Source organism: Aotus nancymaae, unplaced genomic scaffold (genome assembly GCF_030222135.1).
Source record: "Aotus nancymaae isolate 86718 unplaced genomic scaffold, 86718_ANA_hifiasm-v0.15.2.pri h1tg000019l, whole genome shotgun sequence".
Taxonomy (NCBI): Eukaryota; Metazoa; Chordata; class Mammalia; order Primates; family Aotidae; genus Aotus; species Aotus nancymaae.
In genome coordinates this window covers 29,017,577-29,149,891 of record NW_026988431.1, presented here as the reverse complement: position 1 = coordinate 29,149,891, position 132,315 = coordinate 29,017,577, and the positions used below count along the sequence as shown (strand labels likewise).

The 132,315-nt window shown below is 45.6% G+C and overlaps 2 protein-coding genes across 2 annotated transcripts; one reads left to right on the top strand and one right to left on the bottom strand.

Annotated features, from left to right (window-relative positions):
- Positions 1 to 29,023: 29,023 nt before the first annotated feature.
- Positions 29,024 to 100,750, top strand: RAB6B (RAB6B, member RAS oncogene family). The gene is made up of 8 exons (XM_012451195.2): positions 29,024 to 29,508; positions 62,382 to 62,440; positions 85,849 to 85,902; positions 86,122 to 86,227; positions 87,897 to 88,008; positions 89,255 to 89,348; positions 92,867 to 92,933; positions 98,599 to 100,750. The coding sequence occupies exons 1-8, from the start codon at positions 29,439 to 29,441 to the stop codon at positions 98,661 to 98,663; spliced, it is 627 nt and encodes a 208-aa protein (XP_012306618.1). The 5' UTR covers positions 29,024 to 29,438; the 3' UTR covers positions 98,664 to 100,750.
- A 6,496-nt stretch (positions 100,751 to 107,246) lies between these two features.
- On the bottom strand, positions 107,247 to 121,716 carry SRPRB (SRP receptor subunit beta). The gene is made up of 7 exons (XM_012451196.3): positions 121,524 to 121,716; positions 120,827 to 120,921; positions 119,751 to 119,828; positions 116,069 to 116,151; positions 112,143 to 112,279; positions 110,941 to 110,995; positions 107,247 to 108,366 (listed from the first exon to the last, which is right to left on the bottom strand). Exons 1-7 carry the CDS (start codon positions 121,675 to 121,677, stop codon positions 108,153 to 108,155), a joined length of 816 nt encoding a protein of 271 aa, XP_012306619.2. The 5' UTR covers positions 121,678 to 121,716; the 3' UTR covers positions 107,247 to 108,152.
- Positions 121,717 to 132,315: the final 10,599 nt, after the last annotated feature.

The window sequence follows — 132,315 nt, the reverse complement described above, 5'->3', positions numbered from 1 at the left end:
CTCCTAGAATCTTCACGACAACCCTGTGAGATGCAATTATCATGCCGTTCCACAGACGAGGAAAGCGGCCCAGGGGACTGCGGGCTCCCCTCCTTTCCTCTGGCTTCCTCTGGGAAGGCGTGGAGGCCCCCGCCGGGTGGGCTAGGTGGGGTGGGCGGACCCCCGCGCCCTGGAGTGGCAGTCGGCCACCAGGGGGCGCCGCCCTCTGCCGCGGCTCAGGGAAGCCACCCGCGGCAGCGCCACGCCCGCCCGCCCACGGGACGCCTCTGCGGCCCCACAGAGAGCCGGGCGGGACGCCCACCACCTCGGACAGCCTGCTTCCTCGCCGGGGCGCCCTCGCGCCTGGGGGACTCCCCGCGCCCACCGCACGCACGCCTCCCCCTCCTCTGGCCACCCCCGAGGGCCTGGGGCTGAGCCCACTGGCGGCTGCTCATAGGACACGGCCTCGAGGAGACTTCCTCTCTGCCTCCCCGCGACAAAGCACCGTTTCGTCTGTTTATATTTTCAGCACGAAAGTGTAACACATTAGAGAACAAGGGGAGTAGAGAGTAAGGTGCCACGAGGCACCCACCGAGAGGGCCCGCGGGCACACACGGCTTCCCCAGGCTCTCTGACCGGCCGTGGGCAGGGTGGTCCCCGGACGCACTATGGGGTCATTCGCACCCAGAAGCTCCCTACGGCGTCACCGGCACCATCTGGGAACCACTATTCAGCCACTGCAGCGGGCTCAGGAGCCTCCGTTTGCTCCTTCTTCCATTTCCCAAAACCTTCACCAGGGCACCTCCTGGGGCCTGGTCCTGAGATAGGCGAGCATGTCAGGAAGAAACTGATGTCAGCATTCCGGGCACTGTACACCCCGGGAAGAGGCAGGTACCCATCCCGTCACAGACTCACGCACCCAGGCAAGCTGAGCACCAGGCCTGTAAGGGCAAGCAAGACAAACAGAAAGCAGACAAGCAAGAAACCACCCAAACCGCGGCTGCAATCGGCTGATCCATTATAGGTGCAATAGTGCCATGCAGGAGAAGTGCAAACAGACAGGTAGATGTCTGCATGGAAATGCAGGGGGAAGCGGGTGTATGTGGTGGATTAACAAAGGTGAAGGAGGCCTGTTTTCTGGGGGATTGGAGATCTGGAGCAGATGTGACCTGCTAGAGAATCAAGTCCAGCACTGAGCTCCTCGTCCTCCGTGAACGTCCTTTCCGTGACTTTTTCCTGTCTCAGTGAATGGCATTCCAGCCTTAGTTGATTAGACCAAAAACTTGGAGACAATAGAAAACAACCTTTAAAAAGATATTTTTTAAAATCTACTTTACTGATACATAATTTATGAACAATGAAAAGCATGAATTTTAGGCCTACTTACCATTCAATGAGTTTTGATAAATGTATATAACCATATGACCACCATTTTAATCAAGGTATAAAACATTCCCATGATCACCAGAAAATTTCCTGATACCTCTTTCCAGACAGTACTATCCCCACCTCTTCACTCCATCCTCCTTCCTTGTGCAAGCGACCAATGATAAGCCTTATTTCACTATAGATTAACTTAACCTGTTCTAGAATTTCATATAATCGTGTTCACAGAATACATTATTTTATGTATCTGGTTTCTCTTGCTTAGCATAATATTTCTGAGATTCATTCGTGTGGCTATGCATATGAGTAGTTCAATCCTTTTCATTGCTGGGCGGTATTTCATTGAATGAATCGATCATAATTTGTTTATCTGTTCACCTTGGCATCTAGGTTGTTTATAACATTTCTGTTTTATGAACAAAACTGCTTAAAAACTAAGCAGTGTACATTTGTGCACAAGTCTTTCTGTGGACCTACGCTTTCATTTTTCTTGGGGAAACAGGAGCAAAACTTGCTGGATCACAGGGTATGTGTACATTTAACTTTATAAGAAACCGCCTGTTTCCAAAGTCATGCCACTTAATGCTTCCCACTGCGGAGAAGTCAGTTGCTCCATATCATTTTGAAAATTTGGCATCATTAGTGACTTTTTAAATAAACTGTTTTGAGGTTTAATTGACATGCAATATATCCATATATTTTTATTTTTATTTATTTATTTGTTGTTGTTGAGACGGAGTCTTGCTCTTGTTGCCCAGGCTGGAGTGCAGTGGTGCAATCTCAGCTCACTGAAACCTCTGCCTCTTAGGTTCAAGCAATCCTCATGCCTCAGTCTCCCAAGTGGCTGGGATTACAGATGCACACCACCACACCCAGCTCATTTTTTGTCTTTATTAGAGATGGAGTTTTGTCATGTTGGCTAGGCTGGTCTCGAGCTCCTGACCTCAAGTGATCCACCCACCTTGGCTTCCCAAAGTGCTGGGATTACAGGCATGAGCCCATCACGTCCAGCCAATATATTTTTAGAATAAGGTCAATTTATTCTGATAAATGTGTACATCCATGTGACTTCCATATCCAAATTAAGATATAGAACATATCCAACTCCCAAGTAAGTTTTCTCCTGCTCCTTTATGGTCTCTTCATTACCATACCTCTTCTCCCCAGGGAACCACTGATCTGCTGTCTATCACAATAGATTAGCTTTGCCTGTTCTAGAACTTAATGTAAGTGGAATCTTAAGTATGTCCTCTCACCATCATGCTTTTGGGTGCGATTCATCCATGTTGATGTATGAATCAGTAGTTTATTCCTTCCCCCACATGCGAAATGGATTTTAACTTTATAAAACGTTTTTAGATCTTTACATTATGAACATCTTTAACAGTCATGAAATCATTATTTCAAATGCCTAAGCCCATCAGTTTGTGTTTCAAACGATCTTACTACATCTTAAATATCTAATAAAACACATAGTTTTAAAAGTCACATATTTGTAGAATGAAACTAGTAAAGGCTTATCATAAAGACTGCCTGTTGAATATTGCTGTTTTCCATTATATCCATAGGTAGTCTCTGAAGTAGGATCAGATTATGACAATCGGATCATCTAAGTTTCTATGAAGGCATAAATTTGGTGTCTGATTTTTCAGTTTTCACATTAAATTGCTAATAAGACTATCTGAAAAAGTGAAAATACTATCTTGACTATCCTATGCTTGGTTAATTTTCTACAGGATATTTTTAATTGAATTTTTTTTAGATATTTGTAGTTTTGCATGCAGTTGTAAGAAATAATACAGACAGTAAAGTGACTGGGCGCAGTGGCTCACCCCTGTAATCTCAGCACTTTAGGAGACCGAGGTGGGCAGATCACCTGAGGTCAGGAGTTCAAGGCCAGCCTGGTCAACATGGTGAAACTCTGTCTCAACTAAAATACAAAAATTAGCTGGGTGTGGTGGCGGGTGCCTGTAATCCCAGCTACTTGGGAGGCTGAGGCAGGAAAATCACTTGAACACGGGGAGGCAGAGGTTGCAGTGAGCCGAGATTGCACCACTGCACACCAGCCTGGGTGACAAGAGCAAGACTCTGTCTCAAAACAAAAACAAAGACAAAAAACAAAAAAGAACTAATACAGAGAGATCCCTTGTACACTTTGCTTAGTTACCCCCAATTGTAACATTTTACAACACTATATTATAACATTGCAGCCAGAATACCAACATTGATAAAATACTTTTTTTTCCAGGCCGGAGTGCAAGTGGTGCGATCTTGGCTCACTGCAGCCTCCGCCTCCTGGGTTCAAGTGATGCTCCTGCCTCAGCCTCCTGAGTAGTTGGGATTACAGGCGCATGCCACCATACCCAGCTAATTATTGTTATTATTTTTTTTTTGTATTTTTAGTAGAGACGGGGTTTCACCATGTTAGCCAGGATGGTCTCAATCTCCTGACCTCATGATGCACCCACCTCAGCCTCCCAAAGTGCTGGGATTATAGGCATGAGCCACCATGCCCAGCCACAATCCATTTATTTTATTCAGATTTCTTCAGCTTTACTTGTACTCATTGGTGTGTGCATATATGTGTGTGTGCCTATAGCTCTATACAATTCTATCACCTGTGTAGCTGCATGTATCCACCACCACAGTGGAGATACTGAACAGTTCCATCACCCTAAGAATCTCTCCTGTTGCCCTTTTAGAAACACACTCGCCTCCCTTCCACCTGCCCCCTCCCATCCCATCTCTAACCCCTGGCAATCACACTAATCTATCCGTCATTTCTAAAATGTAACTAATCTATTCTTCATTTCTAAAATCTATCCTGTTTCTAAAATTTGTTTCTAGACGGTACATTCTAGAATACATACACACACACACACACACACACACACACACACACACCATGGATGACTCTCACCCAGAAGCCTTAACGTGAGAGGACACACAATTCCACTTACATTAAGTTCTAGAATAGCAAAACTAATCTACAGTGATAGACATCAGATCAGTAGTTCCCTGGGGAGAAGAGGTATGGTAATAAGGAGACCATATAGCCTATATAATGGTATATATAATATATGGCATATGTAATCATATGGTATGTATTTTTTTCACTCAATATCGATATAATTCACTCAACAGTCATTCAAGTTGTTGCATGTATCCGTAGTTTGTTCTTTATTACTGAGTAGTATTCCATGGTATGGATGTACCACAGTTGGGTTAACCATTCACTTCTTGAAGGACATCTGGGTTGATTCCAGTTTGGAGCTAATGTGAATAAATATACTACGAATATTTGTATATAGGTATTTGTGGGAAGAAAATTTTTTTTTTTTTAGGGTTAAATATCCAAGAATGTAATTGCTGACTCATATGATAATTGCATGTTTAATATTTTAAGGAACTGCTAGTGTTTTCCAGAGTGGCAATAGCATTTTACATTCTCACCAGTAATGCATGAGTGATCCAGTTTCTCTGTATTCTTGCCAGCATTTGATATTGTCCCCCTTTTAGTTTAGCGGTTCTGATAGGTATGGAGCAACATCTTATTGTGGTTTTAATTTGCACTGCCCTAGTGGTTAATGATGTTGAGCATCTTTCATGTGCTTATTTATTATCTGTATATCCTCATTAGTAAAATGTCTGTTTACATCTTTTGCCCACTTTCTAATTACATTGTTTGTTTTTTAACTGTTGTGTTTTGAGAGTTCTTCATGCTCTCTAAATAATAGTCCTTTGTTAGATATGAGATTGGCAAATTCTCCAGTCTATAGTTCATTTTTTCATCCTCTTCACATGGACTTTCACAAAGCAAAAAGTTTCATTTTGATGAGGTCTGATTTATTAATTTTTCCTTCTGTGAATTGTGCTTTTGGTGCCGAGTTCATTCTTTTTTATTACTCAGTAGTTTTCCATTATATATATACCATATATCTACATGGTTCAACCTTTGACTTGTTGATGGCCATTTGGTTTGCTTCCCGTTTGGGCGCCATTATGAACATTTGTGTTAGTGTCCTTTTATAGACATATGTTCTCCCTTCTCTTGGGTAAATACCTTAGATGTGGAATTGCTGGATCATATAGCAAGTATATATTTGACTTTATAAGAAATATTAAATGATTTACCAAAGTTTTTAAAGTTAGAGTGGGATTACTACTTACTATTTTTGGCCTTCTTCATTACTTTCCATAGATCAAAGTTTCCACCTGGAATCATTTATCTTTAGTCTGAAGAACATCCTTTAGTATTTCTTGTGTCACAGTTCTCATGGTGACAAACTGTCTTAGCTTTTGTTATCCTGAAAATGACTTTATTTAACTTATTTTTGACACATGTTATTTACTGCATATAAAGATCTGGGTTGGCAGTTTTTTCTTTTGCACTTTAAAAATGTCATGTCATTGTCTTCTAGATTCCATTATTTATGCTGAGAAGTTAGCAGTCCATTTGTGTCATTGATCTCTGCATGCAATGTGTCTTGTCATCTTTTTTTTCAATGTTTTCTCTTTATATTTGGTTTTCAGCAGTTTGGCATGATGTTCCCAGGTGTGCTTTTATTTATATTTATATTTACTTATATTTATCTCTTATTTATATTTATCTCTATATGTTTATTTATATTTATAGTTCACTGGGCTATTTTATCTTGCTTGGGATTCACTGAGTTATTTTTCAGTTGAGAAAATTTCAGCCTTATATCTCAAAATATTTTGTCTAGCCCACATTCAGCCTCATCTCCTTCTAGAACTGTGATTAACCATATTGAGATATTTGATACATTCCACAGGTCTTGTTCATTTTCCTTCATTTTTTTTCTTTCTGGTCCTCAGATTGGATAATTTTCATTGCTCTGTCTTAAGTTTATTGAGCTTTCTTCTGCCATCTTCTGTTAACCCACTCTTATGACCATCCAGTGATTTTTTAAATTTCGGTTTTTATATTTTTCACTTGCAGAAATACGATTTGATCCTTTTTTAATAACTTCCATTTTACTGCTGAGAGTCCTGAACTATTCACTTATTAAAATCATATTCTCATTTAATTATTTGAAAATATTTGCCTTTAATTCCTTATTTATAATTTTTAATTCCTTATTTATAATAGCTACTTAAAATTTTCTGTCTGCTAAATCTGGGCCATCTCGTAGTCAATTTCCCTTGCTTACTTTTATTTCTGGACTTTGGGTCACATTTTCCTTTTCCTTTGCTGTTGTAGTTATTTTTTAGTATCTATTGGACATCATGAATGATACCCTATAGAGACTCCAGATTCTGCTATCATCATCTAAAGAATGGTGATTTTTGGCCGGGCGCGGTGGCTCAAGCCTGTAATCCCAGCACTCTGGGAGGCCGAGGCGGGTGGATCACGAGGTCAAGAGATCGAGACCATCCTGGTCAACATGGTGAAACCCCGTCTCTACTAATACAAAAAAATTAGCTGGGCACGGTGGCGCGTGCCTGTAATCCCAGCTACTCAGGAGGCTGAGGCAGGAGAATTGCCTGAACCCAGGAGGCGGAGATTGCGGTGAGCCGAGATCGCGCCATTGCGCTCCAGCCTGGGTATCAAGAGCGAAACTCCGTCTCAAAAAAAAAAAAAAAAAAAAAAAAAGAATGGTGATTTTTGTTCACTTATTGGCTGACCACCTTGAACCTATGTAGGCTTGATTTTATACACTCTGTCAGGGAAAATCTATAAAAATCCCAGATATTTGCCAAGCCCTTCTAATTTAGTGGGTCTCAACCTCCAAATACTGTCTCCTCTAAAGATCTCATTAGGGCTCAATTTTAGGCATTTGCAAGGCAGGTCTAGAGTATGCTTTGTTCTAGGACATGTTCCTATTCCTCCTCTAACAGCACAGGGGTGTGAAGCCTTGCTGCCCCACCCATCCCAACGTTTTCAGGCTTTTGGTTTATATAAGGTAAGAGATCAGGGAGATAGGTGGCGTTTCAGCCACAGCCAATCACCTTCTGCATGTCTGCACCACCCAAGGGAGCCTTCTCTAGTCTCTTGTTCTGCTGCATCTTTCTAATGAGAACCCAGGGAAGAACCATGGAGAATATCTTGTGAGTGTGTGCAAATTTGTATCTGGAGCTCTCAGTTATTCCAGATCGATATGCTAGACCAAATTCTGCTTTTAGGAACTTATGAAAATATTAGCTGATTTCTTCTTACCCAATTAGATGGTGGCCTCCTCTTCTTCCTGTGTTTCACTCACCGTTTGTGTGTTTCTGGGTTGCCATGCAACCTCAACTCTCTGGTGGATTTATGAAAAGTTATGGCTTTGCAGGCTTCCTGAGCTTCTTGTTGTTGTTTTTAGAATGGGAACAACATTCATGGGCATTCTGTCTCTCTGCCTCCCAGACAGAAGTGGAAGACCTCAGTTATGTCCTCTTATAGAGAGACATTGCATAGTACAAGTAGCACTAACCATAAAAAAGATTGATAAATTGAACTACATTAAAATTAAGTACTTATTTTCATTGAAAATACCATTAAAAGAGTGAAACAACAAGCCATGGAGAAGAAAAGAAATTACCAACTTATACAGCAGACAAAAGACTTATACCAGAATCTGTACACAAAACTTCCACATGTCAACAATAAATAGATACACCCACTACAGAAATAGGCAACAGACTTAAACAGACACTTCAGCTTTTACTGTTTGAAATTCATCTGGAACGGAAAATGTTATAATTAATAGCTTTTTACCCCCAAATATCTGCAAATGTTTGTCTTGTCTTATCAGAGCACAATATTTGCTTGTTAAACAAAGCTAATTATAACCCACAGTTTAATTTTATACTCACAAGGTACCTATTTCCAAGAACAAAGTTTTTGTTTTTTTGATAAAGTCCAGTCCTCTATCCATGATTTTCTTCAAGAAACTCATTAAATATGTTCACATACATTTCAGAGTTTAAAAACCAGAGTTTCACTCAGCATTCTATGAGATTACAAAGATCAGCCCATTAGAGCTGTGGGAACACATGGAGAGCATGGGAAAGAACAAAATGTTCACCAGCTCTGGCTGTTAAGGCAATGTGTCAGGAATCTACAAATCACTAACTGTTTATCTGAACACCCCTGTGATATCATTCCACGTCTTTGTATTGACAACCTTGTATGGCCATGATTCACGTGTGCTGAGCAGGAGGGAATTCCTAGAGACACACCCTCCCTTCTCCTCCCACCTCACTGCACTTGGGTGTCCTAGGGGAACACCATTCACCCTTCAACAATGGAACAGAAGGACTCAACCCCAGTGCAGCTGGAGAGGCCAGGAGGCTCTTTCTAACTCATCCAGTGCTGCCAGGACTGGCCAAGTATGGGGGTTTTCTGGGATGCTAAGCAGAACGCACACATCGAAACAGAGGGCTCCACATGCTTGACTCACACACAGCAAGCACCCACTTTTTGTCTGGGTGCTATTTAAATAGGAATGACATTCCACATGTAAGGAAAAGAAAAGGTACTTTCATAAGAACTGACTCCTAGTGAAGCAGGTAGAAGCCAGAAGCATGAAAGCCTCACACGGCTTGGGTAGATCAATACACCCACTTCTGACTGCCGGGTCCCTCCCAAGGACCAAGAGAGTGAACACACTCAGACCAGCCAGCCTGGGTGGATTATCCAACTGAAGCTTTACCCTCTGGCCACAGAGAGACCTTCAGGAGAGAGGCCAGGGCGCCTGGAGAGCCCCGGAGAGAGCCAGAGCCTCTGCCTTGGTCTGCAGCAGTGATGGAAACCTCTTTCTCAGGTGGGGGCTGCACAATCCAGGGCAGAGCAAACGCACACATCCTCATCTTTCAGACTGAAACCTGAATTTCTATGGTGTGAAACAGCTGCCTCCGGAGGAGAGAGAAATGTGCCTAGTTCTTTCTTAATCTTACCATCTTACTACTGCTGTGGTAGGCTAAATCACAGCCCCTGAGGATATAACCACCTTCTAATCCCAGAACCTGTGAATGTTACTTTATATGGCAAAGACTTTGCAGATGTAATTAAGTTTAGGATCTCAAAATAAGGAGATTATCCTGGATTACCTGGATGGGCCCTAAATACAATCACAAGTGTCCTCCCAAGAGGGAAGTGGAGGGAGATGAGACAGGAATACTTGGAGAAGGGGAAAAGACGGCAGAGGCAGAGATGGAAGTGATGCAGGCACAAACTAGGAAGGCCAGCAGGATCTGGAGTGGGCAAGGAGCAATTCCCCACGAGGGCCTCCAGAGGGCACAGGGCTCTGCTCACACCTTTATCTCAGCCAGTGATACTAATTTCGGATTTCTGGCTTCCAGAACTGTGGGAGAATACATTCTGTTGAGTTAAGCCACAGAATTTGTTGCAATAGTCATAGGAAATTAATACACCACCTCTCAGCTAGAACACCTCCTTACTGACGGGGTTTCTAACGTCAGGTTTCAACCTAACCAGCCAGCAGGTGGGCATTTCCTTTCCATATTTCATTTAGGGATTACAAAACAAAATCAGCTTCCTACTCGCTTTGAGCTGGCAGGGCAGTTGGCTGGGATCCTGGCACACCTGCAGATAAAGCCCCAAGCCTGGCAGGCTGGGCACCCCGTCTCCCCAACCCCTAGTCTCATCTGACTCACAACCCCTTAACTGTTATAAAAGATCCTGTGTTTTATTTAGGAATTAATCTGCCATAAATTCTTTGAAAAATCCTTTTTAAGGAAGAAAGCTTACATTAATTTTCTTATTCACAAAGACTCTACTTAGTTTATAAATTTTCAGATTAATTATAGCAAGACTAGAGGGGACATAGCCAGGGATTACTTGTCAAGTGAAGGGTGAATAAATTCAATTTCCTACCACAGATAGAGTTTGCAACTCTAAATAAACAGCCGCAATTTTTTTATAACAAGCATCCCAATAACTTCACTTTTCTTCAACAAATATAAAAACTAAAACAAGCATTGTAGTCTCCACAGCCTTGAGATTAAGGGTTACATTCCACAAGGAATTAACAATGAAGCCTAGAGTTAAACTGTACAAGGTTACCAGAGCATTCCTGCAAATCAACTACTTAAGGTTATGATGACAAGACTAGAATAAGCAGAGTATTAATTTTTTTAAGTTTTCCCTTTTATGTAAAGAAACATCATGATGGGATTTGTAAAAAGAATGCATGCTTATTATAAATTATTTAAGCACTGCATAGAGGTTAAAAAATTCAAATGCCACTGCTCATAAATAATTAGCATTTACGTTAGCAGAGTATCATTCTAGACATCTTTTTAGTTCATATGTTCCAGCAACTCTACATAGATATATTAAAATATTTTTATAAACATGTGATTGTTTTATATACGTTATCATAAGTTATCAGATTTAATTTTATTTGTATTTAAAACTTTAAAAATAAACCAAAAGGAATTTGAAAAAATTGTAAAATTTCAAATAAATGTTTATTCACCTTGAGAGTTTTTTTACAAAAGAGTCTTCTATATTTACAAAAAGAGATTTGGGAGAGAAAAACCATTGAGAGTGATCATCTTTACATTCCACACTTCAATTTAGGAATTATCCTTTGATTCCTAGCTATGATAAACAGGGACGTTAGCTACAAAGCATCCTTCCTTCTCTTTCCCCATCTTCACATATTGTCTTATTAACATTTTACATAAGTAGTATTTATATTTTATTTTGTAACTATAACTTATAAAATGTTTTGTATTAATATTATTTTTATTTATTTATTTATATGATAGGAAGTCCTGCTCTGTTGCCCAGGCTGGAGTGCAATGGCATGATCTTGGCTCACTATAACCTCTGTCTCCTGGGTTCAAGCGATTCTCCTGCCTCAGCTTCCTGAGTAGCTGGGAGTACAGGCAACCGCCACCATGCCCAGCTAATTTTTGTATTTTAGTAGAAATTGGGTTTCACCATGCTGTCCAGGTTGGTCTCAAACTTCTGACCTCTCTACCGCCTTGGCCTCCCAGAGTGCTGGGATTACAGGTGTGAGCCACTGTGCCTGGACTGTATTATTTCATAGATGTTTCCAAGCCTTACCACTAGACATTAGAACAGAGCTCTCCACTTTAAAAATTTTTATTTTTATTTACAAAAATTTAATTTCAAATAAGCCCTGTACCTCTCTCTCAGCTAATGATATTTATTCTTAGATGTTTTTATTTTCACAAATACTTATTTTAAACAATATCTTCCCTTTAGAGTTTTCACTGTGAGTTGTGGCTGTTTTCTTGAATATTTAAATTTTTTCCAAGGCTTAGAGAAAGTGAAAGATTTTACCCAATGTCGCACAGCTGATATCTAAAGTCAGAATGCAAATACAGGTCTAATTTCAGAGCTCATTCTGTTATCATCTATCCCATTATTTGCTGCCACCACTCAGTTATGCAATTGCTCATTATCCATCATCCCCACCTGTCTAGCTCTGTAGCTATCCATTTGTTACATCCATCCATCCATCAAACATCCAGTGACCTACTTTTTCATTACTCTATCACACATATGATGCAAACTTACATACACTTACATGTAGCCATTCATCTATCCAGACATTTCAATATGCCATCTGTCAATCCATCTATCTTCCTTCTATCTACCTATCTATTCATTTATCTATATTCATTTACTCCAACATACATCCACCATCTACCCATTTATATATGCATACATAGATACATCCACTGATCCAGGCATTCATCTATTCATCTACCCACCCATCAATTCACGCATTCACAGATCACTCAATTCCATCTCCAATCCATCATCTATCCTTTCTATTAATTCACCTACTCATCCAACCAGTTCATCAAATTATCTGATAACTCTGAAACCCAGATCTTCCATAGAAGAGGGAATGGTTTTTGTCTACGTCCCTTCTGATCTCATTCCATTTTCCAGCTATCAAGGGAAGACCACAGCACCTCATTAGCATGATGAGCAGGTCTGTGAACTCACATCCTAATTGTCTCTTACCTAAATAAAACTTCTTGCAACAGAGTGTGGATCTTATGGTATCCCATTAAACATCGGGTCCTCTGTTAACATTCTCCCCAGTAACTGGATTTTCTAACCTTACAGTAACCAATTCCCTCTTCATTGAAGAGTAATCAGCAGAGATTACCACCTAACACAATGAAGCAGAAATGTTGCCCATATATGGACTCATGTAGACCTCCTCCCACATTGGTCTCATGATTTTATTGGGGGCACAACCTTCCATCAATTCACCCAGTATGAAGCTTTCTGGTCAGCCAGCCAGCACCAAATATGACTTGACAAATTGCATACAGTTTTTTTGTTTGCTTGTTTGAGACAGGGTCTCACTTGCTGCCCAGCTGGAGTGCAGTGGCCCAATCACCACTCACAGCAGCCTTGACCTCCCGGGCTCAAGCGATCCTCCCGATTCAGCCTCCCAAGTAGCTGGGACTACAGGTACGCACCACCATGCCTGGGTAATTTTTGTATATTTTGTAGATGCAGTTTTGCCAGGTTGCCCAGGCTGGTCTCCAATTCCTGGGCTTAAGAGATCCACCCACCTTGGCCTCCTAGAGTGCCAGGATTACAGGCATGAGCCACCGTGCCTAGTCTGAATATAGTTTTAAATCTTATCTTCCCACTCTCTCTGTAGGTTAAGCAGCCTGGAAGCACCACTTAAGTGGACCTTGGTAACAACTGGAGGTGAGAAAAGCTCAGTTTCTCACTCAGATGAGTGAATCACAGCCACAGTGACTGAATCAAGGCTATTTATGAAAAATACAAGTCAAAGCAAATCAAAGGGAAAGTATATAGAAATAAACAGAAGTTTTAAAAATTCTCTGGCAGAGTAATTTGCAAAGTAGGGATAGGGAAACTGTAATCAAACCTAGAGTTGAAAAAAAGAAAGGAGAAAGAGGAAGAAGAGGAAACTAGGACTAAGAAGAATGAGGAGTTGAAGGGGCAAAAGAAAGTAGGAGAAAGAGGGATACCAGTGCCTCAGAAGATAGTGAACTAACCTAGTCTTCTGGTTGTCTCTCAAAAATTCAACGATAGAGAAATTATGGAAGTAGAGGAACTAATATTAAGTGACTGGCCCTTGCGGAGACTAAAGCTGGGGTGAACTAATGTGAAAAATTAACAGTCTGAGAGGTAGGAAGAAAGGATGGTGTAGAGATTTTAAGTTTTGCTCTTTCCTCTCTCCCATATTTTCCAGGGAAAGTCACAAGTGGCCTCCTATACTGTAAGAAAGAAATCAGCAGCAAGAACTCATGCAGCTCAGGAATTCCAGGGTAATATGGGAGCCATGCTGGATTGAGATTCTGAGAAAAGCAAATGCAACGTGACCAAGTGTCCCAGGACATTGACTCTTCTGTCCTATTCTCCTCTAAACCTCCAAGGATGTTGGATGAGCATCTCAAGGACAGTGGATGACCTTCTCACGTGTATTAGTCCATTTTCATGCTGCCGATAAAGACATACTTGCAACTGGGCAATTTACAAAAGAAAGATGTCTATTAGACTTACAGTTCCACATGGCTGGGGAGGCAAAGGGGAGCAAGTCACATCCTATGTGGATGGCAGCAGGCAAAGAGAGAGCTTATGCAGGGGAACTCCCGTTTTCAAAACCATCAGATCTTGTGAGACCCATTTACTATCACGAAAACAGCACGGGAAAGACCTGTCCACAGGATTCAATCATCTCCCACCAGGTGCCCCCTAAGACACATGGGAATTATGGGAGCTACGTGAGATTTGGGTGGTGACACAGAGCCAAAGCATGGCATCAAGTATGCTGTGTGACCATTCCAGAGGCTTCTGTCTCCTCTTGGTGCTGCATTTGTCAAAAAAGTTAAGGAGGAATCCCTGACTAGAGAAATTTCCCTGTGAAATGAAAGCAAAAGGATTGTGGAGCAGCAGCTCTGTAATACCTGAGGCTCTCCATCCTGGGGCTCATCCCCACTCCTCTCTTCATATTCACCAGGAGGGATAAAAACAGCGGCCAGACTTTAGTCATATCCCTTATCCATGATCAGACTGAGAATCTCATAATCACCAGGGAAACACAATTTCACAAGCCAAAATCAGTAGACACCTGAGGAGCTGTAAAAGCTACACAACAAATTGAATAAAATGTTTATCACAGACAGGCCCACAGCAGAAAATAAGCACAATAAATATTAGAAATACATTCAAAGATGTAAAAGAGAATATTAGTAAAATGAAGAAGGAACAAGAAGGCATAAAAAAGAACCCTGTGCCTCTTTTGATAGAAGAATAGGTCACTCATTCAGGATATCAAGAAAAACTAGGATCAGTTTTTAAAAATATATTCTTGAAGATACTAGAGAGATAACAAGGTAGTAAAGAACTAGTGGGCCTGTAGCTTCAAAAAAATAAAAAAGGAATCCAAAAAGGTGAGCTCAACATTTGGACTCCTTCTACCTTGAAAGCATTTATTAATTCTGGAGGAGTTGGTGGAGAGGCTGATCAGTGTTTTAGATAGTCTCAAGGGAGTGGGGTAAAAAGTCAGAGTCTAGGACTCATCAAGGGAAATAGCCTAGCGTTGGGATGAGAACCCAAATAATTGCAGCACAGTAATAAGACTGGACTGCAACAGACTAATTCTCACAGAGATTTCAGCCTCAAATCAGCTCAGTCTCTGGAATTGGATTAAAGCAACACCAGTTTACTAGAATTCCCTGGTGCCTGGCATAAACAAATGTAAATCCTCCCTAGAGAAGGAAAACATCTTCCTAAGCCTCAAGTTATTTCTATACAAACAATTTTTCAAATACAATGTTCCTCAGATAATAAAAATAATCAGACACTTGAGGAAACAGGACAACATAAATGAAAAGGAGGATAAAACACCCCCAGAACAAAAACCCCAAGCCAAACCACAAAGGAAACAGACCAATAAAGACTCCAGATAGTCAAGGTACTGGATACACACTTTAAAATAATGCTTGCTAAATTTAATGAGATTAAAAAACATTAGTCAGAAAATTTTTGAGATAAGAGAAAACCATTAAAAAGGATATATTTTTAAGAGACTATGGTAGAGTTAAAAAACAAATATACAGACATTCTAGACCTCAAAATACAATAATTAGGAGCCATCTGATGAGTTTTTAAATGACTAAACATAGCTAAAGAAAAAAATTAGTAAATTGGAAGGTTAATCAGAAGAAAATAATGCTTTATAATGGAGTATAAAATCACAAAAGAATGAAAAATAAGAGATATATGTAATACAGTAAGGTCTAACATATCTGTCATTGTAGTCCCAGAAAGAAGGAAGAGAATGGTGAGGAAGAAATAGTTTAAAAGATAATGTCTGATGGCTGGGCATGGTGGCTCACATCTGTAATTCCAGAACTTTGGGAAGCCAAGGCGAGTGGACCACCTGAGGTTAAGAGTTGAAGACTAGCCTGGCCAACATGGTGAAACCCCATCTCTACTAAAAATACAACAATTAGCCAGGCGTGGTGGAAGGCGCCTGTAATCCCAACTACTGGGGAGGCTGAGGCAGGAGAATCGCTTGAACCTTGGAGGTAGAGGTTACAGTGAGTCATGATCACACCACTGCACTCCAGCCTGAGTGACAGAGTGAGACTGTCTAAAAAAAAAAAAGATAACATCTCAGAATTTTCCAACACTGATGAAAAATATCGCCATATATTCAAGAAGCTCTCAGAACTCTGACCAGGGAAATTGAAAGAAAAACATATCTAAGCACACCAAATTTCCAAAACCAAGGTAAACAGAAATTCTTATAGCAGCCAGAGAATACAAGACAGATTCCCTCTGAAAGGAGCAACAGGGAGCAACAGTTAGATTAAAGGCTGACTTCTCAACAAAAACAATGAAAGTCAGAAAACAATGAAATATTTACAAAGTGTGGAACGGATATAACTGCAACCTTGAATTTTATGCCCAGCAATATCTTTCAAAACTAAAGGCAAAATACAGATTTTTTTTTTAAGTGAGAAAATTCGTTACTGCCAACTCCACAGTAACACTTAAAGACTTTTTAGGCAAAAAGAAATTGGTCCCATAAGGAAGATGGAGATGCAGGAAAGAATGTAGAACAACAAATTGGTAACTATATAAGTAAACCTTAATGACATAATGTGAACCGGGTGTTCAATTTTACACTTTTTAGTAGTCACATTAGAAAGAGTAAAAGAAGCAGGTTAAATTAATTTTAGTGATATATTTTGTTAAACCCAATATAACCAAATTATTATTTTTTCAATGTATAACATATAAGAAATTATTAAAGAGCTATTTTACAGGTTTTTTTCACATGAAGTCTTGGAAATCCAGTGTGTAGTTTTATATTGATAGCACATTTCAATTGGGATGCAATATTTTCATAAATTTATAGGTAAGAGTAGGCTCACATATTTAAATTGCTTCAAATTAAAGTGTTTTAATAACTGAATTCAGTATTAAATTTTTTCTTTCAATATTATACTTTTTCTTTAATACTTGTATTCATACTGACAAAACTAGTTCATCTTTTTCAGAAGCATTAATTTGACTTTAAAGCAAAAGCATACTGGTTTCAAAATTAGAGTTAAAATTAAGTTAAAGTGAAGAATAAAATTAAGTTAAAATTAAGTTAAGAAAATTTAAAAACCTATGACAACTCAGTATTATTAATATCACATCAAAGAGGTATTATATAAATTAAAAGGTAATTCCAAATTTATCAACATTAAAGAGTATCCTTCAAAATGTTCTTACAGTCTTTGCAGCCAGTTTATATAATCATAGCAATTACAATTAAAATCTTCTGTATATTGATTCATTTTAGAAAAATGTGTCAAACTGTTATTATTTTGTACATATTATGAAAAGTCACACTTTCAAAATAAGTTCTTGAAAATTAGTCAGGTGCGGTGGTGGGCACCTGTAATCCCAACTACTTTGGAGGCTGAGACAGGAGAATCACTTGAACCTGTGAGGCGGAAGTTGTAGTGAGCTGATACGGTGCCACTGCACTCCAGCCTGGGCAATAGAGTGAGACTCTGCCTCAAAAAAAAAAAAAAAAGAAAGAAAAGAAAAGAAAAGAAAAAAAATAAATTCTTGAACCTATCCAGCTATGTCATAAGTAAGCTTTATTCTTTTCCTGCCATTTCAAATTAAGATGATTCACAGGCAGTGTAATACCAGTAAGAAAACTTACATCCCACTGATATTTTAATCTCTGATTATTGAATATCTGATGAACATTTGTTTCAAAAAATCTTGAAATATCAGTCTATAGTTTTAAACTTTCAGTAAGTGTAGATTATTTACTTAACATTGCATCTTTCACTATTAGATAGAAACTAATTTTATGCATATCTAGCTGAAATTTTTTTTATAAATGTAAAATATTGAAAATATTCTGAACACAAATTCAATTTAATCTTTTAGGCCACAAACTGACAATATTATTAGGATATTTATTTGATTATATGATTAGCATCATATGGTGTTTTAGGCGAATACAACACTTGAGATCACTGCACTGACAACAGAGGTAGCTATTAAATTATTACAGTAGTATAGTATGCACAGTTATTTTTATGCTGTTATGACTTAATATTATACCTTTACATTTGTTTACATTTCTCTCATGGGCCAAATGTATACTGTTGTAAGAATCTTGTACTATAGGTAAAGTGGTATGATGGTATATGAAGGTAGGCTATGCTAAATCAAACAAGCATACTATAAACCCTAATATAACCCCAAAAATAACACCACAAAGAATTATAGGTAATAAGTCAACAAAGGAGATAAAATGGAATTATAAAAAATGCTAAATCCGATAGAAGGTAAAAAATTGAGGAAGAAAGGAACAAATAATAGATGAAACAAATGAAAAAAAGTCAAATTTGATAAATTTAATTAAAGCTAATACTATCAATAATCAGAGTAAAATGTAAATTTTCTAACCACTCTAATTGAAGGCAGATATTGTCAGTTTAGACAAAAAAAGCAAGACCCAAATATTAATATATACTGCCCGAAAGAAACACGCTTGCAGGAAAAAGATACAAATAGTTTAAAAAGGGAAAAGTTGGAAAATATACCATACTAAAACTATAAAAGGTAAACCGTAGTGACTATATTTATATCAAAATGAAATTTTAAGGAAATAACATTACCAGAGATAAGAAGGGTCATCTTATAAGGTTATAGGGGCCAATTTGAGGTAGGAGGTGGGACTCAACTTCAGAGGGCTCGACACCAAACCAGATTGAGGACTAGCTAAAACACAACCCAGGTGAAAGCAGTTTTCAATCAGACCTACCCACCAATGTGTCAATTTACTGTTGCCATGGCAACGCCCAGGAGTTACCACACCTGTCCATGGCACCCAATGATCCAAAAGTTACTACCCCTTCCCTGCATAAACCACCCCTTAATCTACATACAATTCAGAGTGTGTATAAATATGACTGCAAAACTGCCCTGAGCTGCTACTCTGCCTTTGGGATAGCCCTGTTCTGCAGGAGCAGTCATGGAGCTGTGATACCACTGGAGCTGTATCACTGCCCGTTCAGTAAAGCTGTTTTCTTCTTCCTCTGGCTTACCCTTGAATTCTTTCCTGGGCAAAGCCAAGAACCCTCATGGGCTAAGCTCCCCTTTAGGGCTCTCCTGCCCTTCATCAAATTTATCAAGAGCATAAATTTGTATACCTTTATGCAACTAATACTAAAGTTTCAAAGCACATGAAGCAAAAATTGATAGAACAGCAAGGATAAATAGACAAGTCCACAGTGATAACTGGTGATTTCCAAATCCCTCTCTCAGTAAATAACAGAAGTAGAGTATCAGTAAGAATGTACAAGACTTGAACAATACAATAAACCAACTTGATCTAATTTATATTTGTATAACATTTCACCTAATAACAACAGAATATACAGTTTATCCAAATGCACACAGAATATTTACCAAAATGGACTATATTCAGGGACATAAAACAAGCCTGAATAAATTTAAAGGATATAAATCACAAACTTTGGTGTCTGATCACAATGAAATCAAATAAAAAGTAAAAACGAACTATTTCTTACACATCCTCAAATACTTGTAACATAAATAACACAGTTCTAAAAAATAACACCATCGATAGAAGAGTAAATCAAAATGAAAATTAGAAAAGGTTTATATTAAATTAAAATGAAAACACAACATGTTAAAACTGGTAGAATGCAGCTAAGGCTTAGAGTGAAATTTAGAGCAATAAATGTGTATGTTAAAAAAGAAGAAACTTTTAAGTCAATAAGCCAGCCTCCACTCTAAGAAAATAGAAAAAGAAGAACAAATTAGACCCAGAGTAAAAAGAATAAAGGAAACAATAAAAACTAGAACAGAAATCAATAAAAGGGAAAATAATAGAGAAAATCAATAAAACCAAAAGCGTATTCTTTGAGATAATCAGTAAAATCAATAAACTTCTAGACAGAATGCTGAGGGAAAAAAAGAATAAATACACAAATTACCAACATCTGGAACAAGAGAAGTGATATCACTACAGGTTCTACACACATTGAAAGGATAATAAGGTAATATTTGAACAGCTATACATCAATAAATTATACATCTTAAATAGACAAATCCCTTGACAGACACAAACTGCCAAGGTTACCTTAAGAACCTAAACAGCCTAATATCTATTGAAGAAATTTAACTTATATTTTAAAAACCTTCCCACAAAGAAAAGCAAGAACCAAATGGCTTCCTTGGTTAATCCTACCAAACTTTTAAAAACAGTAATGCCAATTCTATACAAACCCTCTTCCAGAAAACTGATGAAACATAACACTTACCCCAAAGGATCTGCGAGCAGAATATATTAAGAATTCTCAGCTGGGCACAGTGAGTGGCTCACGCCTATAATCCCAGTCCCTTGGGAGGCTGAGGTGGGTGGACGGCTTGAGTCCAGGAGTTCGAGACCAGCCTGGGCAACATGGCAAGATGTCATCTCTACAAAAAAATATAAAAATTACCTGGGCATGGTGTCATGCACCTGCAGTACCAGTTAGTTGGGAGGCTGAGGTGGATGAGCCTGGGAGGCAAAGGCTGCAATGAGCTGAGATTGTGCCACTGCACCCCAGCCTGGGTGACAAAGCAAGACCCTGTCTCAAAAAAAAAAAAAAAATCTCAAAACCAAACAATAAGAAAACAGATAACTAAAAAAGAGTTGGCGAAGTTATTAAACTGTAACTATAATCAAATAAGATATATAGATGGCTAACAAATACAGACAAGATGCTTAATACCATGACTCACTGGGAAAATGTAACTTAAAACCGCAATGAGATACCACTATACATCTATTAGAATGGCTAAAATTTTAAAAACTGATCATATGACATGATTGTATAGGTGGAAAATCCAAAAGGAACCTATAGATAACCTATTACAATAAATAAGTGAATTTAACATGACACTGGATAAGATCAATAAGATCAATGCATGATAGGGCCTCTACATAAAATTATAAAACATCACTCAGGCAAATTAAAGAACCAAATAAGTAGAAGCAAATACTGTGTTCCTGGGTTGAAACACTCAATATTGTAAAGATATCAACTCTCCCCAAACTGATCTATAGATTCCATGAAATTTCAATCAAAACCCTCTCAGAAGATTTTGTAGTATGTGTGTTTGTGTGTGTCTTTGGAAATTGAGACTCTTGTTTCATAAATGTATTTGGGAAATATAAAAAGAAATGACAATTTTTGAAGATGAATTTACATTACTTATAATATAGCTTTGGTAATTTAGAGAGTGTGGTGTTGGCCCAGTGAAAGTCAAACGGACTAAGGGAAAAGAATAGCAAGTCCGGAAACAGGGCACTCATAGTCACTTGGTTTATGAAAAAGTCCAGTTGCAGCGCCATGTGAAAAGGATGATAAAAAGTTGATAAATGGGTTGCTACATCAAGTAGATATCCTTATGGTAAAAAAAAAAAGTGGATCTATTTCAGGTCTTCTGTAACCTGAATATGAAAGGCAATACAACATAACTTCTACTAAATGAAGTATAATATTTGCATGATCTTAGAGTGGGCAAAAGTTTTTTAAACACCAGGACACAAGTCCTAACAATAAAGGAAACAATACATTTGACTACATTTTAAAAAGGATCTGTAAAGGATTAGACATCAAAAAATATCAGTAAGAAAGTGAAAAGGCGCCGGGTGCGGTGGCTCACACCTGTAATCCCAGCACTTTGGGAGGTCGAGGCAGGCAGATCATGAGCTCAGGAGTTTGAGACCACTCTGGCCACCACAGTGAAACCTCATCTCTACTGAAAATACAAAAAATTAGCCAGGTGTGGTGGCATGTGCCTGTAATCCCAGCTACTCAGGAGGCTGAGGCAGGAGAATCCCACGAACTTGGGAGGCCAAGGTTGCAGTGAGCTGAGATCATACCATTGCACTCCAGCCAACGTGACAGTGCAAGACTCCATCTCAAAAAAAAAGAAAGAGAAAGACAATCCAGACTAAAAAAAGATTCTTGTCATACATATTATTAAAAATACCAGAAAAGATAATGTACTTTGCATGCCAATAAGAAAATACCGGAAAACCCAATAGAAAAATGGGAAAATACTTGAACACTTCCTTATGAGAATATATAAATGGATAATAAACAAATGATAAGGTGCTCAACGCCACTAGTTGTCAGGGATATGCAGATTAAGACTACTGTGAGATATCGCTACAAGTCTACCAAAATATCAAAAATTAAAAGACTCATAATAGCAAGTGTTGGCAAGGATGTGGAACACTTGAACTCTTATATACAACTAAGGCTTTATACGACCACTTTGGAAAGCTGGAAATAGCTACTAAATCTGAAAAAAATACATGCTTCAGCAACCCCTCACTTAGGTGTACCCAGAAGAAACAAATACATATGTTCACCAAAACATGTACAAGGCATGGACAAGATTTTCATAACAGCAATATTTGTAATAACCAAATACTGGAAACAACATAACTATTTTTTCACAGTAGAATGGACAAAGAAACTGATGTATTCATGCAATAAAACACTATGCAGCAGTGAAAATGAATCTACTTTGGCGACATGCAACACTATGGTTGAATCTTACAAACCCAATACTGAATGAAAGAGATTCCAAAGAGTACATGTTGTTTGACTCAACTCATATCTAATTATAATATGGGCAAAACCAATCTATGCTGACGTACCTAAAAAGTTGCTTCCTTTGTGGAAAACGCTGTGTAGTGACCAGGAGGGGTACAATGGAGACTTCTGGTGTATTGGTAATGTTCTTTTTCTTAACCTGAGTGGTGGTTACAAGGATATGTTTGCTCACTCTATTGAAATTCATTAAGCTGTATACTTCTGATTTGTTAAGTTTTATGTCTGTATGTTATATTTAAATATAAATTCATATTAAAATGTGTGTGTGGAAAGATGATGTAGGCATACTCTTCCCTATTCCTCCTGTTAAATCTAACTCTGGATATTATGAATAAAGCAAACATAAGAAAACATAATATTTAGTACTCTGGATATTATGAATAAAGAAAACATAAGCAAACATAATATCCAATACTCTGGATATTATGAATAAAGTAAACATAAGAAAACTCTGAAAGGTGGAGAAAAGAAGGCAGAACCAGTTAGAGACCCTGGAACCCAAGGAATGAAACTGTGATGAGCTTTTTGGGCTTTCTTTTTACTTCATATATATATCTGGGTCTTGGAGCTGAAGAAGGTGGCAACCCAGAAATGTCAACAAGCAGAGACCTAAATCAAGCCCCAATTAAAGCTTGATCTCTCCAGTTGAAGGACCAGGAAGGGTCTGTTCTACTCCAGCCAAACACCACAGGAAAAGCTGTGCTGTCCCCACCCTGCACCTACCTCGCCAGCAAAGTTAAGTGATGAGTACAGACTTCCAGCATTGCCAGGCTATATCAAGGTGCCCCAACCCTTTGGCTGGGATGGGGATATCACAGAAGGTCAAGATGGGAGCCAGGACTTTTGCCTCTAGTGGGCAGTTCCAAGGCCTCCCACCTGCAGTGTCAGCGCAAACCATGTGGGGAGGCTGGACTTCCACTACCAACTCCACAGTAACGAGGACCAAATGATTTTTGACAAAGGTGTAAGAGCAATTCAATAGAGAAAATAGAACTTTTTTAACAAATGGCGCTGTAGCAACTGGACATCTATGGGTAAAAAACCGAAAACAACAACAACAAAAAAACCCCTCTGGCCTAAGTCTTACACCTCATACACCTTTAACTCAAAATGGACCATGAGCATAAATGTAAGACATAAAACTATTTTTAAATTTTTTTCTAAAAACATAGGAAAATATCTTTGGGACTTAGGGCTTAGTAAAGAGTTCTTAGACATGACACCAAAAGGCACAATACATAAAAGAAAAATTCAGTAAATTGGACTTCATCAAACTCAAAAACTTTTGCTTTGAAAAAGACCTTGTTAAATGGCTTGGTGTGGTGGCTCATTCCTATAATCCCAGCACTTTAGGAGGCTGAGGTGGTAGGGTTGCTTGAAGCTAGGAGTTCAAGACCAGCCTGAGTGACACAGCAAGACACTGTCTTTATTAAAAAACAAAAAAAAAATTAAATCAGCTGGGTGTGGTGGTACACCCCTGTGGTCATAGCTACTTAAGAGGCTGAGGTAGGAGGATCACTTGAGCCCAGGAGTCTGAGGTTATAGTGAGCTATGATCATGCCACTGCACTCCAGCAGAGTGGGAAAAAAAATTGTAAATCATATATCTGACAAAGAACTAGTATCTAGAATTCATAAAGAACTCTCAAAACTTAACAGTACAGAAAACAATCTAATTTAAAAATGGACAAAAGACATGAACAAACATTTTCTTAAGAGGATATACAGATGGCAGTTAAGCACTTGAAAAGAAGTTCAACATCATTAGTCATCAGAAATGCAGATTAAAACCCACAATGAGGCCGAGCACGGTGGCTCACTCCTGTAATCCTAGCACTTTGGGAGGCTGAGGCAGGCGGATCACGAGGTCAGGAGATTGAGACCATCCTGGCTAACACAGTGAAACCCTGTCTCTACTAAAAATACAAAAACTTAGCCAGGTGTGGTGGCACACACCTGTAGTCCCAGATACTCATGAGGCTGAGGCAGGAGAATCACTTGAATCTGGGAGGCAGAGGTTGCAGTGAGCTGAGATCACGCCACTGCACACCAGCTTGGGCAACAGAGTGAGACTCTTTCTCAAACACTCAAACACACACACACACACACACACACACACACACACACACAATGAGGTATTACTACATTCCTCTCAGAACAGCTTAAAATATTGACAACAGCAAATGCTCGTGAGGGTGTGAAGAGGCTGGATCACTCATCCATTGCTGGCAGGGAGTGGCGAGTGGTAGACCCAGTCCTGGAAAGTCTAGCAGTTCCTTTAAAAAGCAAACATGCATACGACCTAGCAATTGCACTCCTGAGCATTTATCCTGGAGAAATAAAAACTTCCTGTCACACAAAAATCTCTACATGATAGTTCATAACAGCTTTATTTATAATTGCCCCAAACTGGAAATAACTCAGATGCCTTTCCACAGGTGAGTGGTTAAACACACTGTACATCCATTCTATGGAATGCTATTCCGCAGTAAAAGGAAGTAACTATTGCTACAAACAATAACCTGGGTGAATCTCCATAGAATTATGTGGGAAAAAAAAAGGACATACAGTGGAATAGTAACCAGCAGGGAACATGAAAGAACTGCTGCTATATGAATCAACAGATGGATCTCAGGAACATAATGTTAAGAAAAATGCAAGTCATAGGACAGAATATACAGTTTGAGATTTTATATAAAATTCAAAAGATGCAAAACAAAAAAGTATTGTTGGAGACACATTGAAATGTGATAAAAACTCGAAGAAAAGCCAGGGTTCTGGATTTCCAAGCTGGGGAGGGAGGGAGGGGCAGAAACACCCGGGGGCATCAAAAGTACCATAATGTTTGAGTGCTCCAGCCCAGCCAGGTGGAGTGAAGAAAACCTATACCAAAAGGTGACATGCTGTGTAATAATGCCACTTATATAAGATTCTTGAAATAACACATTTATTGAAATGAAGAACAGATTAGTGGTTGCCAGAGGTTAGGAAGGGGTTGAGGGTGGGAGGAAAGTGGGTGTGGCTATATAAGGGGAACATGAGGGCTCTTTGTGGTAACAGAAATATTCTGTACCTTGACTGTCTTAATGCCAGTATCCAGATTGTGATATTGTAGTATATAGTTCTGCAAGATCTTACTCTTGGGGAAAAGTAGATAAAGGATACACAGATCTGTCTTTTTTTCTTCTGACTTTTTGTGAATCTACAATAATCTCAAAAAGTTTAATTAAAAAAATATATAAAATAGCAAAGGGCTGAGGATAACTAAGATCTTGAAGAAAATGAAAAATATAGATGATGTTGTAGTGCTATAGGATCTGGCTAATATGTTTGAAAAATAGTTTGGCACAAAATTAAACATATATTTGTTTTTATATCATGATTTATCTACTGATACATATCTTAGAAAAACTTCACAGGGGCATCAAGAGACATGTAAAGAATGTTGATAGCATCATTGTTTGTTAATAGCAGAAACAAAACTGGGGGCATTTTCCAATGCACTGGTTTCCTAATCAGTATGGTTATGTAAGATGTTACCATTGTGGTAGCTGGGTGCAGGATACACAGAAACTCCCTGTACTGTTTTTTGTAACCTTTATGTGAGTATACAATTATTTAAAATAAAAAAAAATTAAATGACACACTTTACTGAAAATCATTTAAAAATTGGGGCATGAGTAGAATACTAACCAGCAGTGAAAATGAAAGAACTGCTGCTACATGAATTAACAAATGGATCTCAGGAACATGATGTTAAGAAAAATGCAAGTCAGGACAGAATATACAGTTTGATACCTTATATGAAAATCAAAAGATGCAAAACAAAACCAAGTATTGTGAAGGACACATCCAAATGAGATAAAATTCAAAGAAAAGCCAAGATTCTGGATTTCCAAGTTGGGGAGGGAGGAAGTAGAAGAAAACTCCTGGGGTACTGAAAAGTACTGTAATATTTGAGCTCTCCAACTGCGTAGAGGGTAAATGGGCACTCATAGTGACAGGTTTTCTTTGTAACTTACATATACACAGCACATACCAAATAGGAACCTTTAAAGAATTTTAAAAAATGGAACACATGGTGAAACCCGTCTCTACTAAAATACAAAAAATTAGCTGGGCATGGTGGCGCGTGCCTGTAATCCCAGCTACTCTGGAGGCTGAGGCAGGAGAATTGCATGAACCCAGGAGGCGGAGGTTGCGGTGAGCCGAGATCGCACCATTGCACTCTAGCCTGGGTAACAAGAGCGAAACTCCGTCTCAAAAAAAAAAAAAAAAAAAAAGGAACACACAGATGCTATGTTGAAGAAACTCTTTTTAGTGGTTTCCAACCTGAGGCTCAGTGGCCAGATTTTCTACCTGGAGGAAGCCTGTCTGCTCTAGGGCAGGTTAAGGACAAGACCCAAAATTAGGGGAGACAAGCAATGATAGTTGGAGGAGAAAGACTTGGAGCAGAGCAGACTCGGGTCTCTAAGGCTGTCATTTCCACAGCATGATGACTGCATTCTGAGAGCAACATCAGTATCTGCTCCAGCTACATGAGCCAGCCCAGTAGTAGGGTTGACTTTTTGTCATTTGAACTGGAAGAATTATGATAGAGCCCCCCAAGGTAAGGTGGGCTATAGTCAGCCCAGCTGGACCTTATAAGCTTATGGGATGACTTGGAGGCTTAGAGGTGCCCAGAGGGCCTCTGCCCCAGCACTCCCTCCCCAACTGCCATACCACCTTACATGTGCAGAACCAGATGATCAGAGGAGGTACAGGACTTGCCTAGGCTTACCCCAAAGATGGTGCCTTTTCTGGTACACCTCAGCTGCTTTGTCTTGCCACCAGTGATTTCCTCAGGTCGGGATGAGAAGGTACAGGGAGACAGAACCAGATGTCAGGAGAAGGTGCAGGTTGGAGGAGTGTTGCATGGCTGGGTACCTTGACCCGTAGCTCCCTGGCCCTTCTTTGGAGGGATCACTCACAGAGACAGGAAGGGCTATGATTTGGGAGTCTCCTCACCTTCTAGAGCTTTCTTCAGCCCCAAGCTGGATATGGTCTTCTAGGAGAGTAGGAGCCCCAGAGAAGTAGGTGGGAGTCTGGAGGGTTACCCTAAGGCTGGTGCCTGCCACAGCCAGGCAGATATTCTAGGGTGATGACTTACAACCACTGGGGTTTCAAACTAAAGAGGATTATGAGACTAGGACAGTTATTTTGATTTGAGTTCTATATGTTCATTCAAACATTCAACAACTATTTCTTAAACTCTGAGCTATGTCCTTGGGATGCTCCAGTGGTGGAGCTTCAACTACTGCTTTTATGGAACTTGCGGTCAGGTTTTTAACAAGAAATAGGAGAGTCATTTGAGGTGAGCACTCCAGGGAGACAGGCTTGCCCAAGCAAGCCCATAAGTCAAAAGGATGTAAGAAGTGTCCACCAGAAATCTGGAGGTGAAGGCTGTGTGTCACTCCTCTCTCTTTGTATAACACATGCGTGCACACACCATCGTGTTCACCAAAATACAGATTATAATCTCAAATAAATGCTCACTGAACAGCCATAAATGAACGAGACCATGTGGTGGCAGGACAGTAAGGGACAGCTTTGTAAAACCTCAATTAACCAGCATACCTTAGGCTTGGGCTGACCTCGGAGTGTTTCTAGCGCTTGGCGTCTGCTCTTTGCTCTCACGCATTCACAACTTGGTCCGTGTGCCTCGATGGGCCAGGCCAGTAGAGGCCAAGGAGAGGTCGCCCACCTGTCCTCAGATAGCTCATTGTCCAGATACACCTAATTGCCAGGGTGGGGAGTGGCGTTGTCAGCCTGGTGACCCCAGGATCAAGAAACGTAGGGCACCGTCCTGGAGATAGAGGCACTGGCATTGAGAGTGTCACCGTTCCTTCTCTCCCATGGAGTAGGTTAGGATTTAGCATAAAATGATCCAAACGAGCCGCTGGTTTGAGGTAGGCGCGCCCTATATTGGCAGCTCCTCTCTCGCTGGCCAGATCTGCAGAGGCACCCAGAGACCCCAGAAGAGGCCGCCCAAATAAAGGGTCTAGGCCTCGAGAGGGGAGGGCGAGCTAGAAGCCACAGGGGGCAAGAGTCGAGCCCCATCTGCGCCAAGTACGCCAGGTTTCCTTAGGTCTGCCCGCCCTGAGGCGCCTCGCCACACCCTGGCTCTCCCCCACCTTCGTTCCTTTCCGCCCCGTGGGACGGCTGCGCCGTGCATCGGTGTCTCGCGAGGTGGAGGAAGGGACTGGTATCTAGGTTTAAAAGACCAGAAACAAATGTCCCCTGACAATTTCGTGTCATTTTCTGGGTTCAAAAGACGGGTAGAGTGGGGAAGACAGACGTAGCGGGGCAGCGAGAGACGGTCCGATCCGGGGTCGCCTCAGAAGCACGGCGAGGCGGTTCTCTCCCGCCCCGGTGCGGGCTGGGATGGGCGGGCGCACGCCCCCCAGCCCCGCAGCGCCGCGGGCCCCGCATGACATCAGAGGCTGGGGAGCGCGCAGAGCGCAGGCGCCGGCGGAGGAGGGAGGCGGGCGGGGGCCGACTGGCGTGGCTCTGGAGAGCGCTCCTCCGCCCCGCGCGCTGTCCCTGCGCCCCGCTCCGCCCGCGCCTCTCTTGCAGCGCCGCGCCTCGGGCGTAAAGAGCGCGCCCCTCGCACCGCAGTCAGCACCGCCCGCAGCAGCCCAGCCCCAGCTTTCCTGCGCCTCCTCCTCCCTCTCCTCCTCCTCCTCCGCCGCCGGACACGCAGCCGCAGGCCGGGGCCGGGACGCAGCTGGGGAGTCAGGGACACGCGCAGCCAGCCCTTCCCCCTCCGGCTCCCGCACCGCCGGCCGCCTACCCTCGCCCTCCTCCTCTCCCCTCCCTGCTCCTTCGCTTCTTCCTCCTCCTCCTCTCCCGGCCCCGGCTGCCAGCATCATGTCCGCAGGGGGAGATTTTGGGAATCCACTGAGAAAATTCAAGTTGGTGTTCCTGGGGGAGCAGAGCGGTAAGTACCCGGCTTAATCTATTGGCTTGTCGCCGAGTCGACCCCCGCCTCCCAATCGCCCACCCCATTGGGACCCCCGGCCCCGGCTCGCAAAGGCCCCTCCTTGCCAAGGTGGAGGAGAGGGACGGGGATGGGGAGGTCAGGGCCGGCTCGGGCGGGGTCGGACTAGGGAGGGGCCAAGGAAAGAGACGGAAAGAGGCGTTGGCACCAGGGGTGGAGGTGAGGGTGGATTCTAGGTGGGGGGCCCGGGGTGCGGGTGCAGGTGCGGCGCGGCAGGGGGCCCGGAGGGCGGCGGCTTGCTCCACGGCGCGGGCCGGGGCGTGAAGGACCCGGGCTCGCTGGCTAGCTCACACTGCGGCACCGGCTGCGGGCGACCGCGCAGGTGGCTGGGTGCTGGCGGGGGTGGGGAGAGCGACGGGCGCCCCCCTTGGAGACCGAAGCGAAGCTGGGGTCTGGCCGAGTCCCACTCCGATGCACTGGGGGTTCCCTGCGGACCCTGCCGGGCACCATGCGAAGGAGCACGTCCAGGCCCTGGGACAAACAGCCACGGGGGGAGAAAAGACCGACACCTGTCTCTGCTCGAAAGAGCGAATGCGGGCCATGGGGAACCGGGCGCCTACCTCCCCTGGCTCACGTCCGACTCGGCACAGAAGGTTCTAGACCCGCTGCCCTTCGCCGGTGCTTATTAGCCTCCTTGATGCTCAGAGATCTGGGCAATGACAGTGAGGGCTCCCCCAACTCGAGGCGATTTGAGGAATGATACAGGGGCACCTCACACCTGGCTCTGGGCAGAGAAAGGCCCAGGCGACACGCCCTGCCTTGCTTCCCAGCACTCCTCCTGAGAGCAACCGTGGATTCTTCCCACCCCCACCTCCCAGCTCACCGCCCTTCTTGGGGGAGGGGAGGTCACCGTGGCAGCCGGCCAGAGCTGGGGGAGGGGGAGACTGCTTCTCCGCTGCCCGGCTTCCTCCCCAAAAAGCATCTCTGAAAACCAGGTTGGTTCTGAGGCGGGAAGCCCAGATTGAAGATCCGGGACCCCTCTGCCACCTGTAGGAAGGAGTGGCTTTCCGAGCATCCCTCCAGAGGCCTCGAGTGGGGCTGCGGGAGACAAGCTGAATCCTGGTTAGCGCTGCTGTGGGAGGACGCTGTCCTTGGGGGGTCAGGACCCCAGCTCTGGCTCTGCAGACCAGTCCTGTTCACCTGGGTTGGTACCTCTCTGACAAGAGAGGCCAAAAGAAAGGCAACGGTGGGAGGACTGGGTGGGCCAGGAACAGTGCTACTGTGCTGTGTGTACAGGAGGTTATGGAGGTCACGTGGCTGGCTCCTGTCTGCTGATGCTCATTGCCTGAGATGGATGGTTCAGAGAAGGGCGTTAGAAGGTAGTGTCCAGGCCCAATATGGAGATGGGTTTGGGGGCCAGGCTGGGCATTTCAGACAAGATCCACTCAGCCAGCTAGCCTTTGCCCTGGATTCTGATTTTCTGGTTCTAATAGATCTCAGTTTCATAGCGCTGACCGTTCCCTGTGTGTGTAAGGGATTTTGGTAGTATTCACATCCCAGCGCTAGTCCCACTGGGCCTGCAGCCCTGGGAGATAACCTGCAGGGATCAGGCAGCCTGGGAGTTGAATTGTTAGCTGTGTTATCTTTAGAAAAATTTGAGGCCTCTCTTTGACTCACTTTCTGTCTCTGAAAAATGGTCGCTTGAAGACAATTCTTCATGTTTCCTTAGTGCCTCTCAAAGGGCCTGGACCCTGTAGGTTCTTAACAAACATTTGTTTATTCTAAGTCTGCACAAGCTTCAAAAGGGACTAGGAGTTTGGGGAAGAAAGTGTCTCTGGTGAGTCTGAGGGAACATCTGGGTTCCCTCAGAATCCCTGATGAACTGAGGCCCCTGGTGAGTCCTACCCTGGTGAAGGACTTTGCTCCCAAAATGACAGAAATGAGAGCTGAAGCCTAAGAAATGAATCCACCACCTCTTCCACAAGTTCACATGGGAAGTCTGAGCCCCAGGGAACAGGGAGGCCTTGCCCAGAGTTCCAGAATCCCATTGTGAGTTGTTCCTACTTCTGCGCTGGAGCCCACCTCTTGTTCCCAGTCCGGTATTTTTCACTAGCGTGTCATCGTGGAGTAAAGTAAGATGACCTTGAATTGGGGAAGCCAACAACTGGGGAGCCTCCCTGAGAGGAAGTGAGGGTTGCTGCTGTCTGGCCAGGCTTAGAGCTGGGGCTTGTGACTGGTAGAAATGCAGGGTTGTGGTCCCTTGGAACGTGGTCATTAGAGAATCACTGCCATCCATTAGATGGGCTGCTGGCCACCCTGGTGCCTTCTGAAGCAGGCCCTGAAAAGCCTGATTCCACTTTGTTGTGTCATTAGTGGGTTGTTTTACAGAGCTTTTGAGTTAGGTGGGGCACATGTGCATCTCTGTGTAGGTAGAGATAGGGAGTCACCTCCACAGCCGCTTCTTCTACCTTGCCTGCACAGTTTGGCAGCTGTTGGCCATTTGTGCCAGCATCCTCTGCAGTGGAGAGAGCCTCCTAAGGGCTGGCCCTCACCCTGACCCTGACTCTCCCTTTTTATATGACCTCGGAGGTCCTTTACCTTCTGTATATGGGGGACATGGGCCAGCTGAGCTCAGCAGAGTCTTCTAGAGCACCATGGGCTTGCTGATAGGAGCCGAGTCCCCTGGAGAGGGGCCAGGGGAAGGAGCTGGAGGAATGTGGCTTTATCTTATTTCCTGTATCTAGCATAATGGTGGCATCTCTCTAGGCTGGTGGGCAAGGGCAATGGATTCCCAAGAGGAATGGCGTGCATGGACCAGGATATGGAGCACACCCTGGGCTGGATAATCCCAAGTGGACATCAGGTCTTTGAAGATACCAGGGAACTGGTTTGAATGGGAGGCCCTTGAGAAGGCACTCTGGAGGAAATACCTCAAGCCAGTGAAAGAGCCCCCTCCTGGCAGCAGAGGTACTGCTGTCTCCCTGGCCCATGAAATATAGGCTGGTCGACAGTGTCAGCCTGGCACAGGCTGGGATTGTGGGGATGGTGCTGTGGACCAGGGTGAGAGATTTCCTTGTGGCAGGGAGACTATGCAGTCCCATTGGTGCCAGATGGCTCTCTGAGCCTAGTGGATATGCTCTTGTGCTGATGGCAGTGGTAGGCGACAGGGGGTGTGACATATATCAGTCCTGACTGGGGCATTTGATGGTGTCCAGAGAAGACAAACAGGAGCAAGTGTCTGAGGAAGGAGAGTGGGCCTGTGGGATCCATGTCTTCCTCCTAAGCTCTAATGGCATTCTGTTGGCTTTCAGGCTTCACCCGGCACATCTCAGTGTGTGTGGTGGGAAGGGATGGTTAGGGATGTGTCCGCTGTGCACTCTCTTTTTCTGACCTCCCCTTCCCCAAGACTCTTCCAGCGAAAGCAGGACGATTGGATGGAGACACAAAAGCTCTGTCTGCTTTGCTTTCCTAGCTGAGGCCAGCAGACCAATTTATCCCTCCGACCAGCCACCTACCTGCCTGCCCTGCCCCTGGCATTGTGCTGCTGGAGGTGCTGTCCATTTAGAGCATAATGTGAATAGCATTCCTTGGAGCTGTGCAATGAGGCGACCCTGCAGGCAGAACCTTTTGGATGTTCAGTTGTTTAGTCATTTGTTCATTTATCCTTCCCTCCCCACTCCTTCTCCCTTCCTCCCTCCATTATCTGTTTATTTGTTTATTCTTTGAGAGTATCCCTGCCCTCCTGAAACTTACAGTTCACTGGGAGCACAGACATTTGTGGATATAATTACAGTAAAGGTCTATGAGAGCCATGATGAGAGAACAGCTGCTATTGGGACCTAGAGCAGGGCGCCTGCCCCGCCTTGGGGGGCTGGTGTCAGAGGCAGCTTCCGTAGGCTTCAGAGCAGGGGATGCTTCTATAGGCAGTAGGCTACTACTACTTTGTCCTTGGGCTGTGTGTAGAAAGTAGGTCTTGGAAAGAGCCTACCCTACGCAGAGGGCCTTGCCCGTTCTGCCCTGTTCTATAGAAAGTGTATGGGGTGCTTTGGGAGGCCCAGGTGGGCAGATCACTTGAGGTTGGGAGTTTGAGACCATCCTGACCAACACAGAGAAATCCCGTCTCTACTAAAAATGCAAAATTAGCCAGGCATGTGGCACACACCTGTAATCCCAGCTACTCGGGAGGCTGAGGCAGGAGAATCGCTTGAACCTGGCAGAGGTTGTGGTGAGCCAAGATCGTGCCATTTTACTCCAGTCTGGGCAATAGGAGCAAAACTCCATCTCAAAAAAGAAATAAAGAAAGTGTATGTGTATAGTATGGAGGTTCAGGAGGACAAGGGTGACTCTCAGATGTCTGGCTTGCTGGTACTGAGGAGGGGCAGTCCCTGCACTTTCAGCCCATTCCTCTCTAGCTAAGGGTTAATTATCATTCAGTGGCCCTCACTGCCTGGAAGGCTCACTCCTCTGTCCACAGCCTGGCCCATCCAGACCCCTACCCTCCTACCAGCCACACCATGGAACACCTGCCCTCCTGCACAGAGCCCTTCATTGGCCTGGTAGATGTGCCAGCAGCCCCTCCTAGGAAGCTTCTTCCTCCTCCCCACCAACTTCCAGACTCACTTGCTCTGAGAAGCTCAGCTCCACCCTTGCTGCCCTGGCCTACCAGCCCACCTGGCCGCACACCGTGGCACAGCTTTGTTTTTCTCTGAACATTTCTTAAATACGGTCATATGCTTCCCTGTGACCTGTCTTCTGTTGTCTCTGTTAGCTAAGGATTTTTAAATGTTAACTTTTTCAGGTACAAAAACCCTAATTGAATTTTAAGCATCTTCTGAGGACTATGTCTTAGTCAGCATTTCACCTTTCCCCACCTGCAGGTGGTTTGTGCTTATTAAATATCTTGATTTGAAAATGATGAGATTATCCTCACTGTGTGAGATTTGCTGATGGCCCATCAGTAGATTAAAAGTGAAGGAAGCTGAGGTGGCTTTGAAATAGGATTCTTATTTCAAATTCCTGACACCTGCTGCTTTTTCAAGGCAGTTTTTTTTTTTAACCAGCAACTTCTATTTTCTGAAGGATTGGATCATTTAATCTTTTTTTTTCTTTTTTTTCTTTTTTTTTTGAGATGGAGTCTTGCTCTGTTACCCAGGCTGGAGTGCAATGATACAATCTCAGCTCACTGCAACTTCCACCTCCTGGGTTCAAGCAATTCTTGTGCCTCAGCCTCCTTAGTAACTGGGACTATGGGCCCATGTCAACACACCTGGCTAATTTGTGTACTTTTAGTAGAGATGGTGTTTCACCATGTTGGCCAGGCTGGTCTCGAACTTCTGACCTCAAGTGATCTGCCCACTTCAGCCTCCCAGAATGCTGGGATTACAGGTGTGAGCCACCACACCCAGCTGGATCATTTAACCTTGGGCATGCCCAACTCACAGTTCATCTCAAAAAACCTGAAGTTCTTGGGGGCACTTCCTCATTCCTAGTCTCTGAAGAGATACATGAGAACAGCCAGGCCACCAGAGGTGAGAAGGGACACACCAGACCTCAGCCTGTCAGAGCTCGCTTTGAGATCTGGAGGAAATCACCTTGTTGTTTTAAGCCTTAGCTAAGGCTCTTGCTTTAGCTAAGCAAGATTCTTCCTACAATCCCAGCTGCTCTTGCTTTCTCTCTTCTCAGTTTTTCTCCTTTCCTCAGTGGCTGGCATAAGAAAGGGCCCGTTCGTGGATGTTGGGGTAAAACCTAAAAAGCAAGGGTAAAAACCTTTGCTTTTTTATTTGTTTAAAGAAATGTGTGTGAGTGAGAGAGTCAGACAGACATTAGGAGGAGAATTAACCTGTAGTTGGTATAAGAGGAAGGTGGCACCTTTAATTCTGATGATACATAGCAAGAGAACTTATCAGCAGAGAAAAAAAGAAACTTAGGATATGTTCTGGCTGTGTAGATGTGATAGTAATTACCGTCTTTTGCATGATCTGATTATCATTATCATTTTCAGCCCCCAGATTATAATGAATCACATTAAATTATAACAAAATAAGGGTGGGTGCAGTGGCTCACGCCTGTAATTCCAGCACTTTGGGAGACTGAGGCGGGTGGATCACTTGAGGTCAGGAATTCGAGACCAGCCTGGCCAACATGGTGAAATCCTGTCTCTACTAAAAAATACAAAAGTTAGCCAAGCATGGTAGCGCCTTCCTACAATCCCAGCTGCATGGGAAGCTGAGGCAGGAGGATCGCTTGAACCCAGGAGGTGAAGGTTTCAGTGAGCCGAGATGGCACCACTGCACTCTACCCTGGGCAACAGAGTGAAACTCTGTCACTAAAGGAATAAATAAATAAAACCTTCTTGTTCTTTTGTTCCTTATCCTATCCCTAAAATCAGTCTATGAATGTTTATCCTTATAGGTGTTGCCCCAACATTGCAGACTCTCTTGGGACAGGCCCGAGGGTGGTACCATTTGTGTCCCATTCAGACTGCAGATTTTCCCTGTCCTCCCCACCCATGTCTTCCATTGTTGCTGAATGAATCAACCATTGAATGTGTAGGGGCTGTCTGATTTCAGTGTGAATGGTTTTGGTAAAATATTGGGCAGGACCATTGGGGAAGGTGAGAGAGGTTAGGCAGAACAGCATAATTCGTAAGCATTGGGGGTGGACTACCAGGAAAGCTGCTGGGCATTTTCTCTGCGTCTGCCATCCTTTTCTGTTTCTCACCACAGGGAAGAGAAGCCGGGGGAGCTCTGGTGGAGGTTGCTAGGGAGAAGTACCAGACACGCCCTGAGATGGACAGCTTTTGTTAGGGCGGAAAGACAGGCTGCCAGGAAATGGGGCTCCAAGCAGGGCCTGGGGACTCGAAGCCCCTGGGAACTTGGAATGGCAGGCCAGTCTTTGTTTCCTAGAAGAAAGGAAGAAAAAGATGAAGACTCACAACTCCTAAGAAATCCTAGGAGGTTCCTTACCATATCTTGGGGCTTGAGATTTCAAAATTGTTTTCATTATTTTCATAACTTTTGCCCTAAACAAAGTAAGGTCTTTTAAAAAAATAAATATTGACTGATATGCATAATTTAGCATTTTAATAAAGTAATGTATTTTTAGTAGAAAAACTTATTTATTCTGATCTCTTGGTAGCAAGGACAGAGGGATCCCAGGTGACCAGACCACATGCTCTGGGCCAGTCATCACCTGTCCCAAAGGGCTGATATACCTAAGGGACAGGCCTGAGTCCTGAGGAGGCAGATGATACCTCATCCCTGAGGGCAGAATAGAGCTTTCAAGGCAAAGGTTACTTCCAGGAAATGCATGAAAAGAATGGCAGCCTGTGTCCTTCGTCACATGAGTTCACTCACATGGCATTTATTGAACAGCCACTGTGCCGGAGGCTTCACACGAGGCACTTTGTATCTTCCCAGCCACCCTGTGATGGATGTGGGATCATCTCTGTTTTGTGGGTCAGGAGGCAGAGGCTCAGAGAGAGCTGGCCCTGCCCATGGACTCACTATGAGTGTGGCAGAACTAGAATTCAGACCCAGGTCACTGTGAGAAACACGGTGGACTGTTGGACCTCTTGCCTCAAAGGCAGACTCTGGCCCAGGACTGGAGGGGAGGGGACAGAAGAGCCCTGAGGTCTTTGGACAGGAGGTCTGCTGTGCATGACTCAGGGGAAATGTTTGTGCCAAGCTCTTTGCTGAAGAGGAACCTCCGGGGCCCTGAGCAGGGAGGAGGGAAGTGGGGTCTCCGCGTGGGAGCTGGCCTTGCACGGCAGGCACTCTGTTCTTTCATGGAATGAACTGCTTATTTAGGGTGGTTTGAAGGGAGTTAGTTGATAGAGCCTATGGGGGGCAGCTAAATCCCTCCCAAGTCAGCCCTCAGCCCACTGCCATGGTTCTAGCTGAGAACTAATTACTAACAAGGGAAGAACCAGTTAAACTAAATGGCTGGTTCCCACCTACTCTGGGGTAACCCTTTCCTGGCCACATCCTCCCTCCAGGCCCAGAGATACCAGGGCCCTGGAGACCCTGATTCTATCCCCAGTCTGCCACTGGCTGGCTGTGTGTTAGATAAGCCCCAGCTTTGGCTTTCTCAGTATATCTTCTCAAGACTGCTGGGCTGTGTGACCCCTTGGGCCAGTGGAGCTCTAACTGGTTCTGCAATTCCATGCCCTCTCTGAGTATGAGGCCAAGCCAGTGACACTCCCAGGCTGGAGACAAGCCTGCTGCTGGTGAGAGGGGCTGCAGGGGTGAGAGGTGTGGGATCAGGGGTGCTACCGACCATTGCCCCCAGAACTGCCCTGGGTCCCACATGCAGGATCCTCTCCAGCCTACCACTCCTACCACCTCCTCTCCTGGGAGGCATTCCTGGCCCACCTACACCTGGGTGCAGCCAGACCTGGGGGCACAATGTGGGGGAGGGGCATGCTGGCTCCCCTCTCCTGATGATGTGCTTGGCTCGGGTTGCCAAGCAACAGAGATAGGGCTGCCCTGCACTTCGCTTCCAGTAGGTATTTTTTCCACACAGAGAGGAACCATGATGAGGATGACAGGGCAAGTGATAGCTCCCAGGTGCTCCTAGCCCAGGGGTACTCTTTTCCACAGCCTGGTGGTGGGCTGGGAGGGCAGGGAAAGGCCAGAGCCAAAGGGGTATATGGTGTCCCTCGCAGACTAAGCAGGGCTTAGAGACCCAGTCCCAGCTCCCACCCCCACACCATCACCATGTTGGTCCTCCTGCATCCTGGGCTTCCATCTTAGCCCACCCCCTGCTAAATGGACAGTGTTGGTAGGCACTGGCACCAACAGTGCTCATTTTCCTCACCCGTGCAGTAGGGTGATCATTACCAGGAAGATCAAGTGCATCAATACATGGCACGTGATTAAAACTCACATGATAAAAGCTCAAGTGATAGGTAATTTTGTTAATAGTAACAGCAGTCTCCATCCCCTCCCTCCTTGCAGATGTTGAGGGAAATAGAAGTGGGGTGCAAGGTTTTGAGAATCATTGATCATTTCTGTATTGTGAGCTGCAGGGTCTACATCCTCATGATCTGACAGGAAGGGCTGCTCATCCTGTTTTATAAAGAAAGCGAATGTTTGCGAGGCGAAGGCTTTTACACAGATGGCAGGACCCTTTGACTCCCTGGCCAGTGTTTTCCCCCGCTCCCCATCCGTGCTCAGAGACAAGTTGGCCAAAAGTGGGACAGACTCCCCCTGCCCACTCCTCTGGGGCCACCAAAGCTGCTCCAGGGAATAGCACCTCATCCTCACAGCTCTGTTACTTCCCCTAAGGAGTTCAGCCAGGGTGGACTGTAAGGGCAGAGGCTTTGTGGCATTGGGGTTATATGCCTTCAGGTGTGAAAGGTGGGCAGAGCAGTATTTGACCCACAATAAGCAGGCAACAAATCTCAGCCAGTATTAAGATGACTATTACATACACAAGTAAGACTATGAGCGTGATATGCCTGGAGGAGTCAAGGAAGGCTTCCTGGAGGAGGTTTTGCACAGTGAGCAGGAACTCACCAGCAGACAAGGGGAGGCATTAAGGGCAGAGGGCCTGACTGTGCCAAGGCAGTGAAAGGCCTGGGGCTTCTGGGGAATCGGGTGTGGTTCAGGGTGGTGGGATTCTGGTGCAGGTGGGGAAATAGTGGTGGGAGAAGGGGTTGAGCCTGGAGGAGTCAGTAGGATCAGGCCCCGGAGGGCCTCGCTGTAGGCAGTGGGGATCCACTGGGGGGTTTTGACCCAGAAGGAGATGCTAATGGATTAGAAGGTGAAGGCAGAATGTGGTCTGACTGGAGGCAGGAGATCCAGGTGGCTGAACTAGGTCAGAACAGAAACATTCTGAGGATGGAATTTATAGAGAGGGCTTATAAGCTTAAGCTTCCATCCAGTTCTGAAGCTCAGCTCCACTGGAGATGTTTATTTTCTTGATTCTTTCTCTTAGTGTGAGACCTCAGGAACAATGAAGGATTGTAGGGGAGGGACTATTGTCTCTCTCTGCAGGGCCACACTGTACCCAGATGGACCAAAGCTGGCCCCTTTAAGCTCCCCTGTCCATCCTGTCACCACAGTGCTCTGGGTTCCCTGACTGCTTTGGCCTTCCATGGGTGTTCTGCAGGACTGCTGGCAGCCCTTCCGGACTCCTCCCCCTCTGCTCCCTGCTCAGGTTGGATACAGCATGTGACCAGAAACTGGCCACTGGGTGTGTGAGTCCCCGTCCTCTGGTCATTGGGTGTGTGAGTCCCCGTCCTCTGATCATTGGGTGTGTGAGTCCCCGTCCTCTGATCATTGGGTGTGTGAGTCCCCATCCTTTGATCATTGGATCTGTGAGTCCCCCGTCCTCTGGTCATCGGGTGTGTGAGTCCCCCATCCTCTGGTCATTGGTGTGTGAGTGCCCCATCCTCTGGTCATTGGGTGTGTGAGTCCCCCATCCTCTGGTCATTGGTGTGTGAGTGCCCGTCCTCTGGTCGTTGGGTGTGTGAGTCCCCGTCCTCTGGTCATTGGGTGTGTGAGTCCCCATCCTCTGGTCATTGGTGTGTGAGTGCCCATCCTCTGTTCATTGGTGTGTGAGTGCCCGTCCTCTGGTCATTGGGTGTGTGAGTCCCCGTCCTCTGGTCATTGGGTGTGTGAGTCCCCGTCCTCTGGTCATTGGGTGTGTGAGTCCCCGTCCTCTGATCATTGGGTGTGTGAGTCCCCGTCCTCTGGTCATTGGTGTGTGACTGCCCGTCCTCTGGTCGTTGGGTGTGTGAGTCCCCGTCCTCTGGTCATTGGTGTGTGAGTGCCCATCCTCTGTTCATTGGTGTGTGAGTGCCCGTCCTCTGGTCATTGGGTGTGTGAGTCCCCGTCCTCTGATCATTGGGTGTGTGAGTCCCCGTCCTCTGGTCATTGGGTGTGTGAGTCCCCGTCCTCTGATCATTGGGTGTGTGAGTCCCCGTCCTCTGGTCATTGGTGTGTGACTGCCCGTCCTCTGGTCATTGGGTGTGTGAGTCCCCGTCCTCTGGTCATTGGTGTGTGAGTGCCCATCCTCTGTTCATTGGTGTGTGAGTGCCCGTCCTCTGGTCATTGGGTGTGTGAGTCCCCGTCCTCTGATCATTGGGTGTGTGAGTCCCCGTCCTCTGGTCATTGGGTGTGTGAGTCCCCGTCCTCTGATCATTGGGTGTGTGAGTCCCCGTCCTCTGATCATTGGGTGTGTGAGTCCCCATCCTTTGATCATTGGATCTGTGAGTCCCCCGTCCTCTGGTCATCGGGTGTGTGAGTCCCCCATCCTCTGGTCATTGGGTGTGTGAGTCCCCATCCTCTGATCATTGGGTGTGTGAGTCCCCATCCTCTGGTCATTGGTGTGTGAGTGCCCATCCTCTGTTCATTGGGTGTGTGAGTCCCCGTCCTCTGGTCATTGGGTGTGTGAGTGCCCATCCTCTCGCCATTGGTGTGTGAGTGCCCGTCCTCTGGTCATTGGGTGTGTGAGTCCCCGTCCTCTGGTCGTTGGGTGTGTGAGTCCCTGTCCTCTGGTCGTTGGGTGTGTGAGTCTCCCATCCTCTGATCATTGGTGTGTGAGCTCCCTGTCCTCTGGTCATTAGGATATGTCAGCCCCCCATCCTTTGGGCACTGGGTGTGTGAGTCCCCCTGTCATCTGATCATTAGGTATATGAGCCCCTCCTGCCCCTGTTATGGTCCCTCCCTGTCTCACTGGACTTCTGTTCCAGTGGACGCTTGATCACTTCCTTTGCTTTCTTGGATGTTTTCCCCTACGCCTGTCTGCTGGGTTCCATCACCCCACAAGCTCTGGGGTCTCCAAGGACTTGAGAGAGAGCAACATTGTATAAGGGAGTGCCCCTTTCCATGCCTTGGAGAACAGAAACCCATCTTAAGCTGGCTGCACAAAAAGCTAAGGCTGAAAGCCAGGGAGCCAGAGTGGAGGCAGGGACTGCCATTTTGAACCCACCCCCAACCCAGAGAAGACAGCCTGTTCAGGTCAATTGGTGCAGCCCCCTGCTCATGGGTCACCTCATGATCTACTCTAAGGCCTGAAACCCCACCCTCCAAAGGCCTGATGACCTTTGTTCCCTGCCCTTCCTGTTCTGCACAGGCAGTGCCCGTCGGAGGTTACTGAGCACCACCTGGGTATTCCTTTGCCAGGGTAGCTGGTATGTGGAGTAATCCTGATTTTGTGGCATCAATCATTACAGCATTTCTTAGTCACTGCCCTTGGCCTCTTTGAGCAGTGCTAGGCTGTCTGTGAGTTCAGGGTGAGTAAGGAGAGCTGTCACCTCATCTTGGTGCTCTGCAGAGGTGGCTCTTCTGCCTGGAACAGCTGGCCCAGAGAAAAACTGGTCTGGAAACTGGGTTGTCCAAACAACCCAGCCCAGCTTTGACCTGTTCCAGCCTCCTTTGGTCCCTTCGTTTCCCCCAACCCTGGGGCAGGCAGGAGGAGGACCATCTGCCAGGACTGGAGAGCTGCAACTGTGGCCTGTGCACCAGAGACAAGTCCCTAGAGACAAGGAAAACCTTTCTCTCTGGGAGTGGCTGTGCTAATTCTGAGAAAGGAAGAGAAAATGTTCTCTTCTGACCCTGTCTGTGAGTGGGGGGAATAAACACTGCACAGACTAAATAGTAAGTGAGGCACTTAGAACACGTTTCTTGTTTCTTTCCCTTGTCCAGTAAAGGGGGAGGGCTAGAAAGCAAACAGGGGAAGCAAGGGCCATTGGGGAAAAGAGATGCACAGAAGTGCTGAGACCGAAGGGACAGGCTCACAGACACTGCTTCCTACCAGACACAGACTGGGGCTTGTTAGCCATGCACAGGGCCCTTGGGAGCCAGGGTGGGTCAAGCTCCAGGTGGGGTGCTTTCCATCCCAGGGTTCTGACCAAATTGAATTAAAGGCTGGAGGTTCCCATGGAGCCACTAATGAGTATGAGGGCACAGGATGATGTGACCAGTTCTGTGTTTGTGTGGAGGACAAGATGAGGAGCTCTAGCCCAGTAAAGCAGGAGGAATGAGAAGAGAGAAGGGCTCTTACCTTGCCTTGGAGGTTGAGGGAAGGTGTTTCCAGCACACTGCCTCTGTGCTGCCAGCACTGGCTTTGAGGAGCAGGCTGAGCTTTGTCTCTTCCTCCCCAAGGCTGTCTGGCTCTTCCCCAGTGTGACCCTGCAGTTCCCAGACTGTCTCTGGGCTGCTGTGCTCAGGTCTTGGCACTAGGTGATCTTTGTTTGGTTCTGCACTTCTCTGAACAGAGAAAACCTCCAAAGGGTTTCTTTTTGGGGAGAAACCACTCCCAAATTATTTAAAGGATATTAACAAATCCTACTTGTAGCACCAGGATTTGGAAATTCTCCCCTGATTCTGATTCCTTAAGTTTCCCCTTCCTCCCCTACGTTCAGCCCAAACACTGCAGGCTGCTGCCCAGATTAGAAGTGAACTGGAGACCTGAAAAGGTACCTAGCTAGCCAGCTGACCCTGGCTGTCACCCATCTTTGTCAGAAGAGGACAGCACTCAAGATGTTGAGCCAGAAGAACTCGGTTCCTCTCCTGCCTCCATCGTGTAGCAAGAAGACCACTCTCAGCTGGAGCTGTGGTCTGGGCAACTGTGTCTGTTGGTCTTTCCACCTCTGCCTGGGGGAGGGCTGGGTGTGATGTGGGAGAACTGGATAGAGCAGCATGGAAATGCCCAGTGAAGTGCACAGGCAGGAGTCAGCCTCTGCCAGGGTCAGCTAGGAGAGCTTTAGTCTTAGATGGAGACCGGTGAGGTTTTGTTCCAGATGATCAGCCCAGTTCACCACAGTAGGAGAGAGGTGGAGTAGTGTAAAGGTTGCATCTCTTGGAAACCTGACTGCGAGATGGAATGGTAGATACAACCTAAGGTGACCGCAGGTGCGTCACCCCCTTGCATAGGCTCCTCCGCTGAGTGCAGATGGAACTTGTGACTTGCTGGTAGCCTATAGAGTGTGGCAAAGGTGATGGGTGGGATTCCTTCAATCAGGTTATGTTATGTGGCAAAAGTTCAAAGGTGACAGGATAGTCCCTCCAATGATTATATTTCTTTGTGAGACTCCTCTTGCTGGCCTTGAAGTAAGCTGCTTTGCTGGGAGAGGGCCTGTGAGGGGATCATGCGACAAGGGATGTGGTGGCCTTCAGGAACTAAGAGCCCCCGAGGGGGGAATCCTACAGCCACAAGGAACCAAATTCTGTCAATAAGCACTCAAGCTTGGAAAATGACTCCCCGCTCCAGAAAGAAATGTAGCCCAGCTGACAACTTGATTACATCCTTGTGACATGCTGAGCAGAGGATCCAGTTAAGTCATGTCCAGACTCCTGACCCATGGAAACTGTGATATAATAAATGTGTTAATATATTGTTTTAAGCCACTAAATTGCTGGTATTGGCTAAAAGCAACAAATAACTAATACAGATGAGATGAAGATTTTAGAGGAAGGTGACACTTGAGATGGCCTCATTTTACAGATAAGGAATAGGAGTTTCCAGGAAGAGCTGAGACCTGTCCCAGGTTAAGCGGCCAGCCTGGTCCAGCCCGTGAAGCACTCACTGGGGCCAGGCCCTCGTTCTTGATCTGCTATTGTTCTTTCTTCCCGTTCTGTTGTTGTGTTCTGAGTAAACCCTCCTGCTTTCTAGGCCTCAGATTTCTCCTTTATGACATGCAGGGCTAGACCAGACATTCTCTAAGCCCTTCTTGCCATGATGCAGTTTTCTGAGGCCATTCTGCTCTGTGATCCTTCTAGAAGCTGGGCCTCCAGGCTTTAGTGTGGTTTACTCTCTGCTGCTCCTTGGCACTTCCCATGTTGTGTGTTTCCATTTGGGCTTCATGACACTGGAACACGTCGGTAAGCCTTCTGGGCTCAGATTAGTGACAAGAGCAGGAATAAAAAGGGCAATTTCTGAGGTCAAGCCTTTGGCTGTGCACTGAAAGAGCTGGCATCTGGCCATGACCCTAGTGCTGTGTGATCCTGGGCAAGTGGCCCCTCTTCTGTGGCTTCGCATTTCCTCTGACAAGATCAGCTCCAGTCTCCTCTAGGGCTCATCTGTGGTGCTGCTTTTGAGAAGGGCTCCTTAGGGACCAAGTGCTTGTAGCATGGCTACCATCTCCTTGCCCCGGAGCCCAGGCATCCAAGTCAGGGGGTCCTATGTGGACATTGACACACTTCCACTTGATCTATCTCCCAGCCTGGCCCTCTGGTGACCCTGATCCCTGACCAGCAGTCTCAGACCATAAGGGCTAGAGACAAAGTGGGCCTCCTGGCCTGCTGGGTGGTCCTGTGCCTACTCCCAAGCCCAGGGTCCTTGGAATCTGAAGTGTATTTTCCACCCTAGAGTTAATGGTCTTCATCTCTAAACTTCACTGGAAAGGCCATCCCTACTCTTGAATCAATTCTGAGCAGGTGACGTTGAGTCCTTCTGGGGGCAAGAGGAGGGTTCTTCCTGTTGACCGAATGAGGTCTAGAAGTTCACTCTGCCCCTTGTGCTCCCCTCACTACCTGGCTCTGCAGGGGCAGGGGCTGGGACTGGGCCTGTGTCCCCCCCTCCTCCTTGGCAAAGCAGAAAGGTTGAGCAGCAGTGGGCAGGATGTATGAGGGTGTATGCAAGGACAGGAAGAAAAGCTGGGACTGCAGAAGTGCAGGGACAGCTCCCTATGTTCATGGAGACCACAGAACCCTCTGGATTAGCAGGTCAGCACTGTGGCTGCCAGGCCCAAGGTTTCCTCTAAGAAGAGGGTGGGCATCTGGGATGATGTCTTGCCTACATCAGCCTCCAGTCTGGAGGCTGCCTGAGCGAGCTTGGTCTCATGGCCAGACCACAGCTGTGTCATCATGGGTAGGGGTTATGGGCCCATTAGCCTTGTAACAGGCCCTCTGACTGGATCTCAGCTGACAACCTGGGAAACACAAGCTTCGCTCTCAATACTCTGTCTACTCATTCTCACTGCCTCAGCCTTCTTTTCCTATTCCTGAGGCTTTTAACATCAGCACTACCAGCAGTTAAACCTTGGGTATTAAAGGATGAGCATGTACATTACTTTGCCAAAGTCCATGCTGGTTGGATGGGTCAAAACTTCCTATCAGTTAAATAAGATACCAAATTACATAAATACCAGCCTTGTCAAAAGATCAGATGGTGGTGGGAATTTAACTTCTTCCTTCTCTAGAACATACACATATTCACTATGAATTAATTCGTCACAGCTCCCATGCAACTGCTCAAATGCACAGGCAGGATTGGCCTGTGTAGGGTCTGGCCAAAGTTGGGTTGAGCCTCAAACCAATTGAGATAGACTCTGTTCTACCCGCTCCAGTCTAGCTCTCCAGGGAAGCTATGGCAGAGAGTAACTGTGTGTACTAAGGATGTAGACTCCTGTTCTCTGAGCTGTAAGAGGAGGGTGGCTAGTGCTCAAAGCTAGCTGGTACTGGTGGTGCTCTTAGGTCCTAGAGGAGAGATCCTGCTCCTTTTTGAAGCTGCCAAGTATATGTGAGAAGGCTCAGTGAAGCAGAGAGGATTAAGAACATGAGTGGGCTGACTGTGGCTGGGAGGAGGTGTGCAGACTACGTAAGCTGTTTGGTCATATCTCAGGTGTTTTTCAAGTAACCCTTAAGGTATTTGCCCTTGACTCTCAGTCTTCATAGTTAAGACACCAGGGGAACTAAAGAGTTCCTACCTACACCAGGGCCTCTAGTACCTGCTGAGTTGTGCATGTGTATATATTGTGTACTTGGATGCATCTCTGTGCATGTGCACACATGGTGGTTACACATGGGCCCTGGCCGCTGAATTGATTGATCCAGGCTTTCTTTATCTCCTGGCCTGTGATTAGAAGGGCGTATAGCAGTTTTCCAGTGCCCAGCTAAGTCCTGGTCCTTTGTGAAGCCCGAGTTCATGCCAGGTACAGTTATATTTCCAGTTCCTTAGGAAAATTTCATGCTGATCAAAATGTTTAATTAGTCAGAAGCCGTTTTCTGAATGTGCCAGGAATCTAAGAGACATGGATGTGTGCATGTAATTAAAATAATTATCATTTTTTTCTTTAACTTTGTATTTTGACACACTTTAAGTCTTATAGAAAAGTTGCAAGCATTATACAAAGACTTTAACATAGGCATTTCACCCGGAATCCCTGAATTTTAACTCATTACTCCTTTCATAGAATTCATAATAATTCTATGATGAGATAGGCATTTTTGTCCTTATTGGATGTATGAAGAAAGATGAGCCTCAGAGAGACTAGGAACTAACCCAAGATCACACAAGAAATGAGCATCAGAGCCAGGATTAAAACCTAGGTCTGTTGGACTTTAAAGTGCACATGCTGACCACATGTGATGTGAGTGTGAATGTGCGGGTACCCTGCTCCTTCTGCCCAAAGGGCTTTCTTTCTTGTATTATTGATCTGCTAGCAGTGAATTATCTCAACATATGTCTTTATTTCACCTTCTTTTTGAAAGATTTTTGCTAGATACAGAATTCTATGTTGACACTATTTTCTTTTAGTATTTCAAAGGTGGCACTTCATTTTCTCCTGGTTTGTATAACTTCTGACAGGGTAACAGATATTTCTTTTCTTTTTTTTTTGAGACGAAGCCTCACACTGTCGCCAGGCTGGAGTGCAGTGGCATGATCTTGGCTCACTGCAACCTCCGCCTCCCAGGTTCAAGCAATTCTCCTGCCTCAGCCTCCCGAGGAGCTGGGACTATAAGCATGTACCACCATGCCCAGCTAATTTTTGTATTTTTAGTAGAGACAGGGTTTCACCATGTTGGCCAGGATGGTCTCAACTGCTTGACCTCATGATCCACCTGCTTCAGTCTCCCAGAGTGCTGGGGTTACAGGCATGAGCCACCGCGCCCAACTGTAACAGATATTTCTCTGTGTTTTCTTACATCTGTGATCTAATATATTGTTGCCAATTTTGTTTAAATAGTCAATTATCTTTTAAAGAGACTCAAATAATAAGAGAAAGATCTTCCATAACCCTGTAGTGACCATTTCCTGTGTTCATCATTCCATTGTGTACATCTACTTTTCCATCTAGTATCATTTCACTTCTTCCTGAAGGACTTTCTTTAACATTTCCTGTTGTGAGGGTCTGCTGGTGATGAATTCAGTCAGCTTTTGTATGTTTGAAAAAGTCTGCCTCACCTCTATTTCTGAAAGATGTCATCCCTGGACATAGAAGTCTAGGTTAATAGTTTTTTTCTTTCATTACTTTATAGATATTGTACCATTGTCTTCTTGCTTGCGTTGTTTCTGAGGAGAAATCTACTGTCCTTTTTATGTTTTTCTGTACATAATGTGTCTTTTTTTCTCTGACTGCTTTTATGATTTTCTCTTTATCATTGACTATGTACTTTGACTATGACCTGCTTTGCTGTAGTTTCCTTTATGTTTCCTTTGCTTGGGGGTTCACCGAACTTTTTGAATCTGTGGATGTATCGTTTTCTTCAGTTTTGGAGGATTTTTAGCCATATCTTCAAATATTTTTTCTGTCACTACTTCTCCCTTTATCCTTTGAAAACTCCAATTACATGGATGTTAGACCACTTGACATTGTCATAGTGCTTACTGGTGTTCTAATCATTTATTTTCATTATTTTTTCACCCTGTTTCACTTTAATTTTTATCACTGTCTTCAGGTTCATTATCTTTTCTTCTGAAACATCGAATCTGTCGAATCATGTCAGCCAGTGTAGTTGTCACCTCTGGAAGTTTGATTGGTGTCTTTGAAAATCTATTTCTTACCCCATGTAACTCTTTTTTTTTTTTTGAGACGGAGTTTCACTCGTTACCCAGGCTGGAGTGCAATGGCGCGATCTCGGCTCACCGCAACCTCCGCCTCCTGGGTTCAGGCAATTCTCCTGCCTCAGCCTCCTGAGTAGCTGGGATTACAGGCACGCGCCACCATGCCCAGCTAATTTTTTGTATTAGTAGAGACGGGGTTTCACCATGTTGACCAGGATGGTCTCGATCTCTTGACCTCGTGATCCACCCGCCTCGGCCTTCCAAAGTGCTAGGATTACAGGCTTGAGCCACCGCACCCGGCCGTAACTCTTAAACATATAATATTATATATGTTATAATATTATAATAACTTTTTAACCATTGTAATAACTATTTCCTAATATCTTTTATCTGCTAATTCTAACATCTGTGTCAGTTTGGGGTTGGTTTCAGTTGATTGTTTTTTCTCCTCTTTGTGAGCCTGTTTTCTTGCTTTTTTACATGCCTGATAATTTCTTATTGGATATCAGACATTGTGATTTTTGCCATGTTATGTTTGGATAGTATTTCTGTTCCCATAAATATTCTTAAGATTTGCTAGCTGTGGCCAGAGCAGGACTCTGTGTATGGCTAATTATTTACCCACTATGAGGCGCAGCCCTGCTGAGGACTCTCCCCAGCATCCTGTGAATGATGAGGCGTTCCACTCTGGCTGCTGGGAATGAACACTGTCTCCAGCCTGGTGTGGATGCCAAGCACTGTTTCCCCTAGTCCATTTGGGCAGTCTTTCCCCTGTCTCAGGTAGTTTCCTCATAAACATTTGCTGATCAAAGCTCAGCTGAAGGCTTGAGGGAAACCCTTTGCAGGTCTCTGCAATTCCCTGTCTGCATTTCCCTCCTCTCTGGTATTCCATCTTCTGAACTCTAGCTGCTGTGTTTTCTCCTAGCCTCAGCCCTATCCTCTCAACCTAGGGCGTCCACTGGGTTCCACCTAGGCCACCACTCCCTGTGTTGTGTTCTGAAATTTTCTGAGGGCAGTAATCTGTAGGGCTCCCTTCCTTTATTTCATGTATCTCAGGGATCATCATTGCATAATATCCAGTGGCTTCAAAACTGTTGTTTCATATATCTTGTTTGTCTTTTGGTTGTTTCAGGTTAGAGGCTAAATCGGGTCCCTGTTACTCCATCTTGACTAGAGCTACAGTCTTGGGACCTTTGTGTTTTTGTGTCTTCATTTGTTAGGGAACATCAGTCTGGGCAGGCAGTGTTGTATGGTCTGGTTATCAACCTTGATTTTCATCTGGATGTTCATCCAGTTGATTATATAAATGTGTAGACTTGCCCTTTAAGTGGCAACAAAATTTCTACACTCCAGACTCTTTTTGAGAACTTTCTGCTGCCCAGCTCTTATAAAAAGCTCAATATTGACAGTTGGTGTAGTTTTATTTCCTGAACACTGAATCTTGCCATTGGTCGTGCTTCCTGTTTCCCCTTTTGGCTGCCAGGGAGCTTAGACAGTTTCTTAGTCCAACTTCAATAATTAGGGAAGATTTTTCAGGATTTTTTTTTGGTAAGCAAATTTTTGGTCCAGTTTTCTCTTTTTAGCTTATATTACTTTTGCCTTACATTTTCTCTCTCTCAGAATTTGTAGTTGTGAATAAGAGAGAGAAACTCTCTCCATGTAGGTGCTTTGAGCAAACAGTGAGTGTATTAGAGGAATGATTGGGAAGTTCATAGAGTCCTTGGGAGGGTCAGAGGTCTGGGCTTGGAGCAGCAGCCTGAGTTGTACAGAACAGGTCCATGGGGAGACCACAGCTCCTGTGCTGTCTTCTGGCAGGTGCCAGTGCTGAAATGCACATCGTGGCTGCCCCTGAATTTACAATCCAGAGGGAATTATCTGTCTCACCAGATTCATGTCAGTTGAATCTGGTAGAGCCTTATGTGAACATCTGTTGGGAGAAGTCTCGGTTATGTGCCTACAAAATAGCTTAAAAGGTGGCTCCTACACTGGGAGAATGGTTTTGGACCTCCCCAAACACAGTAGGGATATTCAGAGGGATTGGAAGCCTATTCATTGTTACTGATTTATAGCTACTTTATTCTGATACTATTTTAAATAATGATAGTTTCAAATCTTGTTTTCATGAGTCATAAATAAGTACAAGTACTCCTTGTGCACAATAGTCGTGTGCCAGATGGTACTGCCTCTCCCTCCACACCAGTGCTCTTCTGCCTGATTTTGAAGTTGGGGGTCCAACATTTCTTAGGGTAAGGTAATGGGATGCATTCTGTAGGCAATGTACCCCAAGTCATTAGTTCTCACAGCAGACTTGGCTGTAGCAGGCAGGGAAATGGATTATCCCTAGTGCCCTGAGGGTCTGCTTCTGACTGGGGGACAAGAGGAAATCTCAAGTCAGGTATGGACTCTCAGTTTAGAAGCCCCAGGGCAGGAATGGTTTGCAGTGTCCTGAGAGCTCATGAGGCTCTGCAGGAGGGAAGGGCTGAGGCCAAGACTGGTGTGCAGGCTAGGCCTGGGGGCTTTGGAAAGTGAGGAAGAAAAGCTGGAAATTTCAAGTATATATTATTATTGACTAGAGTCACCATGCTGTAAAGTGGGTCTACAGAACTTACTCCTCTTATAACTGCAAGTTTGTACCCTTTAATCAGCATTTCCCCCGTTTCCCCACCTCTGACCCCATAACCACCCTTCTACACTCTGTTTGTATGAGTTCGACCTTTTTAGTTTCCACATATAAGTGTGATCAGGCAGTATTTGTCTTTCTGTGCCTCGTCAAATAGATCTTAAGTATTTTTACTACACACACGAAGCTATGTGAGATAATGAATATGTTCATTAGCTTGATTGTGGTAATCATTTCACAATGTATATATAGTCATGTGCTGCATAGCAGTGTTTTCGTTAACAACAGACCACATGTATGAAAATTGTTCCGTAAGATTATAATGGAGCTCAAAAATTCCTGTTGCCTAGTATTGCCTATGCTATACTTTATGTTGTTATTTTAGAGAGTACACCGTCTACTTCTTTTTTTAAAAAAAGTAACTGTAAAACAGCCTCAGGCAGGTCCTTTAGGAGGAATTCCAGAAAGCAGTATTGTTATCACAGGAAATGACAGCGCCATGCGTGCTGTTGCCCTGAAGACCTTCCAGGAGAGATGTGGAGGTGGAAGACAGCGATATTGGTGATCCTGACGCCGTATAGGCCTAGGCTAATGTGTATGTTTGTGTCTTAGTTTTTAACAAAAAAGTGTAAAATGTAAAAAAAAATTAATAGACAAAAACACAGAGAATAAGGATATAAAGAAAGAATTTTTATATAGCTATACAATGTATTTTAGGCTAAGTGTTACTACAAAAGTCAAAAAGTTAAAACAAAAAGTTTTAAAGTAAAAAAAGTTGTAGTAAGCTAAGTTTAACTTATTAAAGAAAGAAAAATCTTTCTAAATAAATTTAGCATAGCCTAAATGTACAGTATTTTTAAAGTCTATCGTAGTGTAATGTCATAGACCTTCACATTTACTCACCACTCGCTGACTGACACCCAGAACAGCTTCCAGGCCCGCGAGCTCTATTGATGTTTTATACCACACTTTTGCTGTACCTTTGCTGTTTAGATATGTTTGGATACACAAATACCACTGAGTTACTATTGCCTACAGTATTCACTACAATGTGTTGTGCAGGTTTGTAGCCTAGAAGCAATAGGGTACCATTATAGCCTACGTGCAGAGTAGGCTATAGCACCTAGGTTTGGGAAGCATACTTTATGATGTTCATACTGTGGCAGAACACCTAATGATGCCTTTCTCAGAACTTATCCCTGTCATTAAGCAATGCGTAGGTAGATGGATAGGTAGGTAGGTAGGTAGACAGATAACCCTTGAACAACATGGGTTTGAACTATGCACATTCACTTAAAGGTAGATATTTTTCTGTAAAATTCACCAGTGTGCCTGCCTGTCCTGCCTCCCTGGCCACCTCTTTCACCTCTTCTGCCTCTGCCATTCTTGAGACAGCAAGACCAACCCTTTCCCTTCCTCCTTCTCTTCAGCCTATTCAGAGTGAAGACAATGAAGATCATGATCCACTTCCCTTTAAAGAACAGTAAATCTACTTTCTCTTCCCTATGATTTTAATAACATTTTCTTTTCTCTAGCTTATTTATTCTAAGTATAGAGTATAGAATACATATAACACACAAAATACCTGTTAATCAACTGTTTATGTTATCAGGAAGGCTTTGGTCAACAGTAGGCTATTACAATAGTTCAGTTTTGGGGGACTCAAAAGTCAGATGAGGATTTTTGACTATGCAGGGTGTCAGTGCCCCAACTTCTGCCTTCTTCAAGGGTCAATTCTCTGTATATTAAAATGTCACATTTTACACCTTGAATATATACGTTTTTGTTTGTTGATTATACCTCAGTCAGCCTTAGGGAGGAGGTAGAAAGAGAGGAAGCTAGAGAGGAAAAGAAGAAAGCCAAGGATGACAGCACCTTGTGCAGGGCAGGAGAGGGGGGTGAGCCCTCCTGTGTGGTGGCCGGGGCTCTAGTTGGGTACCTGAGGTTGGGGCCAGCCCAGCTGCGCTGGCAGCATGTTTCTCTGGAATTTGCCTCTTTGTGTTGAAGGTAGAGCCTCTGGGGAAAAAAGGCAGGAGGAGGGCCAGGGTATAGGAAGGAAAATGGAGACTACATCTTCCAGTCCCCAGCCTTGTGGAATCCCAGCAGACCGTCATGTCCCTAGCAACCACAGAGCTGCTGAAGGTGTTCAGGAGGAGTTGGAGGACCAGCCATCCTGGGAACACTCCTGTCTAGAATCTCAGGGTTCCTGATCACAAGGGACCTTTCTTTTGCCTTTCCTTTTTCTGCCCTTGTCCATGCACTGTTATGTGGCTGGGATCCTTTAGGATGCACTTGCCTTGTTCCTTCTTGTTGTGATGGGCATCCTACTGAGCCCCCTGAGCTTGGATAGAGGAGATGGGGTGGGTTCAGGATAGTGAGACGGGGCATTCAATGGAGAAGGGAGAGGGTCAGGCATGGGTCTGCTGCCTAGCTGGTGCAGGAGAAGGGCCTGGGCCAGACCAGCCTGCGCCACTGTCTGGCTGACTCCTCCCTCCCTCACCTTCTTTCCATTCCTCCCTTCCCTCTGCCCGCCCCTTTCCATCTTCTCTGGATCCCTGGGTGAGGCTCAGGCAGCTGAGCGTCCTCTAGCAGAGGGAATTAACACACTTAATTAAAGTGTCCAATGAAGAGCTTTGCATATTTCTTAATTACCGACTGAGTCTTTTGGGGGATGATTTGAAATGGTGTTTTTCATGTGTTTCCTCATTTAGCCTACGGTGAGCCAGCCAGCCCCTCAGGGCTCTAGTGGGAGCTGCCAAAGATGTGATCCCAGTTTGGGGCTGCCTTTTGGAGCCCAAGGTGGCAGGGTGGGGTATGGAGGGGGAAGTCCAGCTCCCAAGCTTACCCGCCTTTGAAGAAAGAGGGGACTGGATTTTCTGTTTGGTGAAAACAGAGCCAAAGGAAACAAGGTTCAGATGTATATAGATGGTGTCTCTAACTGTTTCACTTGTCACCACAGGGCCTGGGGGCCATGCACCTCACAGTCAGGCCAGTAACGGTAGACTATGAACAGAGGTTACAGGGATGGTAGGGGCCTCCCCCGAGGGCCCTGTGTGGCAGGGATGCTGGACTGGGGTGGCCTGGCCTTCTTCCCAGCTGCAGGGCAAGAGCCAAGTCCCTCTGCAGGTCCTTCCCAGCATTTATCCCAGCAATTCCCATTTCTCATCTAGAAACTGAGCTGATGGGATAGCTGAGTCAGCCGGGTCTCTGCTAGTACTGGGTTGCTAGCCTGCACAATGAGGAAGCAGATTTGACTTTTCAGCCCTGAGACCACCTTCTGACAGCTGCAGGCATTCTCTAAAGTGGGCCTGGCTGATGAGGGATGTGGGTTGGGGATGCAGAGGTTCTTTCCCTGGCATAGGAACTCTTCTCCTAAAAACACAGGCATCTGAGAGGTGGGCACCCCACCAAGGTGGCCTAGAAATGGCACTGAGTTATACCACATCTGTCCTGCTTGCCGTCTCCTCCCAGAACTCCTGGGGCCCTTGGCTCTGAGCCCAGCTCTGTGGACCTCAGGAAGATCAGGCAGGACCCAACTGTTTGGCCAGGAGCTCTGAGGAGCTAGTGTGGGTGGTAAGTGTGGATGGTACGTGTGGATGCATAGCCGCAAGCAGATTGTGGGCCAAGGTTCTGGCTTGGCTCTGTGAGGGGCTGGCTAGTGGGTGGTGCACCTTCTGCCAGGTCCTGGCAAACCCTCCGTGCAGTCTCCAGCTATCATCTGTGCTCTGCCTCACGCTCTTCCCAGTTTCTGGCCCTTACAGCAGCCCCTCCACCCACACCCACACCCGCTGGGGAGGCGACAGGGAGGAGAGCTATCCTTTGTGGAGGAGTCAGTGTCAGTGGAGGAGTCCGGGGACCACCATCCACTTCAGCCTGTGATGTGAGCACAAGACAAGACCAGACATCCTCGTAGCCACTGACCCCAAAGCCCAGGATAAATTTGGCGTTATGTGGCAACTGTGGAGAAATGTGGGCAAATGATTTTAAGCAGTGGAATCTCAACCTCACATGACTGTGGTTTCATCCAGTCCCTCTCCTGGAAATATCATTCATTCTGACCCCCGCATCTCCATCTATCAAGGCTCAGCCCAAATGGTGCCTCTTTCAAGAGGTTACTGTGATTTCCCCAGCAGAGTGGCCTTTCTTTGCATGGGCCTCTCAGGAGACCCTTCCCGCAGTACCTGGCATTTTAATATTTGGATCTGGGTCTCTCTCCACTACTGGATATGGACTGCTTGAGAACAGAGGTGCATCTGCTTTACCACTACAAATTCTGTGTCCTGCACTGGACTGGCACAGAATGAGCCCCAGTGGGTGTTTGCTGACTGGCTACAGAAGCCTCACTGGCTTCCACAGCTACCTAGAAACCACCAGAATGTACAAAACTCTGTTTACCTGGGACCTGCCAGTGAGATGGGGACCTGGGGCCCACGGGCACTGGTGGAGTGAATGGCCCCCATAGATGAGGTCTAGGTGGGCATTGGAGGCTGATTGTGAAGGGCCAGCATCCAGTGCACTTGGCATTGGTGGGATTTCCAGGGTGCTTGGGACCCAGCTCCTCTGGACGTCCCATGGATGTGCAAGACCCCTGGGCCAGTAGTTCCCACTAGAGTAAGAAAATAACTGTTTCATGCTGATGCCAATAGTGAAAAATAAGCTTACATCTTTAGCTCAGGAGATTGAATGATTATTATTAATTAATTTTTTCTGAATGCAGTGCTGGCGTTTGTGCTTTTATGAGTGACCTGAATCCAAGGTGATTGCTTGGTGACAGGGAGTTCTGGGCTCCTCTCTGAATCTGACCGGTCACTGGTCCTGTCTGCCCTGCTCCCCATTCTCTCCAGCCTCACTGCCTCTGCATTTTTCACTGAGATCCTCCATCTCTGGCAAGACTTCTGCCCCCAGTCTGGCTTCTGTAGGCCATTCTGTAGCAGAGTGAAACGGTTTGGCTGTGTCCCTACCCAAATCATACCTCTAGTTGTAATCCCCATAATCCCATGTGTCAAGGGCGGGACCAGGTGGAGGAGATTGGATCATGGGGGCGGTTTCCCCGATGCTGTTCTCATGATAGTGAGTGGGGTCTCTCAACATCTGATGGTTTTATACCCATCTGACATTTCCTGTTTGCACTCACTCCGTCTTGCCGCCATGTGAAGAAAGTGCCTGCTTCTTCTTTGCCTTCTGCCATGACTGTAAGTTTCCTGAGGCTTCCCCAGCAATGGGGGACTGTGAGTCAATTAAACCTCTTTCCTTTATAAATGACCCAGTCTCGGGTATTTCTTCATAGCAATGTGAGAATGAACTAACAAGTTTTCTTTCTAAAGCACAGGTCTGTTGCTCTGATTACCTAATGCTGTGTAACAAACCACCCCGAAGTTTAGCGACTGAAGACAATATTTACATTGCTCTTGAATTTTTAGTTTGAGTAGGACCTGGTAGGGAAGGTGTGGCTTTGTTCCACACAGCACTGAAGGTGGCTTGAAATCTGCTGGCTGGAGTCACCTGAAGGCTCGCTCACTCCCAGGTCTGCTGGTTGCTGTTGGCTGGGGGCCTCGGTTTGTTGCTGCGTGGGTGTCTCCATATGGTCTCCCTCCTGTAGGCTTCCTTGGGCTTCCTCACAGCATGGTAGCTGGGTTGCAGGGCTAGCTTCCAGAGTGTGAGTGTGAGCACGCTCCAGGCAGAAGCTGTACTGTTCTTTCTAAACTAGCCTTGGGAATCCCACAGGGCCATTTCTGCCCTAGTCACAGGCCTGCCCAGATTCACCCTGTGATGGAATGTCAGGGTTGGATTGTAAGAACAGCACATGGGATGGGGAATGTTTTATGAGTCCGCTATAGAAATTATGACCTGCCACACCTGTTCACACCACCCCTCTGCTGAAGATCCTTTCTGAAGCTCCCCCTACCCTTGGATGAGAATCTGTGCTCCTCCATGTGGCTGACGTGGCCTGTGCTGTCTGGCCCCTGCCTCTGCCTCCATGCTTCTCCCTGCCTGCCCCTCCCTCCCTCCACAACTGGCTCCAGAGACAGGTTTGGCTTAAATCAACCTGACAGCCACATGGAGCTTCCACGAACAGTGCTTGCCACTTGCTCCTCCCCACACACTGTGTCTGGCTCAACCTTCCCTGAGAGGAAGCTCAGGCTGAGGGGCCTCCAAGTGTGTCCCCCATAGCAACCTGGCCTGTTGCCTTCTGTTTCTTCTCACGAGTGTTTTCTCTCCCTGCCCCTGTGCCTTTGCGCACATTGTTCCCTCCGTCTGGAATGCCCCTTCTCCCCCACCCACAGCCTTCCCTGGCCTGCGGCTGCCCCGCCTCCTCCTTGCAGACATCCTGACTGCCCAGCCACCTGCACCCCTGCCTTTGGGATCTGCTGCTTTGCTGCTGTCAGACCTTTATGTGAACCAGCACAGCGGAGTGGATGAGGCATTGACTCTGGCTCAAATCTGTGCTCCTACCCCAGCTCCACCACTTCCCAGCTCTGTGACCTTGGAATAATAACTAACTCATTGGATCATGATGAGGATTAAATGAGAGAACCTAAAGTGCCAAATTCTCATCTGCTGCCGAATAGAGGCCCAGTAAGAGCTTGAGTTTCCTTTCCTTCTTTCTAGCATCTCCTGGTAAATGCTCAGTAATGAATTTTCTCACCCTCATTTGGTTGAAAAAGGAGAAATGCATCTCCCTGCTTAATCATGTGGGACTAAACTACCAGACGATTACAAGAATATTGCTGAGCCATGAGCAGAGAGAAAATTAAAAAAGCTCAATAATGATTTTGCCTGCTTATTTTTAATAAAGCCTGCCAGTGGAGCTGAATCTTTGTCCTTAGGAAAAAGCTCCACTTTGCTGCAGTGGTGTCCGAGAGCTGCCGGAGAAGCACAGCGGTGTGACCTTGAGAACTGAGCTGGTGGGAGGACAGCTCCCGCAGAGGCCCCGGCAGCTGTTGCAAGGCAGGGGGAAACAGGAGGAGCTCCCGGCTCTTCCACCTGCCCACCTGCAGGGCTGCTGGGATGCCCCATGCCACCACTCCTCTCAGGCTGAGTGGGAGTGCCTGGTTGGGTGGCTGGGGATGGGTTCTGCCTATCTTTTATGGTTGGGAATTGAGAAAGCCAGGTGGGTGTAGTGTGCAAGCTCTCCATTTGCAGGTTCCAGCACCTTCTACCCTGGGCAGTTGTTGAGGGCAGCTGTGGGCTAAGGAAGAGGCCTTTGCTCTTTAGAGGGGAGAGGAACTTAGCACAGGGCAGCCCTTACCCACTCAGCTCCTTTATGTGATGCCATTGGCAGAGGCTGGGCAGAAACTGACTAGAGGAACTCCTTTTAATAAGCTCTGCCTTGGGTCTGCTGACACTTCCCCAGAGACCAAGCATGCAGGACAAGGGTCTCGGATACCACTGCAGGGGTGTAACATACATTACCCTGGCAGGCGTCATGAGAACAGGGGTAGGCTTAGGGGGCTCTGAGGTGGGGAAAAAGGCTTTAGCTCTGAGAAATGAGAAAAACAACCCTAGAGAAATAGTATAAAGTCATTGCCTCTTGCAGCAAAGCAAGAGTGAGTCCTTCATCCAGTTCAGCCCTCCGTTGGGGTGCTGGGCCTCAGATGTTTAACCCTCACTTTCTGAGCCCTCCTTGTGCCCCACGAAGCACCTCCAGGCACCTCAGTGACCAGTTTCTGACCTTCCAGACCGGATCAAGCCCCTCCCGAGTGGGAAAAGGCCCCCAGTTCCAGATTTGGCCTGGCAGGGGCTATTCCCTAGAGTGCCACAGCAGTGTCAATAATGACCTGGCAGAATCCTAAACCCAGCATGACCTATCAAGGAGGACCTAGATAAGAACTGAGCACATCCCAGCCCCACTCAGCTCTGACCCTGGGCCAGGAACTGCCACCTTATTGCCCGTTGTGTGAAATGGGAATGACGTGAATGCTGCCCAGAGTTGAGGTCTGGGAGGTATAGTGCCCAGTGTTGCTGCAAGCTTCAGGGGGCAGGTGCCATGTCTCCTCTGTTTACTGTTCTCATGTCAATTATGTGCCTAACTCAGCCCCTACTATGTGCCTGGAACATGCTCTGTAAATGCTAGGGTCACGTGTTGCCTGTTATGGTGACTGTGGGAATGCATAGAAAATATTGGCACTGGCCAGGACCCCACACCTAAAAGCTCCTTCTGCACAGTCCCAGTAGAAAATGTTTTTGGGGATGTTTTCCTGCCACCTAGACCTGTGAGCCAGTACTAATCCACTGCCAGCAGCTGGTGTCTCAAGGAGGGGCACCTTAGCATTAGAGGGCGTTGCAGGGATTTCTAAGTTCTCAGCTACTCCATGAATTTCCTGTGCCTTTAGTGGCTTTTTGGGATTCCGCTTTCTCTCCTCTCTGTGCTTGGAGACCCCAGGGAAGAACCTACTGGGAGAAGAGACTCAGTGTCTTCCCGTCTGTCTCTCCCCCCCCACCCCCTGCTCCCTGATGTGCACCCCTTTCCCTAAGGTGCAAGATGCAAAGCGTTGCTGCTTAGGGAAGTGACCAGCAGGCCCTGGGATGCCTTTTTCCCGGGAGGCAGTAACTTTCCACTGCCTCGCAAAACAGAGGATGCCATGTTCTCCCCAATTGCATCTACCTCTTCCTAGTTCAGGGTTGCCCCACTTTTCCCTCTGTGGTTCTCAGCCAGGTACCTGTGGCCTCATGGCCTCAGAGCTGATCCTCCAGGCGTGGGAGGCCCCCCACTTCTCACCTTCATGTGAAATTTAAGGGGAGATTTAAAGCAGTCAGAATGCTCTTTATAGCCTAATTTCTATCAGAAGCTGAAAAGACTGCTTCCAGGTAAAATTAGAAGAGATCTTGGGCACGTATCTGCACACCCCAGAGATGTTCTTTTAAAAATGGGGCTATTCTGACACCAGCTGGTACCCTACAAATCACTTCTGGCACTGACCATCCCAAGTAGGCATGGTGGTCAGTGTTCTCCAACAAGGGCATGGTCCCCACAGACTGCCCCCACTTCAATTACCAGTGCAAGTAGGGTCCCAAGGACACCTGCACTTCTGACCAACTGGTGACAAATCCCAGATTGTGTGACATCCCTTCTCAGGTTCACTAATTCACTGGCATATCTCACAGAACTCCAGAAAGCATTATGCTTATGATTACAGTTTTATCATAAAGGTGACAAATAGGGCCAGCCAGATGAAGAGACATACAGAGCGAGCTTTGGGAGGGTCTAAATTCATGCCCTCTCCCTGTGGAATCAGGGCATGTCACCCCGCCCAGCACATCAGTGTGTTCACTAGCCAGGACACCCCACCAAGCTTTGGGTGTCGAGTTTTTTGTTTGTTTTTGAGACTGAGTTTTGTTCCTGTTGCCCTGGCTAGAGTGCAATGGCACAATCTCGGCTCACCGCAACCTCTGCCTCCCGGGTTCAAGCAACTCTCCTGTCTCAGCCTCCACATAGCTGGGATTACAGGCATGCAGCACCACACCCAGCTAATTTTGTATCTTTAGTAGAGACGGGATTTGTCCATATTGGTCAGGCTGGTCTCAAACTCCTGACCTTAGGTGATCCGCCTGCCTCAGCCTCCCAAAGTGCTGAGATTACAGGCATGAGCCACTGCGCCTGGCCAGATGTACAGTTTTTATTGGGGTTTCGTTATGTAGGCATGATTGATTGACTCACCAGCCACATGATTGAACGTAGTCTCCAGCCTCTCTCCCCTCTCTGGAAATTGGATTGGCTCAAAGCCCCAATCTTCCTATCCCATTTTTGGCCTTTTTGGCATGGCCAGCCCCTATGTGGACGCTATCTAGGGGCCTCCCATGAGTTGCTGCATTAGCATAAACTCAGGAGTGATGGAAGGGGGCTCAGGAATAGCAAAGAAACTCTAATTAGCAGATTCCAAAGATTTAGAGTCTTCCCAGGAACCATGAATAAAGATGAGTCAAACTCTGTATTATACAACAGTGGTGGTGATACATATGTTTTTTCCATCTGATATTCTGGAAACTGCCTTACCTAGCTCAGTTACCTGCTGCCTCCGTCCAGTTTTAAGCATTTCCCATGTGCTTTGTACTTTCATTACCTGATTTAATTCTTACTACAGCCCCTGAAGTCTTTGATATTAATATACCGATTTTCAAATGAGGAACTGAGGTCCTGGGATGATGATCACCTCAAGGTGACACAGATGAAAAGTACCCCCAGTAGGGTTTCAATCCAGCTAACCAAATCTGGGTTAAAGATGGGGCCTTCTGAAGTTAGCCCAAACAGTCTGTCAGATGCTCCTTCTGGGTAGATGATCGTCTTTCCCCTAGCAAGTGCTGGCTGCCGGGAGCTGACTGCGCTGGTCTGTTATGTGGTGCACTGTTGAGGTTTCAAAGCTGGTAATGGCCTTTGCCAAGGGGCCCTATTGGCTTGTCCTGCTCCCTCCAGGGAGTAACCAGCCACTCCACCAGGCACAGCTTGTGGCTCTCCCGCCAGCCTAGGAAATGAGAATAGGCAGAGCCCTCAGGCGGGGACACTTTTGCTTTGCCTACCAGCCTTACCTGTCCACCCACAGCCCAGTGCAGAGAGGGCTCTGAGCCAGCACAGCTGGGCAGATCCCCCACTGAGCCTCCCAGGGCCATGGCAGAGACATGATGGGACAGTCCAGAGAAGCATCCATGCAGGGCCCATCCTAATGAATGTCCCTTGACTGCCCTCTTCCCCCACCCCAGATGGTTAGAAACATAGCAGCTGGCATTTCTGTCACTGCCAGTCCCCAGGGGAGCTGCACAGGGTAAGGTCAGAAGCCAAATTCTACAGTTTGGGAAATTAGCAGCAATTTGTGGGTTTCCCGGGAGACGTCCTGGTTCTCAGTTGGGGTGTCACTGCCCCTACAGGGCATTTACAGATGTGTGAGTCCACAGTTGTCACAATGACTGGGGATCCTCCTGGCATTTATCCAGCGGGGTCCAGGGTTGCTAAACATCCTGCAATGAGCTGGACAATCGACATACGCAAAAAATAGTCCTGTTCATGAGAGATGCTGGGAAATGACATTTGCCTCCCTGCCCCTGGTTCCTTAGAAAGCCACTGTCCACACCAGTCTTCAGGCTAAATTAACGGGAAATAAAGGGCAGGCTTCCATCCCAGCGTATGACCAACAACGAGGCGTACATGGGCAGGCACGAGAGGAGCCTCCTCTTTTGCACACACCTAACCTTGATTCTTCATAGATGGTTCTTGCATCAGCTGGGTCCTCCTGGGTCAAGGAAGACCTGGATGTGGGTGGTGGAAATTCACGGGGCAGTGGGACACCTCCTCCTTGGCAGCACCCTGGTGCCTGGCAGGAACAGCCCTCAGCCCACCTGGTATAGAGACTCGGTGGCCTCACCACGGGGTCCCAGGCGGGTGCCTAGCTCCCACTTCCGTATTTCTGCAACTTGGCCATTCCTCTATACTTTTTGGTTTTTTATCTGTTTTCTTCAAATGCAGTGTGTTTAGAAGAACCTAGCTCAGATGCCGTGACTGAACACCTCTCTCCTTGTTGTTTTGCAGTCGGGAAGACGTCTCTGATTACAAGGTTCATGTACGACAGCTTCGACAACACATACCAGGTGAGGTCCCCAGTGCTCCCCTCCATATCACCTGGCAGCGGCCGGCCTCTGAAATTTGCTGAGCTGGGATGGGAGTAGAATGGCCATGGGTCCCCAGGATGTCATTTCGCCATGGAGGAGCTTCCCACCTCTGTACTGGCCCCATCCCTGTAAAGAGCTTGAGCCCTTCTGAAAATTCACACCTCAGTAAAGGAAACATTTTCCAGAGGAAAATTCTAAAAATAGAGAGTCTGTGTTCTCTTGCTCCCCGCAGGCAGATCCAACCCATGATAGTGTTTGGCTATTCAGGGGAGTCATCATGTGGAAGAGGAACAAGATGAAAAATGAGAGAGATGAAAATGAGAGTGTTAGGCGAACTTGCGCTTCAAGCATGGTTGTGATGGTGGTGTTTGCTAGGACCAATCTCTCTCTCTCTCTCTCTGTCTCTCTCTCTCTCTCTCTCACTCTCACTCTCTCTCTCTCACACACACACACACACACACGCACACACACATGGTTGCTGAGGAGAGGGTTCCTGGAGAGCTGGTGTGATGAGCTTATCCAGCCCTACATGGGCAGAAAGCTGGATACAGTGACCTCTGCAGCTCCTGGCTCTAAAGGGGTGGTCTAGGGTCAACCAGAGACCCAGAGGTAGCTCTAGGTGGCCTGAAGGCCAAGCTCTTGGGGGTTAATAACATGTTATTTTCCTGGTACCACTGGTGAGTAGGGAGGTTTGTGCAAGTAAAGTGAATTTTCCATGCAACTATAGCTTTTTGCAGAAGGCACCAAACTTAATCATTATAACTCTTTTAAAGAAAAAAGATGCCATTTTCTTCCTTAGATAGAGACAAATGATAATGCATTTTTCTATGCCAGTGGATTGTGTGAGATACTAGTTCCAAGAGGCGTTAGTAGGTGTTACTTGGGGGAAAAAAAGGGGTGGTGGGTTCAGAGCTTGTACAGATTTAGGGAACACTGGGTGAACAAAAGTAAATCTACTGCTATACTGCAGGGTTTCTCAGAGCCTGACCATATCAGCGTATGGTTTTGATTTGCTAAAAGAAGGATGTAGTGTGTAGGATCTCCCAGATGTATTTGATTATGGAATCCCTTGGTCATCGAGTTCTCAAAGGACGAATATTTATAGAACACACCAGGGACTGCTGTTCTAAGATGTCCCTCTCCCTTTCTGGATTTCCAGAGTATGTGGAGCACAGCTCACTGCAGATGACAGCTCTGTGTCTACTTATTAGTCTGTCTGTCTCCCTCTGGGCCAGTTATCCTCCTTGCCTTAAATACAGCCCCTCTGTCTGCCTCTCTCTAATTTTTACTCTTTCTCTGCTATGGTCTCAGTTTTTACTTTACCTCTGCTTCTCCTCTGCTGTGGTCTGAAATACTGGCTAGCCAGTGGACTTGGTGGAAATGACTATAGGGATTGTCACGAGGCTGTGGGAGAGGAGCCCTGACTGATGTGCACAGCCTCCGGCGTGGGCTGCGTGGTGTTCACCTTGGTCACACTTTGTCTTTGTTGTATCCTCTCTGGGCCAGGGCTTTGTAGCACGAATGAGGGGAGTTCTGTGCAATCAGTTTGAATTCAAGATGACAGCTGTAACAGACTTCAGTTCCAAAGTCTGGTATTCATTTATTTTTGTGCATGCATGTGTGTGTGTGAATGATCTCATATATTATTTTGATTTTTTACTATTAAGGTACTTATGATACCTCTTGTTAGTGTCCCATTGAAAACAGTGAGTCTCTTGGCGGTGGTGGGTGGCAAAGGGGGCCCCCTCGCCTGTGCAGTGGGCCCCATTAGTGGATCAAAGCCTCAGCTCCTCCCGATGTCATTCAGGTTCCTCAAAATCTCGCCCTACCTCCATGTCAGTGTGGTCTCCATGGCCTACTCCTTGTCCCCCATCCTGTGGTCCAGCCGCCTTCCCTGCTCCTGCTGCCCTTGGAGTGACAGGCTGTTATTGCCTCCACACCTTGACTCATGTCTTTTTCCTATGTCGGAATGCCTTTTCCTCTCTTCTCTGCTGCGAGAATTCTCCTGACACATCAAGGCCTAGAGCAGATGTTTGCTCTGAGCAGTGAGGCCCTTTTATCCTCTGTCCACTCCATGACCCTCTCTCCTATAGCATCATCCTCAGGGCTGGTTTAGCCTCTCACCTGTACAGTAGCTCCTGTGTGCTTCTGGCTCTGAGCTGGGCTCTGTGCTTGGCTGAGGCCGGGACCCTCTGGACCCACTACTGCATTCATGAGTCTAGCACGGGGCCTGGCCATATTGATGTCACCAATGTCTACTGGCACCAAAGCAGCATGGAGAGTTGGCCTCGGGTTTTAGACCCATCAGATCAAGAGGCCCCAAGAACCCAATGTGGTAGAAAGACGGAGAAACCTCAGAGAGTACTGCCCTCCCCATCGTGGACTTTCCCTTTAAAAAAAAATTGCAGCAGGTGGAATTCCTTTCCTAGTGCCCTTAAAAAAGGTAATTAGGCTGGGAGGCCACAGTGCTCCAATTCTGTGAATACACAGGCTCATTTTAGTGAATTCTCTGGAGATGGAGAAGGAGAAGTGTTATTTTGTTTGTTTTGTTTTTCTTGACATGGTGGCAGAGGCACTTGAGAAGTAGATGAGGTCCCCAGTGTCTTTAGGGGCTCAGCTTACCTCACCCCAAGTTGTGCCCCTGCACAGTAGTCACTCCCCACCACCCCGTCAGGTGCCCTTCCAGCTGTACAACCTGGCAGAGCTGCCTTGCCTTGATTGGCTGAGGTGCCCAGACAGTTCCTAGAATGGAATCCACCCCTCCTTCCCTCTTTCCCTCCCACACTTTCTGTCTCTGGCCCCACTACTCCCCTCTCATTCACTCATTCTGACAAAAGATGTTTAACAAGTGCCTACTCTATGTTTGGAGAGGCAAGAGAAAGTGACCTGGCCACAGAATCTGGCCCTGCCTTCAGCCAGGGTATGGTGCGTGGGGAGGTATTCAACCCTGTCCTCAGTGAGTCCTCCCTCAGTCTGAAGCTGAATGTGCAGGAGACCCTGAGGGGCTGGCATGAGGACCTGGGTGTGTGGAGCTGGGTTCCACAGACCTCTCAAGATGTTTTGTCCACCTGGCAGGTAGGGATGCCTCAGGGGAGCAGGTCTTCTGCCTCCTCCTGCCTCACACTTACCTCCTCACCCCCAAACTCACACACACACATGTTCTCATGACACATGTACTCTCTGGCCTCTCACCACCCTGCCCATCACCCATTCTAAATCCACTCACTTGAAGAAGTAAAAAGACAAGAGTCACAGCCAGATGAGATTCCTGTCCGCAGTGGTTCTCTTATAAGTAACTACTTTCAAAATTCAGTATAGAGAAAAACCTTCCACTATGTGCATTGTGATGAGACTTGGCTGTCTTTGGGGCCAGCCCCCCTTCCCCTTCTGCAGCCGGAATGAAACACACCTGCAAGCCTTGTCTGTGAGCCACCTGTGTGAAACCTGCACTCATGCCATCATGGAAGGGTTCAGACTCTGCAGGTGGCTTCTGGAGATGGATGGGGAGGATTTGGTAGCAGCACTCTTCTGGGATCTCTCATGGGCCCTCTCTCCTCCCAGCTGCCTGTTAGCATTAACTTTTGGGGGATGGCTGGGAGATTCACGGGCTGGCTCGGGCACTAGCCTGCTTAAAGCCTCAGTGGTGATTGTGATACACTCAGAGCCCACTGGCTCATTCTTGGGCCTCACCATGGCACAAGTTAGGAAACCACTGACCTAATGAGCTATCCCTGGGAGCAGGTCCCTGGCCTGCCAGAGGTCACCCAGCTGCTCTCAGGAGGACACAGAGTGGAGGAGCATTTCTGGAGACCTGTGAAGCTTTGCCTATACTGGGTCCCTCCCTGGGTCCCATGGAGCCATTGGGAACAGAGTGGCTGCCACCTTGCCCTCCCAGGCCAAGGGGTTGCCTGAGATGCTCTGGCCTTACAGGCGATCCTCACTGTATTCCTGCTGCTCTGCCCTGAGACTTTCCTCTCCTCCTGGGGCTGCCTCAACAAATTGTCGCAGAGTGCCTTAAAACAACAGAAATTATTTTCTCACCATTCTGGAGGCAGAAGTCCAAAATCAAGGCGCAGAGGGCCTTGTTCTCTGAAGGCGCTGGGAGAGAATCCTTCCCCCAGCTTTCAGTGCCTCCAGGCCTTCCTTGGCTTGTGGCTGCTTCACTGTACTCTCCACCTCGTCTTCAGCATTGGATTGAAGGGCCCACCCTAAATTCAGGATGAGTTTTCATCTCAAGATCCTTAACTAATCACATCTTCAAAACTGCAATTTTCAAATAAGTTCATATGCTGAAGTTCCAAGTGAACATAAATTTGGGGATGGATACCCTTCAACTCACTCCAAAATCCTGGCACCTGCCAGTCTGATCCCAGTGGGGACTGGACCTTCTGGCCTGTTCCTCAGCTGGGACACCTCACCGCACCTCCCAGCATGGCCCCCTGCAGGCTCCCAGCCCCTCCAGCCCTTCACATGCCTCCTGTCCAGCATCTCGACCTGGTGAGGCCATTTCCCTCAGGGTCATATCTTGGCAGCATGTCTGTCTTTTAATTATCACAAGGTATCTCCAGATGATTTCTTAGTGTAACATTTGTAAGTTGATTTAATGAGATAAATACGAGTGTTTCCTGGGGCCTGGCCATTGTGTCTGCAGGCCACTTATCTGACTGCTCAGCCCGTAAACCAGCACCTGCCACTCCCCAGTGATCTTGTGCTTCTGAGAGGAGCTGAGCTCCACAGGCAGCACATCCCAGCTGCTTAGGGAAGGGCACACGAGAGGTCATGGCGCATGGAAGGCTGTGCTTCATTTAACATGGTGTTTGGTGCTCTGCCATCTCTTTCCAGGGCAGCACATTCTCAGGTGGCCCAGGGAGTTGCCAGCCTTGGGCAACATGACCTTAATGAACAGAGACTCAGAGCTAAAAAGCCCCCGCACTGCCTTTGCTGGTGTGGGTAAGGTGGGGCCCCATGAGGAAAACAGACCTGAGCGGGGGTCAAGTCAGAAGGTTCCCTGTGGACGCACACCTACACACTCATGGACACTGGTCCCTGGCACCCACCCCCATCCCAGGAACAGAAAAGGGATGTGAAAAGAGATAACTGTAGGACTTTGGGCAAGATTCTGAGGCTACTGAGCACCTTTTTGTTGGTGTAATTTTCCATCATCTAGATTTTAAGACCTATATGAGCTACGATTTAAATACAAATTAACAGCCAGGCGTGGTGGCTCACACCTGTAATCGCAGCACTTTGGGAGGCCAAGGCCAGAGGGTTGCTTGAGGCCAGGAATTCAAGACCAGCCTGGTCAACATAACGAGACCCTGTTTTTATAATTTTTTTAAAAAATTAGTTGTATATAGTGGCATGAGCCTGTGGTCCCAGCTACTCAGGAGGCTGAGATGGGAGGATTGCTTGAGCCTGTGAGGTCAAGGCTGCAGTGAGCCATAATCATACCACTGCACTCCAGCCTAGGTGACAGAGCAAGACCCTATCTCAATCAGTCAGTCAGTCAATACATACATACATATTTGCCACATTCCTACCTCTAAAGTAGGCCTGGATGATACAGGGGTTAAATTCCATCTGATTCATTTCCAAGTTAAAAAAAAAATGCAGTACTAAGATGCTGAAAAGCTTGGCATGTTGGAGTGGAGGGCAGTAGCGGAGCCTGAGAGTGTGCTGTTGGCAGGGATGCATTTTGACCTCCGTGGGCCTCAGGCATTTTGCTTCGTTTTGCTTCATGGGCCCTAACATGGGCTGAATCATGTTTCTTCAAAATTCCTGTGTTGAAGTCCCAACCCCCAGTATCTCAGAATGGGACTGCAGATGAAGATAGGGTCTTTACAGAAGTAAAATGAAGTCATTAGGTGGCCCTAATTCAATATGACTGGTGTCCTTATGAGAAGAGGAGAGGAGGACATAGGCATACACAGAGAAAGACAGCATGAGGATGCAGGAAGAAGACAGCCATCTGCAAGCCAGGAAGGGGCCTTGGAAGAAGCCAACTGTTACACCCCAGCCTTGGACTCTAGCCTCCAGAGCTGCTAAGAAATGACTCTGCCGTTGAAGCCATCCAGTCTGTGGTACTTTGTTATAGCAGGCCTAGGAAACGAATACCGGTCTCTTCCTTTAAAAAATGTTAAGAATTATATTTTTGCAGCTACATTGGTATAGAGATGAATGTAATTCAAACTGGATTTATTATAATTACAGTCATTTCTTCTTCTGAATTTAAGAGAAAATGGAAACATTTTCTTGGCCCTTAATGTCTTATGGGCCTTGGGCCTGGTGGGTGAGTTGGCCCAAGTGACTGGGACTGTGGAAGGCCCAGGGGGCTTGGGATTTTGGGTAGGAAGGGAGTGTCATGAAGGGTTCCAGACCCAGACACTGACGGGATCAAAGATACGGAGTTTGTGGGAGGCAGGGCTGGAGGGGCGGGACCAGGATCAGGGGTGGCAGCTGAGCGGGGGCACACAAAGACTCAGATACAGCTGTGTGTGGAAGGGCAGGGAGGGCAGGGGCAAGGAAGAGCCATACAGGGCTGTGTGGAAGGTAAGCGAGAGGCCTGGGCCTAGGAGAGGCAGCACAGGAAGCAGGAGAGGCCTGGGAACAGCGTGTCTGTGGGGTACACACAGAAGAGGAAGAGGCCTGAATGTACCCCAGCTTTCTGTCTGGACATGCTGGAAGAACATCAATGCCATCAACACAAAGAAAAGGGAAGAGTCCAGTGGGAAGTAATGACCAAACAGCCAAAATGCTTGAAAATGGCTGTTCTATGAGGCCAGCCTGTGAGAGGTTGGGCAAATCTAGATTCTTAAAGCCCTAAAAATGGATGTGTTTTCTCTGATGTAATGTAGAGCAAAGGCAGAGTACCAGAAGAAGGAGCCTTTTACCCACAGAATCTAAAATGCCATGTATCCCCAGCACCTGGCAGAGATAGGGACAGGATCTTCCTCCCTGGTAGAGGTGGTCAAAGTGAGGGCACATGCCAAGGAGAAGAATTCAGCGTATCCCCTATGCCTCAGTCCTTTTTTTCCCCCTCTTCAAAAAGAGGCCTGTATTCAAGCCTCAGGTTCAAGTCCCACTTAGCTGGGAGACCCTGGCCAAGCTTTTCAGTTTCTTAGTATTTTTTTTTTTAACCTGGAAATTATTCAGATGGAATTTAGCCCCTCTATCACCTAAACCAGTGGCCTTAAACTTTAGAAGTAGGAATGTAATCAATTTGCATTTAAACTATGGCTCATATAGGTATTAAAGTCGAGGTGATGGAAAATTACGGGCCCAAACCATTATTGGTACAAATATACATTACTATACAGGAATAATGACGGCAACCCTGCAACAAATTAAGATGATGATGCAGTGAAACAAATGATAACTTTCTGCAGCATCCCAACCATCTCAGCGTGTGCACTTGTGCTGCGTTTTGCAGCTCTGCCAAATGGTGCTTGACCTCACAGACTTCAGGCAGAGCACTGGACTGCAGTCCTCGGCTAACCCTAGCAACATGAGGATATTTTTTATATTAATAGAGTGGAGTTACATTTTTTGCAGACATTATGTTCTGGAGTCACGATATGAGGTGACACTTGTCATGAAATCTGAATGCTAGTCACTCTGGCAAGATGACCCTGCCTCAGAGACCCACTGGGGCACCGCAAGTCGTCCAGGTGCTCCCTCTGGACGTTGACCTGGCAAAAGATATTCCACTGTTGGATTTTGAGGGTGTCGGAGAACTTACTTATGATAACCTACAAAATGAATCAGGAAAGGTTACTAAAGCCTGGAGCAGAGAACTGCATCCTGAGTCCATTCCACTTATTAAATGTATCAGGAGCTACTGGTGGGCTCACCCAGTACCCGTTGGCAACCTCCTACTCCCTCGCTGGATTACTTTAGAGACTGTAAAAGCTAAATTGGGCTTTCCCAGCCTCTCTAGAGGCTAAGGGTAATGGTGTGACTCAATTCTGGCCAATAAGACACAAGCAGCAATCTGCTGGAGGTGGAGGGATTCCAGGAAAGGTCTTGCTTTTTCTGCCTTGAATGTGGATGTGAAGTCTGGAATGGCAACAGCCAGCCCACACAAAGATGAGAACCCACGGGCCAGGACAGCAGAATGGAATAAGCAGTAGTCCAGGGGCCTGATGTACCATCACTCAGCGTGCCAAGCATACTGCCCAGGCTCCACCATCCTTTCTTTCTCTCCCTCCTCTCCTGTACCCTTCTGTCCACTTCTTAGCACATGTAAATTAGAAGTGTAATCCCCTTCTAGACTCACAGTGGCATAAACAGAGGAGAGTTTCAATTCTGTAGATGCAAGAAGTCTTGATGGGACCTGTGGTTGGTACGCTGAGTGGTGGTAGGTCAGGCCCCTGGACTTCTGCTTATTCCATTCTGCTGTCCTGGCCCGTGGGTCCTCATCTTTGTGTGGGCTGGCTGTTGCCGCTCCAGACATCACATCCACATTCAAGGCAGAAAAAGCAAGACCTTTCCTGGAATCCCTCCACCTCCAGCAGATTGCTGCTTGTGTCTTATTGGCCAGAATTGAGTCACACCATTACCCTTAGCCTCTAGAGAGGCTGGGAAAGCCCAATTTAGCTTTTACAGTCTCTAAAGTAATCCAGCGAGGGAGTAGGAGGTTGCCAACGGGTACTGGGTGAGCCCACCAGTAGCTCCTGATACATTTAATAAGTGGAATGGACTCAGGATGCAGTTCTCTGCTCTAGGCTTTAGTTATCTTTCCTGATTCATGTTGTAGGTTACCAAAGGTAAGTTCTTAGATGCCCTCAAAAGTCCAACACCTGGAATATCTTTTGCCGTTAAGAGTTGAGGGGAGGGCTGGCACACATGGATCCATTTGTCATCCTTTGGGAGGCCTCTCGGCGAGCTTCAGACCACACAATCTTGCACATATGGGTAGCTTTTGAAGGGACCCACTGATATTGATCAAATTTAACCTTATTTAAGGTTTGAAGGTGTGTATTATTTTCAGACCACAGTCAGGAAATAAAAGAGCAATCAAATATTTAAATTGGGTGTTGACTAAAGTACAAGCCACTCTCCGTTGGGAGAAAAGGGGCCTCCAGGACCATACAGACTTTGAAACTAAGGTGTCTGGAAGAATGCATGTACCTGTTCTGTGGCTTCCTGAGCCAACATCCCCTCCCCTGGGACGCATTACTGCACTTCTGGCAAGGATATGCCCAGCCTGTTTTCCAGAGGCTGCTGTCTCATCTCTCCAAAGCACCCACTTGCCAGTCTGGATCCTGAAGTTTCAGCAGGCTCATTTGCAAGCCAATTTGCATGACTTTACCCTGATACTTTTATCTAATGGTTAGTGGTGCAGAGCACAAACAGCAGCTTCATTGTCAGAGGCTTGTCATGCCCAGCTGCTTTCTGCCACTTACAGATGCTTCTCCAGCCCTGGGCCCAGGCCTGGCCAAGGCTAAAAGAAGAAGCACATACATGCCTTTTCATTATTTCTCTTCCTGAGAAGAGAATCTTGAGTCAATTTATGCAAATTACCATGCAGATTTCCATTGCAGACTATTACTTGTCTTGTCAGAATGTGGATACAAAATTGTATTTCATAATAAATGCACATAGCAAAGAAGACTTTCAACAAGTGCCTCAGGAAATGTCTGTTTCCTCCGGGATCAGCTGGGCCAATGGAAGCTTCTGTGAAGAAGGAAGCGTGTAATGTACTGTCATTTTGCACTGTGTGTCTGAACCCCTGTAGATACTGTTTAATACCATGTTCAGAAGAAGGTAAATGTGGATGCAGCTATATAATCTGTACTCATAAGATTCCTCACATTTTGTATACAATGAAGTGCCTGCCATTTCTCATACACAGTGCTGTTTGTAAGCACATAGATATAAAAGGAATAAATAAGCATTACCAGGTTTGGAGCAATCTAATCCCAGCAGATTGCAGCCCAGCCTTCTCAGAGGACATGGTGCTGTGAAGGAGGTGTACCCAGCACAGCTGAGGAGGGAGTGGAGGGTCCTAGGGATCGTGCACTAGTTGACAGGAGACTCCCCAAGATCAGGCCTGCTGCTCATGTTGTCTTGATATCCTCTGTTTACATCCCTGTAAAATAGTTACCAGCAAAAGTAATTTGCTTTATACTTACCAAGAGAAAATACAGTTCAGGGAATGAATGCTTTGACCAAGACTCCATGGCAAGCTAGAAGAGGGAAGTAGTCTCCTTTAGAACCCACTCTCTGAAGGTCAGCCTTTCCTGAGGCCCTGAGAATGCTTGGTTATTGAGATGTTTTTAGGGATTGCAACCACAAAGGTTCCTAGGGCAAAGAAGCTAGGGAAACATTGGGTTCGTGTTCCTTCATTGCGGAACTCATCAGAGCCTTTAATATGCCAGTGTGCTTTATGAGAGGCTTTTTACTAGGGGCTAGAATATGTAGCCTTTGCCAGAAATACTTGATCACCATTTACTTTTGTTCCAAAGATCGTCTCATGGAGTTGTGTTTCACATAACCAGACTGAGAAACATTGCTGGAGGGTCTCCATGGTGTGGGTTCTACAGCTTCTCTTAAATCTCTAGGTCAGTTGGTTACTAATAACAGTTCATCATTTTTGTTTACGCAGCATATCACAGAGTATGCAGTACCTTCACTTTCTCTAACTCATTTGATCCAACAGTCCTTAAAGGAAGCTGTGATTTTTCATGTGTTAGAGATGAGGAAGCCAAGGGCCAGGGAGGCTAAGCCGTTTTTCCAGGATGCTCCCAATCCAGTGTGAGTGTTGGTGGAGCACTCAGACCCTGCCAACACTGACAGAGGTCACCAAAAACAGACTGGGGCTCCCTTGGTGTACTGCCTCACCCAATTATGTTTGGATGGGGCACTCTGCTAGCTGCACAACCATTCCCCTGGGGCAGGGTACATGGCAGCTCCTCTGGGGCTGGCTGTGGTCTGTCCTGAGAGGCCTTGACAGGCAACCTAGATTTGCTGGCAGACATTTGCTCCCCATCCCAAGGGCCTGTGAAGCCACCTCTTCATCTCAGCTCCCTGGGATTGCTGGGCTACATCCATATCATGGGTCTGGGCTTTATCTTCAAAGACGAAATGACTCCCTCCCTATCCCCACACTCTCATACCCACATATCATACTACATGCAAATAAACACATAATTACATACACATGTGTATCCCCATTCACGTGTCTGCTCACACACACTCGCCCACCTTCCTACCAGTATACACTGTGGCCTGTGCTGACCTTTGAGAGGAAGTGTACCCCGTGGCAGGTCACAGGAAATTACCAAGGTGGCTGGTGCCTTTTTCAGGAGGATGTGGCCTACCTGAATAGCTAGTTGTTCTTTTCATCTGATGTCCTTATATCCCTCCAAAGTAGGAGCCACAGATACAGTACAGGTATGACTGTACTATAGATGCAGATGAGGAAAAACTAGCATCAAAAAGGAGTCGAGGGTAGAGGAGATAGCTAGAGCAGAAATATTGTATGGAGCTCAGCATTTACCTTTGAGTTTCCTGGTGGCTGGAGGGAAAGGAAATACCATGCATGGCTCCCACATGCTAATGACAAAGTGCTCCCAGTTTGCATTGTGAGCCAGATATTGCTAATGCCTGAGCAAGGTCACGCAGTAAGGCAGGGAGAGTGGTCAGGTTTAGAATCAAGGGTTTGCCAGGCATGGTGACTCATGCCTGTAATCCCAGCTCTTTGGGAGGCTGAAGTGGAAGGATCACTTGTGCCCAGGAGTTCGAGACCAGCCTGGGCAACATGGTGAGACCCCCATCTCTATAAAAGAAAACTTTTTTTTTTAATTAGCTTGACATGGTGGCACATGCTTACAGTTCCAACTACTTGGAAAGCTGAGGCAGGAGAATTCCTTGAGCCAAGGAGGTTGAGGCTGTAGTGATCTGTGTTCATGCCACTGCACTCCAGCCTGGGCAACAGAGTGAGACCCTGTCTCAAAAAAAAAGAATCAAGGGTTTCTCTGCCCCAACCTACAAAGAGATGTGTGTAATGGCTTGGCAGGTAGGATATCTAGTGACAGTGTGACCAATGAGGTAGAGACCTTCTTCACATGGTGATTTGTGATACATACCCTCACAAACCTCTAAAGTGCAATGTCATTGTAATCTGGCTCACCTGCTGCTGAAACCATTCTGGAGAGTGTAGGCAAAGAAGCCTAAGCCCATTGTCTCTGAGGATCTGATTTGGCACAAGTCCGAGACTGGAGGACCCAATAAAACAGTCGTAGACACAGCTCCTAGACAGAGCTGAGCAGCCCCAGGAACCTCAGGAGCACCATTGGCTTTGATGCTCAGCAATCTTGGATTGGCTGGTGAGCCCAGCTGCCTCACAAGACCGTGCCTGGACCATGCTCATTCCCTGTGATGAGGAGAATGCCCGATCTAACTTTGTGGCTCTCCATGGAGGTGGCATGAATAACACCCAAGTGTGGTCGTTTCTCATTAGTTCTAGTGGTGTGGTTGCAGGTGCTTACAGAGAAGCAGCACCTTGGACCATCTGTTAGTGGCCACCCTAGCTGGGATGGGCTCCAAAGGAGTCAACCCATGAAGGTCATCTTTTATTTCATCACCCAAAGCCCGTGATTTATCATCAGAGAAGATGCATGTTAGTTCTTATGACCTTGCTGACTTGCTATGGGAACTCAGGTAAGTCACTTCCCTTCTGTGTGGCTCTGGCTTATCTGCAAAGTGTAGCTAGTGTTCCCAGCCATGCAAGCCACTCCCCCCCTTTCTGGTTAACAGTACCTTGTTTTAGTCACCCAGGCTCTCTGCATCTCTCACACCCACCGAGTCCTACCTCTTCTTGATATCATTCACACGTACTCGTTTCTTCTCACCCTGCTCTTTTCTGCCCACGCCTCTTTGCCTGTCCAGACCTTTGCAGTGGGATTTGTTTTGTCTCCCTTGCCTTCATCCCATTCACTGTCCTTCAGTCAGAGTTATCTTTCTAAACCTCCAGCTACATGGAAGTCCCTCTTCTTTGGTCATTTATCCAGTTCTTTGGCTCCATCCTGTTCTCTACAGGCAGTTCACAGTCCATTGGTCCTGAATCATTTTTGTTTTTCTGAAGAAACTGTGTAGCTTCACAACTCAGGGCATACTGAAGCCATTACTTTTATCTAAAACAGTGTCCTGCATTTACCCATGCATCTGTTTACCATTTCTGATGCTCTTAATTTTTTCCAGAGAATTCTAGTTTCTATTACCTGTCAGCCTGAACAGCTTCCTTTAACATTTCTTACAGTGAAGTTCTGCTTGCCACAAATCTCTTTGTTTTTATCTAAAATTTTTTTATTTTTTCATACTTTTGAAGAGTATTTTTGCTGGATTTAGAATTCTATTTCCATGGTTTTTTTCCCTCTTGAGCACTTCAATTATGTCATTCCACTGTTTTCTGGCTTCCATTTTTTCCTGATAAGTCAGCCATCATCCCTATTATTCCCTTGCATGAGATATGTCATTTTCCTCTGACTGCTTTCAAGATTTTGTCTTTGATTTTTAGCAGTTTGACTCTGATATGAATACACATGTGATTTTATTCCTTTTTTTTTATGTAATGCTTGGAGTTTGATGAGGTTTTGAATCTGTAAATGTGTCTCATTTGTATACTCAGAAAACTTTTGGCCATTATTTCTTTAGATTTTTTGTGTACCATTTTCCATCTCCTCTTCTTCTGGGACTCCAGTTAAACATATGTTAAGCTGTTTGAGGCTCTGTTTATGAGAGAAAAAAATTTTCTCTCAATTTTTTTCCTCTTTATGCTTCCTTTTGGATAATTTATATTGTTCTGTTTTCAAGTTCACTGACTGTTTCATTTCTCTTTTTGAATCTGTTGTTTCAGGTGTATTTTTCAGTTCTAAGATTGTGTTTGGTTCTTAGAGTTTTACTTTGTTGAGATTTTCAAATCTATGCCTTTATTATGAGAATATTTTTATATTTAAGCATAGTCATATTAGATATTTTTAAATACTTGTTTGCTATTTTCAACATCTGGGTACCTCAGAGTTAGTCTCCATTTATTCACTTTTTCCTTGAATATGGCTCACATTTTCTTCTTAATTCATATGACTGGTAATTTGGGGTTATACATTATGTTAAAACTGGATTCTTTTTGTTCCTGTGAAGAGTACTCTTGGTTTTAGTGGGCAGCAAAATTGTCGGGACCCAAATTCTCAATTCTCTCTGCTGTGGTAGGCAGCAACTAAAAGTTATGTTCAGATTTTTTTGTCTGTTTTATTTTGTTTTCAGTCTTAGGTAGGCTGCTTTGGGTATGCTTGGGTCAGTCAGAGATTTGTGTAGCATTTATATGCAGAATTTGTGGTCACCTCTCTTTATCTATGTCACTTCCAGGATTTTCCACACTTTCTGGCTGCTATAGTAACTTTGCAATTTGTCCTCTGATTTCTCAACTAGTAAGACTGTGGGTTTCTTTCCAACTTTTAACTGCTTCTCTTCTCCAACTGGAGCCTGTCCTCAGGTAAGAATTCATTAAAAACAGGAACCTCACCCAGTGCTATTCCTTTACGTATTTACTCTCCTCTGATTTCTGCTTTCTTTTGTTCACTTTCCAGTGCTTTCAAATAGTTGTTTGTTATATTTTATACAGTTTATAATAGTCATCTGCATGAGGGTTGGTCTGATAGGAGCTCCCTATTATCTCCATCTGTTTATCTATCTTCCATCCTCCATCACTCCTCCTGTCTTCACCTGCTGGAAAGTTAGTATTCGTTTAATACTTGAATATTTGCTCCATCTTTCCTAAAACAATCAATCAGAAGCCATGTCTTCCTCCTCTGGACCCTTAGAGCTCCTCTCATTGGACTAGTCCTTTTCATCTGTGAGAGATAACAGTTCTGTGTATTTTAGCTTCTCCACAAGGTTGGAAGTCCCTTATGGGCAGGAACCAGGGCTGCTTCTAGCCACTCAAAAATGAATTCATGAGTGAGTATGAATTACTTACATTGTTTACCACAAAGAAGTTTCCCAGGGAAGGCTATGACGAACTTCTCCCTGCAGTTTGACCTATCTGGGAGAGATGGGCTCCAGCTGGCCAGTAGTGTGAGACCAGCTGTTTGTGCCTTATTTGAGGCAAACAGATGATGTCAAAGAGCTAGAAGTTTTCTGGTAACTGAGGCCCAGCCAAGGCCCTCTTAAAAGTTATTGTTTCTATTCTGTCTTTATAGAGCTGACTTTTCTCTTCTGGCAAATGAACTTCATCTTAAGTGGGCTCTGCTGAACTATTATGACTAATGACCATAAGATCATGACAATAGGTAGCCAGATAGTATGTGACCCCCAGGAATATCCAGTGACAGCTTCAGGGCACATGACAGGTTCAGAAATGAAGGGATTTCAGGAAGGAGAGGGAGTACAACTGAATAGCCAAGAGTCGGGACTTTGTACTTAGGGAAACTGATTCTGCCACCACCAACTGTGTGACCTTGTTCTGAGTGAGCCTTGGTTTCTTCTGTGATAGCACCTTCTCATGCATAAGCATCTCCCTCTGTCTTTCACTCCATACAGGGAATCTGCCACTCTTGGACATCACAACCTCCCAGACTCTGATTACAACAGAAGGCAGTTGTTTGCAAACTTTACTGCACAAATGAGTTATCTGCAGACTTGTCTGGAATTCTCATTCCCAGAGATTGTGATTCTGTTTGTCTAAGTGGAGCTCAGGAATCAACATGTTTAACAAGCTCCTGATGTGATTCTGATGCAAGTGACTCATGGGCTACATATTGAGAATCATTGAATCACTGGCCAATGGGAGAGATTGACCAGTATGAGATCTTTCCAATTTAACAGAGAAATTTTTAAATGAGGGGCCTGGAGCAACCTGAGGGCCCGCAAAATGATTTGTAGAGGGGCTGAATCTTGAATTCTGGATAAGTATAAACCATGTGGAAGAGCATTCCAGAGGAGGGAACAGCATTAGAAAAGGCCTAGACACACAAAGGAACTTGTTTATGAGTAGTTCTGTACAGAATATTATTTCTAAAGTATAAAGTACAGGCTGGGCAAGGAGGGAATGAGTCCATAGAATGCCAGTGGCAGGCCCTGAACAGCATTATAGGCCAGCTTGAAGTGTAAGAGCTGTTTCTTAAAGGCAGTAGAGAGTGATATGATCAGATTAATATTTCAGGAAAATAACTCTGCAATGGCTTGAATGTCACCACCAAAACTCATATTGAAATTTAATTGCCTTTGTGATGTATTAAGAGATGATCCTAGAAGGATGCAGCTGCTTAAAAAAAAAAAGGTGGAGCCTGTAAGAGGTGATTAGGTAATGAGGGCTTTACTCTCGTGAATGGATTAATGCAGTTATTGCGGGAGTGGATTGATTACCATGGAAGTTTGGGCCCCTTTTTCTCTCTGTTGTGTGTTCACTTTATCTTCCACCTTCTGACATGGGATGACACAGCCCAAAGGCCCTCCCCAGATGCCAGTGCCATGTTCTTGGACTTCCTGGCTTCCAGAACTGTGATAAGTAAATTCTTTTTAAAATAAATTATCCAGTCTGTGGTATTCTGTTACAGCAGCAGAAAATGGACTAAGACGTCCTGCCTGCTACATAAAAGATTAATTACAGTGGAAAGCATGAGGGGTAGTAGGAAGCTGTTGCTGTTATTCAGGTAAAAGAAGTTCACTGTTTAAACTAGGGCAGTGGTGTCGGGGATGGAGAAAAGGGGGCTGGGTGAAAGCCCTTAGGAGGCCAGGTATTCAGTTCAGTATTCATTTGATGTGAGGGAGCAGACAGCAAGTGAAGAGGAGCAACTCAGGAGGGCTTTCAGGCTTCCAGAGGCGTGAGCACCCTGGGTGGTCAAGGTGCCGTTTATTGAAATAGGAAAAATAGCAGAAGCAGGTTTGGAGGAAGATGATAGGCTCCTTTTTGGAACATACTATATTTAGTCAACTGTCTGGTGGATAACTAATGGGATGTGTAGTAATAGCTGGATGCATAGATTTGGGGCTCAGAACAGGGATAAGGCCTGGGTTATAGATTGGCAACTGATCAGTATCTCTTATTTGAAGCATTGAGAGTAAATGAGATCCCCCCTGAAACCAAACAGTAGGAAATGCCAACATTTTAGGGAAAGAAAGGAAAAGGATCATACAAGAGAACAATAAGGAACAGCAGTTAGAGAGACAGGGAAAGCCAGGAACAAGTAAAGTCATGAAAAGCAAAGAAGAAACGAATGCCATAGAAGAGGAGTGGTCAGCAGGGTCAAGTCTGTTGAATCTGGCCTATACATTGTCCTCACGATTTGGTGATGAAATGGCTACTGGTGACCATAGCAAGAGCTAGGTCAGTTCTCAACTGACCTAGTTGAGAAATGAGTGGGACTAGAGGAAATGGATACAGTGGATTTGAAGTCCTTTTTCAAGAAGCATGCCCATTGAGAAGAGGTAAGAGATTGGCAGATGGCTAGAGAGCAACTTAGTGAAAATGAGGGATTTTTCCATTCAAAGATGTGAGAATCCTGGGAATCTTTCTTGGATGGAAAGAAAAAGTGAGTAGGGAATGAGAGACTGAGATATAGAAGAGAAAGGAGATGGCTAAGAAAGCATCGTCCAGGAGAAGGCCAGGGCCAAGAGGGCCTATGGAGAGGCTTTCTTTAAACAGGAGAACTAACAAATACTCAGAGTCTGGAGGCGTGTGGGGATAAGGCTGGACATATGTAGACAACTTTGCAAATACCTTTTGAAGCTTGACTCTGCACTCTCAGCTGTGGACGTTGGACAAGTCACTTAACATCTCTGTATTCAGTTTTCTTAGCAGTGACAGAATACAGAAGAGTCTAACTCAGCACAGATTTATTGTCCAGATTAAATTAAGTAATCTATTTCAAGCAGTTAGTACAAGAGCTGGGAAACGATAAAATGCCTAGCTGTTTAGTTGTTGTTACTGTGGATGTTACTGTTACTGTGATAGGAAGCAATCAAGCACAAGTAGCGTGTTTTTATATTTGCCCGTAGATTTGCCGTTTCTGGTGCATTTCTATTCCAGCCTTAAAGATTCTAATTCCCATCTACAAAATTTCCCTTTGGCCTAAAGCATCTCTTATAATGAGTGCCTGCTGGTGACAAATTATGTGACTTTCCCTTATGTGAAAATGTTTATGTTTTGTCTTCATTTTTTAAGAAAATTTTCACTGGCTATAGAATTCTAGGCTGACAGGGTTTTTGTGTGTGTGTCTTGTTTTATTTTTTAGGCAGTTTAGAGATGTTGTTCCCTTGTCTTCTGTCTTCTGCTGTTTCTGATGATAAATCAACTATAATTCTTACATTTTTCTTTTGTATGTAATGTGGTGTTCCGTATTCCGGCAGCTATTAAAGTTTTCTCTCTATTTTTGGTTTTCAGCATTTTGGCTATGACATTCCTTGGTTTGGTTTTTTACAGATTTATCCTGTTTCAGATTCACTTTCTGGAACTGTGGGTTGATGTTTCTAATTAAATTGGGGACATTGGGGGCTATTCTCAAAAATTTTTTTTGCTTGCATCTGTTTCTACTGTCCTTCTGAGACTCTAATTGCATTTTTAATTTTGTTTTATTTTGAAATGGAGTCTCGCTCTGTTGCCCAGGCTGGAGTGCAGTGGTATAATCTCAGCTCACTGCAACCTCCGCCTCCTGGGTTCAAGCGAAGTCTCCTGCCTCAGCCTCCTGAGTAGCTGGGACTACAGGAATCCGCCAAGACACCCAGCTAATTTTTATATTTTTAGTAGAGATGAGTTTCACTGTGTTGGCCAGACTGGTCTCGAACTCCTGACCTCAGGTGATCTACCGGCCTTGGCCTCCCAGAGTGCTAAGATTACAGGCATGAGCCAATGTGTCCAGCCTCTAAATGGATTTATATCCGCTCACTTGATATTGTCCTAGGAGTGCTTGAAGCTCTCTTTATTTTTATTGCTTCATTTTTCTTTTCTGTGCTTCAGTATGAACAATTTATTTTGTCCCGTCTTCAGGTTCATTGACCTTTTCCTCTGCAGTTTCCTAGCTACTGTTATCTAAAGCCCATGCATTTTTATTTCAGATATTATAGTTTTTAGTGTTAAAAGTTCTGTTTTGTTTTGTTTTAGAATTTTCATAAATCTCTTGACAGTCACCCATCGTATTTCCTTTTTAAAATATTTTTTTCTCATAAAAGTCTTTGCTAATTCAACATTTGGGTCATGTAGGGATGTGTTGAGTTACTTCCCTTCATTATGGCTTGAATTTTCTGCTTCTTCACATTTCTATCCTTTTTTATTGTACAGTGGACCTCATGAATAATAAGTTATAGTCTTGGATTTTGTTATCTTCCTCTGAAGAGTGTTGTTTTATTTTAATAGGCAATTAAATTATGGGCAGTTAATATTTTTTAGGGGATGGTTAGTTACCATGTATGGACCTTGCTAAGATAGATGTCTTAGTCCATTCAGGCTGCTGTAACACAATGCCTTAGGCTGAGTAATGTATAAGCAATAAACATTTATTGCTCACAGTTCGGGAGACTGGGATTTCCTTCCAAGATCAAGGCTCCAGCAGATTCTGCGTCTGGTGAGGACTTGCTCTCTGCTTCAAAAATGTCACCTTCATGCTGTGTCCTCAGTGGTGGAAGGGATGAACACTGTGTCCTCACATGGCAGAAGGGAGCCAGGGAGCTCCCTTAAGCCTCTTTTATAAGGATACTAATCCCATTCAAGAGGTCAGAGCCCTCATGACTTAATCATTTCCCCAAAGGATGTGCCTTTTAATACTGTCACATTGAGGATTAAGTTTCAGCATTTGATAAGGTTGCAGGGGACACATTCAGACCACAACAATAGATTTATGTTGGTTTTCTCTTGGTCCTGTGGTGTAACCCTCAGCCCTGAGATGATACTGTTCCCCACAAAGCCAGCCTTTCTGGGGTTTCAGTGGAGTCCGAAGTGTTTTTGAAGTTCTTTTAATTTGGTGGGACTGGGGAGTTTCCTCAGGAGGTATTGTTTTGATATAGAATCTACCTATTCTCTTCCATTCCTGCAGTGATTGTAACCCCTACCTGCTATTTGTGTGTGTGTGTGTGTGTGTGTGTGTGTGTGTGTGTGTGGTTTTCTTTTTTTTTTTTTTTTTTTTTGAGACATGGTCTTGCTCTGTTGACCAGGCTGGAGTGCAGTAGTGTCATCACGGTTCACTGCACCCTTAGCCCCACAAGGCTCAAGTGATTCTTCCCTCTCAGCCTCAGAAGTAGCTGGGACTTCAGGCAGGCACCACCACACCTGATTAAATTTTATTTATTTATTTTTTTAGAGGCTAAGTCTCACTATGTTACCCAGGCTGCTCTCAAACTCCTGGGCTCAAATGATCCTTCTGCCTTGGCCTTCCAAAGTGCTGGGATTACAGGCCTGAGCCACTGTACCCTGCCTTGTCCTGCTTTTGGTCACTCTTCAGTGCTTGCAAATTGCTATTTCTTGTATTTTTCCAGATGTTAAAATAGTTTTCTGTGGGAGGGTTTGTTTGATACAAGCCACTCAGCCATTGTTGAAAGCAAAACTTAGGAACATGTTTTTGAGCAGAATTGAGGGCTCAATTACACCCAGAGACAAGGCTTGTGCTTTGATGCCATCTGTACGGCTCTGGAAGTTCTTCAGTGGCTCAGTGGCCTGGTCAGGTGGAGAGTGTGGCCAGAACAGATCTGAGAGAGTTGACAGTTAAGGGACCAGAGGTTTCTCCGATGAGGAAGCTGGGAGCGGGAATTAAGAGAGAGCTGGAGAAGATGTTGGCCTCATTCAGGTTCCTCTTTGCTGCCTCTGTGCTCAGACTGTTATGGGATGTGAGAGAAAGTACGTGGATGTTCAGTAAATGGAGTTATGGTTATGGAGGCCACTGGGTTGAGCTTTGCTGGGATTTCATCCAAGTGGCATAATTCCTTGTTGAGTCATCTGGTGACTTCTCTGCCCTTCATGGAAGCAGAAGTGCCTTGTGACATGTGAGGTGTGATGGGGTCGTCATCGTTACAGTCATCAGTAGCATCACCATCGGGCGCCTACCTTTGAGGGATACATTTCTCCATGGTTCTTTGCTTGTTAGTTAGGCAATAGTTAGGCTACGTTAACAGAAACCCAAAGTATCAGTGACTTAAACAAAATAGAAGTTTAGTTCTCTCACAGAACAATCTGGCTGTGAGCAGTCCAGGGCTGCTGAGGTAGCTTCTCAGGGTCAGGGAGTCAGGCTTTGTTGATGTCATCGCTACTCTGTCACCTCATCTGGATGACTCATCCCCACCTGACAGCGGGGAAGGGAGCAGCTTTGAGCACTCCCTACCCATAGAAGACTTGTCCTAAAAGATGCCTACATCACCTTTACATCCCATTAACCAGAACGTAGCCACCCAGCTGCGAAGAAAGCTGGAAAATAAGGTCTTTATTTGGAGCAGCCCTAAGTCCATCTACACGCCCAGAGTTCTGTTGCTATAGAAAGGGAGACTACACACTGGGGACAACCAGCAGTCCCTGCCACCAGTCCTAAGCTCATGCAACTGGTTCTTGTTCAAGGGTGACTCTACAAAAGGAACATGTTACTTCTGGGGAGCCTATTAAGCATTGAGGAGTTGAGAGACTTCTACCTGCTATGCACATTTCTCCATAAGGGAATCAGAAGACAAGGATTGTCAATCTGAAATAGATCCGTGAAGGAGAAAGTCTGCCTCCGCAAGCGGTCATTGCACATTTGTTCCTTGGTCGCTATACTATGCGAGGCTGAGCTGGAAAGAGCCAAGTGCTGCTAAGGTTGCAGTTCTGATCTTCGCCACCCTGCTGCTGATGAGTGAAGTCACACTAGGCATGTCCTTTAGCCTTGGTCTGTTCTTTCATCTCCAAAGTAAGGGATTGATTGGGTTGTGTCTAAGGTGTTTGTCCAGTGCCCACGTTCTAGCATCGTATGCTCCAGAGTGTAGAATGACCCTCCACCCTCCACATCTTTGTATCATGAAGCAAGCTTCCAGGAGGGTGCAGCCACGCTCAGCCCTTTGTGGAACGAGTTGGGAGTGTGACTGTGTAAACATGCACACTCATGCACATACATTGGTGCACACCTTTGCATTCAGCCTAGGAGGGCCTGGAGACATGAGCTCTTCTATTTTCTTGGGCTTCTCTTGTATGTATTTTTTCTGCAGTCAGAAATCATGACATTCCACACAATTAAACTTATTTATTAAACTTTATTTCCAAGGACTTTTTCTGATTTTGGAACTATTATATGTTCATTGTGGAAAGTAGAGAAAAGTGTAACGAAGGAAGCAGAATGCTCTGCCACTACCCAGACTGTGATGCCGTTAACACTTAGCAGATTTCCTTCACTTCAGTGTCCAGGAAAACATGAAAAACACTCATAGATCTGCTTGAGTTAATCGAATGGGGATCACTCGCCACATGATGTTGTATAACCGGTTTTTTTTTTTTAAACTGGATGACCGTTTCCCCGAATCCTTAAATATTTTTCGAGAATGTGATTGTTAACAGCTGCCAAGGATTCTGATCACATAGATGAACACACTGTACTTAGCGCCCTGGACATTCAGGTGTGTCCAGGTCTTTGTTATTACTGATTACATAGCAGTGATACCTCCATTTTACATTGACAGCCTCTTAGTCCTTCTCACAGGTACTGGGTGCATGTGAGGCCCAGAGAGGTTGGGTGGCTTTCCCAAGGCCACACAGCAAATGAGTGGTGGGTCCTGCCCATCCGGCCACAAGGCTGGCTGCCTCTCACAGGAGCAGAGCATAGGTGTGGCACAGGGTAGCTGGTGACAGCTTCCAGTGTTTTGGCTTAGGGAGAAAAGAGCCAATGGTGCCTCCCAGCGAGAGGCCACTCTGGGTGTTCTGCAGTGCCCCCACCTGAGAAAAGCTATGCTGGTGTTTGCCCCCACACTGCAGCAAGCTGCCTGCTCCTGTCCCCTGCCTCCCACCCTCCCCGGGCCAGTGTTGAGCCCAGGCCCATGCTTCAGGGCAGAGGGAAGAGGCTTTGGAAGCTGCAGGTTAGATTGGGAACAAGGCAGGGAGCCCACATCGGCGGGGCAGGGGCAGGTATGTACTTTGAGTGGCCTGAGCGACCTTGCCCCTGGGGAGGCCTCCTCACCACTGTGCTCTCACTGCTCCCGAAGTACTTTCCCTTTCCAGAGAGGATCCTGCCCTATAAAGGCCACCACTTCCATCTGTCCTCAGCTTGATCCGTCTTGAGAGGGCTGCTGAGTGGTGGGTGGAGGGGCAGGGAGGACAGAGCATGGCCACATTAGAACTGACATGAGCGTCCCCTCTTGCTGGTTATGCCACCGTCTGCAGTCACCAGGCTTTTGCCCCTTTGCATGAGACCTTTCGGTTTTGACCATTCTGTGCTTTTCTCTAACAGGCAACCATTGGTATTGACTTCTTGTCAAAAACCATGTACTTGGAGGACCGCACGGTGAGCACCTAATTTTAGGACTGGGAGGGACAGAGAGGGCCCCTTCGGGCTTATCCCCTAGAATCCTTAGCTGGGCACCACTGAGAGCCCCTGCCCACCCTGGGGGCTGGAGCTGGTGGTGCCAGCATTGCAGAGCCTGGCTTTCCCAGCCCCCTGGACCAGGAGGACCTCACCGCCCCACTGACTCTTCTGCCCATGGTCCTGCCCTCCCTGAAACAGGTGCGACTGCAGCTCTGGGACACAGCTGGCCAGGAGAGGTTCCGCAGCCTGATCCCCAGCTACATCCGGGACTCCACAGTGGCTGTGGTGGTGTATGACATCACAAGTAAGTGAGGGTCTGTGCCTAAGGGAGGGTGGCTCATAGAGGCTCCAGGGCCCAGGTGTGACCCTGGTCAGGCCTGTGTATATGTGTGTGTTTGTGTGTGTGTATATGCATGTGTGTACACACACATGTGTGCGATTGTACCCTGAATGCAGAAAGGCAGGGGACAGAGGTGAGTTGCCTTTGAACACCAACATGTTTCCCACTGCCCCCACCCTCCTGCGACAGGCAGGGGTTTACAGGGCCAGGGTGGCTCTGCTCAAAGCAGGGATCAGCATGTGTTATGAACCGATGCTTACAAGGTTGGCCCTGCTCCAGCCTCCCTGTACCCTCCCTCTTCCTGGCTGTCAGATCCCTAAGGAGCTACTTCTGAATTTGTGTCACCATGGGAGAAGACACTGGTCCCTGGGCCAACCCCAACCCAACAGCTGTGGGTGCAGGACTCCCTGGGAAGGTCGGTCAAGGGGGTCTAGAAGTGCAGTAGACTGGTAATTCTTCTCCAACACTGTGGCTCTTCTGGCCAAAGCAGGTGTTTTAACAGGACTGCACAGCCTCAAGGGCGCACAGGGCCAGGGTGGGGGTGGGGGCCGATGAGGGGCCAGACCTGCAAGGCTGGTGACTTGGAACATACCCAATAAGCCCTCAGGGCTGTGGTTACCCTGAAGTGGGCGGACTCCCTGGGTGCTGTCCACAGCCCTAAAATCACATGGGGAAGCATGTGTACCCCCATGCTGGCACATGCCCCACCACCCAGCCTGCTGCCCACCCCCTCTGTCCACTCCTCTACTGACCACAGGTCCTCTCTACACCTGAGTGCAGGTGGGAACTGGGCCCACAAGGACCTGGGTTCACATGGCATGAGGTGCATCAAAAGGGAGACCGGGCTGTGGGAAACTGAGACCTCTGAGGACAGGCGCCTCCCCTCCCCTTGGGCACACGGACTGCCAAGTGGTGGGCATTGCCTTATGGCTACTCAGCCCTACAAGGCCTATCATGGCAGCTGAGGGAGGTCAGGCTGCCCAGAAGTGGCCCTGTCTCTCCTGGATTTTTGAGTGCCCCTGGCTCCCCGACTCTAGCCTTCGGGCCACCTTTCCCCTCCTTTCCCCTGCAGATCCTGACGCTTCTCTTCAGAAACCCCTCTGGCCTTGCCAGACTTCCCTGAGCTCCCATGGTGGGAAGGCCACTCAGTAGGGCCCTTCCTTCCCTAGGACTGCTGTGTTCTCCTCTGCTTACTCCTCACTGTCCAAACTCGCCAAGTCCTGTGTGTATGTGTGTGTGTGTGTGTATACATGTGTATGTGTGTGTATGCACACACATGTGTGATCCAGTTCTCACTCTCCACCGAGTCCCCAGAGTCAGATCTGACTCTCAGGTGTGCCCCTAAAGCCACTATTCCATGTGGCAAATCATAACACTGTGACCTTCCAGATGGGGTGACTCCTTTCCCACAGAGGGTGGCTGAGCAGTGCAAGCGGCTCCCCAGGGCTGGGCAGGGCGTGGTTCCCTCTGAAAGGCCCAACCTGGCTGATCTGTTGACTGAGCTCAAACCCCTCCTTGGGTATCTGAGGGCACGCACTCACCCTCCCTCCTGCTCCTGGCTCACACCTCCCCTTCCCCTCTCCTGCTGGTGGTTGGCCCTGCCTTTCAGTTTATCCCCACTTTCTGCCTCCAGATCTCAACTCCTTCCAACAGACCTCTAAGTGGATTGACGACGTCAGGACAGAGAGGGGCAGTGATGTTATCATCATGCTGGTGGGCAACAAGACGGACCTGGCTGATAAGAGGTAGGTGCGAGGGCACACAGGTGCAGGGTGCTTACCCTCCACTCCTCTCTAACTGCTCCTGGACAGGGAGCTCTGGCGTGCATGGGTGGTGTGTCTGTGCTTCTGGCCATGCATCTGAGAGAGGTCCCTTGAGACACTAGGAGCTTTGAGAACACCTGGTAGACTCTCACCCATGGGTGTCTCATCTGTGAAGGCCTGCGTTCCACCGCCAGGCAGGGGCCAGGCACGCCTCCGTGTGCTGTCTGCACAGAGCTCTGTGCACCTGGCTTGGCCCAGCAGTGCATGGTGTAAGGCCACAGCGCTGCCCCAGACACAGCAGTCCCCTGGGCCCCAGTGTGTGTGCTGCAAACTGTCTGTGCCTGTGAACTGTCTACACCAGTGTGCATGGGGGCACGAATGCCCCAGGCCCTAGGTGTGTGCATGCAGAGCATCCGGATCACAAACCTACAGCCGGAGGCTCCTCAGCCTGGTTTGTGGCTGCATCTGGCGTGAGGCTCTCTAAAGAGGCTCTTCCACACTACCCTCTGTGCACAGGGAGAACTGAGGTGCCATGTATGTACATTGTCCACTCATCTCACGTGACCCTGACTTGGGCAGACAAAGTGACAGGCTATGGACTCCAGCAAGCAGTGCAGGACTCTCGCAGCGTCCCTTGACCACCTGAGGAATCATCTGAATTAGAGCCTGTTTTACTGGAGTTCTGTCCTTGAAGGAAGGAAAGCTGGGCTCAAATCCCAGTGCAAAGGGTACCCAAGCCTTTCATACCCTCACCCACTTCTGTCTGCCGCATTGTGGAGCCCCCTCTGCTAAGTAGCTTTGTGGCCTTGGGGGAGACACTTTTAACCTTAGTGTTCTCATAGGGAAAATGTGACCGATAATACCACCTAGAGTGGCACTGCCTGGCTTGAATTTCTTCACAAACACAGGATCTGCAGTAATGACTATTGAGAAAGGCAGGTACGGGACAGTCCTACCCCAGGCCTGCCCCAGGGCCTAACTGAGGCTGAGAAGACATGGAGGAAGGAGTGGGGAGAAGGGATAGTGTCCTGCTATTCCCTGCTGTTCCCTGCTTTGTGCTAAGAGACTGTGGTTGGCACCCAGGAGAGGCCCCTGGGATCAGAGCCTGTCTTCAGGACTGACCAGGGGCCCAGTGGGCTCCCTCTGCCCTGCTGGGTGGGTCCCTCCTCATCTCTGCCAGGGGCTGCTCCTCTGCAGAACTGATTTCCCGCCTTCCCCTCATCTCTAGGCAGATAACCATCGAGGAGGGGGAGCAGCGCGCCAAAGAACTGAGCGTCATGTTCATTGAGACCAGTGCAAAGACCGGCTACAACGTGAAGCAGGTGAGGACACACCTGGTACCGGGCCCTGCATGGCGTGGCCCTGTGGTCAGCCACAGTCTCAGACCTGCCTTGCCCTGAGGGGCTGGTGGTGGGGTTGGGGCAGCCAACCAGAACACCCATAGGTGCGCCCAGTGCAGGGCGAGCTAATTTCTGGAGCTGGTAAAGCCCAAGAGAGGGAGGGAGCACTCCAGGCACAGTGTATGGAGAACGTAAGTCACCAGCCACTGTAGCAGCAGCCAGTCACGGCCCACGTAGCAGGCCCTGAGAGTGTCCAGCCACCAGCTTCCAGGCAGCTGAGGGAAGCAGTGGTCCCCTAGCCTCTCATCTCACTTCAGATGATGGGTGTAGGAAAATTCAATCCGATCAGCATTTGGGGTTCATTCCTTGCACTTTGCAAGTGCTTAGGGCTGTGGAGGACAACTCAGGCGTGGAGAGAAGAGCCCACCATGGTGTGGTTGGAGCTCACAGGAGTTAGGGCTGTGGAGTTAGGGCTGACCTTGCAGCGTGAGGCCCCCTGAGTAGTGCATGGATGGAATTCAGCAGGTCAGCAGACAGGGCTGGAAAACGTTGCACCTTTATCTTCAGTAACCACATCTGATTGGTCCTTCAATGATGAGTGTAGGCAATGACTCAGTCTTCTTAGCAGTGCCTATGGCTTTACCACCAACAGAATTCACAGATGCTTTCCTGTCACCTCATGGTGTTGCAGGAGTTATTAGAGCTCTTGCTAGTTCTCGCTGTTCATATGTTCATAAGGAAGCATGAATATCAATGAAGTTTATTTCAGTACTCAGTATTTCCTTTGTCATCCTATGTGATTGATTTCACACACTTCAAAGGAGTCCCTAGGCTTCACCAGACTGCCAGAGGGGTCCTTAGCTCACGAAAAGGTTAATATCTCTTGCCGTTGGGGATGAGAAGGACTTGGAGAGGTGGTGAGGAGGGCAGGCATGCCAAGCAGGGGAGCAGCAAAGTCGTGGCTGCAGGGTGCCCGAGTGTGGGGAGGGGACGCTGAGTGAGGAACATGGTTGGCCTGGCGTTCGCTCCTGCCTTGCCACTCCAGCGTTGCTGGGAACCCTTGGCAAGCTGTGTATGCAGCACTGGCCTTCTGGATGCAATGGTGGTTTGCCCCATGCGGACACTGCTGGTGGCCGTGGGGAAGGTGGGCTGGCAGAGCGACAAGAAGAGACAGAGTAGAAGGGATACTGTGTGACATTGGGGAGCCCCAAAGCTCCAGGACTTAGTGCCCCACCCTAACTGGAGTATCCTCAGCACGGCTTCACTCACTCCCATCTGTTCCCGGCCTCCGTTGGTGTGGGCTGAAGCTGTCATGGTCCTTCCTCCTTCCTGGGGGCGTGCAGGAGAGACTGGGCTGGGCTGCTGCTATTTGGGGGTCCTAAAGTCATGGGAAGTAGAGGGAGGGCAGCACCAGGAGGTCCATAGGGCAGGTAGCATCTGCCTCCACAGTCAGGGTCAGGGAGGCACTGATGCCTCCACCCCCAGAGTGCTCTGGAACCCACACAGTAGTTTAGCAGGCATTTAAATGTGGTCAGTTTTGAACACTCTGTGGCTCAGAGGAGTCTCCATGTGGTGTGGACTTCTGGATCTAAATGTGAGCATATCCACTCACAGAAACCCATACCTGGCCCTAGAGCACCCTTCAAACTGGCATTTTGGCTACCAGCAGAGGCTGTAACTGTTTTGACAGCCAGACAAGCAGATTGGAGCCGCCCAGGGCAAGGCCGTGAAGGAGAGCTCAGGAAGGATGGCCCAGGCCCTTCGTACCCTTCCCCACTAATACCTGCCCCACTGCAGAGCCCCCTCTGCAGCCTGCCCACAAGGGTCCCACACCCTGCCGGGCCCACCAGCAACTTCGCTGCTTGGGCCCTCACTGCCTTTAGCCCTGTCACTCAGCCCGGGTGCTCAGGGAAGGGGATAGTGTCCTGTGGGCTCTGGGGTGAGGCCATGAATAAGACTCACCCTGTCTTCAGAGAGCTCATGCAGTGGAGGGTATGAGCCCAAAGCCCACCCAGTTCCTGCAGTTCGCATTTGTGAGGAGAGCGGGGAGTGTTCCTGGGTTAGTCCATTCAGGCTACTGTAACAAATTACCATAGGTTGGGTAGGATATAAACAACAGAAATGTATTGCTCACAGTTCTGGAGGCTGGGAAATACTCGGTCAAGGTGCAGGCAGATTCAGTGTCTGGTGAGGGCCCATTTCTTCCTAGATGGCACCTTCCTGCTGCACCCTCACTAGGTGGAAGGGGCAGACAGGCTCCCTCAGGCCCCGTTCATCAGGGCACTCATCCCATCCAGGAGGGCTCTATCCTCCTGACCTAAGCACCTCCTGAAGCCCCACCTCTTCATACTGTCACACTGGAGATTCTCTTTCAGCACAGGAATTTGCGTGGGGACCAGCATTCAGAGCATAGCAGTTCAGAGTCCTCCATGCCTCATACTTCTGCCTTGTCACCTCCAAGATTCCATCTCTGACAGCATCCCATCTGCCACTTGCCACCTGTCTCCTGCCACCCACGCCTGCCCTGACACACACACACACACACACATACATGCACACACATAGAAAACCAATGTGTACACACTTACCTTACCAAGGACACACATTATTACACATTCCCCCCACACTTCACAAACACACACAGAAAGATGCCACACATTCACACACCACACTCACATTCCCCCGTATGCTTACACAAATACACATGCACCTGCCCACATGCACCACTCACAACACACACATTTTCCATGCAGCCCTACAGGCAAAACACACACACCTACACAAAATAAACAGCTCACAGTCCCACACATCCAAACAAGCTCACAAGATTGCATTGACACTCCTGCATCCCTCACGCTCTCAGAGAAGCCTCGCCACTGCCTGTGTGGCCCTGGCCCCTGCTGTTCGCTGCCCGTGCGGCCCTGGCCCCTGCTGTTCGCTGCCGTGACGCTGGACTTGCAGGGCTCCCTGAACAGATTCATTTGTCTCAAGGGCAAGTCGGTTCCCTACACCTGGTCCCCGCAAGGCTGTGTGCAGAAGCCCACCTTAGGGCCTGTCACCCGGAGACCCAGACCATTTTCTGCACCAGAGGAGGTCCTCTGCAGTCACATGCTATGACTTCCACATCCCGCCGCTTTCCCCGCCCAGCCCTGCACAGGCTCTGAGGCTCCCCACTGCTCTGTGGGACAGTTGCACATCTCCCACAGACCAGCCCCAACCTGACCCGGTGACCCTGCGGCCAGCCTGCTTGGGCAAGAGGCCACGGCTTTCCTTCCTTCCTTCCACACACTTGCACTGAGGCCTGCCCAGCCCCCATGCTGTGAGAGGCACTGCGGGTGCGGTGCGGAGACAGAACATAGGCACAGCCCCTGCCCTTCAGATGGGCAGATGGGAGAGTAAAGCTGCAGGCTGGGAGAGGAAGAGGGCAGAGGGTGGAGACGCAGTGAGGAGCGGAGGGGAGGGCCAGGGTGGGGGCTCACGCTGCATTTCTTCATCTCCAGCTTTTTCGACGTGTGGCGTCGGCTCTACCCGGAATGGAGAATGTCCAGGAGAAAAGCAAAGAAGGGAGTATCCTTTTCCTGTGACAAGTGAGTGAAAAGATGCATAGGAGGAGCCATTTATTCACTGAATATGTTAGTGCAGTGGCCAGACAGTCGCCAGTCCCCCGCCCGGCCTTCCGTGGACCGCGCGAATGGCACAGGACATCCTCTAGACAGGGTGCGACTGAACCCCATGGTCTTGGAGCCCCCATCTGGCTCTAACCATTTACTTCTTCTCCTAGAATAGCCGGAGGATACCAAAGGGGTGTGCACAGAGTGATGCTGTGCAGTGGGGAGTGAGAAACAGCGACTTTGCCCTTCTTTACTGAGAGCATGGTATGGGTTTTATGAACACAGGCAGAGTCTCCACTGCAGGGAAGGCTCTGTCACTGGTGATGTGATCTCATCATGGTTCAGTGTACTTGAGACAGCTCCCACTTCAAACAGATGCCACCTTCCATGTTCCGCCGCTTTCTCTGCCCAGCCCTACACAGCCCCTGAGGCTCCCCGCTGTTCTGTGGGACAGTTGCACATGACCCACAAACCAGCCCCAACCTGAAGGGACACCTAGAGGCTGAAACTGAGGTTCAGAGAGGTAGTCTGGTTTGCCCAATGTCACACAGCATGTAAGTTACAGTTAGGATTCATACTCAAGCTTGCTTCCTCCATATCCAGCCCTATTTTTTCTGGGACATCATCCCTCCAAGGGCATTTGAGAGGATCAGATGAAAACTGTGAAGGCATTGCCCACACCTGGCCTCCCCTGTACCTAGTCAGATGTCCCCACCTAAGTTAGCCACTAGAAACTGGGCATGCAGATCCCTGGCTGGCGTCCTTTAGAATGGACCTGTCCCTACACAGCAGCTCTCTAGCATCCCCCGCTGATCCCACAGGCCTCTAAGGGCAGACATTTCTGACAGATCAGAGAAGGGCCCTGGGAAGATGGAAGGGTACCTTCAGGCTGATGAGAATCAAAAGCGAGAGAAGCACACAGCTTAATGTTGGAGGCCCAGAGGGGCCAGAGTGGTGGCTGTGCTGCTCCCTCCCCTTCTGCCTGATGGAGCTGCTGGGGCAGGGCGGGCAGGACACTGGGAGCCTCAGGGTGGCAGCAAGAGGGAGCCTGACACAGGCCTGGAGGGAGGCTGGGCCTCTCCAGCTTTCCTTAAGGAGCTCTCAGAGCAGACTCGAGACCCACCCTGCTTAGGGGTGAGGCAGGAAGGCTTACCAAGGAGCAGGTGCCCCAGCAGTCCCATGGTCTGTGTGTCCCCAGAAGACAAACTGGTCAAGAGGAGGGGGTTTGAGGAGTGTCTCCTGGTTGGTCAGTTATGAGACTCCAATCACAGATAAAGAGACTGAGACTCGGATACTTGACAAGGGCACCCCACAGCTCTCAGTAGCTCAGAAGATAGCCTCCATGGAATTAGCTGTCACATGGGACTCCTTCGAGGTTCCAGGAACATACAGAAGCCAATCTGAAGGGCAAACATAGGAGCAGGACCAAGGGAGAGGGGCAGACAAGGTGCAGGCGATCCCTGCTGTGCCTGCCAGGAAGGGGAAGGGTTGCACTGCCTGCTTTCCATCCCGCCAGCTCTCAAGGCATGGCACACTGGCCAGGGTGAGTGGTGATCATTTCATTCACATTCTCCCGGAGTCGCACTGTGGGGGCTCCAGGCTAGGCCCACAGTCAGGTCAGGCTGGGCTGAGTGTGGGGTGACAATGTGCCTAGTGTCTCATCCAGCTACCAATGACCTTCAGGCCCCTTGAGAGAAAGGATACAGGGCAGGTTGCAAATACACTGCACAGGGCCATGTGACCTGTGTCCCTTTTTCTAGCTATGGGGTTCCCTCATCTGGGTAGATGTACTCTCATCCTCTCACGAGGCAGATGCTGGAGCAGCCACCAGAGCTCCCAGAGGGACCAGATGGAGGTAGCCATCACTCTGCTTCAGCCGGGATGGGGTGCTGGCATTTCTGCTTACTCATAGTTCAAATCCAGATGTTTTGAAGATGTGTGCTTTGAGGTCATGTTCATAATTGTCTTCAACATTGAGAGCAAACACACAGAAGCACTGCTTTGTGGCAATGTATAAACTGTTCACACTTGGCCTCACTTGGTCGGCCCAGGGCTTGGGGAGTGTGTGGCTTGAGGTTTCTGTCTCCTGCTTGCAGGTCCAGATGGGGGCTGCCTTCTTCACATTGAACACAGGAGTCCCCCCTCAGGGCCGCTCTGGCCAACACTTCTGTCCAGCAGCACCCTCCACTGGTCTCCTGCTCTCTCAGCAAAGTAGAGGCCAGGGAGCCACCAAATGGTAGAGCCCTAGGCCCCTCATGGGGTCTACATACACAACTCCCCAACCCCCACTTTCTGCCCAAATACAGCATGCCTCCATTGCATGGGTCTGCACTCCTTCTGCACAAGGCTGGCTTACACAAAGGGACAGCAGTATTGTGGGCACTTCATGAAGTGGCTCTAAGCAGGTGAGGACAGTACACCCCAAACTTGATAGAGCATGCCCAAGGCCTCCCAACTCCTTAATTCAGAGCTGGAACCACATCCAAATAATTGGATTCCACAGCCCTGTTGCCCTCTCTGATGGGGCTGTGGGGTGCTTTGAGATTCCAGATACAGAGAGGATTATGGTACAGTAGGGTCAGAGGTGCTGGGACTGGGGAAGCATACCCAACAGTAGGGGATGAGTTTGTAACAGGTTGTCTGGGCCCACCCATCACTGTTCCAGGAACAAGAGACAGTGGACACTGAATGTGGCTCGTGATGGGCCACACTTGACCCAGAGGGAAAAGGCGGGTGAGCTCTGGCCGTGCCTGCCGGAAAGGCACATATCAGACCTCTTGAGGCTTATGGGAAACCCTGAGTTTCCTCTTCCGGGGCATCATTTAGACATGGGTCCAGTCATTCTTCCCTATCCTGTCAATCAGCAAGCAGCCCCTGAGCACTGCATTTCAGCAGCATGTGGCATAACGAGGAAGGAGGTGACATTAAATGAGAGCCTGTGTGAAAGCTCCTAGTGGAAGAGCTGGACCTGTGCTCTCCAATTCTGCAGCCTCATGTGGCTATTCCGACTTAAACTAGTTAAAATTCAGTTGAATTAAAAGTTCAGCTCCTTACTTGCACTAGCATCCTTTCAAGTGCCCAGTTACCCATGTTGCTAATGGTGAGACCTTGGACAGTGCAGATACAGAATATTTCTGTCATCGCAGAAAGTTCTTTGGACAGTGCTGGAATAGAATTGGTTTCCTGGATGTCTGTGCATTGGGACTCTCCAAAGAAATTGTTAAAAACACACATCTGGGGCCCATCCCCACATCTACCAAGGTAGGGCCCAGCGAGACATATTTTTAACAAATATCTCAGAAAATTCTGATGCAGTCCATTTGAGAACTGCTGCTGTGCAGTGTATGAAAGTATTCTGACTCCAGTGGTGCATGGGGTTTTTTTAGTGGTAGTCAGGTACCTTCAACTGGGCAGAACATAATGCTGTAAGAGTGGCCGACCTTCAAGCTAGACCACTGGTTCTCACCCAGGACTAATATCGCCCTCCCCTTTTGAATGTCTTCGTACTCTTTGGCTCGTCATATTGGGGAAAGGGAATGGGGTTTACCTGGCATCTCATAGATAGTGGTCAGGGATGCTTCTGAACATCCTACGTGCACAGGACGCCCCCATCACAAGGAATTGTCTGGCCCAAAATGTCAGCAGTGTTGAGCTTGAGAAGCCAGTCCACAAGGGGCTTAGCACAGCCAGGTAATTGAAAGTAGAAGGCTGGGGTTGGATAGCCTTGGGTTTGTGCCTGAGCGCCTCAGCTTCCCAGCTGACAGGCGGCCGTTTCACTCCCCACTGCTCGGGGTCTCATGTGAAGTGAGGTAGCGCATTTACAGCACTCAGCACAGAGTAAGTGCTCAGCACCGCCTGAAAGGGCTTCACGGGAGAGGCCACTAGTGCATGCACCCTGGACCTAAGAACGAGGACACTTTTACAGGTAGATATGAGGAGGAAGTCTGGGTGCAGGGAGGGAGCATCACTTCTAGAAGGAAAGAACAGCATGAACAAAGGAAAGAAGGAAAGCATAGGATGTGTTTAAAGCAGGGGAAGGTCTGGTTGGTGGGGCCTCGGTGTGTGATTGAGGGAAGGGGATGAGCTAGTGTTAACGCAATGGGAGGCCTGAGTGAGAAACCCATGGACGCTTTGTTTCTGTAGCAGAATGTGACATGATTGTTACCCGAGCTGGCTTTGGGAAGCCACCATGCTGAGAGAGAGCTGGCTGGGCTCAGAGGGGCATTCAGAGAAGACCGGGAGACCTCAAGGAGGCCTGTGCCCAGGCCAGTGATACAGAAGGGGACTGGGCTGCCAGCATCGGCCATAAAACTACAGCTGCCAGAGAGAAACAGCAGGGCATTCTTGGAAGTGGGTTTGCCAAAATTGATAGGCAGTAGAGAAGTAGGCTGTTTGACTGGAGTAGAGCGAACAAAAGGTGGACTGCAGTGGGCAGTGGGAAGGAAGGCATTTGCTTATCATCTGTTTACTCCTTTTTATGCTGCAATGTGTGTATACATACAAGCAAGATAAAGTTGTATGTGTATGTGTGTACACATGCACATATGGAGAATAAAGGTAGGAAAAGCAAAGAAAAGTCAGAGATAAAGTCATACTCAAAATATATGCCGTGGCTGCATGGTTGTTAGAGGTGGCCCAAAAGTTGGCTCTGAGCATCCTAACAGCCAAGGCAAGGAAAGAAAAATGTGAACTTCAGGAGAAGCCTGGCTTTTCATAGTGTTTAAACCAAAAGAATCTCTCGTGTTGTCCTCAAATAGGAGCCACAAAAGCATCCTTAGGATGCCAGCAACAAGTTCCATAAGAGCGCTTCTTATACCACCACACCCCGCACACGCCTGTCTTAGGGCAATCCTGCAGCCACACCAAAGCCCTGTCCAGGAAGAGCAATTCTGTGAGGTGTCGAAGGACCTGATCCTCAGCTATAATTAGGTCTGGTTTGATGCAAGGCTAAAACTTCAAATACAGTCTTGACTTTGCGCCCGGTGAGGAAGGGAGAGGGCCGGCCTGGCTGTGCATTTTGAAGTCGTCCCTCTGGTGGTTCTGGTTAAGTGCTTCTCTAGCCACAGCCACTGAGGGCACCAGTGGAAAGAGCTGGCAAGGGGGCTGTGTGTAGGCCCCGTGGATGTGGCCGTCCTCAGGATCTAAGTGATGTGTTCTGACTAAAGCTTGAGGGGTTTGCTCCTGCTGCCAGTTAGGCAAGGGCCATGTACAGTTGTGCTTTGAGATGTGAACCTGGCGGGCTCTTCATCTCCATTGCACTTTGAGGGGGCCCGGCAGGTAACCGGGCTGAGGCCAGGGCTGGGAACTGGCGTTTGAGCACAGGTCAAGGGGAGGCGTCTGAGAAAGGGACCCTCTGGCCTTGGTATAGATGGTGATCCCACGGCCCCAGGCAAGACAAGCTTTGCTTGGGTGGACAAGCATCGGGGGAAGTAGATGGGTGAAGGGAAGAGGAGGCAAAGTGGGAGCTGGTGTTGCATCCTTCCTAGCCTACCCAAACCAAGAGCCAAGTCCCTCGGTGTTTGCAGAGAAACAGAGCAGTAGCCAAAGGGTGCGGTGCACAGGGCTGAGCGGGGTGGCAGCTTCTCCAGGAGAGTCGTCTTCCTTAGCCCATCCTCCTGCAGTGATTGACATCAAACTGGACAAACCCCAGGAGCCCCCGGCCAGCGAGGGCGGCTGCTCCTGCTAATGCAAAGCCGACCTGCGGCTTCCCATGACACTCCTTGCTTGTTGTGTTGCTTCCTATTGGCTAGCTTCCTAAGGGGGGAGGGAACCGAGTTATCAAGATGGGAGGATTTTTCTTTTCTCTCTGTCTCTAGGAGTAGGGTGGGATGGGGAGGGAGGCTGGGCATCAGGGATCACGTCACTCTTAACAGCTGTTACTTAAACGACTATTTTTTGGTTTGGTTGTAATATATTGTACTTTATTAAGATTGCCAAAAACTGTTAAAATTTAAAAAAAATTTAAATCATGTGTATACAATTTTTTGCCAGATAAAAATGTAGTCATTTTTATTTGAAAGATGTGCTTTTTGTTTTTGTATATTTGTAAACTTATAGAGAACCTTTTCCACACACCTCCTCCTTCCTGTTCTCTTTGAACCATTCATCACCTCTGCCTTCCTCCCATCCCCAGCCCAATAAATTAAAACAATTAACTGAGCAACTTAATTAGGCTCCAGTCCAGGGCCATCTGGCCCCACTCTCCAGGCCCTACTCGGTTAAATCAAACATTGGTTGAACACATCAGCCTCTGAAAAGGTAGCTCTGACTCTGTCCTTCCATGCCCAGAGTGGGTCATCAACTTTGTGTGGAGCTGAGACTAAGGCCTTGTGGGCTCTAGGCAGCCTGGCAGCAGGCCCCAGGGGCACTGCTCTCACTTCCCTTTCCCCTTCCCTGAAAAGCCTTGAAGGGGTTGAGGGTACAGGCAACTTTGTGTTCTCCGTACCCTCAGGGACTGGCAGAGGAAGAGCCCATCAGAAGGACGGGGTGCTGTCGGCAATTGCAGCTGTGCAGTGCGTGGTTAGAGACTGGGGTGCCATGTGTAGTTCTGAAAACATTTTAACCAGCCCACCTGGCAGTCTGCACACACGGCTGGGCTAACCTAAGAAACTCAGTGTGTGATGTTGGGCAGCGTGGCATCCTGAAGCCTTCCTCCTGGGTGTCAGGGAAGCTGGAGTCTGTACCACCTGGAGTTGAGCCTCTGTGACTGGGGGGAAGGGTTGTCTGTAGAACCACCACCTTGAAAGATCCATGTTCTTAGAGCCTAAGCTGCTAATATTGTCGAGTACTTTCTGGAAAAGCTGATCTGTTGCTGTGTTTTCACCCCACTGGCATGGCACAGTTGGAGTCTTTGTGGACACCCCTTTGTGGCTGTTGCAGCTGCGCTGTGGTCGCCTGAGGGTATGGTTCAGGTGGGGTCTCCAGAAGGCTGCCTGGGGTACTAGGACTTGCCCCCAGAGAGCCATCTCTTCCATTTTTTACTCATTCCTGAGAATGTTTTAGTCCTGAGGACCTGTAAAGTCTCTGAAGAGAACTCTCTCTCTTCTCTCTAAGTGATATAACCCACTTGGCCAGCATTCCAAATAGACTCAGACTCACTGCCCTGAGCCTACACAGAGCCAGGTGCAATGGACAGTGAGTCTGGCCAAAATGTCAGCCCCTCCCTCCCTGCTGTCATTGGCTCTCCCTCCAGGCTGCTGCTGGGCATGTCATAGATGGGATGAATGACCATCTGGGGTATGGTGGGCTGAACTCCACAAGGTTGTTGGAATGAATGTTGAAACTTCTCAGAAATTAATCTGAAACGGCAGGCAGTAAGTGCAGCAGAACCTGGCTGGACTGATACTTGTGCAGTGGGCCTGCCAAACGTCCTCTGCCCAGGAGGCTGTGTGCCAGAGATCATCGCTAGAGAGGAATTTATCTTCAAGTGAAGAGACGAAGCAGGATCCCACTGAACACCTCTTCCAGAAGGCAAGGACCAATGTTTGAACGTGTTTCAGATGTCGTGTGTTTAGTTTTTATATGTGTGTACATAATTATATATAGAGATAGACTTGTGTATACACCTTCCACAAACACATCCTCACACGGAGATACATGTGCTCAATGTATATTCTTGTTTCTCCTGCTCTCAAGTTGGAACTTGCATTGTGATAACAGTTTTGGAAATTCAAAAGTACTGCAACGTGTTGAAATAAGAAATACTTAATATTGTCAAATAACTTGTGATTGTCTTGCCATCAATAAAATAATGCATAGTTGTGTTAAACTACAGGCAAACATAGCCCACGGGAATATCTCCACCATTTCTCTATGTACTTTATATGCACGGGTGTGCATGCCTGTGTGGGCCAGTGTCCCCCCACCATGGGCACACCCCCAAGTGGTGCTTGTTGGAAGAGTGCTTACTTACCTCGAGAGAATTCACAGGAGTCCACATGACAGCATCCTGCCTGGCTGGCAGTGAAGGCCATCACCTGTGGCCTCTGAGACCGCCCCGTTTACAGGTATCTGCGCTGGGTCTCAGTGAATGAACGTACGGTAGATTTTTATTTTCTTGGCACTAAAGATTAGCTTTTTTTAAAAAAAGAAAACATCCTATAAAACACGGTAGAAACTCAGTTCCCTTCTCATGTGCACACACACCCAAGGCACTGTGGACTGTTTTTCCATCCTGGCCTAGAGGAGCAGTAAAAGATGGCATTTGGCTTGACCTGGCCTTAGTGAGTCCTGCCTTTCCTAGCACGCACACAACATTCTCTCTTTGAGTTTGGGTTCTCCCCAGCCCCTTGGCCTCTGAGGCTGAGGGTGGCTTCCTCCTCCCGTCCTCCCATATCAGCAGTTTCATGGCACTCCCTTCCGCAGGTGCGGTTTCCATCCCTCCCTTCCTGGGGTCTGGAAAGGCAGCCACACCTCTTTTTGGGAAGTTGTTGGTTCCCTGATTTTTGTCTTGCGAAGGCACCATCCCTGTCCCCTTGCTTGCAGGTAGGACTGGCACAGTTAAGCTTCCATAACAAACTGTCAGGTGCTCTTGAAGATGCCATGGCATTGCCTCAGCACCCCAGCAAGAGCATTGCATCTTTGCTGAATCCAGATGAGTTAGCAGAGGGCAAAGTCGAGGATTCCTTTGAGGAAATGTTCTCAACTGAGTAATTCAGTCCCTCGAAGACTAGACCTGACCTGGCAGATTAGCAGGATCCTCTTCTTTTGGCCTTCTTTTTTGGGAGGGTGGTGGGGTGAATCTCAAAAGCTATTAGCAAAGCTCCTATTCTGCAGGCATCAGGAAGATTGAGTATAAGATGGAAAAAGCAAACAGCCTATTTACAAGTGGAAACACATTGGTTCTGGTCACTCCTAACTTACTGGGTGATCATACATACAATCAGTATGAAGGTGTGACATCAGAATCACGAGCACTGTGGCTGCAGTTGTGGTCCGAGGTTAGTGGTCTTGGTAGCTGTTGGCAACAGTTTCCTTTGGTCAGAGGCCTCCCTGCTGTTTATTGCTGCTCTCTTGTCATCATCCTTAAACATTCAGTCATGTTCCCAGGTCTGGGGGGAGCAATGGCCAGACTAGTTTCAGTGTCTCTGGCAACAGAAACAAGGATTGAAATGGTGGTAGCTAAGAGTGCAGACACGTCTGGGGTGCAATGTCTCCATCATCCTGGTGGCTAGCCAGTGCTGGGAGGCCCTGCCCTGGGGTACCAGTTGTGTCAATAATAAAGGGATTGCCCTGCTAGCTTCAGCGTCCTTCAGGTAGAGCAGCCTCATTCCTTCACAAGTTGAAAGGCAGGTGAGGATGTCAGGACATGAGATGAGACCAGGAAGCCGAGGACGGTGAGGTGTGTGTGAGCCACGTAAGGTGCAGCTGAACAGAAGTATGTCCGTGTGCATCAGCCAAGCAGGTTTTGTGCCCACTCCTTTCCAAACTACCTCTCCCCAAAGAATATGAGGCATCGTCACCTTGTTACAGCTGTGCGAGGCAGAGCTCTCATAACTTCCTGTCTACAGGCAGGAAAACCAGGATGGAGAAGGGCAACTTGATTAGGATCCCCCAGCAAGTTAGGAATGATCCGAACCAATGTGTTTCCACTCTTCATCCATTGCTGCTCTGTGTGTGAACAAACGTGACTCCATATTTATTACACAGCAAGGACTGCTGTGCATGGGTGTGTTCCTCAGACCATCTCTGCGCTTGGGTTAGGACACTAAGTTCTTCCCAGCATGCGAGTGAGAATATCGGTGGTATTTTGGGCTCCTCTACTGCAGAAGGGCCAGTCCCCAAGTCTACTCTCATTGTCATGGGCACCCACACCGATCAGGACACCCTTTGAATTTTTGACATGAACTATTTAGGTGTCCCAAAACCTTGGGATCTCAATGTGCAAACTCCTTGGACTCCAGACCCCTGTCTGGTTGGCATTCCCAGCGGTGCATGGTTTCATTAGGAAATCCTTGTAGCAGGGGTTTAGATGGTTTCTTCAGGAGGTGGGAAGACTCCGTAGCATAGAAGGCCAGCCTGCATCTCGCGGTGTGTGTCCACTTCTCCCCTCACTTTCCCCTCACCCATCCCTTTAAAGTGATTGGCTGTGAGGAGCACAGAGGGTGGCAGTTCCATCTGTTACGGGCTCAGAAGACATAGCCACCATGTTGAATTCACATTAAACTGTGTAAAATGTGGAAAAGACTCAGCATGTTGGTCAAACAATAAACTGTCCTAATTCTCAAAACAAAGCTTCTTGTCTATGTTTAAGTGGTGCTGTCATAAACGGGGTGGTCAAAAACCGAGTTCCTCAGGTGTGTGCTCCACAAAGTCCCTCTTCTCATGCCTGAGTGGTGTGTCCCCTACTCAAAGCCCTTTGCTGTTTTGCTTCTTCCTCCAACTCCCCCAGTAGGAGGAAGAAGCAAAACAGCAAAGGGCCTTGAGTGGACACTACTCTCATGAGCGTGTCCATCTTTCCCCCTTAGGAGTTGATGGGCAGCTCCTCAGGGGGAAAGATGGGACACAATCATGAGAGTAAATCCACATGCATTTCCCTAATCTCCCTTCTGCTGAAAGGCTGATGGGAAGGGAGCCTCTGGGCAGAACTGAGAGTCAGGGGTATGAGATCTTCCTTCATCCCCACTCTGTACTTGCCATGGCTGTGGGATTAGGAAGCGGGGAGAGGGTACAGGGACTGGATCTCTCATGCTTCTGATTTTCAGAAAGCCGTTTAAAGGCAAGAACTTAAGGTGAACTAGAATGACCTTTGACAACATCTAGCTGCCACATTTCACCCCCAGCCCCACCCCACACCAGTTAGGAACATCCCTGAGTGGCCCCTCCAGGTGTCAGTTATCTCCAGACTAAAAGATGCTCAGAAGCCAGCATAATTCTGGGACCAATCCAAAGAGGAACAAAGGCCGAGATTAGGTAAATTGAATCGCACTCTTCTTCAAGTCCAACTTTACTAATTCCTTTCTCTTTTAAGGCTTCTAAAGGTTCCACAACACCTTCCAATCAGCTGCCACCTCAAGGAAGCCATCTTTGATCAGAGGAGACAGGAACTGGATGTCCCCACTAAGACTTATTCTGGCTACCAGTTGTAAAATGTGAGGCAGACCAGGTACAGGGGATGTGGCAAGTCAGAGGGCTGAGGGCCAATGGGTAGGTGCTTGCATGGGCCAGACTAAGACTCGAGTGATGTGGTTCCAAGATAAGCAGTCATTCCCCAAGAATTCACAGTGGCACAACTTCACACTACAGGGAAGTGAGTGATCTCACTGGGGATGCAGTCACACTCCAGCTGTCTAGCAGTTCCTGACTTTGGCAGACTAAGGAAGCACTGTTGGGATTCCTCAGCCATGGATGGGAGGATGGCAGAGCTTGGTGAACGTCCTGCCTAGAGTGCGTGGTGTGGCATTCAGCAACACTGCTCAGCATGGTTTTCCTCACCGGTGTACAAGAGTGTGGAGGTCACTGTATGCTAAACTCGAATTTTAAAAAAACTTTTTGAAACAAAATGATTTCAATATTTGAAACACAGGCTAGGTGCGGTGGCTCATGCCTGTAATCCCAGCACTTTGGGAGGCCAAGGTGGGCGGATCACTTGAGGCCAGGAGTTCGAGAACAGACTGGCCAACATGGCAAAACCCTATCTCAACTAAAAATACAAAAAATTAGCTGGGCATGGTGGCACACACCTGTAATCCCAGCTACTTGGGGGAGGGTAAGGCAGGAGAATTTGAACCCGGGAGGCAGAGATTGCAGTGAGCCGAGATGGCGTCACTGCATTCCAGCCTGGGTGACAGAAAAAGACTGTCTCAACAAAACAAAAACCTTGAAACAATATTCAAGTCAACAGAACACAGCCATGTGCCTCACACATCAGCATCATGGGAACACTGGCATTTTAGAGGCTGATGGAAAAGTGGCAGTCCTGTTGGGGCTGCATGGCTGGCAGCTGATCACAGGCCCACACCGTACTTAGGAGTCAAGTGCAGCCGTGATGGAGCTCACGCTAACGAGACAGGGAGAGCAGGGAAACCACACTGAAAGGGCACATTTCTTAACCTCAGAACAGGGCCACAGGCCTCTAATGTAAGAATTGCGTTTTGTTTAGGATTTCCAGGGTCTGCTGCAACGAGTGGCATTTACTCATTGGGTGATTGCGTACAAGGCTCTTGTGAGCAGTCAAGTTTCGAGCTTTATGGTTGAAGGGAAGTGCGATTGTTTTCCTGCGCAAATGAAGGTAGGTGTGGTGATCACCTTTCCTTAAATGTGTGAAGGGATGAGATAGAGAGAGAGGCATCTTAATTGACACTGACAGCCTTCAGGTGATGGACATGAGCCAACCGAAGCGTTGACAATTGTGCTGAACCCAAAACTTCAAAAACAAGAAAAAGGGTAGACTGGCTGAAGTGATCTAAGTCAACATAACATGGTCAGTGCTTCACACAAGGCAGGACCACGAGGGAGCACTTACATCCCAAGAGGCGCTGAGACAGAGGCCATGGGAAAGAGTGGCAGACCCCAGGGACGCCCAGCAACAGCAGCTGCTGTTGATTAGGAACTTCCAGTGGACTATCAGGTACCTGGTGGTGGAGAGGCTACCAAGGCCCGGGCTAGAGAGGAGCCAGAGGAAAAAACAGGGCAGTGCCCAGACCTCTCTGTCTGCCCATGTCCATACCCACTGGGAGATCCCATTCCAAAAGTGGACATATTCACCAACAGAGTGCCCAGGGCTCACTCAGCACAGCTGCCGCTCTATGATGGCATCTCACCACAGCCTTAGCAGGGAACAGGGTCATTTGCGTTAGGTAGCTGCTGTCCCGGGAGATCTTGGTGCCCACACGCCGCCACGTTCCCAACGTGTTTCAAGCTCAAATGACTCATCTACGTCATACGGTCATGCCTAGGGTGCCTGTCTCCATGACCTGACATCCATCCACCTATTCTGGCTGCACCTGCCCATCTCACAAAATGGGCCTACTTTAGTCGAATGCCTTCAGGGCCACAAGAGGGCACCACCTGAGTGGAGAGCACACTTGACCTCCCATCAAAACCCTTCCCAAAACCTTTCAACCTTTACTGTTTAAAAACAAAACAGAGTAAAGGCACACGTGACACTCCAGGCCAGATCATCTCTAGGGGTGCCCAGGAGCCCCGTGTGACTGACAAAGGACATGTTAAACATGCAGATTCCTGAGGCAACACCTGCTCGTGCAGACCCGCTCGTGAATCAAACTAAGAGCAGAGTTCTCAAATCAGCTTAACAAGCATCGCAGGTAATACTGATGCGCACGAACATTTGAGACCACTGTTCCAGGCAGAATTTGCCTTTTTTGGAAGACCTTCTTTAGGCCTAGACTCAAACTCAACCTTGCTATCCTTCTTCAGTCACTTTTTCTGGTGTGCTGCTTCCAATAAAGTAAAATATTAACCAGAAAAAAGGCTGAGAGGGACACATGCCTCTTAACAGAAGCATCAAGCCACTGACTTTTACTCCCATGACCTCCTACTATGATTCTGTGAACATATCACATTCATTGCTCTTACCTACTTCCTAAGTTACTACTTGGCTAATTAGGAAAAGGGTAAGAAATAGAGTCCAAAAGACAGTTAAGAACACTAGCAGCAGCTTTCAAGCAAGGACTCAGGGTCAGGGTCTCACGACTTCTCCATTTCGTGCTTCATTCACACTGTCTTTGTGCTACAGCAGCAAGGCTGACACATACTTTGAGGTGGGAGCTTGGAGTATTTCTGCCAGGAATGATGATAGTCTGAGGTGATGTGTACTCCCAGAGCCCAAGTGACCCACCAGAAGGGATGTGTGAGACAGCAGGCAGAGGCCGAAACCTGGGGGTCACGCTCCCTCAGAAGTCATCAGCCCCATGCTTTATCCTTTGACTCCCCATGATCCTCAAGGCCAGGTGGGGTGCCCCTGCTGCATGCTCCAGAGAACTGTGGGCCTCTCCTACCATGGCTCTTGATGCACTGTTCCATTATTGGCTTCTCACTTGGACAAAGCACCCTTGTCTCCTGGTAAGCCTTAGTTGGGCTTGTCCCTGAGTGTGTGAGGTAGGAATAGGAGTGTGTGTTCCTGGGCATGTTGCAATCTTTAGGCTCAGGAAACAAGTAATTAGGCCTGAATCCTGACATGTGCTCCCACCGGTACTCACCATTCCATTCTATTTAACTGCTTTGAGCCAGACAGGCTGTTTTACTTACCAAGAAATATATTAATCATTTAAAAAAGCCTTATGTTTAAGAAGACAGCAAAGAACATCACTTCAAAAAGGCACCTAATTTTTTTTTTTAGCATCAATGAATATGCACTTCAGAAATGTACAGAGAACTGTTTTCACTTTGTATTTGTTGCACGACATTCTAGCCAAGAGTACAAAATAGGAGCTCATCAAGCAGCACATGAAGATGGCCCAGGAGCCTTCAGCCATCCAGAGCAGAGCAGCAGCTAAATCTCCATACACTTCCCAGTATAACCACTAAGAACACACTAGACCCTTGGCATTAGGGGATTTATCATTTCCAGTTCTGTTATCTGGGAATGACTCCAAGGGCTTGTGACCAGCGTTTGAAACATAAGTGCTAAGACTGGAGTGTGGACAAGTTACTGAGCTGATGAAGAACAGACCCACTGTCTGCTTAGCTCTGCTATTTTGTACCTGTCTTCACCTGTGGGGAAACTTGGTAACTGTGCCCACAAATCAGAGAAATTCGCAAAGGACTAGACAATGTATTGCCTCTGAACTTCAGAAGCAACTGGAAATCAACTGGCTTCATACATAGGCAGGTTTGCTTCCAGGAAAAAGGGACCGAAGCACAGAAGCAGAAGATAAGAAAACTTCAGGTGATGACCACATTCTCACTACAGACTCCTCGCTGTGTGGAGTCAGATTGTTATGCCACAAAAACCTTGACCCTACATCAAGCTGCACCTTAACAAAGGGAAGATACAGGCATCAAATAAAAGGTACCTGTTTGAAAGGCAGCCATAAGGGAAAACTGAACGTAAAAACAAAATTCCAAGCTGGTTTCAACAGTACTTTGTTTCCAGAACAAGGAAATGTTTCTAACGACATTTTGTACCCCTTCCTTATCAACTCCGCACTACCACAGCCCTTTTTCCAAAACTGTGTGTCACACACATTCAGGTCTTGTGCTTTGGAGCTGCCCCTCAGGCAATTTTAGCCAGCCATTTCTCCAAGTCCTGGATGTCAGCAGGGCCTGCGTCCCCTCTTCCACCCTTGGCACTGCACTCCAGGAACTCCACTCTGAGGGGCAACTGTGAGAATTCAAACTCTTTCCCTTTCTTCCCCAGCTGAGCAGGGGCAGGGCTGGAACTGTCCAGTGTGCTGGGGGCAGCAGAACGGGTAACTCGCAAGGTGTTGCTGTGGGGCAAAAGGAAACAAGTCAGGAGGCAAAACTTTTATACAGCAACTAAATCATATTAGTTTCTAAACATTTCAGCACTCATTTAAAACTTCACCATAGACTTGACAATTACGCTATTAAGATTGTTGAATAGTCCTTCGCATTTGTAGGTCACTCTCTTGGACAGACAGGTGAGGTAGATGGGGTGGGGGTCGGACCTCCCAGGGCTAGAGGGCAGGTCAGCAGCGGACCAGGTCACAACTGTCCTTCAGCGCAGGGCCCCCCACCTTCTAAGAGGATCTCCTGAATGATGCCATTTAAAAATATTTTTAAAAATACATGCTGTAAGTGTTATAAAAACATAAGTTTCTCAAAGTTAAGTGTGGGTAGATAGGGTATGTATTTTTTTTATCTTGAGTCTATCTGGATATGGAGTTTAGAAATCCACAAACTCCAGATTCTCTTATCTAACTTGGACACAATTACTATTCTCCAACCTCTTTAACCATTAAAACCTTCCAAATGTAAGTCCCCTTACTGCCACCTGCTGGCCCTAATAAAGAGTGCATAAGCAACACTCAACTGCCAGCCTCCTTTTCCCTTTGTGCTATCCAGAAGCAGAGGAATACATGCTGCCAGTCTTCTTTCTTACAAAATAAAGCATTTCTTGTTCTGTAAAGTTGCTTCAAAATTAGTGAAGAATCCACAGGCAAAATTAAGCAATACCTTGTTTAGGAACACGAACACACACACACACACACACACACACACACACACACGTATTTTAAAAACAATACAAAACCGGATATTGCTGACCTCTTGAGGGAAAAGCTTTTGGGGTGAAACAGGGGCTTCTAGGCAGGGTGGTGAGTACACAGGTATTCATTTTAATATTTTCTTAACCTTAATGTATGTGACATGTATACTCTTATATGTAAGATATTTTACAATAAAAAATTTTTAAGGAAAAAAATAAAACATTACATATATTAAGCTTTTTCCACAAGGCCATGTAAATATATTAAACTTTGTTATTCATAGGTTATGAAATGCCTCAAAGCTAACAGGGCCTAATTCTCACAAATCTGAGATTAAATTTAAATTAGTCGGATTCCTAATTTTAACTGATGTTAACCTTTACAACTTTTCAACATTTTGTTTCACTATCGTTTAATAAAGCATTGCCTTCTGTATTGTTTTTCGCTAACTCTACAGAAAGAAAACCAAACAGCCTATGGAAAACATGTGTTTTAACCATGGGAAGACTTGGACTGTCTGTTAAAAATAACCCAGACTGATTCGCAACATTATGATAGCTTTGGTTTCCCCAAAACAATTCCCAACAATTGCAAGAGAATTTTTAGAAAAACCCAATCATCCCACTGTTCCAACGTCCTTATTAACCTAATGGCAAGCAACGTATACAATCCAAGAGAGTGAGCATCAAGAGCACAGGAGGACAGGGTGATAAACTCGCGGCTCCAGAAGGCAAAGGAACCACTGAAAATGGCATCGCCAGGGCCAGCAAGATTGTTCTGCAAAGAGCCAGAAATTCAATATTTTGTCGTATATTTTTCTTCTGTTTTTTTACCTGCCCTTTAAAAATGTAGATCTACTATTGGCTTGCAGGCCCTAGGCAGGAGTTTGCCAATGCCCGGAGCTGACTAGATTCTAGCAGAATCTAAGCTCCTGAGTACAGGAACACATGTCTTCCTACAGCAGCATCCTGACTGCAGCTTGGCAAACACCAGATACACTACAGGTGCTTCTTAAATGAATAAGGGAGTCAGTAAATCATAGTAGGGAGAAGTTTCTAAAAGTTGAATTTATACAGCTTTTCCTCATCAGATCCTTTTCAAGGCCTTAGACAAAAGCAGTAAGAAAACATAATTTGCTTTACTATAAATGTTGATCATTTCTTCTAAGCCAGCTTTTGGCTAGCTCTTACAAATTCGCCTAACACAGATGACATGAGAGATTCCTTAAAATTCAAAAGCTATAGCTCAATTTACAAGCTTTTAAACACTTAAAGCAGGATTTATAAGATTGCCAAGTACCTTAATCTAAGAAGCTACAAATATAGTATCAAAGACTTCCAGCCTTCCTCAGCATTCTGTTCCTATTCTATCAACAATAATTTCCAAAGTGGCTTTTAAATGACTTCTTTTTCCTGATTCTCAGTTTTTTTTATTATTTACATGCATCCTTAAATACCACTTCACATGCATTATTGAGTGGTGAACTAACACTTCCACTCACTGAAATAACACTGTTCTCAAGTTGGCATGTAACATTTTTTAGCTTCTAAAACCTTTCATTTCAACTGTAAATGATAAAATAACAATGGTAAGATAAATTGAGTTTATGGTTTCAAAAATCTATCTATGAAGTTTTAAAATATCTATAAGCATCCTATTAATAGTTTCTGTGATTCCATTATTTTGTGAATTATTTAACAAATATATAATTACACTACTCTCAGTCTATAATCGTGATAATCACATACAACCAAACAAATGAAACATGAATATGCTGCTTACAGTCTAAGTGTTAAGATATGTAATTAACGAACAGGCCTCTTTCACACTTACAGTTCTTTCTCCAGCTGCTGCTGAATTAACTTTGCTGATTTTGCCATTGCAATATCTGTAAAGAAATAAAGACACTGTTGTAGTTTAAACAAGAATGGGTCTTTTCCCAAGATTTCTTAAACAGAAGGAAAATTCCTATTTAAACCAGTAAGTTTCTTTTCCCTTTTTTTTTTAAAAAGGCCTTTTATCACTAGTTCCTTCTCTATCAAAGTAAGCTTTATACTTGCACTAGGGGTTTTCCCAAGATAATGCTTGTAAACATATTATGCTGGTGACCCTAAAACTGACTTTAGCTTTCACTAAAGTTCTCCACACCTGACCTTTCAATTCAATACATACATGTTTAATCAGCTTAACAAAAAGAAGGCCTACCAGTGCTATGATTATAAGAATTGCCTTCACACCCCAAAAGCCAATACCCTACCTGCCATTTAAAAGTACACTTAGCACATTTCCAGCTGATACTAAGACAATAGGTTTAAAGCATCAAGTGTACTAAAGGTAAGAAACAAGCCCTGGTTTGCCACAAAGCAAATAAACAATAACTCCCCACCTTACACTGAATCAGAGAAATAAAGAGGTCAGGTAATGAGGCTAATAACTGCATTCCTGATAAGGCATTATTAAGGTTATTATCTAATCACTTCTGAGAAATGCCTTGGACTCTTCATAGAATCAGAATTTCAGATCTGAAAGAAACCTGAAGAGATCCACTAGTCTATCTTACTGTACAGGTAATGGAACTGAAGTCCAGTCTGATTGGGGATCACCAGAAAGTTTTCCATGGTTATCAGGTTAAAAGAAAACAACGTCAGCAAACTCCCCTTGATAAAATGTGCTGTACAGTAGACTTGTTTGAAAGCAGAGACTCCACCCTCCAAAATTGTGTATCTGATATCACATATTATCAATCTAATGAACTCAACTTGGTAAAGTAAAATAATTTATAATCTGAAAAACACTGTATCAAAGAAAAATTAGTTAGCAGTCACTTGGTTGTTATTCCTTGGTCTTCTGGTTAGAAGACTGGTGAAAAGGTAAAAGGTAGGAGTAGATATAAATTTTAAGATTTAAAATCCTTTCATTTATAGTTTTTTACAGCAATTATCTCTCATTCTCAATAATAACAACTGTAAATAACTGAAGTAATTATTAGTAGAAACCCCTAAAAAACCAATTATTGCCAGAAAACATGATGGCACCTTGCTTATTGCAGGCTATTAAGAATGATGGTGTGTTCTTCAGACCCATACTGTCAATGAGGACTTGATACAGAAACTCAGCCACATCCTTCACCTCTCGCTGGAATGCTGCACTATCCACAACAAACACAATAGCCCTGGAGGGAGAAAAAAAGAAAAACTGGCATGTGAAGATGTAACAGGACATTTTACCTTGAAAAACTATCCTGAGTTTCTTCAAAGTCAATCTTGGTGATTAACACAACAGACACACATACGGGTCTGTGCATATGTTATCATATAACACAAATCCTCATTTAACAAGACTATTGAGTGCTATGGTGTATCAATGAACTTTTCAGTCGAAGCTGAAAAAAGACAATTAAGAAATGATGCCTGTCCTCAAAGACAAATCATTATATAGAGAACAATATGATTAAATGCCAAGGCAGAACTATGTACACACGCAACAGGAACAAAGAGAAAGATCATTTAAATGGGACCAGGTCAAAGACAACTTTAAGGAGGATTTAACAGTTGAGTTGCATCTTAGCCAGACCAAAAACTGGGGCACAGACTGTCTGGAAAGTACAGGTTGAGTATCCCCAATCCAAAAATCCAAAATCTAAAATACTCTGGTTTCAAGCATTTTGGATAAGGGATACTCAGCCTACAGTATGTTCAAGGCACACAAATGTGAAACACATTCCCTGGGGAAGTCAAGGTAAGCTGGTACACAGGGAGATGGGGAAATCAGGGAGATCTGAGTCAGACAGTGAAGCATGACACAATGACCTGTGGAGTTTATGCTTTTCTGTCTTACGAAGAATACTGGTGCCTAAATGGAAGACAAAGCAATCTTAGAGTGCGCTTGAACCAGAAGCACAGTGAGCAGGTAAGGCCTAAATTAAGGCACCCATAGTGGAACTCCTCATGTGACAGAAACAAAGAGGTATCAAAGCTAACGTACAGCAGCCCAGAGAAACTGCAGACAACAAGCCCTAGGGGCTGGGCACAGTGGCTCACACCTGTAATCCCAGCACTTTGGGAGGCCAAAGCAGGCGGATCACTTGAGGTCAGAAGTTCGAGACCAGCCTGGGCAACATGGTGAAACCCAATCTCTACTAAAAATATAATTAGCCGGGTGTGGTGGCGGGCACCTGTAATCCCAGCTACTAGAGAGGATGAGGAAGAAGAGCTGCCTGAACTCAGGAGGCAGAGGTTGCAGTGAATTGAGATCATGCACTGGACTCCAGCCTGGAAGACAAAGCGAGACTCCATCTCAAAAAAAACGAAAAACAAAATACAAGCCTTATGGACAAGGGTTTGAATGCCCAGGTGGAGATAAGAGACGTGCAATGGTCAACATGCAGCTGGGGAGCTAGAACTGAACACCTTGCACAAAGCCTACAACTTAATAGTCTCATGGAGGTCGGGGCTTGGGGAAAAAGTTACCTTAGAAACACCAGGCCTCCACTGCCTCACACAGATATAGGGTATGAATTTATACTCTCTCCAGGTGTAAGAACCCCAAGGGGAAAGGTTTACGTAAGAATTAGGCCAGGCCCCAACAGAAGGAAATATGAACTGCTTATGGAGCAAGGCTTTCATATCCTAATGTATTAAATATCTTCAAGATATTTAATCCATTGTTGATATCCACAGTATCAACAATGTGTCACTCTTGAAGGAAGGTTCTGGATCAAAAATTACAAGGCACAGAAGAAAATAAACAATTATGAGGGAGAATAACTGGCACCCCCAAAGAGAGAATAATCAGCACCCCAAAACTAGGATAATAAAGCTATCTATAAAGTAAATGTTTAAAATTATTTAAGAAAATACTAAGAAAATACTATAAACTACAATAAAAAATAGAATAGTATAAAAAGAAACAGGCTGGTTTGAAAAGGTAAGTATTTTAGACAAATATAGTAAATGAGATTAATCCATGGAAAAGTTAGGCAGATATTACACTCAGCTGAAAAGAATGTAATAAACCAGAAAACAAATTTGAGAGAATCTTACAATATGCAAGGTAGAAAGATTTGGAAAATATGATAGAGAGGAGACAAGAAAGGCAGAAATAAGGTTCAGTAACATTCATAAGGATCCCAGGGTGTGAGAAATAAGAATGGGGAAACAGCACTACCTGGAGAGACGATGGTGAGAATTTTTGAAAACTGAGGAGACTCTTTGGTCTGGAATAGCACACCCGAATTCCAAGAATGATAAAGCTAAACCCGTCCTTGAACAGAAGAAAACCTATCCCTGGATAGAAGGCCAAATCAGGCAGACTTACTACAGTGCAAGGACAATTTGACTGACTGGCAACAGCGTTCTCATCTGCAACAGATGTATGAGGTCAGGAGTGATGCAGCTGCCACCCAGGACTCTGCACTCAGCTGAAACAGTCATTCCAAAATGCAGGCCAAATAAAGAGAGTTACAAATGAACAAAGACTGAAAACATCTGACTACTCATCACTCTCTCTGGAAATACTTCTGAAAGATATACTCGGTGAGAGAAAACTGACTTGAAAGGGAAGAAGTAAAATGCAAGAAGCAACAGGGAGCAAAAGACCATAAGCATCCTGGTAACTCTCATCACTGAATGTAAGAGAAAAAAATAGTATGGTTGGGGGTTAAAAAGGAGCATAAAGAAAAGGAAGACGTGAGGAAGATCAAAGTTAAAGTGTTGAAGGTTCAGGAAAAGGAAACTGATATTGGTTTCAGAAAATCAAATAAGCAATATTTAAAAAGTGGGGGAGGGGAACCATGATAAGATCAGCAATACCATATGTTCAAATCAGGAGAGGCAAAATAGCCACTGAGGAAACTTGTTGCACAGAAAATAGGATTAAAAAGTCACCTACCAATATATTAAATGTCTTTTCAACTTGTATATATCATGATTATAATTTATTTGAACTAAGTTTTATCTTCATATTTTGCATGTTTGATTTGCCCAAAATACTTGAATCACAGAGTACTTATACTGCAAATCATAAAATATTTAGAACTGGCATTAGAAAAGGAAAAAAAATTTAATTGGAAATAAAAACCCAATTATGGCTAAATTTACCAGTTCCTGATTTGTCTCAATTGTCCAAGGAATAAAAATCATATTCTTATCTGTGACAAATTGCTCATCACCACCATCTTGTGGGCAAAGAAGCAATAATGAAATCTCAGTCTAGACATCTTCAATAAAAGCCAAAGAATCAACTACTTCCTTCCATCAAAAAACTAAGATGCTGCCAATGAAAAGACATTAATTTAGGCGCCACTAAGAGAAAATACTGCCAATTAAACTATGACACCATCAACTATAAGATACACTCCAAATTCAGAGACATTAAAATGTGACTTCAAATCAGTGAAATTGTGGCATACTGATTTTCCTCTTCAGTTCTTATTAATGTTAGAGACCAAAAGAGCAGCATCTGAAACTGTAGCATAGGACTTTTAGGGAAGAACTTAAAAGTCAGTAACACCAGGGCACACACTAAAAGAATATAGAAATACTGTTCTGTATTTCTTGAAACATCAATTTTAGGTAATTTAAGAATATATATATAAATGATGTTGGCATTTAGTAACTTCTAGGATTCATCCCAGCTTTAAAATTCTTTTTTCAGATTTTAATAGTCATACACATTATTAAATTCTTCTTCAGAATAAATGCAAAATTTAATAACAATGACAAGAAAGGTTAACATTTCCTAAACACTAAAGAACACTTTTTAAGCATTTTAATCCCATAAAATCCTCATAATCCAGGTGAAGGTGGACTTACAACTCAGAACTGGCTGACCTCAAGCCCACCTCAAGGTCTCCCACAGGATACCATACAGCTTCCCAAACACCACCAGAGCAAATCACATGAGTGGCTTTGATATACAGATACAGACCTAGACAAGCCCACTTCAATTCCTTCCTTCTTACCTGGCTGAAGACTTAAACCGCTCTAAGAACTGGAGCCTCAAACTCTCATGGCCAGGGAGGTCAATCAAGGTCAGGCTATTGCCCTGAGGATGGCAGCAATAATAATGTTTCAGTACAATTACACATGCACAATATAAACCTTTAGTATCATATTTTGGCTACCAAACTGGTACCTATTAATTAATCAAACAAATGTTCAGAGCATCTTGTACTCATAAAACACTAGCCAAAGTTCTGGGGATGGAACAGTGGCCAAAGACATGGTTCCTGATATAGCAAAATTTATGAGAAAGGTGAACCTAATGTAAAATTACACAAAAACATATAATGAGAACATTGATAAATGTTCTGAGGGTACAGGAGAAACCTGTCTGGGGGTGTCAGGGAAGTGCGATCTACCTGAGGCTTGGGAGATAAACTAGTATGAGTACGGCAAAGTAGGAGTAGAGGATGAGTATAAGCAAAAATGTGAAAACAGTAACAAATACTCATAAACTAGTAATGTAATATAAGAACTTACAATTTTTCATAGAGCATGTTACTCTTACTGGGATCTCCAATCTTTATAACAAAGCACAATTTTATCATGTCCACCCTTAATCTAACTTTTTAAATATTTGTCTTCAGACACATCATTTATTTGTTCTACTCCATCAATAATTCTGTCAATTCTTGAGCCCCTACTGAGCAAATCTATGATGCATCCTAATAAGTTCTAGGCTGCCATTCTTGAGTATAAGGTCAAGGCCTGGAATGGTGAATAGACCTCATATTCAGTGTAAATGTGGCTGTGCTCAATGATAAGACTCTCAGGTGTGGCCTGGTACATGCAGCAGACCCACTAACCATTTCTCAGATGCTCTACCTTATCCACAGCCAACCATACCCACAGTTCAGAAGCAGGCAATCAGTATCCTGTACAGGTTTAATTCCAGCTGGATTCATCATGACCTTACCTTTCACATAGCTTATGCATTTCTTTATAGACAAATAGAAATTTTTTATTACCACCCCGCCCCCCCCGCCCTTTTAAAGTACTGTTAAGAGAATGGAAACCTCAGGTTGGGACTTACTGCTCCATTTCAAAAGCAGCACTACACCACACACTATAAGCAATTTAGAAGATAACATTATGAGATACATTACTATCTAAAGAGATTAGATCAAAAACATAAGGGGGTAGGAGAAAAAGTGAAGAAAGAAGAGAAAAAAATGCTCTATATATTCAGTAGAAATGGAATAGAAATATAGTAGAAATATAGAATAACAGAAGCCACATATGTAATTTTATTTTTTTTTGAGAGATGGAGTCTAGCTCTGTTGTCCAGGTTGGAGTGCAGTGGCACGATCTTGGCTCACTGCAACCTCCGCCACCCTCAAGCAGTGCTCCTCCTCAGCCTCCTAAGTAGCTGAGATTACAGGTGCACACCGCCATGCCCAGCTAATTTATTTTGTATTTTAGTAGAGATGGGGTTTCACTGTGTTGCCCAGGCTGGTCTCAAACTCCTGAGCTCAGGCAATCCGCCAGCCTTGGCCTACAAAAGTGCTAGAATTACAGGCATGAGCCACCGCACCCGGCCTTTAATTTTAAATATTCCAGTAACTATAATAAAAAAGTAAAGAGAAATTGGTAAAATTAATTTTAATAATGTTATTTAATATATCCAAAATATTACCTTTTAACATGTAATAAAAAACGAAATTATTCATGATACTTCACATTCTTTTTTTCCATACTAAGTCTTCAAGATCTAGGGTGTACTTCACACTTACAGCATGCCTCAATTTGGACTATTCTTAGTTCAGGTGCTCAACAGTCACATGTGGCCAATGGCTACGTATTAGAAGGTACAGGTCGAAAGATATCCTGGAATATCCTACTTTAAAAATTTGGTGCAGGTACTAGATGATCTTTCCAACCTGGAATTTCGAAATCTCAATCCCTGGGAGTTTGAAAAGGTCTGGGCCAAAAAGAGTGTCATCACCAAAAAACAAAGGTATCTCTAAGATATATAAAAATATGTCCCTTTATCTTTGTTTACAGTGTTTAATTCTGGAGGCATGAGAAGGAGGAAAGGAGAACATAAAGAGAAGAAGAAAAAGTCTCAAACCACAATTCTGATTCATCCGTCTATCCATCCACACCCTCCAACCAGCCACCCAGCCCTCACTCCACTCACTCACCAAAACTTATTATGTGCCTGGGTGCAGTGGCTCATGCCTATAATCCCAGCACTGGGAGGCCAAGGTGGGCATATCACTTGAGGTCAGAAGTTCGAGACCAGCCTGGCCAATGTGGTGAAACCCCGTATCTACTAAAAACACAAAAATTAGCCAGGCATGGTGGTGGGCACTTGTAATCACAGCTACTCAGGAGGCTGAGGCAGAAGAATCACTTCAACCAGGGAGGCAGAAGTTGCAGTGAGCCAACATCGTGCCACTGCACTCCAGCCTGGGCAACAGAGTGAGACTCTTGTCTCAAAAAAGAAAAAAAAAAAACAACTTATTATGCATTATAATCAGTGTGGTAGTCACTGTCTACATTTTGAAGCTACAAAGGTATGCAAAAAGTCTTTCCCATGATTTCTTATATTTGTTTTGTTTTGTTTTGTTTTTGAGACTTGAGTCTTGCTCTATCGCCCAGGCTGGAGTGCAGTGGTGTGATCTCGGCTCACTGCAACCTCCACCTCCCAGGTTCAAGTGATTCTCATGCCTCAGCCTTCTGAGTAGCTGGAATTAGAGGTGCTCGCCAGCATGCTCGGCTAATTTCTGTAACTGTAGTAGAGAAGAGGTTTCATCACATTGGCCAGGCTGGTCTTGAACTCCTGACCTCAAGTGATCTGCCTGCCTTGGCCTCCCAAAGTGCTGGGATTACAGGTGTGACCCACCGTGCCTAGCCCCATAATTCTTTATATTTGACATACCCTCATATATAATCTGTAAGATAGCCACTGCAGCATTGTTTGTAAAAGCAAAAGATTATAAAAACAAAACTAAATGTCTATTAACATGGTCCTGATTAAGTAAGAATTTAATTGTATGGTATAATAACACAGTAAAATGCTATGCAGCTCATAAACCAACCAGGTGGTACTATGTATACAAATGCAGGAGAATAAGAAAAGCCCAAGTTGTAGCAGCCATACTGAAAAAACACAATGGGCAGAACAGTATTTAAAAAGAAAAAAGCAATAAAGTATATATAAATATGTTTGTATATGCACAGAACACCTGGAAGGCCACACGCAAAAAAAGTAAGTTATTGCTTCTAAGGAGAAGACTGGGTAGTGGGGAAAAGAACGGAAAAATTACTTTTCATCAAATATCATTTCTAACCTTTTGAATTTTTGTCCCATGTGCATGTATTACCTATTCAAAACATAAAAGGCTTAATGCCCACTCTTAAAAACTCATTGTAAAGTTGGAAAGAAGACTCAGGGAAAAAAAAAATAAAATATGATGTAACATTACTGTACATTAAAGTAAAACAAAGCAGAGGAGGACATGATTAAATCTCCTGCACGGATTGTCAAGAGCAGAATTTATCACATAGAATATGTTTCTCCATAAAAATAAGCTACAAATGGTACCTCCCCAGATGAATTCATCCTAAAAATGTCCTTAACTGACACACCACAGTAAAGTAAGCCTGTCAGACTCCAAAACTCCACAAACATCTTACCCTGTTATTGTTGACTCTGTACACAGCAGAGCTGTCAGTAATGGACGTCTGAGTGTCTCTATAAAGGCCTGTCAACAACTGCAAAAAAAAACAAGATGGGAGATATTCAACATTTTAATAGTAAACCCAAATTGAGTATTATCCTAAGTCTCCCAGTCAAGTAAATGAATACTGCTTGCAACAGGTAAAAAAGACCATATTGATTTTTTTTACCTGTAGAAAAAAACCTAATTAATTTCGAACTTTACTCCTCTCTCCTCAATGGAAGAAAAACATTATTCTCAAAGAAACAGTAAGTGGCCAAATTTGCCAACCTTCTCTAAAGATTTTTAACCATCAAAAATGATTTGAACCCTGGGCAACATGGCAAAACTTCATCTCTACAAAAAATACAAAAAATTAGCCGGGCATAGTGGCGCATGCCTATAGTCCCAGGTACTTGGAGGCTGAGGTGGGAGAATCAGCTGAGTCCCAGAGGTCGAGGCTATAATGAGCTGAGATCTCGCCACTGCACTCTAGCCTGGGCATTGGAGTGAGATCAAGATTTGAGATATTTCTTTAATGAAGGGAAATAATTTATACTCTCAAAAAGAAGAATTAAAAAGCAGAAAACTCTCCTATTCACCATATTAAAACACACTGTTAAAAATACTAAATGTATTAAAAATAAATATTGGTAAAAAGAAGCCTAACTAGCCCACTATGTCAAAGGATCATCTCGTGCAAAAGTGTCTTTGATAAATTCTCATAAAAGTTTGTTGATCAAGGAATTATAAACTGTCTGTAGGACCCTGGCTTCTATGCCTTCCACTATTCTGTAATGAAACTAGTTAAATAAAACACTTAAATGTGATAAAGACTAAATAGCATCTGGCAAGGGCAAAAAATACATAGAAATAATCTATAGTTCTCATTTATGCGTTTCTAAGAATCTTTTTGTTCTCCCAAGTATGAATTAACTCCCAAATTTATCGGCATCAGCTTCTTTTACAAAATAAACCAGGAGATGACAGGAATACTGGGATGGTATAAAGTTTTCTATTAAGCTTAACAGGGGTGTAAATGAAATCATTTACCCTGACAAAGAGCAAGGTTTTCCCGGAGTCACAAAGGCCAACAAGAAGAACAGCTCTCTGACTGCTCCTTCTGCTCCGGATTAACTTCCAGAACACTGTGGAATAGACAGAGAAAAACAACAGAAGTTACCCTTTGGTAATCAGTATATGTGCACGGCTGGGGTGGGGAAATTAACAGAAGTCTGTGACGAAACACCTCATTCACCTGGAATAGACTTTTTAATCATAATGGTTACAGTTGTTGTTGTTAAGGATCCACTGAGAGCCAGGCACTGTCAACAGTCAACTTTTCTTTGCACTCCTTACTCTCACTGGGGCCTCAAGCACTATCTTGGTATCCCCAGCGCCCGCACGCAAACACGGGAGACTGAAAGTTGGTGTAAAGACCCTGAGACTTTGCAGTGAGAACAGCGGAAGGCGAGGAACAGCGCACTAAAGCCTAACAGGGGCGGATGACGAAGAGCAATCCGCGCCCCAAAGACCAGGACGTAACTCCAGGGGTGGGCCGGGATCCTCCTTAACGTTCCGCTGCTGCCGCTGCTTTAAGAGAGAGGGTAGAGTGTAGGCTGGGTGAGTCTCACTCTCCTGACGCCCCCAAGATGCCCTCCCAGCCCCGCGTCCCAGGCCTGAATCAGTGCAGCCAAAGCCCGGACCTCTGCCCGCCCCGAACCCGCCATAACCACCGGCTGCCTTTTACCTAGCGTCACCAGCACGGCCAGAAGCGCCACCACCACTGACAAGACCGTTGGGTCAGTCTGCTGCAGCTCCTGCCGCAAGGAGTCTAGGTAGGGTTGGAAGGTGCCCCCAGCACCGCCGCCATCTGCCACCCGGCGCAAGTCCGCGGAAGCCATGGATGAGACGCGTGGTTTCCGCCACTGCAAAAGCGACGTGGCCCAGCGCTCTGCGCAGGCGCGGGGAGCAGACCCTCACGCGAATGGTAGTTCCTAAGCCATAGTCGCCCCTTCAGGCCGCGGCGATCCCCAAGTGCCTGATGGGAGTTGTAGTTCTCTGGGACTCCGTCCTCCTGCGGAACGGTAAGGGCACACAGGTTATTTGTCGAGGGACACGCACATCTTTTAAGAGATAAGTCAGTCGTCGTCACCTACGTTGTGGCTGTTGAAAGAATGATAAAATTAATGAATGAATGGCTCCCGAAATTGCCACTGAGGATTTCCCAACTGTCGCTAAGTGATGTGAGACTTGGGAAGAACTCAAGCATACTACAAACATTTAATCTGAATTTAATGTGGCAAGGGATGTGACAGATGGATGTACGGAGCGATATGGGAATACGTAATGGAACGCGGAGTCCATCATGAGTTCAGAGAAAAGCTGCTGGAGACTCGAACTGAGTCCTAAAGAATGAATTAGCATCTGCGAGTGGTTAAAGGAAAAACAGGTGCTGTGCAGAAGGAAATGAGTACGTGAGAAGCGTAACTAATTCACTGCCCCTGCACTGTAAATCTAGGACTGCAAACTCAAATGTCTGCATTAAGGGAAGCAACTAGGAAAATCAACGACCAGAAGAGCTGGGGCTGTTGAAAACTGCAGAGGTTATTTCTGCTGAAAGTGGGGCAGACCATATTCAGCCAGGTAGGTGTTGTGGGACCTGGGTGGCCAGTTCTTCCAGTTTTCAAAAGAAACAATAAAGGCAGATTTTTATAGGAAACTTTCCACTTTTGAAATTTTGGTAGGTAATTGAAAGCGTTAAAAAAACTTGTGCCCCAAATACAACACCAAAAGTGGCCAGCCTAGAGGGTCCCAGTTCACAGTCTGTCATTAAACAGGTATCATTGTTTTAAAATGTACACATGATTTAATTGTATGACTGAGTGGAGACATGAAGATGTCAGTGTCACTGAAAGATTGAAAAAAGTTGATTACAGTTCCACATTGCCATTGAAAAAGTCCGAATCAAAATAGAGTCACTTGTATTTTTTTTTTAATCAGAAGAAATGGAGCTGGGGAAGGGACATGAAGGGAGGATTCTCATGCACCAATGCCCGATGACAAAAATCATCTCAAAAGACTGCAACAGCCACATCTCATCTTCCTAGTCAGCCATACCCACCACCTAGGATGCAGCCTTGATAACATTCCTTTTACTTAATTCACAATAGCCAACTAATCACGTCCTATCTATTTTAACTCTCAGACATCTCTCAAATATGTGTCCTTTTTTTCATACCTATTTCTGTTTCTGTATTAGACTCTGAGCATCCTTTGCCTAAATACTGCATCTTTTGCCTAAATGCTCTCAGCTGGTCTCTCTGCTTGCAGTTTTTTTCCTCTCAAGTCATAGTTCTCTGTAGATCTGCCAATTATCTATGTCGCTCCAAATGAAACTTCTTATGCATTCTGGATAAACTCTAAGCTCCTCAACAGAGCACACAAAATCCCTTCTGGCTTGGTTCCTGCCAACCTTTCCACCTCCTGTCACTCCTACTTAAATGACTGCTCTAATCAATTTTTATAGATATTATCATTGATGATTTGGCATCCATTGATCACCAGACCAAACTAACAGCCAACATTGTTGACATTTCCCCTGTGGCCTGGCTTTTGAGGGTGTGCCTAAATCACATTGCAAATCTTCCTAACACAACTCTTAACATCTATGTTTTACTTCTTGCCCAATCAAAAATGTCTCTACCTAGCTACTTGCAGACACATTAGTAATAAAGGCAGAGTGCCAGTTCCTCTCTTTTTTCTTCTTTGGAGACAGGGTCTTGCTCTGTTGCCCAGGCTGTAGTGCAGTGGCATGTGATCACAGCTCATAGTAACCTGGAATTCCTGGGCTCAAGTGCTCCTGCATCAGTCTCTCAAGTGCCTGGGACTACAGGCGTATGCCACCATGCCTGGCTAATTATTTTTTAATTAAAAAAATGTTTTTTGCAGAAACAGGGTCTCACTATGTTGCCCAGGCTGGTCTTGAACTCTTGGCCTCAAGCAGTCCTCCTGCCTTGGCTTCCCAAAACGCTGTAATTATAGCTGTGAGTCACCAGGTCCAACCCCAGTTCCTCTCTTTTTTCTTTGTCCCTGTGCACGTTGAGGTTTTGTGCAGCCCTGAGTGGTATCAAGCTAAATAACAAGCAGAGAGGAAGACTCTAAAGGAAAATAATGTTTATTCAGGAATAGGCATTGCAATGGGAATATGCATGCAATAGTCAACTATGTGCATATTCAGGGAGGTGTAAAGGAAGACAAAGATTTTTCAAGAAAAAAATGAATCAGATTCCATAGTTGTTTTGAGGTAATTATCCTCCATTACAAGGATCAACCACAAGGATGGCATCAGTACTAGGCTGGACAGGCAGTTGCTGGGTAGCTGTCCTCACAGAAGTATTTTTTGTGTATAAGGTTGCGATGGCCTTTGTCTAAGGTTGAGGCTCTTAGGTTTAGGTGAGCACCCGATATTCACTGGCTATTCAAAACATGGTTAACAAGGAAATAACTAACTTTAAATGATAGTGTCTAATATCTTGGCTCACAGAGGTAATCTAGATAAACTGTTAAAAGTGAAAAAATTGAGTACAGTGAATGGGACATATGTTTTAGGTAAACTTTTGTGTAAAGTCTTAAAATTATTTTTGCTGCTCATTTAATATCTGGGCCATTTCCGATTAAGAATGGTTATGATATGGGGAAATATGTTTCTAAAATTGTGGAATTGTTCTTATCTATAAATGCTCATATCAGGTAATTCAGGATTTCTTGTTTTTAGCATTTCACTAAAGTTTTATGTTACTAAGGATAAGAATTCTAGTGAACACATAATTCTGTATACAAAACATGTCAGAAAGGTTGTGTTATTAGTGAGAAGAATAATTTTGTCTAATTTAGAAGTTATTTAAAATTTAGCTCAAATTACAGATTTGAAAAGGTTACTTATGAAATAATATAGTAAGTAACCGGTATAGTTTTATAACCTTCTATGCCAAATCCTAACACCTCAAAATATCTAGCAGGATAAATATAAAATCCAGAAAAAATGTATGCTGACAATTCTGAAGGCATTTCCATTTTTACTTTACCAATAATTTTAAAATTAACTTGTTTAGGAAAGTTATACTTAAATCACGTGAACTTGAAAATTGCTTAGGCTTATTTACTTAGTTTATGAGTGCTCTTTTACTTACAAGCCAATTTGGTAGATGCAACATATAACAAGTGTACATATAAATAAACACATCTAGACATGTATATACACACACAAATGAAGATGCAATATCTTTTATCTTGGATCCCTAACCATAACCATGAGACAGCAATACAAGCTTGCCAATTTTACTTTGTTTACCCCTATTGGGCTAAATGAAGCTCCAATGAAGGCTGTGAACCAATATTTCGGGTAAAACAATTTTCATGGCAGTTTGATGGTGCCAAACAGCACCAAAGGAGAACATCACATACTAACTAGGCCTGACCCTGCTTAGAACAGCAGCACCCACTTTCCCGTTCAACAGCAAACTCCAGATTCCAAATACTGGGGCCAAACAGTACTTCAACTGCAAGAGAAAATTCTAAGGAGGGCTTAGTACTAGTCCTCAGAACCGCTGCCGAGGGCATCCCCTTTGGAAAGGTTGAGGTCTGGAGGATCCCCTGGGGAATCGCCCTTTGGGGTCCAGTCTTAGAGTGTCAGATATCTCTGACCTTAGGTGGGCACCAGTGCCACTTTGCATGTTTTCTCTCCAGAGTCAGTGGCCTACTGTGAGCTTTCCTTTGGTTCTGGGGTGTATTCCCCAATGTTTAGCATCCTTATGATTTGATAAGGCCATGCTTTCCCATGGTTCCTGTTCCACTAGAGTGATAGCCGTGAACTGTAATGATAGGAACTGGAAGCTGGGTAGGCTTCTTTTGTCCTTAGCCAGTCAAGTAGGGTGAGGGAAGAACTTAGCATAGAAAAGAGGGTTTCCATCACCTGAAACACAAGCAGTTTCGCCCTGAGCTGCAAGTTCACCCTAAGCTGCACCACACGTAGGGATCAGGGACCACAACCAGAAAAGATAGAAAAAGCCCTTCAGAGTGACCCCACCGAGAAACCTGCAGTTGCCTCCATGTTTAGGCACTACCCACCAAGGGTCCCAAGTTGGAGAGGAAAAGAGAGAGAGAGGGAGAGATTCCCCTATATAGAGCAGAAAAGAAAAGATGGAAAATCCCAAACGTTGGACTTACCTCCTGGCAGGCTTGCCAAAATATGTTACCAGTGGAGAGGTGTCCAGATTCTGGGCATCTCGAACCAAGAATTGGACAAAACACACAAACAAAGCAAGGAAAGAATGAAGCAACAGAAGCAGAAATTTATGTAATGAAAGTGCACTCCACAGGGTGGGAGAGGTTTCCATTACTTACTTGATGTATGCTCTATGTAAATGGAGAGGATGAAATAAGTTACAAAGTCATTTATTCGGTGTATGTCCTGTGTGAATGGAGAGTATATTTCTTGTTATAGCTGAAGTGTTTCCATGACTTTTTTTTTTTTTTTTTTGAGACAGAGTCTCACTCTGTCACCCAGGCTGAAGTGCAGTGGCATGATCTCAGCTCACTGCAACCTCCACCTCCCAGGTTCAAGTGATTCTCCTGCCTCAGCCTCCCAAGTAGCTAGGATTACAAGTGCCCACCACCACGCCCTGCTAATTTTTGCATTTTTAGTAGAGATGGGTTTCACCAGGTTGGCCAGGCTGGTCTCAAACTCCTGACCTCAGGTGATCCACCCACCTCGGCCTCCCAAAGTGCTGAGATTACACGCGTGAGCCACTGTGCCTGGCCTGAAGTATTTCCATTTTGTTTAGTTCTAGGAAGTCTGCATGAATCTGCTTTATGTTTCCTGCCTCCAGATCCTATTCTCCTGCCTCGGTAGGGTTGAATAAACTGCACACATGGTTGTATCTTAAAGTGTCTTCTAAATAGGAACATTCTGATCCAGAATCCTTCATCTCTTCCAGCTCCTCTGCACCACCAACCTGGTGGATTCGGGCCCATGTGTCACTTAGAGTTGATGTTATCATTTCACTTCCAAAAGTCCTTTTCAGAAGACGGTCTTTTTATAAACTTTAACACAAAGTGTACAAAATGTGTTAGTTTATATTGTGTCATATATTGGTAACTTCTTTAATATCTAGAGAGTGGATATTTTAAAATTTGGACTCATTTGTCCAGTAGATAACACAATATGTAGTATAGCAAAGTTACATGCAATGCACTTAACATATGGGGCAATGGATAAACTGAAATTTTGTGGTATACAATAGCAAAACATCTTTTGTGATTTCTTCCCTCTCACCTTTCTCAACCGAATGAACACTGTTGACAGAAGTGATTTAACAATCCCACTTTCAAACACAGTGTTTCCCATCAGTTTTTAAAGCTGTTTACAGAAAGTATTATTATACTATTTTACTTTTAAATACAGCAAGCATTTTTAGCTGTAATTTCATTTTACAGAAAGACCAGATAATTTCATATAACTTTCCACTGTGTAGATAGCACACATAAAAATGGCTATCACTGAGGTATCTTCTAAATATGACAGTTTTGACCTTGAACAAGTCCTTCCTCACTTCCTTCTCTCTGTCTTCGATCCAATGGACAAGTATAGGTATGTGTAATATTAGAGAAGGCTAAACAAATTCATATCCAAAAGTCATTTACAGAAGACAAGTTTTCCTGTGAATTTCAACACAAAGTGTACAAAATATGGTAATTTTACTAGATTCTTTATCATATACTGGCAACCTCTTAAACATCTAGAGACCAAATGTTACAAAATTAGGACTAATTTGTCCATTATGTACTCTGTCTACACAGCAAAACAAAATGCATAAAACATACAGAAAAATGGTCAGGGAAATGTCCAAGTATGAACACACCAGCATATTACCTTGGGCGATTTCTTCCCTCCCATCTCTAAATCATTGAACAAGTATAGACAGTACTAAACTGCTCACAGAGGTGGCTTCACAATTCCACTTCCAAAAGACAGTATTTCCTTTTTTTTTCTGTGACTCTAGCCAAAAAAAGACAGTATTTCCTAAGAATTTTAGCAAAAAGATATTTACAAAGTGATATTTTACTACCTGTCCATTTAACATACGTCAGGCAATTCTGAATATCTACATCGACTAGATGTTTTAGGTAAGAAATTAATCTGTCCACTAGATGCACAGAAGTCTTGAATAAAGTGCAAACCTGTAACAGTTATGACTGGAGTCTTCTAAATGTGAACATTCTGGCCTAGCAACTTTCCCATCTCCATCAACCCGGTGGGCAATAATGCTCAAATTTTCAGAAGACAGTCTTTCCTGGGAATCTTAAAATGAAATGTACAAAATATATTAGTTTACTAGCTCTACTTTTGTCCTGTGCTAGCAACCTCTTTAACATCTAGAAAGACTAGATGTTGTAAAGTCAGGACTCATTTGTCCTTTACATACACAATATACCCAGATAAGTAAAACAAAATGCGCAGACATTAACAAGGATTAATCTTGCCTCACTATAAGCACATTGGCATAGAGCTCTTACACTTCCTTTCCTCTCTCCTCCCCGAACCAGTGCACCAACACAATGTTTATTACTTAAGAGGTGGTTTGGCCATTCCCCCAAAAAACAACATTACATATGAATTTTAACAAAAAGATTTACGAAATATGCTATTTTACTATCTCTAATTTTAACATATATCAGGCATTTCAGAACATCTAGAAAAAGTAGATAGTTCAAAAAATACTTAGCATTGTCAACTGCATAAATAATAGTGAGAAATAAAATGCACACATGGAACAATGGTGGAATGTGAAAATGTCTTCCCAATATGACCAGTGTGGCACAGAACTGTCCTCTCTTCCTTCTCAGATCTTTCTCTCCATCACGGGTCCCCAACCTTTTTGGCACCAGGGACTGGTTTCAGGGAAGACAAATTTTCCATGGGAGGTAGGGGCATGGTTTCAGGATGCAACCGTTCCACCTCAGATCATCAGGCATTAGAGTCTCATAAGGAGGGGGCAACCTAGATCCAGGAGTTGGGGACTCCTGCTCTAACCCACTTAATAAATGTGGATGTGTGGCTCCTGCTGTCACTTCCAGTGGTGGTCTAACAACTCCATTGCAAAAAGTCATCTCCAGAAGTCATTTATGTCCTTTTTTTTTTTTTTTAAACGGGAATTTACAAGATGTGTGATTTTCTAACTCTAACATAAGTCAGCAACTTCTTTACACCTAGAAGGGCTCGATGTAGCAAATGTTTTCTTTTAAAAGGCTGAGGGGAAGTTGAGAGCAGCTTTTCCTATGATATACACGGGCCTTCTATAAACAGCCAATAAATCTTCCGAAAGCGTGGTGGGCCTTTCCGATGGGCCTAATGGGGCGTTATTCTACTACTTCTCTTTTCGTTACCAAGGTCTGGTAGAAGGAAGACCAGCTGGGCGATGGACGCTAACCCTTCCACCCCAACACTTCCACCCCAGCCCTTCCACCCCTCACTGCCGGACTCCCCTCATCTTCTGGGCCCATTAAGGACTTTGTCGGTTGTCCTCGGGACTAGGTGGGTGTCACCCATTTGTGACAGAGCAGCCACCTGACGACCCGGATCTGCACTGCTCTACTGCCTGCAGAGGCGGCTGAGCCTGCGTGCAGAGCCACTTTCCTGGCTCTCTCACCCCCTAGAGGCCTCCGCGGCGTTGGGGCCAGCTCCCTGCTTCCTGCGCTGCCACACCCACCACCACCCATGGGCGCTGCGTCCAGGCGGCCCAGCCCGGTGGGGGTTTCGTCTAGGACCGGCAAGGTTGGTGGGGGAAGACCTGGCAGCCAGCGGGGCAGCCATGGCGAGGGCTCAGGGTTCTGCAGGGCCAGGGGGCCTGGAGGGGATCCACGGAGCTGGCCACGCTCTGCTTCTCAAATTCTGTTCATCTTTTTATACTGATTTCAAAATATGCATTAGCCCTTTGTTCTTTCTTTAAAATCTTCACATTTTATTTGTCTGTTTTTGTCTTACACGACTTTTGAATTTTGTATCATCTCAAATTGATATTTTCCTTAATTGCTACTAGGCTTGTGGAATATTAGAAATTCTTTCCAAGTACTATATAAGAAATATGTTAATGTATTTTTTTTTTATGGTTTTAATTTTATATTTAAACCTTTAATATGTTTGGAAAGTTTTTACTTTAACCAGTGAGTTGAAGGTCCATGAGATTTTCTTGTGCCAAAATTTTCAGCCACTTAGCTTCTGAACACTTTAGTGAGCATCCTGTCTATCCCCGCAGAGTACCAGCTTTATCATGTACTAAATTCTCATTTGCATGTAACATCTGGAACTTTTATTCTGGTTCATTATTTCCATGTGACTGTCACCCTTTCCAATCATCATCATACATTTCATTTTTTAAAATAAGCTTTGTTGAATATATTTAAGGTATACATCATGTTATAAGACACATATGTAGTTTTTAAAAAAAGGTTATTATAGTGAAGCAAGGAATCCCAAATAAAGTACAATTTATTACCTATACTGTAGTCCTTATGTTGTACATTAGATCTCTAGACTTGTTCATCCTGCGCATCTGCTACTTTGTTTTGTTTGGTTTGAGACAGGTTCTCCTGTCCCCAGGCTGGAGTGCAGTGGCATGATCAAATCACTGCTCACTGCAGCCTCAACCTCCCAGGCTCAATTCATCCTCCTGAGTAGTTAGGACTACAGGTGGGCACCACCACTACTGACTAATTTTTTGTGCGTTTTTTTGCAGAGACGGGGTTTTGTCATGTTGCCCAGGCTGGTATCAAACTCCTGGGCTCAAGCAATCCGCCCACCTCTGCCTCCCAAAGTCCTGGGATACCAGAGTGAGCCACTGTGCCTAGGCCCCCTATCTGCTGCTTTGTATCCTCTGACCTCCACCGTCTTCCACCTCTGGTTTTGTTCTCTATCTTGTATACCTGTATTTGAATGTTTTCTTTAAATTCCCCATATGAGTGAGATCGTGTAATTTTCTTTCTGTGTCTGCCTTATTTCACTTAATGTCCTGCAGTTTCATCCATGTTGTGGCAAATGGCAAGATAGTCCTTTTAGGGCTGAATAATATTCCATTTTGTGTGTGTATATATATATAGAATAATATTCCATTTTGTGTGTGTATATATATGTGTGTGTGTGTATATATATATATTATATATATATTCCATTTTGTGTGTGTGTATATATATATATGTGTGTGTATATATACACACACATATATATATATATACACACACAAAATGGAATATTATTCAGCCCTAAAAGGGCTGAATATGTGGCTCTTATTAAGTTACTGAATGATGCATTTTATTTATATAAAATTATACACACACACACACACACACACACACACACACACACACCAGTTTATCCATTCATTTTTCAACAGGCATCTTTTAGGTTGTTTCCGTATATTGGCTGCAATGCTGCAATGAACATGGGATTGCAGATGTCTTTACAAGGTGGTTATCTCATTTTCTTTGGGTATATGCCCTAAAGAGGGATTGTTGGGTCATCTGTAGTTCTGTTTTCAATTTCTTTAGAAACCTCTATACTATTTTCCACGATGGCTATGTATTCTCACCAACAATGCACAAGCATTCTCTGTTCTCTTCACCTTTATCCATATTTATTAATATCTTTTGACTTTTTTTTTTTTTTTTTGAGATGGAGTTTCGCTCTTGTTACCCAGGCTGGAGTGCAATGGCACGATCTCGGCTTACCGCAACCTCCGCCTCCTGGGTTCAGGCAATTCTCCTGCCTCAGCCTCCTGAGTAGCTGGGATTACAGGCACGCGCCACCATGCCCAGCTAATTTTTTGTATTTTTAGTAGAAACAGGGTTTCACCATGTTGACCAGGATGGTCTCGATCTCTTGACCTCGTGATCCACCCACCTCGGCCTCCCAAAGTGCTGGGATTACAGGCGTGAGCCACTGCACCTGGCCCTGACTTTTTGATAATAGTCATTCATCCTAGTATTATCTAGTATCTCATAATGGTTTCAATTCACATTTCCCTTATGATTAGTGATGTTGAACACCTTTTCATATCCATCTTGGTCATTTTTGTTCTTGGAGAAATGTCTTTTCAGGTTTTTGCCCATTTTTAAATGGGATAATTTGTTTTCCTGCTATTGAGTTGTATGAGTTCTTTATCAATTTTATGTATCTTATTAAATATATAGCTTGCAAATATTTTTTTCCAACCCATAGGCTGTCAATTGATTTTGTTGCTTGCTGTCTTTGCTATGCAGAAGCTTTTCAGCTTGATGTCGTCCCATTTAGTTATTTTTGCTTTTGTGGCCTGGCCTTTTGGTGTGATATCCAAAAAATCATTGCTAAGGCCAAAGTTCAAGAGCTTATCATACATTTTAACAGCTGGAAGAGCTCATCCACTCTCATTATTTTTCTCAATTTTTCTCATCTGTCTCACTTAATTTTGTTTTTTAGTTGAGGATGAGTATGATTTTGTCAAGTTAAA

Excerpts from the sequence above, each read along its gene's own strand:
- SRPRB (XM_012451196.3), bottom strand. The coding sequence starts at position 121,677 with ATGGCTTCCGCGGACTTGCGCCGGGTGGCAGATGGCGGCGGTGCTGGG. Across the intron at positions 119,829-120,826 it reads AAACCTTGCTCTTTGTCAGG|TTGTTGACAGGCCTTTATAG; the intron begins GTAAATGATTTC and ends TTTTTTTTGCAG. Across the intron at positions 112,280-116,068 it reads CGGTTTAAGTCTTCAGCCAG|GGCTATTGTGTTTGTTGTGG; the intron begins GTAAGAAGGAAG and ends TTCTCCCTCCAG.
- RAB6B (XM_012451195.2), top strand. The coding sequence starts at position 29,439 with ATGTCCGCAGGGGGAGATTTTGGGAATCCACTGAGAAAATTCAAGTTG. Across the intron at positions 88,009-89,254 it reads ACGGACCTGGCTGATAAGAG|GCAGATAACCATCGAGGAGG; the intron begins GTAGGTGCGAGG and ends CCTCATCTCTAG. Across the intron at positions 89,349-92,866 it reads CCGGCTACAACGTGAAGCAG|CTTTTTCGACGTGTGGCGTC; the intron begins GTGAGGACACAC and ends CTTCATCTCCAG.